The sequence below is a fragment of the Antedon mediterranea genome, chromosome 8 (genome assembly GCF_964355755.1).
Source record: "Antedon mediterranea chromosome 8, ecAntMedi1.1, whole genome shotgun sequence".
NCBI lineage: Eukaryota > Metazoa > Echinodermata > Crinoidea > Comatulida > Antedonidae > Antedon > Antedon mediterranea.
This window is the reverse complement of record NC_092677.1, coordinates 26,277,761-26,421,939: the sequence shown is the minus strand read 5'-3', so window position 1 is coordinate 26,421,939 and position 144,179 is coordinate 26,277,761. Positions and strand designations below refer to the sequence as shown.

General features: G+C 33.2%; 7 protein-coding genes and 2 long non-coding RNA genes across 11 annotated transcripts; 6 read left to right on the top strand and 3 right to left on the bottom strand.

Moving 5' to 3' along the window:
* Window positions 1–24,835: 24,835 nt before the first annotated feature.
* LOC140057741 (uncharacterized) lies at window positions 24,836–28,861 on the bottom strand. The gene is made up of 5 exons (XM_072103462.1): window positions 28,853–28,861; window positions 25,703–25,948; window positions 25,337–25,597; window positions 24,875–25,053; window positions 24,836–24,842 (listed from the first exon to the last, which is right to left on the bottom strand). Exons 1-5 carry the CDS (start codon window positions 28,859–28,861, stop codon window positions 24,836–24,838), a joined length of 702 nt encoding a protein of 233 aa, XP_071959563.1.
* Window positions 28,862–36,394: 7,533 nt separating this feature from the next.
* Window positions 36,395–38,160, bottom strand: LOC140057378 (uncharacterized). The gene is made up of 3 exons (XR_011846933.1): window positions 38,148–38,160; window positions 37,739–37,803; window positions 36,395–37,443 (listed from the first exon to the last, which is right to left on the bottom strand). It is a non-coding gene; the product is annotated as an uncharacterized lncRNA (long non-coding RNA).
* A 45,886-nt stretch (window positions 38,161–84,046) lies between these two features.
* On the bottom strand, window positions 84,047–85,646 carry LOC140056429 (uncharacterized). 2 transcript variants are annotated; one of them, XR_011846756.1, is made up of 3 exons: window positions 85,471–85,646; window positions 84,805–84,889; window positions 84,047–84,236 (listed from the first exon to the last, which is right to left on the bottom strand). It is a non-coding gene; the product is annotated as an uncharacterized lncRNA (long non-coding RNA). The 2 variants fall into 2 exon arrangements; XR_011846757.1 differs by lacking the exon at window positions 85,471–85,646 and adding an exon at window positions 85,267–85,285.
* A 5,843-nt stretch (window positions 85,647–91,489) lies between these two features.
* LOC140057238 (uncharacterized) lies at window positions 91,490–94,655 on the top strand. Its single transcript, XM_072102808.1, has 4 exons — window positions 91,490–91,571; window positions 92,493–92,726; window positions 92,858–93,163; window positions 93,774–94,655. Exons 1-4 carry the CDS (start codon window positions 91,491–91,493, stop codon window positions 94,086–94,088), a joined length of 936 nt encoding a protein of 311 aa, XP_071958909.1. The 5' UTR covers window position 91,490; the 3' UTR covers window positions 94,089–94,655.
* Window positions 94,656–97,734: 3,079 nt separating this feature from the next.
* Window positions 97,735–100,458, top strand: LOC140056538 (uncharacterized). 2 transcript variants are annotated; one of them, XM_072101940.1, is made up of 2 exons: window positions 97,735–97,783; window positions 98,554–100,458. In XM_072101940.1, the coding sequence occupies exon 2, from the start codon at window positions 98,568–98,570 to the stop codon at window positions 99,891–99,893; it is 1,326 nt and encodes a 441-aa protein (XP_071958041.1). In that variant the 5' UTR covers window positions 97,735–97,783; window positions 98,554–98,567; the 3' UTR covers window positions 99,894–100,458. The 2 variants fall into 2 exon arrangements, with proteins under 2 accessions (XP_071958041.1, XP_071958040.1); XM_072101939.1 differs by lacking the exon at window positions 97,735–97,783 and having other exon boundaries at window positions 98,487–100,458.
* Window positions 100,459–101,020: 562 nt separating this feature from the next.
* LOC140057087 (uncharacterized) lies at window positions 101,021–102,576 on the top strand. Its single transcript, XM_072102624.1, has one exon. The coding sequence runs from the start codon at window positions 101,023–101,025 to the stop codon at window positions 102,391–102,393; it is 1,371 nt and encodes a 456-aa protein (XP_071958725.1). The 5' UTR covers window positions 101,021–101,022; the 3' UTR covers window positions 102,394–102,576.
* Window positions 102,577–103,126: 550 nt separating this feature from the next.
* On the top strand, window positions 103,127–108,754 carry LOC140056679 (uncharacterized). The gene is made up of 6 exons (XM_072102132.1): window positions 103,127–103,899; window positions 104,258–104,341; window positions 104,496–104,627; window positions 104,984–105,055; window positions 105,737–105,793; window positions 106,921–108,754. The coding sequence occupies exons 2-6, from the start codon at window positions 104,261–104,263 to the stop codon at window positions 107,878–107,880; spliced, it is 1,302 nt and encodes a 433-aa protein (XP_071958233.1). The 5' UTR covers window positions 103,127–103,899; window positions 104,258–104,260; the 3' UTR covers window positions 107,881–108,754.
* Window positions 108,755–108,900: 146 nt separating this feature from the next.
* Window positions 108,901–125,964, top strand: LOC140056238 (NPC intracellular cholesterol transporter 1-like). The gene is made up of 21 exons (XM_072101536.1): window positions 108,901–109,035; window positions 109,538–109,757; window positions 114,713–116,023; window positions 116,308–116,537; window positions 116,829–116,929; window positions 117,385–117,560; window positions 117,917–118,045; window positions 118,453–118,635; window positions 118,848–118,962; window positions 119,177–119,304; window positions 119,408–119,545; window positions 119,712–119,801; window positions 120,166–120,356; window positions 121,238–121,389; window positions 121,567–121,699; window positions 121,816–121,880; window positions 122,172–122,322; window positions 122,655–122,886; window positions 123,226–123,339; window positions 123,501–123,663; window positions 124,194–125,964. The coding sequence occupies exons 3-21, from the start codon at window positions 114,752–114,754 to the stop codon at window positions 124,418–124,420; spliced, it is 3,990 nt and encodes a 1,329-aa protein (XP_071957637.1). The 5' UTR covers window positions 108,901–109,035; window positions 109,538–109,757; window positions 114,713–114,751; the 3' UTR covers window positions 124,421–125,964.
* Window positions 125,965–126,392: 428 nt separating this feature from the next.
* LOC140056130 (partitioning defective 6 homolog beta-like) lies at window positions 126,393–141,646 on the top strand. The gene is made up of 3 exons (XM_072101391.1): window positions 126,393–126,895; window positions 127,221–127,443; window positions 136,989–141,646. Exons 1-3 carry the CDS (start codon window positions 126,833–126,835, stop codon window positions 137,750–137,752), a joined length of 1,050 nt encoding a protein of 349 aa, XP_071957492.1. The 5' UTR covers window positions 126,393–126,832; the 3' UTR covers window positions 137,753–141,646.
* Window positions 141,647–144,179: the final 2,533 nt, after the last annotated feature.

Sequence of the window (144,179 nt, the reverse complement as noted above, 5' to 3'; positions counted from 1 at the left end):
ATCGGGTGCATTCCTAAATCTTCCTATTTTGTTTGTTTTTATTTGTTGTTGTTTTTTTACGCGAATTAATCTCAATAAAAGCGATTGAATTCGTACAAATATCCTCAGATCATTAGTGCACGTACATCAGTGAATCTTTCTACCCCTACCGCCTGAACCCTTGATGAGGTCTTGTATTATTATATAGGCGGCAACAACAGGGTTAGCATGTGTCTAGGGTAGGGTTATTGTTTCCCTCCCCAACTTTATTTTGGAATGTCTGCACAGACTCAACGTAGTAATACAATTATTAACTGAATGATGAGAAATCAAATATAAACAGCAAATGAATAGGCTTCTTCAAAATGGATAACAAAAAAGCTGATGTTATTGCATAGATTCCAACTGTCTCGCTTTTCATCCCTTCTATGGCCTGTTTTTCCTATGTGCTACGTATGGAACTCAGTGTATACACAATTAATTTAGTAGAAGTAATAGGCTATGTTTTTTGCAACAATTTATTCAACCACATTAAGCTTATTGTAGGGCTAATTTCTAAATATGTAACAAACAGCAACATACTAATAAGACTTACAATACTCGTGTCACGTAACGTGTCGTGTCACGTGTCCAAGAAGAATAAACTTATAGAATAAACAATATTATACCATAAAAAGAACAAATTAATGTACGTTTACGAAAACTATCAATTGAGCGTAAATTATTAAACCGTAATACTTACTACATAATTACATGGAATTTCTAACAATTTTTATTTGTGAATGGTGACTATATAATTTAACAATGTTGTGAAGAACGACATAACATATATCTATTATATCACTGACAATGTACGGTATTGAATACATAACAAATCTATCACAATTAAAATATTTTGTGTATATTATATCTCTACTTTCCATTCTAAAGTATAACATGCCATAGATAAATTATAGTGTATTTCAACTCTACAGCTCATGTTATTCTAATGACTAGTATAGCATTTATCAATGGGTTAGCATTTTATCTGGGTTTAGAATGGTGGTTTTTTTCAATTTCATAAACATTTTAGATAATAATGAAAATAAAAAACATTAATTTTTTTTTAATGTAAAAGAGATCATTATTATCATGGGCGATTTAAAAACTAATCAAAAAGAATATGTAAATTTAAATTTAACTAACACTATAAAAATTATGTTAAATGATTAGGTGTAATTTGCTTCTTTAAAAAAGAAAATAAAAATAAATAAGACATATTATTAAGCAGTTAAAAAAACAACTAAATAAATTAAATAGTTACCAAAATTGTACGAATTAGATATAACACATCTTAATATTAATTTTAAACACCAAGCCTACGTTACGACTACGTGACTACAACAATATCATCTAAAATGAATGCTATATCTATTGGTAATGGGTATTTATACTAAAGATAATAACTTTCATTTCTGTATATACATTTTTAGTCGCGTGGAAGCGACTCTATAGTTCACTATGTCGGTCGGTCGGTCTGTCGGTCTGTCGGTCTGTCTGTCGGTCCGGTATCACTATGCGTTTTATCGCTTTCTGACCTTATCTTGATATCAGTTTAATCTAGCTAGGTCAATTTTTCACAGTATATTGCTTATGGCAAGGAATCGATGTGGTTATGTTTTCACGGTGCGCAATAAAAAATTACGTGGTCTACGCACGATTTAACGAAATCACGTTTGTAATCATATCTTCACAACCATGAATCACAATTAAATAAAATTTGGTACTCATAAATTTCAGGGCATAAATCATCATATGGCAATACAATTACGTGCGTAGCGCATGTAACGCATGCGTACGCGCGCTTAAAATTTTCAAAATTTATTTTCGATGTAATAAGAGTACGTTTCAGGCAATTTTAAGCGTTTACAAAATTGCCATGAGTGCGCAGATTGTTGCGCGCGCACTGCGCGTTAAATGTTACAACGCACTCTTTTTGCCCGATTTCTGTTTTCTTGACTTACTTTTCAACTCGAAATTACGTTATACGAGCACGTCAAAAGTGACAGGCTACGCACGTGTAAATTAAAAAAAATATAACTGTTTTTAAACATTTCAACATTTTTAAACATGTTCAGTAATTTCGGTCAGTTGGTAGGTTGGTCGGTCGGTCGGTCGGTAAACACTAAGCACGCGACTGCAGCCATCTATATGGCCTTGTTATAAAAACAAATGTATTCACTATGATGTTAGAACATTAAATATTTTTATCTAGTCTAGTTTTGTATTTAATCAGTTCGTCAATAAACATCTATACCAAAAATTAAGTAATAGTTATTAATATTATTTGACACCAAAATAAATTCCTTTCATTTGATTGGGACGATTGTGGGTCACATGGCGTGGAAATTACGCACTATTTAACGATGTTTAAAAATAGGATTTTTTTCCCTTTTTTTACATTGCCGAAGAATAATAACCGGCCGTATAAAGGTAAATATATAGGCCTAGTAGCCTACATTAACCAAAGAAACTCCGTCAATAATTCTACAGTTTCCAGTATTTTATTAATATTAGGCCTACTAAAATAACTAGTCTTCTTCTTCAAGCCGAATCGCCGGATGTTTGACGCGCCGCGCGTACTACTAGCTAGCTGGCGGGCGTGAGTATTGGCCAATCATAAAATGTTTTATCCTCGAAGCGGTTATGTGCTGCCATTTCAACTAATCACGTCCACGTATTAGAATTTACCGCTTTAGAACCAAAAAGTGTCGCTTTGAACGACCAGTGGTTTGAATTCCTTTGCTATTGTAATTGCGTAGCAGTTTTGTACTTGAGTATTAATTATGTAATATTATATTAAATTATTAATATTTTTTCTAATACATGTTTCCAAAATGTGACTTTCAATTGGCTAGCCACCCCCTTCCACCTTAATTCTAAAAAAAAAAAAATTGATTCAACCAACCCGCGACCGCCACTAGACGTAGATTCGATGTACCTTCTAAACCCATACCCGCTCGGTGCTACGCAACTCGACTGCCACTTTCGTGGCCAGGCGCGGATTTAAATTTAACATTTGTGGCTCAAATACTTAGAGTTTAGTAGTCGCCCCTCTTGTCAAATCCTAGAGCCGCCACTGGATAGCAGCTAATCTAGGACCAAACATTAGCTGTGTTAGCGGGGTGTTATCTCTTTCTACCCAACAAAGCCCGTCATACAGCAACTTCCACCAACTCCGTTTCCTTTGTTGGGTCTTAATTGACCCATTCTTGTCTCTAAACACTGCAAACCCATTACTCTTGTTCCCTGCATACAATTTGTATATATTATGATCCTTAGTCGTTATTTCAATTTCTGCATCTTTCAGAACCCAATTTTCTGTCTCGCAAATCAGTCTTTTTGTAGCATCAACTAAATCTTTTTCCTCATCTTTTATTTTAGCGTTTAATCGTTGAACATCCACAAGTGTAATCTCAGTCCCACAATAAATCTTGACCGGTTCCTGTGTTAAAACCATAATTCAATCAATCAATAAATCAATACATTTATTTCTCAAATAAAAACAAAATACAGTTACATTTGCTAGAAATAATAGATAATAAATGAGAAAAAGGGTACCCCACTGGAAGCTTAAGCTTTAAAATGTGGGGTCCAGGCAACATATTTAAAAATACTTCTTTATGTACATCGATTATGGAAATATACAATTTTATTAAGTTGTAATATTAATTTTATTGATACGATGGTGAAACAACAATATAAATTCATTTAATTTAATTGAGTAAAACAAACAGTGTATTATTAAACCATTAATTTTCATACCAGTTGATAGACGATGGACATTTTTAGTTAACATGAAACCCCCTATAAAACAAAAGATCTGATTACCTTTAAGCCTTAAAGGTTTAAGCCTCTTCATTGAACATCTTTAAGTCTGGACTATTTTCGGCTATAAATGGAATCTAATAGGTACTAGCCTAAACTATTTCCATCAAACATTAAGTTAAGTAAGTTAAGTTACCTGGTTTCTTTCCTTCTTTTTGGTCTTAATTTGTCCATCTTCGTCTCTAAACACTACAAATGTATTATTCTTGTCCCCTGCATACAGTGAGTATGTTGAATCCTTAGTGGCTATTTCAATTTCTGCATCTTTAAGAACCGACGTTGGTGTCTTGCAGACCAGTCTTTTAGTAGCATCTAAAAAATCGTTATCATCATCATCTATTCCAAATTGTATACTTTGAACATGTTGAAGTGTAATCTCACTTCCACAATCAACTACCTGTGTTAAAAAAGTGTATTATATATACAAATAATGTGTGTTTTATGTTGTAAATTCCAATACTTTAACGTCAAATATAGTAAAAGACTTGATTACGTACCTTCGGTATCTCCTTTATTATCTTAATTAACCCATCGTCCTCTCTATACACGTTGAATTTATTAGCCCTGTTCCCTACACACAATGAGTATGGTGAATCAGATGCTATAACAATTTCTGCATCTTGACGAGCCCACGCTGGTGTCTTGCGGACCAGCATTTTTGTAACTTGAATAAAATCTTTATCATCATCATCATTTGTTTCCAAACTTTGAACATCTCCTAGTGTAATCTCATTTTCACAATCAATTACCTGTACCTGTGTTAAAACAATATATTTTAAGTACATTGCTTATGGTATTATAATAAAAGAGTATGATTTTATGTTGTCATTCCGGTAATTTAAAGTCTGATTACCTTTTTTCCTGCCTTCTTTTTAGTCTTAATTGACCCATCTTTGTCTCTAAACACTACAAATTCATAATTCTTGTCCCCTGCATACAGTGAGTATGTTGAATCATCAGTCAATATGACAATGCCTGCGTCTTTAAGAACCCGTTTTGGTGTCTCGCTGATCAGTCTTTTAGTAGCATCAAACAAATCTTTATCCTCATCCTTTGTTTCAGATTTTAAACTTTGAAGATGTTGAAGTGTAATCTCACTTCCACAGTCAACTACCTGTGTTAAAACAATATGCATCATTATGGTATTATAATTACAAGTAATGTGGGCCTGTTGTACGGTTTTATGTTGTCATTCCGGTACACTTTAAAATGTTAAATAAAACAAAACCCCTGATTACCTTGTGGCTTTCCTTTTTAGTCTTAATTGATCCATCTTCTCCTCTATACAATGCAATTTTATTATCCCTGTTCCCTGCGCACAATGAGTATGGTGGATCAGATGCTATACGAATCTCTGCATTCCTAAGAACACACACTGATGTCTCGCAGATCAGTCTCATAGTAGCATGAACAAACTCAGCATAATTTATTTTAGCCTTTAAACTGTAAACATCTTCAGGTGTAATCTCACTCCCACAATCAATCACCTGTGTTAACACAATGTAATAAGTACGTCGATTATGGTAGTATTTTATTTAATTTCTTGAACACTATTTAGCTAATATTGAAATAAAAACCATATGAGTACAAAGTATATAAAGAAGTAAACGTTTTTCTCGGTAGGACCCAGAAAAAAGATCCAAAAGGAATATATATTTAACTAAAACTAACCAAGACGTATTAATAAGTTTCAACAATCACTTTTATTCATCTTCTTATCTAAATGATAATTAATTTTATCTATAAAAGGCAAACATGAAGAGTGTGTCCGGTATGCACGCCGCCGTGTGACATCCGATCCATCTGACTACGGTGGTGGTCATAGACAAGTTCTATTTCCTCTGAAATATGATGTAAGAAGCATTTTTGGGTAGAAGCTGGGATCCTCTTGATTTAGGATATTTTGACCTCGCTGATTACGAATATGGTGGATCCCAAGCGAAATTCGGTCATCTAAGGCCTCAATATGCATAATTAACAAGGCCAACAGCCATTAAGTCGCGTGCTACAAATCATAGTGATACCGGACCGACAGACAGACAGACAGAGCGACCGACATAGTGAACTATACTGACCGAAATCACTGAACATGTTTAAAAACATTTATTTTTTTTAATTTACACGTGCGTAGCCTGTCACTTTCGACGTGCTCGTATAACGTAATTTCGAGTTGAAAAGTAAGTCAAGAAAACAGAAATCGGGCAAAAAGAGTGCGCAAAAACATTTAACGCGCAGTGCGCGCGCAAAAATATGCGCACTCATGGCAATTTTGTAAACGCTTAAAATTGCCTGAAATGTACTCTTATTTCATCGAAAATAAATTTTGAAAATGTAAAGCGCGCGTACGCATGCGTTACATGCGCTACGCACGTAATTGTATTGCCATATGATGATTTATGCCCTGAAATTTATGAGTACCAAATTTTATTTAATTGTGATTCATGGTTGTGAAGATATGATTACAAACGTGATTTCGTTAAATCGTGCGTAGACCGCGTAATTTTTTATTGCGCACCGTGAAAACATAACCACATTGATTCCTGGCCATAAGGAATATACTGTGAAAAATTGACCTAGCTAGATTAAACTGATATCAAGATAAGGTCAGAAAGCGATAAAACGCATAGTGATACCGGACCGACAGACAGACAGACAGACCGACAGACAGACCGACCGACCGACATAGTGAAAGTGCACCAACATATAAAAAGAGCACACTTCCAAGCACTCGTATGGAAAAAAGCTGTATCGCCAATCCAGCATTTGCCATCACCAACAGATTATGGTTTGGAGCTATCTAATGGTAAACTTCAACCAGTGCTTCTGAAAAATGAAGCTATTCCTACTGCTTCGTTAGAGATGATTTATTGTGGATGCAAGACACGATGCATAACCAATAGATGTAGGTGCAAGAAGTCAAAACTACCATGTGCAGCTTTATGCCGCTGTAACAACGCTAAAGATGACGGAAACCTTTGCATGAATGATCTTAAACTGATTAGATGCCCTTAACATGTTCATTCCAAATGTAGCTTACGTGTTCACATTTTCTTTTAAATCTATACAATCATAATCCATCATATTTATGGCAGATAATTTTCAAATTTAGCTTACGTGTTCAAATTCTTTTTTAAGTCTATAATCATAATCCATCATATTGATGGCAGGTACTATACAATCATAATCCATCATATTGATGGCAGGTAATTTCCAAATTTCCAAATGTAGCTGATGTGTTCAAATTCTTTTTTAAATCTATAATCATAATCCATCATATTGATGGCAGGTAATTTTCAAATGCAGCTTACGTGTTCAAATTCTTTTTTAAATCTATAATCATAATCCATCATATTAATGGCAGGTAATTTCCAAATGTAGCTGACATGTTCACATTTTAAAAAATCTATAATCATACTCCATCATATTGATGGCAGGTAATTTCCAATTTCAAATTTCAACAAATGTAACTTGCGTGTTCAAATTTTTTTTTAAATCTATATAAATCATAACACATCATATTTGATGGCAGTGAATTTTATAATTTTACTAATTATTATTGTGTATAAATAATTTCATAGTTATGCAATTATATTATATTTAGTATACAGTAGGCCTATGCTGTAGTTTAAAGGTCAATAACCATACTATCGGCCATTCTTGTACAAAATGTGCCATTAGACTGGATAGAAACACACATGTTTTAAACAATTTAAAAAGAAAAAACAATTCATAAGACCACAATTTTCAAAGTTATATTATTATTATATTATTTTATTTGTCTAACAGTTCAAAGATCAATAGTTGTAGAATCGGCCATTTTTTGTAAAAACATTTCATTATAATAAATATGAATGTATAGTTTCTGAACAATTTGAGCCCTATTTCGTGTCTCTCCGATTATTGGTTATTGAGATACGATAAATAAAGGTCAAAGGTCAAAATGTCAGAAATAAGACTTGCATCCATTTTTTGAGAAAATGTGTCATTAAAGTGAATATAAAAACATATATTTAAAACATTTTGAGACCAAAAATAATTATTTGTGACTAGTGGTTCTCGAGATATAGGGTAATTATAAAAAATGACCGCCATTTTTAGTCGCGTGGAAGCGACTCTATAGTTCACTATGTCGGTCGGTCGGTCTGTCTGTCGGTCTGTCTGTCTGTCTGTCGGTCCGGTATCACTATGCGTTTTATCGCTTTCTGACCTTATCTTGATATCAGTTTAATCTAGCTAGGTCAATTTTTCACAGTATATATAAATAAGACTTGCATCCATTTTTTGAGAAAATGTGTCATTAAAGTGAATATAAAAACATATATTTAAAACATTTTGAGACCAAAAATAATTATTTGTGACTAGTGGTTCTCGAGATATAGGGTAATTATAAAAAATGGCCGCCATTTTTAATTATGCAAATTAAGGGCTTAGATGGCCGAATTTCGCTTGGGATCCGCCATATTCGTAATCAGCGAGGTCGAAATATCCTAAATCAAGTGGATCCCAGCTTCTACCCAAAAATGCTTCTTGATTCGTTTTCTAGGCCGTTTTTTGAGAAATGGAACCTGTCTATCATGTGAAAAGTTTGTAAACCAAATAATTTACTGAATTATGACTTACTAAATATTTTTTTTTAATAATTTCCATTTAATAATAAACATTTATAGAATGATTTATGTAGGCTTTATAACTATAGTGTTATATCTTCGACGGTAAGGTTATTCGTTATTCGTTTCTTTCCATATTCTTAAATTCTGCCTACACTATCAAACTAATTTGACAAAAAAAAAGTGTGATATGCCCAAATATGGTAGTGATATGCTTAAATATGGTAGTGATATGCCTAAATATGGTAGTGATATGACATCATCATGTCCATATATGGGCACATGACATTTTTTTGATAGTGTAGACAGAGCTTTAGCGTGTGTTCAAAATAGTACACCTGCAGCTTAGAACGTAGTAATTACTTTTACAATGGGAATAATTTTCAGCGAATTATTCATTTAAGGTGATCATTACTATAACATTATGCTACGTTTTTATTCTAGACATACTCTAGCCCTGAGCGTCCCTACACAATTGTGAGGGTTTAAACGAAGTAGCCCACTGTTCTTTATTCTACGAATTCTCCGAATAATTACCATCTTATCGGTACAGATAAATCAAATCAATTTTACATTGGCGATTGGGGTGCACTTTTATGTAGCCTGTTCAATTTACATAACGTCCAGTATTTAATTAGCATTACTTTAGTGCCTACATACAGTACGTTGTTTACTTTAGATTTCCTAATTCGAAATCAAAGTATGTAAATGCATTTTAATTTCATAGTTAAGTATCGAAAAGAATACTTTGATACCATATTTTATTTGTAAATCATTTAATGAAACATTGTTTTAATTCTACTTTTTAGTGCTTACAGCACTTTATAATCGTATTAGGGATTTTCAACGTTGGAGACAATCACTATGCCTGTATTAACTCAGGCTATTTTTTGCAACAATTTATTTAACCACATTAAGCTTATGTAGGCCTATTAAGTTATGGCTTTAATAATTATAAACGTTATTCGAAAAATGACAGTGGTACTCTGGTGTAACGGTGCGTCCAGAAAGAATGAACTTAACATAAAGTAATCATTATAATGGTAGTACGGTATATGCAACCTTCTCGGAAAAAACGTCACCATTGAAGAGTAACTAAACTAGCCACGTCTTATACTTTATTACAAATTATCCGCCAACATGAAATTTCTTTTATTTAGGCCTAAGTCTTATTCTTATAATTTGTGTACTTTGATTTGATGCTTACCTTAATTTGGCTTTCTGATTTTTCTGAAGCTGAAACAGTGTTCTTTGATGTTTTTTCAGAAGTAGCTGTAAATGACACACACAGAATCACATTTACAAGTATATGACCTTAATGTCATTGAGAATAATACAATAGTAGCCTATAAATAGCCATTTTAACATACGGTTGTTAAACTGACCTGATATATTAATGACATTTTTGTAATAAAATTGATGCAATTATAAGAAAATATGTATGTAAGAAATGAATAAAACAGTGGATAATAAATATAGGTAAAACACGTGTGATAATTTAAAATTAGAAAATCATTAACACTGAGTATAATCGGTCAATAATATAAAAAATATGTATATAAAGAAATAAATAAAATAATAATAACAATTTCTGCCTGTACCTGTTGTCTTTATCTTTTGCATTGCAGATCTAAAGTCCTGTTCATCTATTTTTACACAAAGTGATTCTGGTTGAAATTCTTGCTGGAACTCATCTGCTACTATTTTTGCCAAAGCCTTGTGCAGCGTCTCACTGGAATATGCTTTCCATAAGTTATCTAATGCGTTAGAGTCATACGCAGTTAGATATAACACTAAAGATCCCGTTCCTACTTTCGTGAAATATAAATGAAAACTCTTGTAATAGGTAGTAAGAGCTTTCATAATATTACTACAGTGTTTGGTAGATGTTTTGTTTTGTGTTACAAGCTTGGTAAAAAATATTTCTAGAACATGTGGTTGGTTTCTGCCTGTCAATGGCGAAGACGCTTTCTTTAGTTCCACATAACCTAAAGGAAATATGCAATTAGGTGTTAGATTTGAAATCAATCAGTGTCCCTATTTCAGACAGAACGTTAAGGCAATTGGACAGGGCAGAAAAAAAAACTTGTTGAAAACCCAAAATATTCGTTGACAAAATGACTCAAGTCTTCAAGATTTTCTCTTTAACATATCATCAGGTATTATTAATTTGTTTTTAGATCTCATGTTATAGGAACTTTTGTTAAAAGTTTTTCTCTTCTTATTTTCCAATCTCTGTGTGTAACCATTCATTGCGTGTATGGTATATCATGTTTTACCTCATAAACTAAAGGTTTTTTTTTCTTGTTATAATGAGTAAAATTGACTATATAAAATGATAAAAAGGGTATTGATTATAAAAAAAAACCAACACGTAACATTCATTATAAGCTTGAAAATAGTGGAGTATGCTGTTAATTAAAGTACTTGTTGACTTGTGAATTAGTGTTTGTACTAAAATTACCTTTTTGGTGGTCAATTAATGTTTCCCAGTTTTCTAAAAACATCGATTGTTCACTTTTATTAACAAATACTGTTGCTAAACCTTTAATAAGCTTTCCATTCGACTGTATGTTCTTCAAATGTGTCCAAGCAGATTTATTACCTGTATCTAGAAAGAACTCTAGCGATGTATTGGGATTTACTGTGGTTTTGATGTCACTTAAACTGAGAGAGGGGTTGACACTTTCAAAATATTCACTAATCTTTGTGAACATTTCCTTGCAATATTTATAAATTTCCCCAGCTAATTTTATTGATACTTTGTCTTTATGAAATTCGGCGATCACTTCAATTTCAACACCTTTAAAAAGAAATGTTTTCAAATTAAAATTTAAAAACGGACGGTTGCATTTTATACATAACTGATGTTGTGTTATAAAACAAATTACTATACTGGCCAAACATGTAAAATAATCATAATTATCATACACATTGTGTGCATAGCGAAAATGCACTCATTTATTTAAAAACACACTTTGGTGGGGCTTGAAAAAATGAGATTTCAGTTTAATCAACAAATCAACAGCCCAATCATCAACCAAGTGCAGTCACCATTTAAATCAATGTTTCATTACAAGTATACAAATCATTAAACTTTATTAAAATTGAATAATTACCATTATCAAGTAATGTATTACTTGCACGCTCCGGAAGAAGATTTGCAAACGATTTTATTTTGTCTTCTTGTAAATGTGATTCGCTTTCCAGATAAAAAACAATATCCCAAATATTTTGAAACGTAGGCCTATGGTTTCTCAGCTCATAGTAAGCAATTATCTTTTCTAACGTACTTTTTCCAACTTCCTCTAAGGCCTTTAACAATCGTTTTCGTTCTGGTGACAATGGTTGTGTTTCAGTAGCAAGATTGTTATCTTTGATGTACTGATTTACAAGATCTTTCGCCTTTTCATTTCCAGACAGCTCGGCTACTTCCAACAGAAGCGAAACATCATCAGCAGAGATAAAGCCTCTTTCTTGGAGCAAATTAAATAAATCATTTGCTATATAATTTGGATGAAATGACCCCATAGGTATATCCCTACAATAGAAGAGGCACAATTTCAACCAATCATATCTTTCACCTTTATAAAATTCACCGAGCCTAAATTTAAGGTCGCGTAATTGTGTGTTTGTTTCAAAGGATGCCATTTGACATTTTCTACAAAAATAAATAATAAATAAATTTAAAAAGCGGGAAAATACATCTAATATAAAACAACCCTAACTCTCATCACTTTCAACACCCACATTATTTAAAACCGTGTTTTTAATGTAGACCATTGTTACACTGAACACGTTAATAATAAATATTGCAGATTTTACATTGCATATTCTACAAATCTTGAAATAGATTAAATGATCACCAAACAAAATTTACCCACCTCGGAAAATTTGTCTGTGGTATATGTTTACTTGGTATGTTGACTTGTTTTTGTCTAAAGAATGTATAAAATCGTACATGTCAATTTTCAAACTTACAGTTGTAAAAACTTAAGTTTTACTATTCTCTTTTTCAACCAAGTATAGCCTTGAAATGCATGTAAAACTAGGACCAGCCACCACCCAAATTTCTACGCATGTATTGATGATCGTGTGTCACTTTTTAGCCATTTTTTACTACTGCATCAAACCACCTAAGATTTATTGTTTTCGGCAAAATTCGCAATAGTATGTTGGTGAGAACTTTATTTAGGAAATAAATGAATTGGATTTAACTGAGAATAAATACTTACCCACCAGAAGCTTGAAGCCCATGTTTGCGTTTCACTTAAATAATAGGTTTGTTGTAAGATTAGACAGTTGGAATTTCCATTTCATATTTCTCTTGCATATACGCTCTTCAATAATCAATACAAATTGCAAAGGAAGTGACGCACGCCAATGGAAATCAATATTTCTATTATATAAATAATGCTATATATTTTATTGTCATGGCCCAGTGCGTTAGTTTGTTTGTTGGTTTGTATTACTATTATTTCTCTTCTCGTTTATCTATTCGTTTGTTTGTAATATTTCTCTCCTCGTTGGCGGCGCACGGTTCGGTAAGTGCGATTTGCATTTCGCATGTGCTTCTTCTGTGAGTATTTGCGGGGCGATATAGGCAGAAGACATTACTAAGGTGGTAGTGGTTATCGAGAATATACATATAAAATGAAAGATATACAGCTAGTCAGTGTGTCATTTTGTTCATTGCTCCATATTGATAACGCTTTAGTAAAACAAGTTAACTCTGCAGCTTACTATGTCGGTCGGTCAGTCGGTTGGTCGGTTGGTCGGTAAAAACTTGAGCACGCGACTTGTTATATATGGCCTTGTTAAATAATTTTCATATTACTCACCTTTCTGAATAATCTATTCAGAAATCATTATAATAGATGTTGCAACGTTGTATTTTAGTATTGTGAATAAAGACTTTCAGGAAATATTTCTAAAACTGAAATTTGCTGTTGGCAATTAGTGTTTGGTAACTACGGTACTTTTATGGGTTTAAAGAATGTATAATTGTTAGAATTTCAAAAAAAGAAGTTGTGAATAACAGTGATAAAATAGGTATATCACTTTAGTTACGGATCGTGAAACGTTGTAGTCAATTAAGTATGCTTTCTGCAAACATTCCTTTTATTATTGGAATTATGTATGTTTTGTTGTTGTCGATTTTAAAGGTTTCACAATATAACTGTTGTCTTTTAAATTCAAGCGGCACGCTACAAAAGGCCCGAAAGCGTCATCAAACAGCATGTATCTTATTTATTTTCAATTCTCTCAGGAAATCGAACTTTACAACAATAGTTGAATATTTTTTTTTAGTGATTTATTAGTTTTGAATTTAATGAAAAATGGACAAATAAAATAGATAGGACAAAAAAACAACATTTTAGTTTTTCTATAGATTGTTACCGTATCTACATATTGTTTGAATTGACACTTTGAAATCAATATGTTGATATAAAGTTTGCGGCACAACACGTATATATAGTTCTAAAAAGAAACGTCGTGCTGTACAACAAACGTTATATCAACGTATCTGTAAACTTACCTGTTACCATCATATCATCATCAAAATCAAACTTATTTGTTATTAACAAAACTGTAATCAATCGCTCTACTATACCTCCGGTGCCCTAGAATAAAAAATTGCTTAGAAAATCATCAGTACTTTTGCTCCACGACCCAGTTATAGAATTAATAAACAAGTAGGTACCATTTTATTTATTTATTTTTTTGTTCATATCGGTATTAGCTCCACCGCAAGATTTTAGCCGAAGTCGGTTTTATAACATGATCAAATTAAATAATTACTATAAATTACGTATCATTCCTAAATCGTGTAGTTATGTGTCTATATTGAAATAATAATAGTAATGAACCGTTACTAGGTTGTGAGCGATTCTTTACAAATATCTGTCTGTATTATTAACAATGTCCGATATACACATTATAAAGAAATCAACCATCGCACGTATTGTGTGTGTGTACTTTCTATTCTAAATGAAGCATAACATTTACAATGCAAGTCTTCTAGATATTATGTTTATTTCAACTCATGTTATTCCAATATGACAATAGAAATTACCGGATCATTGGGTTTAGCATTTGTTGGTGCAACCTGAGACAAATGACTATATTGGGTCGACATTTTCTAACGTTAAACTTGTTCTGTTACACAAATGATGTGAAATATTAGTTGAACATTTATTGTTACTTATGATTGAATTTCTATCTCGATAACATCTTTTAATGCCATAAACATAAAAGAAAATTGTCCATAATGGCGGCCATTGTGAAATGTGTTATAGACACGGCGATCACTGCAACCACTGTTTACATTGAGGTATTCACCCGGCTGTAGAGTGTATATCTCAGGTTGATACAACATAGTACCACGTACGTTTTCCGCACGTGCATCTACTGCGGGGTCAGATGTTCATTTCGAGCGTTCTGATCAAAGTTCGTCGAAAAAGATCCGTAAGGAGGAGTTTTCTAAATATACATTCAATTCAATTCAATTCAATTCACATTTATTTACTCATCGTTTATAAATACAGTTTCATAGCATAAATGATGGCAAGGATCCTGCATAGAGAAGTTTACACTTCTGTTTTCGCAGGACCCTTTTACACATAAAACATAAAACAATAAACACACTACATTGTGTAACATTTGTAATGAAAACAATATCTTGCAATTAAGATTGCACTATAACAGTTTGTAAGCACTTCGTGGTTTTTTTTTCAATATTGTCTTACGTTCGGGATGGAGAAACCCTTTCTAAACCCTCTTCAAACTCAACGCTGTCGTCGGTGCTACGCAACTCGATTGCCACTTTCGTGGCGTCAGGAGGCGCGGGTTTAGGCGTGTGCTAATAAGGCTTTAGCGTCTTTTTTAAACCTCTTTTTAAAACAATATATAACAGTACTGACTACGCATTGAACGCAAATCAAAACAAAACAATGTCAGCAGAAAAGGTACAATCGTTTTGCTGATTGCTGCTATACATGACGAGTGTCATTTCCGGGGACAACTAGATTATAGTGGGAGGTGTGAATGTTTTGGCTGTGGCTCAAATTCTCAGTGTTTCGTGGAAACCCCCTCTCGTTAATCCTACGGTTGTGTCACGGGGTCCTGTTAATTAACCAAATGTTACTTTTTTAATCAATGTAGGCATTGGCTAGCCTACCTTTTATTTTATGCAAATGACAGGAATCTATTTAGATGTTATATATAATGAATGTTGTATATTCGTGTAATGGTACAAATAATGGCATTTGGTGAATGATGAAAAATTAAATATCAACTCGGCTGTCGCCTCGTTGATATATAACCTTTCACCATTCATCTCATGCCTTTATTTTGTACCATTAGGCTACACTCATAAACATTCATTATTATTTGTATATTATAGCAGTTTTGTAAAGTCCCTATTACTTTTGCTCCACGACCGGACCCTTGTACAAATTAACGAAAAAGGTTGCACACTATGTTATTATGTTAATTATACCGGTATCGACTCAACGCAAAATTTTAGCCGAAGTTGGTTGTCGCAATAATTCACAAGACTGAATTAATTATCATAACTAGATGGTACGCGAGCGAAGCGAGCGTACCATCTAGGTCGTGTCCACAGATGGTTCTCTAATACACAGTAATTTCAGCGTAAAAAATGTACGTACCGCAGGACTAATAGTACATTGCCGTTTACAAATAAATAGACACGATGATTTATGTAAAATTAGCACCCTGGGAATTAGGCCTTGTCTTTAAAATGAGTCCAATTTTTAGTGGCGTGGACGCGACTCTATAGTTCACTATGTCGGTCGGCCGGTCTGTCGGTCTGTCTGTCGGTCCGGTATCACTATGCGTTTTAGCACGCGACTTATGGCTGTTGGCCTTGTTTTATCTGAACAAACCTAATTTGTATTTTGTATATAACATTAGAGTTGAGGGATTGGGAAGAGGATGGGAAGAACAATTTTTAAATATATTCTCTATCCACTTAGTAACGAAATATTGTTTTAATATTAAATGTTTCATAGGCCTATCAATAATATACCACTAAACACAGTAAAGAAGTACGATTTATAATCCCTTTTTAAAACTGTCCCTGTTATAGTCGATTGAAATAGTAAAGTACATATAGGCCTAAACGATACACTACTGCGACGTTTATATTTTTTTTAAATTATTAATTAATACAAACGCTGAGAAGCAACTGTCAGTAACAGTCACAGTAATAAATGTTCTTTGTATATTTTGTTTATATATCTAACAGTAACCACATTCACAGTAAGACAATTTTGATTCAAATGGCAAGCAAAATGGTTAATATGTACAGTATTTACAATATTGTCAAAGTATTGCAATATTATATGTAAGTTTTATTCTCCAAGGGCCCATACATTTACCTATTTGTGTTAAACCATGGGCTTATAAATTTATCTACAAACTGGGAGTCTGATAGATTGGAATGTTCCATTCATCGCAAATCAATACATTATTTTGTATAAACGTATATTAAATCTATCAAAATAGTATTTTTTTAAAGAAAATCGGCCTGTCTTCAACATTATGCTGTACTCGAGCTGTTCAACCGGTTTTCAGCTATTAAAAACAATTATCGTAGGAGGAGATAGGAAAATGCGAAGTATCCTCGTTTATTGTGTGCAGGTATTTTTTCATGAGAACATCCATTAGACAGTGTATACCAAGATCGGAAAACACCCCTATTTGGGGCAAATCGTTGAACCTAAATTCGTTTTAATCGTCAATAACTAATTATCTAACTAAATTTAATTAGTAAACAGGGTTACATCAGGCGCTTAAAATCATTACTGAGATTCTAACCAACTTTATATACCATCGAGTAAACATTCTAGAAATAACGCGCGATTTACCGAATTTTGCCCTTACGTAAATTTATATATAGAAGATCGTATCATTCCTAAATCTTCCTATTTTGTTTGTTTTTATTTGTTGTTGTTTTTTACGCGAATTAGTCTCAATAAAAGCGATTGAATTCGTACAAATATCCATCAGATCATTAGTTCACGTACATCAGTGAATCTTTCTACCCCTAGCTCCAACTCCTGAACCCTTGACGAGGCCTTGTATTATTATATAGGAGGCAATAGGGTTTGTTGTGTCTAACCATTCTAAGTGGTGGACTTTAGAGTTATTGTTCCCCTCCCCAATTTATTTTGGAATGTCTGCTGCACAGACTCAACGCAGTAATACAATTATTAACTGAATGATGAGAAATCAAATATAAACAACAAATGAATAGGCTTCTTCAAAGTGGATAACAAAAAAGCTGATGCTATTGCATAGATTCCAACTGTCTCGCTTTTCATCCCTTCTATGGCCTGTTTTTCCTATGTGCTATAGCGTATGGAACTCAGTGTATACACAATTAATTTAGTAGAAGTAATAGGCTATGTTTTTTGCAACAATTTATTCAACCACATTAAGCTTATTGCAGGGCTAATTTCTAAATATGTAACAAACAGCAACATACTAATAAGACTTACAATACTCGTGTCACGTAACGTGTTGTGTCACGTGTCCAAGAAGAATAAACTTAGGGCCTATAGAATAAACAATATTATACCATAAAAAGAACAAATTTATGTAGGTTTACGAAAACTATCGATTGAACGTAAAGTTATTAAACACCGTAATACTGACTACATAATTACATGGAATTTATAACAATTTTTACTTGTGAATGGTGACTATATAATTTAACAATGTTATGAACGACCTAACATATAATTATTAAATCACTGACAATGTACGGTATTGAATACACATTATAATTACAAATACATCACAATTTACATATTTTGCGTATATATACAGTATATCTCTACTTTCCATTCTAATGAAATATAACATGCCATAGATAAATTATAGTGTACTAGATGGCACGCTCGCTTCGCTCGCGTACCATCTAGGTCGTGCCCACAGATGGTTCTCGAATAAACAGTATTTCCAGCGAGGAAAAAATGGAGATTTCAAACAGTGTACGTACCGCAGGACTATAATACATATTGTCGTTTACAGAAACAAATAAATATACACAATGATTTATGTAGTCAACCAAAATTAGCACCCTGGGAATTACTTCCGAGAGAAAAACAAAATGAGTCAAATTTTTTTATTTGGACTCATTTAAACAAACCCAATTTGTGTTTTGTATGTAACATTAAGGGTTGAGGGATGGGGGAAGAAGATAGGTACAAAGAGGAAACATTTTAAAATATATTCTTATCCACTCAGTAACGAAATATTGTTTTTAATGTTTTATAGGCCTATAAATAATATACCACTAAATACAGTAAAACATTTACGATTTAATACGGTACTTTGTTAAAACTCTCACTGTCATAGTCGATTGAAATAGTAAAGTACACCACTACGACGTTTATATATTTTTAAATTATTAATTAATACAAACGTTGAGAAGCAACTGTCAGTAATAACGTTTATTTATTTGTATATTATATGTTTATAATCTAACAGTAGGGCCTACCCACACTCACAGTAATAAAGTTTATTTGTATATATTTTTATATTACATCTAACAGTACCAACACTCACAGTAAGAAATTTGCGATTCAAATTGCGATCAAAAGTGGTAATACCTTAACAGTATTGTACAGCATTGCAATACTATTTATGTTTATTCTCCAAGGGGGCCCATAAATCTAAATCTATACCTGTATGGTTAAACCAAATAATTTGGAATGTTCCATTCATCACAAATCAATACATTTGTAAAAACGTATATTAAATGTATCAAAATAGTATTTTTTAAAGAAAATCGGCCTGTCTTCAACATTATGATGCTGTACTCGAACTGTTCAACCGGTTTTCAGCTATTAAAAACAATTATCGTAGGAGGAGATAGGAAAATGCGAAGCCTCCTCGCATTTTTGTGGCGGGTATTTTTCAAGATGGACATCCATTAGACAGTGTATACCACGATCGGAAAACACCCTATTTGGGGCAAATCGTTGAACCTAAATTCGTTTTAATCGTCAATAACTAATTATCTAACTTAATTTAATTAGTAAACAGGGTTACATCAGGTGGTTAAAATCAGTACCGAAAGTACGAACCAACTTTATATACCATCGAGTAAAAATTCTAGAAGTAAGGCGCGATTTACCGAATTTTGTCCTTACGTAAATTTATATATTTTCAACTGTACAGCTCATGTTATTCTAATGACTATAGAATTCGTCAATGGGGGTTTAGAATGGTGGTTATTTTTTTCAATTCCATAAACATTTTAGATTATAATAAAAATAAAACTCATTAATTTAAAAAAAAAGAAAAAGAGGTCATTATTATCATGGGCGATTTAAAAACTAAAAAAAGAATATGTAAGCGACAAAACTCGCAAAGACAAGGAAAACCACTGGGAATTACTTCTTAAAACCACAAAACCGCTTTCGTAGCCAGGCGCGGATTTAAATATGTGGCTCAAATACTTATCCACTGGATAGCTAATCTAGTAGTATCACTAAGCAGCTGTGCAAGCGGGGTGATCTTATCTCTAACCCAACGACCCCCGTCATAAATCAACTTCCACCAACTCCGTTCCTTTTGTGAGGTCTTAATTGACCCATTTTCGTCTCTAAACACTGCAAACCTATTAGTCTTGTTCCCTGCGTACAATTTGTATATACTATGATCCTTAGTCGTTATTTCAATTTCCGCATCTCTCAGAACCCAATTTTCTGTCTCGCAAATCAGTCTTTTTGTAGCATCAACGAAATCTTTCTCATCGTCATTTATTTTAGCGTTTAATTGTTGAACATCCTTAAGTGTAATCACACTTCCACAATCAATCTTGACCGGCTCCTGTTTTAAAACCATAATTATTGTTTATGTACAACGATTATGGTAGTATACAAGTTGTGATATTATATATACTTCATATTTTTATATTTTATCGATAGGATGGTGAAACAACAATATCAATTCATTTAATTTAATTGATTAAAACAAACAATGTATTATTAAACCATAATTCATTCACAGTTGATGACGATGGACATTTTAGTTAACATTCTGCCATGCTATAAAACAAAATACCTGATTACCTTTTTTCCTGTTCTCTTGTTAATCTTAATTGACCCATCTTCTTCTCTAAACACTACAAATTTATTAGTCTTGTTTCCTGCATACAGGGAGTATGTTGAATAATAAGTCGGTATTTCAATTTCTGCATCTTTAAGAACCCCCGCTGGTGTCTCGCAGACCAGTCTTTTAGCAGCATCTAAGAAATCTTTATCATCGTCATTTGTTTCAAATTGTAAATCTTGAACATCTTTAAGTGTAATCTCACTTCCACAATTAACTTTCTGAATTAAAACAATTTGCGTCATTATGTTAGTATAGTATATACAAATAATGTGTGTTTTATGTTTTTTATTTATTTATTTTTTATTTAACAACATATTTATACAGGATTATACACAATCAAGTAGAAATATACCTGTTTTACATTGTGGTCCTGTCGACAAACACGGATACAAATTTAAATCTATGTTATAAATTCCAATACTTTAAAGTCAAATATAGCAAAAGACACTTGGTTACTTCCTCTTCACTGATTTCTTTATTTAATGGCCTAGGATTTCCCTAAAATGAATCTATATTTCGTTTGCTTCCGTCGTAAAATTTGTTTTCGAAGTGATTGCCAATTACTTTCGCTATTCCATTTGGTGAGGCAATAAACTTTTTGTTAGCATCAAACACTTTTGGATTTTCGAATGGTTTTCTATTAAGATCTTTCACTGCTTTAAACATTTGGGCGCCCCTTATCGCTTTGTCGATATCCAAACTTTTCTGATCAAGTTCTTTGTTGTTGCGTGTTTCAATTACTTTTTTTTTTAATATCATGCATGATTTTGTTTCTTTTTTGCTTTAATGATGTACTAAGCTTGCCCCAAGTCTGTATTGTTTTTTATTTTTATTTATTTGTTTTTATTTCGACTGCGATTTTTGTCTGAAAATACAGACTTGTGAAACACGTATAGAAATCGATTTGCAGACCGCAAACATCCGATAAATGACGTAGGTTATCATACCGTATTTGGCTATATGGGGCGGACGGTATGTAAATATGGATTTCGAATCAACCAATAATCATTTTGTTTCAAAATGAAAAAGATCGAGTACGTACAGTGCTGAATGTACGATCGAGACTGTTGAAATATGAAATCGTGTTGCCAAGTTGTTTTGTTTATTAATTGTTTAGTCCTTAGCCTAGGCCTCCTTCGTAGGTCCTACTCAATTCGCACGTATGACCTGCCAAATAAAACGCGCGCCAATAAGGTAGGCCTACATACCACCACCGGCAGGCAGACAGGGCTACACCACTACACAGAACAGGACAGGGTCTGGGTGGGAATTAAATCAAATTATCTCCGCGTAATATTAAATGATCCATTCAATGTTTGATTTGCGGAGAAGCAAGACGAGTTTTCATGGGAAAAATCCCATCAAATGTTTACCAGACTACTACTAGGCATACGGTAATATAAAATCATTTCTAGCCTTCAGAAACTTTCATTAATGTTCCCAAGTACACATTTTCTAAACGTAACATAGCGCATGCGTACCTTCTTAGTTGTTGAGTCTTTGAAATTCTGAAACATGAATATTAAAACGGTGTACGAGTGAGTAGCCAATCGCATGCAGCTGAAACTAGTCAACCGGATAATCGTATGCACCACGAATTCTTGGTGTCAAACCACGTGACTTGTGCGTGTTTCCCCAGGCGGAGTATCCAAACTCAAGTAATACACGTATGAAACGCCATATGTGCAAAAATATTTATATTTTTACTAATATTAAGAAAAAACAACGTCTGGAGCCCACTAGACTAATGATGTACGTTCGATTTCCGACTTGCAGTTAGCTTTTTGTTGTCTAAGTTCTTTTTGGTGCGTTGATAGGCGTTGAGTTCAAGTGTCGTCGTATGTCCTTTTGTTGTAGCCGACCTTTTGTTTTGGTCCTATTGTATGTTTTGCAGCTGCCTTCACGACGCTTTTCAATTTCTGCCATGTAACGGCTGGCTGATCCGGTTTCACAACAACATCTATGCATTCTTTCAGTTTTTCTACGTATAAATTCCTAGTTTCTTCGCTTGTCACTAGCTTTTCACATGCAAATAAGTTAATGTTTTTGTTAGTGTTTTGTTTGTTGACGCGATGCCATTTTAAGTTGAATATTGTGATTACTATTCTGTGATCACTATCTAAAAGTGTTCCGTTGTATGACCTAGCGTTCTTTAGGAGAGTCTTGTATCTACTTTTACATATAACATTATAGTCTATTTGAGTGTACAGTTTGATCAGTTCTCCTTTGGAATTTCTTCTCTGTTGGGACCATGTAGTTATATGACGTGCTGAATGCTGAAACGCGCTTTTATTTATGAATAAATTGTGTTTTTCACAGAAATCTATGAGTGTTTGTCCATTTTTGTTTCGTTTTCCTCTAGAAAATGATCCCATACACCTCTCGTCATCCCGTTTTTTTCCTACCGAAGAATTAAAATCACCGCAAAATAAGTAATGTTTTGTTACCGTATCGCTTGAGAAGGCCTTCTAGGTCGGTATATAGTTTGTTTATTTCGTCTGGTTTCGTGTTTGCTATGTATGTATTCGGCGCATAAACGTTGATCAAAGTTATTAACTTTCTTTCGTGGTTAGTTGTAATACCGATATTCTTTCGGAACATTTCCATACTTTGTGTATACTCGGAACCCATTTCCTACCAATATAAAATCCACTCCCATCGGGACTCACATAGTGAAATCAGTGAAGAGGAAGTAACCAAGAATCTTAAACGCCTAAACAACAGTCGAGCAGCAGGTGAGGATGGTATCCCAGGAGAACTACTAAAATACGGTTCCGCTGTTCTAGCTCCAATGATTTCAGACATTTTAAATCAAATATTTACAAAACATGAATTCGTGGATATTAATAAAGGAACACTCATAGCACTACCAAAACCGGGTAAGGAAAAGGGTCCAACTAAGAATTTACGACCTGTTATTCTACTTAACACCATACGCAAGTGCCTATCGCTTATAACACTGGATAGAATTACATCGAAAGTAGACGCATTCTTACCACAAAGCCAAAGTGGGTTTCGCAAAGGCAGAAGCACAAGTAATATTGTTTTTACACATAGATGGCTTATAGCTAAAGCACAAAAAGAACAAAATAAATATTTACATAACCGGTATAGATATGTCAAGCGCGTTTGACACCGTGGATAGAAACAAACTCCTCGACATACTCAATTATAGACGAAGATGAACTTAGGATCGTTAGATTTCTGCTGAGTGAAACCGGACTAAATCTAAAAATAAAAGGGGCAAAAGAACAGCCAATATTCCAAACCAACATCGGCACCCCTCAAGGAGATAGCTTAAGCCCGGTCTTATTCACTGTTTACCTTGAGTCTGCGCTACGAGGAATCAGAACAATTATCCAGAAATACATCAAGAGATATCATATGCTGATGATGTAGAGTCTAAACAGCAAGCATAATGTAAACGAATTTGAACGCCATCTATCAACTTTCAACTTAAATGTAAATAAAGAAAAAACAGAACACACTATTGTAAGACGAGAAAAAGAGGACATACAAGAACAATGGAGAAACACGAAAAAAGTAGGATCGCTCCTTGGGGACAGACAAGACATAATTAGAAGAACACAACTAGCGCGTGTAGCAATGACCAAACTAAACTCGATGTGGCTTCGAAAAATCAAATTAAAAATACGTATCAAGCTGTACAACTCACTTGTTAAAAGTATATTACTCTACAACTCTGAAACATGGGGACTCGTAAAATCATAGGTATCAGGTTCCCAGACAGGATATCGAACATAAATTTATACAGAAGGACAGGAACAAAACCGATTTCATTAGAAATAGTCGACGCAAGATGGAGACTATTGGGTCACATACTTAGACAAGACCCATGTACACCAGCCGACACAGCAATAAGCTATTATTTCAGCAACACTACCAATATAAAATTTCGAGGAAGACCGAGACCCACCCTACCAATAACTCTCAGCAACGCCCTACTCATCCTTTATAAGCATAACACAGACATTAAGTATCCCGGACAATTGAAAACTAAGAAAGACATGAAACAACTTAAAGAACTAGCCAATGAAAGATCAGACTGGAAGAAACTGGTAAAAGAGATTTACGGAGCAGCCCAAGCGGAAATATCGGCAGACTTTTCAGCGGAAAGGCAATAAATATATAAATATATATAGCAAAAGACCTGATTACGTACCTTCGGTATCGCCTTCTTCATTATCTTAATTGACCCATCTTCCCCTCTATACACTTTAAATGTATGAGCCTTGTTCCCTGCATACAATGAGTATGGTGGATCAGATGCTAGTTCAATGTTTGCATCTTTACGAATCCACGCTGGTGCTTTGAAGACCAGTTTTTGTGTAACTCGAATAAAACCCTCATTAGTATCATTTGTTTCCAAGTATAAACTTTGAACATCTCCAAGTGTAATCTCGGTTCCACAATGAATTTCCTGTACCTGTGTTAAAACAATACTCTTTAAGTACCGTACATCGGTTATTGTAGTATAATAAAATAGTTTGTTTGTTTGTTTTATTGGTTTATCCACACATTTTAAAATAAAAGATAAAAATTACAAATTGCAAAAAAGATAGAAACATAACTTAAAAATTACAATAAAACATAAAAACATCAAAAATGTGCAGATGGAGGTCAAAATAAGTTGCGGACAACTTTAAGTCGTGACCACCAATAGTAAGATTATATGTCATTCCGGTAAATAAAGCCAAACATCTTATTACTTTGTTTATTGCCTTCTTTTTAGTTTTAATTGACCCATCTTCTTCTCTAAACACTACAAATTCATGAGTCTTCTTCCCTGCATACAGTGAGTATGTTGAATCATCAGTCGGTATTTCAATTTTTGCATTCTTAAGAACCGACGTTGGTGTCTCGCAGATCAGTCTTCTGGTAGCAGCAAACAAATCTTTATCCTCAATATGTGTAGCGGATTTTAAACTTTGAAGATGTTGAAGTGTAATCTCACTTCCACAGTCAACTGCCTACATTAAACATTGTGCATCGTTATGGTATAAGTAAAGGAGGCCTACTGTATGATTTTATCTTGTACACTTTAAAGTTGTAATTAAAACAAAACCCCTGATTACCTTGTTTCCTGTGCTGTTTGTCTTAATTGATCCATCTTTACATCTATACAATGACAATTTATTATCCATGTTCCCTGCGCACAATGAGTATGGTGGATCAAAAGCTATATGAATCTCTGCATTTCTAAGAACCCACTGTGGTGTCTCGCAAATAAGTATGTTAGTAGCATTAAGAAAATCTGTATCATTTATTTTAGATTTTAACTTGTGAACATCGTCAAGCGTAATCTCACTCCCACAATCAATCTGTGTTAACACAATGTAATATAAACATCAATTATGGATTGTATTACACTAGCCTAATAATCATGTAATAATAATTGAACATAAATAATTAAGGCTAAGCAATGAAAAAACAACTATAGTCGAACGTAAATAGCCGTATTACGTGTTGACAATAGTCGCTATTAACACTTTTCCTCTTTCTTTAAAATGGTAAGTGTTCTTTTTGTAAAATTATTAAGCTTGGATATGGATAGTCAGCAGCCCATGATATTGCCATATTGTAAATATGTTATAAGTGACATTGTGTAGGAATGTTTCATTTTGTTGATAATTCCTATAAGATTATAATAGTTTTCTTGATAAATAATGTTGGTTATTATTTTGCAGTTTTAATCAAATTATAAAATTCTGTAGGAAATAAAAACCCAAAAAATAATTACTCTAGGCCTACTTATAAAAAGGCAAAAGAAACGGTTAATGTTAACCAAAAACCATTGTTTAGGTAATTTTTTTGCTTTTTAATTAAAATTTTTAATTATTAAGTTTTATTAAAATTTTGTCAGGAAATAAATTTTATTTTCAAATATGCATAATGGCATATTCAACAGAAAATGTTTGAAAATATTTTTAGTGGGACAATAGGCTTATATCGTTTTCGTTACTACAATTTCTTAAAAATATAAATAATAATTTATGATCATCATTTTCAGTTTTTTTTTCTATTTGTTTTTTTAATGTTTGCAAGTAATTTATTTGAAATAAAGTTTTTTTTTAATTCCTTATTTTTTTAATAATAAAAGTATTAAAATAGAGTATTAATATAGGATTGAAGAGAAATAATGTAGTTGTAGTCGGCGTAATAAATATAAATTAGAAATAATAACCCAATGCTTAGAGGCTTTGAGTTAAGTCTGCAAAGGGATATTTTGTTTTCTGTCAAGATGGTCAAAAGCCTAATTTAAAGAGTACCTGTTATTCCATAAGCATTCAGTTTATTTATTAAATTGTATGGTTAATGACATCGAAAAGGCTTTGAATATAAGTCAATAAATATTATACAGATATTGACTGCTTAGAGGTTAAATATAAGATTTGACATCCCCGAGGGAATGATATTAAGTTCGAGGGAATATATATTTCCCGAAGCGCCAGCTGAGGGAAATATATATTCCCCGAGAACTTAATATCATTCCCGAGGGGATGTCAAATCTTATATTTAACCGATATAAAAGGCAATATCTGTTATATTATATAGCCAAGAACAAGTCTGCTGGGTTGGGTGAAGCTAGGCTAGGCCTAGGCTAGGCCTCCTATAGTATTTGTATTGTATTTAAAACAAGCCTGCCTAGACACCTTACCTTGCGAAGAATAATATACAGATAATTACTAATTGATGATTCCTTGGCAATAAAATATTCACTTAGGCCTAGGTCGTTTAAATTAACAGAAGAATTTCCATCAATAAGCCTATTAATAATAATATTATAATCAGGTAGGCCGAATAAACAATTCGTCTTCTCTCGATCTTCGAGGAGCCGAATCACCGGATGTTCAGCGCGTACTAGTTACTAGGTTACTACCGTGAGTATTGACCAATCACAAACGGTGTTTCATCACATTTAGGGTGGACTTATAACAAATGAGGGCGCTATGTATGCATAGCTTAAATAGTTTAGAAGATTAATTTCTTCAAGCAAATTCCGTGGCCCAGCGGATGAAACGTTGTCTTGCGATGGAGTGACAATTCCACCCGAGTTCAAGATCGAGTAGATGACTTTTGTTTATTTATCGGCAAACTCGAGTGTTGCACACGAAAATTACACAGTCAATATCATCGTACTCGAGAATTTATATGATTAATGACAGGGGACACGATTATTACGCGAAAATTACACAGTCAATATCATCGTTCTCGAGGATATATACGATTTACGATCCTCGCAGCGGTAGTCATGTGATGCAGTTTCAACCAATCACGTTCGCGTATTTACATAGGCTATGTAATATATATAAATATATATAAATATATAAATATATAAACACAATAGGCAAAGAACACTAATTCTAAACCGCTGAAAGATGAGGGCGTATCAATTTGATCTCTGTTGCGCGTGCGTACAACTGAGGACTAGTGCTGTTCCGCCGTACCACGCCGAGAATGTTAAAGAGTCGTTAACCAATCGAGTTCGAACAATACCATGAAAGCCCCAGTGGTCTAATGGTTAGGACATCTGCATATCAAGCAGGCGGACCGAGTTCGAGTCTCGGTTGGGGCGACTTTTTCTCATTCTCACAGATTTCCTCATCTTTATCGTTTCAAATTAAATATATAAATATATATATATATATAAATATATCTTCTTTGTTTTCTACTCTTATTCAGACTCCACCCTGGCTCCCTTTGTTATATTTCTTTTATTCCTGTCCACCCAGGCAGCACTTGCCAGCTTTATACTATGACGTTATCCCAATTCCTTCACTTGCACTGATGAAGGGCTAGTGTTGCCCGAAAGCTCTGCTAACTTTTCTGGCTGTTTACTTTACTTTATCGTTTTGATTTAGCTTTTCGCTTTTTATTTTTGTATCTCCATTGAGATCCAGCCACTGATACCCACAGCATTGTCATTTTTTTCAGTAATTTGCCTTTGGATTTATATAAATATATATATATATAAATATACTTTTTAAAAATAATTTGTTATATTATGTTCTAGAACAGTAGATGTTGTTTTTTAATAATGTTTTCGAAATCCACATTAACTTTTATTAAGAATATTGGATTTATATTTTAAATATGTAATTATAATATACAATTTAAAGTAGATGAAATTTTCATTGATTTTAGAAAATAAACGAAGTTAACATGGCCTGTAATAAGCTTGACAATAACAATGTTAGATAAAATAATTATGATATTAAGTTTACCTTTGGCATGTTGAGTTTAGGTTATATTAAATGCAGAACATCAACCAACCATACGGTTTCATTTATAACCAAACGTAGAAAATCGTATTCTCAATTTCCGAACTCAGAACATTCGATCAAGCTTAGGAGGAGAGAAGCATATAGGTAGTGTTAATATAAGTTTGCGGTACACCACGTATGTTATTTCTGAAAAGAACTGTTGAGTTTCTCGACGCTTCGATCAATATGCTGCGCTTTGATCGTCCTCAGGAGTGAGAATATATAGACAGGCAGCCCAGAGACATTTGGTTAGATGAGCTAGGTACCAATATCTGACTATTTAAGTGTGTTGGAGGTCACTTTAAGTCAATAAAAATGCGAGTCTGCCGGGTACCCCCAGGCCTGCTGCGTCTAGACCGGGGGGACCCCGAAACGTGCTAAAAAATCGACCCCGGTTAGATGAGAGAGATACCACCTAATTTTACCACCATGGGATGCCCATTGACATCCTTATACCAGTATCACAAACGACAGACTTTTTCTCTGCTGCAAAGGGCACGCCAGACCCCCCCCCCCCCCAGGGAGGGCCTAAAAAGGGGTTAGCATAGATGCACTCAAAATTAATGCCAAATGAACAAGTTGTGTTCATACAATACTAAATGGATAACAACAGACTAATTGTCTGCTGCACCGCAAGTGCCAGACACCCTATAGTTTGACTAGAGACCCCCCTTCCCCCAACTAGCCCAGCTTAGATATTGTAGATACCACCAGCAACCAATGTAATATGATTTAGCACATTGTAAGCAATACTAAATGACCTATTACAGACTATCTGTACGTAATATTTTTTTTTTCTATATTCTTCTTTCTTTCCACGAATTTTGTTGCACGCATATCTCTAATTCTGGACAACATAAGATGTATAACTTTGTCATAAGATTGACCTCTATCTGAAGATGACGTAATAAGGTTTTCGGTCCCGTTCGAGTTGCGCAGCGTAAGTTACGCGCGATTTTATGAATTTCAATGATTGATCATAGATTGAAAACCAAAAGTCATTTTGTATTGACACTTGGTAAAAATTTAAGTCATATAAAGGGGAAACTTTTTATGGATTAAAAATGTTAACGAAAATTACGCGCGCACGCGCGTTTAAAATTTCAGAATGCGAAAAATCAACTTCTAATCAATTTCATACGCGTTTCATGTCATTTTGAGCATTTCGAAAATTTTGAGCATTCCAATTGTTTACGCGCGCGTGCGCATGTAGCGAAAAAACATATATTTTTGCGTGATTTTTGTTTTTTCAGCCTTTTCTAGTAATTTTACCAACTTTCAAACAATTTCGACTTAAAATCACGTCATACGAGCACGTAGAATTGAACAATTTCCGTGCGTTTTTTATGAAAAAGTTCAACAATTTGTGAAAATTATGCCTTTCTTTAAACAGTCATAGATTATAAACTATGTGGTGAACTTTTTTTAAATTACATATTCTGAAAGTAGATGAGCTGTAAATATCGAATCATGCATCAATATGGCTAACTGGACATTGTGACGTCATCGTATGGCCACTCGAATATAAAATATAGGATTTTTGTCTCTTTCATCATAGCTCGTCACATTTAATAGAGCGCATCTCCACTTATCCGTATTCCATTGCCCTCCATTTTTTTATATTGTCTAGGTTTCGCATGATTCACCATTTTAGACGTCATCATGTGCAAAAGCGTCAATAACTTTGGTCACTTATTTTCATTTATTCTGCACTGTCTGTAGTACGTATACAGTATATAGTACTGTATATACTTAGACGTGAAACAAAATAGAGAGCACACTGAAATTGTTTCAATGGCATAATCGTTTTTCTTTGCGCAATATTCTAACGTATGACGTGCAGTGGCATTTGCGCTGCGGATAACCTAACTCGTCCGTAGTGACGAGTTCAAATCTAGTTTGTTTATTAAGACACACGAATGTATATGACATTGCAAAAAACACATACCCGACCGTACCTACGAAACGTCTCTGGCCGAAAATATCGCAAAGGTACTTCTCTGCCTGGTGGCCTATTAAATAGGGCCTATTATGGGCCTTTATCCTACGCTAGTCGAATGTATTTAAAAGTGTTTACAAATCAAAACATATCATATAAGACTAGAAAAACTTGTTAAATGTATGACAGTCTACGCCAAGTTACTTACTTGTATTAGCAGAGTTGTTGCTTGGTATAATATAGAGTTCTTTGGTACATTGATTTCGGTGATGTGTGCGTCAAGAAAACGTTGAATATTAGTCATGTGATTAAAAATAACCAATCAGGAACCAATAAATCAGAAGATCTCTCGATACGACATAACGGGCGTTGCCTAAATGGCGCCATTAAATATTTTTCAGATTTGTAGGCATCCTTTTGGGGATTGTTAGACGAACCATATATATCTGGATATACCAAGAACAACTCTACTAATACACGTAATACACAGGAAATTTTGCCGACAAGACATTTCACCGACAGAAGATTTGGCCGACAATCATTTGACCGACAGGACATTTTGCCGACAGCCGACACAATCCGTATGACATGAAAACGAGACGTGCAGTTCAGTAGTACGGTGAATTTAACATAGTTTGAGGTTTTTAATAGGCATTCATTTCGTATTTTGTTTTATAAATATTTTACGTGCTATAAGTTCTTATGAAGAACACCTGGTGGTTGGCGTGTTTTTTTAAAAAAATATAATAGAGTATAAAAGCAATTCGAAATGAAAAACTCAACATATTCTTATGCCCACCATGACAAAATCGCTAAATTAATTGGTTTCAATAATGGTTGTTACCAAAATAAAATAAGTTTGAGGGCAGGAAACAATATTTTAAAAAGTGTCAATAAATTGTTTTAATTTTTATGGTAAAATTTAGAGAGCATTCGCAACTACGGTATATTAAAATCATCATAGACACATGGTTATTGTAAACATGAGTGTAGTGATACTGTACGAAATAAAGAATGAACCGAGTAAGGTGCGAAATTTGCATTTTGTCCTGTCGGATAATTTTCTGTCGGCCATTGTCTGTCGGCGAAATGTCCTGTCGTCCAAATGTCCAGTAGACCAAATTTCCGGTCGGTTAAATGGCGTTCTCACCGAATCAATCAGGTGGTTTAACCGTTATTTTCAGGCTGTTATTTACCGGGTTACAGACAATTTTTCGTGTTTCTGCTGCCAAGAAATTGGGGTTAATTTATTCACATAATAACTGGTTATTTTTTCGCAGCAAGTAGGCCTAAGCTTCAATCCAGGTTAGCTACTCTGTGATCATGGCAAGTAATCTTAAACAGCGTTTTTTTGGACACACGACCGAATTAGTTGCTGACAAGACGGTAAATCGTTTACGCTATTTAATTGTTATCAGTTTATATCGATATCAATATTTTTGTTTTTAATTGTAGGTTACATTATTAATATCATAAAGAAAGGTATTGTTATGTATGGTTGATGATAAAATGTTTGAATAATTAGATTTCAGTAAGAATCGTTGTCACAACGGGTTTTTTTTGCCCAGTCGTATGCCAATCTAGGCCAACTGACAAAGGTTTAGGTTACATAACATATGCTGTTCAGTTTCTATAATTACAGAAGATTATTAATTAAAGATATATTGTACCCTGCAAAATAAATTAAAAATAATATACAATACGATACGATAAAACTTTATTGTCACAACGGCAAAAATATACAGTTATGAGATAATAGGCCTGCGTTACAAATTTACTCAATTAATTGTAAACATTTTTGTATGGACAGTGGCCTACTATATTTGGATTAAAGTACAATGTGATTACCCCCATTGATTCATTAATCATTATGTGCGTCGCAATCTCTGATGTTGTTTTCTTAACATAGTGAAAGAGCAAGGTCCACAGTTGAACTAGTACTTCAGCTTATAATGTGGAATATTATCTGATAATTGTATAGGCCTTTACATAGTATTAGCGGACGCTTTAAATGTATATTATATGAAAATGTAGTAATCTTTAATAATAATCATTTAATTTCATTAATTCATTTTTTATTCATCTAAAAGAGAAATATCATTTTAAAAAATATAAACGTTGATCAAACTGATTCACTGACTTGTTTTCATTTACTTATAACAGATGACATCAACGAATACAATAAACGATACATTCATATTTATTAGTTTATAGGCCATAATGTTGTTGTTTTTGTTAAAGATATTGTTTCAAAAAAATTTTGTTTCAAATTTTGTGTTAAATATACCATTTAAATGTCATATTTCTGGTCTCAAAAAGTTTGAAGGCAATTTGTCCCTTTTTGGTAGTGATTCTCCCATCTGCCACCTGACAAAATTTGCACTGTTGTTAGATCAGAAAATAATACACCGGTGTGATCTAAGCGTGATGTGTGCCAGAGACGAGGTTTTCAATAAAAATTAAGTTTAAGGATTAAAACATATTCAGGATTACAGTAGTCGAGTACTATTAGGTAAACACTTCATTATGTCTTTTCTACAGAAATCCAACGAGAGTGAATACAGTATAAGACAACTTAAAAATGTTCATAGTAGTTTATTTAAACAAATAAACTATCGAAAGAACGACAAAACAATCCAAACAAAACGTCAATTTGCAAACAAATGCGCAGATTTTCTGGAAACAAAAAATGTACAGACGAGCGTTGGTACGATTCGATGGAGTACCAATTTCTGTGAAGCAACTGTTGCCGAGTACACGCTGATGGTAAAGATACCATGCAAAGAAAGAGTAACAACTAATGTAATAAAATCATTTTTGTTTATATTAAGATAATAATTGTTTTTAGGCCCATTAATTTTTATTTGTTTTAGTTAACCAGAATAACTAATGTTACTTTTTATTGATCTGCCCTAATTGTTTCCAAAATCTTTATACGTCCTCTTTCTTACATACATTTGACATAAATTATGTTTTTATAGTTGATTGTAGATCTTCCAAATTGTTCCACTTTCGCCGACGAAGAAAGTCACACATGTATGTCTCGTGTTTTTGATGCGTTGGTTGACCCACGTGACAGTCCTTCTGAAGAATGGACAAATCTTCTATCATACTGGAAAAAGTTCACAAGTTCATTTCGACAAAAAGGGTTTTCAGATATAAAGCTAATATTTTGTGGGTTAAATGGAGAACAAGTTACATTCAAAAGGAATCGTGTCAAGATCACTATAATGGTTCAAAAGAATGAAGAAGTATTGGTAGGTCTTTCGTATATATTATTGTTACACCCTTCTGGCAGTAGCAGTCTATTTTGACTGGGAAGCATAGTAACTTAGCACCCACTTAGAACAGTGTTGGCATTACTAGTGCCACTGGTACAAAGTGAAAACCAACACAATATAAACCAATTAATTTACCCGTTGAACTTGTAAAATGACCATTTCATATACTGGTAACCCTAGATAGGGTACATTCCAAATAGTCTGGATAATGATTATACAGAATTTCTCAACTTAAAAATGTACTGCTTAGTGAGGTATTCATTGTATCAGTAAACATTTACATAATTTTTACAGTTTCTAGTGGATGAGATAAACAAACGTACACTGGCAAATATCATACTCAAACTTTGTGGAAATGAGGGCGCTGAACAAACGAAAGAACAGGCTGGACTACGAAGACTACTACAAGCGTTCATGACCAAGTTGGAGGCTGATAAAGTAACCAGTTTCACTGACGTCAAGCTGTCTCTTTATGGTCAGAGTGATTCAGCATTTTATATATTAGCTGGAAACAAAGACAACCCGAAAGAAGTTACAGGTTATGTTGACTCGAAGGGAGAATTTCACATACCTGAAAAAGAACCCTCTATTCAATGTACAATTTTCTGAAAATTTTCGAAATATAATTAAAGGATATATATGTATACAATACCTTTACGTGAAACCAAAAGTAGTACGTGCGTGTGCGACGTTTCGATTTGTTATCAACACCATCTGGCAGCGACATGTTAGTTGTTGCTAGGATTAGCTTTACTAGTTTGAAGCAGCGCCCCTATTAGTTTTCAAGATATGGTAACCCTGTAATTCCACCCTAAAATGCGCATTTAAGCTAATTTTAGCTTTCCCCGTGTTTGTGAGAATGCATAACTATTGATGATTTGTCTTGCTCTCCTCTTCTGGCATGGCCTTGATGTTCTTTGAGCCTGGTTTGAAGGTCGCGTCCAGTTTCCACAATGTATACCTTTCCACATTCACATGGGATACAGTATACACCAGGTTGGCTGTGTTTAGATGTGATTTAGGTGTGTTTGAAGACACTGTGACAACTTGTTGACTACACTGTGAAAACCTACAGCGATGAAATCAAAAATTGTGTTCTAAAACCATTTTTTATATCTTGACTGAATGACAGTCAAGTAGTATCATGATATATGATCATATCCAATCAGAGATAAATGTGTATGATATATTTGATCCATTTGTAATAATTAGACTTTTTGTTCAATTATACTAAGCTAAGTGTTTAAATGTTACAATCTTTGCGTTTGTTGAAACAGTGAGTAAAATATGTGCGTCGGATATGAGGTCTGTCGCTGGTGGCAACCTAAATATTGTATCTAGTTTTCAACTTCGTCCCGTTAGCTTAATCATTCACACATATTTTTTGGTTTGTTACATTGTGTTTGCAGTTGAATGTAGACATTTCTATTGTTCGTGTATTACCATGGGGACTGTGGCTCAAATACTACTGTCTACCGCTCTGTAGGCCTACTCTTTAGGCAACCCCATTAAAATATTCATGCGACCGCCCCTGATATTAAATGTTTATTTTCACCATAGTGCATTTTGAAGTTGATGAAATTAATAATTAATAATACAGTACTTTTTTTTCTCTTTTGTGGCGTGAACCACCACCTCTATTCTTTCATATCATAATTAAATACATTACAAATAAATCAGTAATATCTGTCTTCATATGTTCTTTCTTTAATTATATTGTTTTCCGTTAATATTCTACATTTTTCTGTATATTAGAAACAATATGTGAAAAACTAAAATTTACAAAAATTACTGATTTTTTTTTTTGAGCAGAAAAATATAATACAGTACTTTGTGTACTACTACTTAGTAGGATATCTATTTAAATAAATAATAACATTAACGTACATTTCGTGACCCATTAAATTTGTTTCGGTACCAAAACAATAGGTTGCATACCTCCACCTACTGTAACATTTGAGTTTGAGTAATCTGACAGACAGCATTTTTTGTTTTAAATTACATTTTTTTAGGTAAATTTTTTTTTTATCCAGTTTTCGGTCAAAGTGAATAACTATTACGTGACATTAAAATGGCATATTAAAAAAATTTGAAACAAAATTTGTTTAGGAGTACAACATATCTTTATAAAAACCCAACATTGTGGCCTATAAACTAATAAATATGAATGTATCGTTTATTGTATTCGTTGATGTCAACTGTCATAAGTAAATGAAAACAAGTCAGTGAATCAGTTTGATCAACGTTTATATTTAAAAAAATGATATTTCTCTTTTGAATGAATACAAAATTAATTAATGAAATTAAATGATTATTATTAAGGTTACTACATTTTTATATAATATACATTTAAAGCGTCCGCTAATACTATTCATTCATTCATTCATTCATTCATTCATTTATTCGGTCATAATCAACTTACAATACAGAAAGTTAAAACTTGGGACTCACAATTAAAACGAAGGAAAAATGTTATAAACAATCTAAAACAATGCAAATGTCTAAAATGGTGGTTATAAATGGTTTAAAAAAGGCTATGTAAAGGCCTATACAGTTATCAGATAATATTCCACCTTATAAGCTGAAGTATTAGTTCAGCTGTGGACCTTGCTCTTTCACCATGTTAAGAAAACAACATCAGAGCTTGCGACGCAATAATGATTAATGAATCAATGGTGATACATTATAACTAATAACTAGTGTAATCAAATTGTACTTTAATCCAAATATAGCAAGCCACACTGTCCATACAAAAAATGGTGAAGATATGATATTTACAAATAATTGAGTAAATTTGTAATGTAGGCCTATTATTATTTTCCTGTGTTATATTGATTGTAGGCCTGAACATTGATTTTTTAAACTATTTTTATCTATCTCAGCATGACATTTTGAAAAAAAGTATAACCTATTTCGATAATAACAACCATGATTGATTTATTATTAAATATGTTGATGTTTGTTCTATTATTATTTTTATTAATTTTTGATAGCTTTCTTACTAGACGAAAACAAAAGTATGATGCTCAGTATGTCTCTAATCGAAACCCAGACACATGCATCATAGAACCATTTCAACCAACCATGCGCCTTTTTTTTCCAGTCTTAATTGACCCGTCTTTTTCTTTATACACTGTGAATACATTAGCCTTGTCCCCTGCAAACAATGAGTATAGTGGCTCAGATGCTATAATTATTTTTGCATCTTTAAGAACCCACTTTTCTGTCTTGCAAACCAGTCTCTTGGTACCATCAACTAAATTTTCATCTATTTTATAGATTAAACTCTGTACATCTCCAAGGGTAATCTCATTTCCACAATCAATATCAACCTGTGTAAAAACAATATTTGAATACATTAAATGGTATTTTTGTTAATACGATTATATCCTTTATATATTCCCTTGGATTTGGAATGATGAATACTTTATTTGTTCACTTCAAATTTAAAAAAACAATCACTGTTATCTTTTTTTCTTAAATAACCTGCCGGTGTACCTAATGCCCTGGTAACTTAAACCTTTTTAAAAGCATTGTTACGTACTTTAGTTGTTATGAATACCGAGTGCGAAACATTATAATATATAGTGGACAATAATTTTACTACAAAAATATGTTTACCCGTACCTCCTTTGGCATGTTGAGTTTATGTTATAGAGAATGTAGAACACCAACCAAATATGCGGCTTCACCTAAACCAAAAATAAGAAGTAGCTTTTCTTTTTAATTTCCACCAAACTTAAAACTTTTAAGGCCTACCATGTTTCACTTTGCAACGAAACACCTTCCATTCTGATGGTCGGAAACAAACCACGCACACGTAATTTGGCCTACACACCAATCGTTCCAGCAGTACGAAGCTCTCTCGATCGTCGGCTTGGTAATTCCAGGTTTTGTTATATTAAATTGTTGTCATCAAAGACACCTTTTTTACTACGAAATTCTGCAGCTAGTAGCTAGGATTTATATTTATACGGTAAAATTTTAGTGGTGGTAAGTAAACCTAAAATATTTCAAGGGTATTAACCATACTTACCAACCAAATGCTTGGAAACCGACTGTTTGCTTTTCTAAAATATTCTTATTGGAATTTCCAATCTTTAAATGTAAATGAAGTGACGTCAACCTATTGTTGGTGGTGCACATAACTTCATTCAACAGGTCAACTCTTTCTGATTATACTGTATACTGTATCTCTTGTATGTAAGTTCAGCAGCTGGCTAGGCCTAGATGATGGCAGCAAATGTTTGTCAGTGGTGGATTTCCACGGGAGACACCGAATCAATGGTAGGCCTATTCATAATTTACTCACTTTCATTAGGCTAACTTTAGTGGATAGGAACGGCCGGAACTTAGCCGGTAATCTGTCCGAACGGCCCATGTGTCACGTCCATGTACTGGTAATATCAATACAGTACTCATTCAGTGTGATATATATAGCTAGTGTGGTTCCTGTTTCAAATCGGTAGATGAGCATTTTTAAATGAATTGTTTATTAGGCTATACTGTTAGATATTTATGGAGCTTATAGGTAGATTGAGATTTAAGTAGTAGGATGTTTATTTCAACAATAATAAAGTATTTAGTCTATAAAAATAATCATATTTCTTCGGTAAAACCGGTCTTCGGTAAAAAACATAATTTACGTACCGGTGGCCCAATAATAATAATGGCTATATATTTTTGTCAGCGGTTTTTTCCAGAGACTGAATAAAATGCTGGGCATATACGGTATCTACTATAAATTCACTATAAACTGCGACATTCTGTTTCATTAATGTATGTATAATACATACTAATTTGTGTTAGTTTCTACACTATAACGTATGAGTTTTTATCAATGTATGTAAAGATGTATGTAAAAATGTATATAGAATGTTCATTCAGGCGTAATGAAATTCGATTCATCTTTTCTCCCAGCAAAAAAATGAATTCAGTATCAAGAAACTGAAATCTGTTGTAGATGATATATTTCAACAAACAAACGTTCAAACGAATAATGAAGCCATACAAACACAACGTCAATTTGCAAACGCATGCGCAGATTTTCTTGCAACAAAAAGTCATGGAAAGACGAGCGTTGGTACCATTCAATGGAGTAGGCCTCCCCGTTGTTGTGAAGCTACTGTTGCCGAGTACACGTTGGAGGTGACGATAAACACATGGATAGTAAATACCAATGTAATATACTTCTTATACAGTACATTATTATACAGATATTGACTGCTTAGAGGGTAAATATAAGTTTTGACATCCCCGAGGGAATGATATTTTGTTCGAGGAAATATATTTCTCGAGAACATAATATCATTCTCAAGAGGTTGTCAAATCTTATATTTTACCGATATAAAAGGCTTATAAGAACTTATTATTTAATAAGTACATTACTAGGCCTACTATTTTTCATGACATTGATAATAGTTAGGTTGAATACAAAGCCTACTAAAAGTTAACTTTAATCACATTGATCATTTTTCATATGACATATTAAAATGTTTTTCTCTGAATTAAATTCAAAAGACATATTACTGAAAAAATGTGTTTGAACCTCAATGGAGATACAAATAAAATATGCAAAAAGCTAAACCAAAACGATAAAGTGAAACAGCCAGAACGAAAAATTGCACTAACCCTTCATCAGTGTTTCTCTGAATTGATATACATTGTATTTTATAGTTGATTGTGGACCTTCCAGATTGTTCTTGTCTTGCCAACGAAGAAAGTCACAGATGTATGTCTCGTGTTTTTGAAGACTTATCTTCTGTTGACCTACGTGACAGGCCTACTGAAATCGACTTTGAGACATTAAACCTACCAGTTCAAGATTGGACCAATCATCTATCCTACTGGAAAGATTTCACAAGTTCGTTTCGAGAAAAAGGTTTTTCTAACATAAAGCTAATATTTTGTGGCTTGAATGGAGAACAAGTTACATTTAATAGCAGCTGTGCGAAGAAGTTTGCTGTAATGGTTCACCTGAATGATAAACACCGCGAAGAAGTCATGGTAGGTATATTATGTGAATAAATAAAATAAATATCATTTGTACGTTTTGATAATTCTTTTCACTGGAGAGCAGCCAGGCGTTTAAAGAGTGTTTATTTTGAAATAAACTTAAGTAGACTAATCAGTCGATTTCTTGTTCCTTAATTTTAAACTTAAGACTTTTGGAAAAAGTCTATATTAATCAAAAGTGAGACATAAAGTAATTTTATATTACTCCGTGACAATTATTTTATCAACGAACATTTAATTTTCTGGATTTAAAAAAGTAATATCAATCCGAGATGAATATTATAGATGCATGTGGCTAAGACTTTCTGTGACGTCACAGTCATTGAAATGATTCATAACTACTACTAATTGTTTTTATCAGTTTATAGTCGATGAAATAAACAAACGTACACTTGCAAATATCATACTCAAACTTTGTGGAAATGAGGGCGCTCAACAAACGAAAGAACAGACTGGACTACGAAGACTACTACAAGCGTTCATGACCAAGTTAGAGACTGATAAAGCAACCAGTTACAAGAACGTAAAACTATCTCTTTACGGTCAGGGTAATTCTTCATTTCACATTTCATCTGGAGAAACAGATCAGGAGAAAGAGGTTACAGGTTATGTGGACTCGAAGGGAGAGTTCCATATACATGAAAGATATACATCTAGATGTATAATATCTTAAACCGGCCCAATACAAAAGATACATTAACTGTTGAATTATGTTCTGCGTCACTATAATTCTGAGATCCATGTTTATAATCCTTTCAGTGTTTATTTAACTAAGAAATACACGAGTCATTAACTACATTCCTTGAAAACAGCTGTTAAAATGTCAGTAATTGTAATAATTATGAATAATTGTTGATTAGACCTAATAATTTGTCTAACGGACCTTGCTCTTTCACCATAGCATGAAGTCAAGAAAATGTTTAGAAACCAATTCATATGTTGTTATAAAGTTTGCGACACACCACGTATAATAATATAGTTCTAAAAATAAACGTCGTGGTGGTGTACCGCAAACTTCATATCAACGTATCTGTAAACTTACCTGTTACCATCATATCATCATCAAAATCAAACTTATTTGTTATTAACAAAACTGTAATCAATCGCTCTACTATACCTCCGGTGCCCTAGAATAAAAAAATGCTTAGAAAATCATCAGTACTTTTGCTCTACGACCCAGTTATAGAATTAATAAACAAGTAGGTACCATTTTATTTATTTACTTTTTTGTTCATATCGGTATCAGCTCCACCGCAAGATTTTAGCCGAAATCGGTTTTATAACATGATCAAATTAAATAATTACTATAAATTACGTATCATTCCTAAATCGTGTAGTTATGTGTCTATATTGAAATAATAATAGTAATGAACCGTTACTAGGTTGTGAGCGATTCTTTACATAACAATGTCCGATATTGAATACACATTATAAAGAAATCAACCATCGCACGTATTGTGTGTGTGTACTTTCTATTCTAAATGAAGCATAACATTTACAATGCAAGTCTTCTAGATATTATGTTTATTTCAACTCATGTTATTCCAATATGACAATAGAAATTACCGGATCATTGGGTTTAGCATTTGTCGGTGCAACCTGAGACAAATTACTATATTGGGTCGACATTTTCTAACGTTAAACTTGTTCTGTTACACAAATGATGTGAAATATTAGTTGAACATTTATTGTTACTTATGATTGAATTTCTATCTCGATAACATCTTTTAATGCCATAAACATAAAAGAAAATTGTCCATAATGGCGGCCATTGTGAAATGTGTTATAGACACGGCGATCACATTGAGTTATTCACCCGACTGTAGAGTGTATATCTCAGGTTGATACAACATAGTACCACGTACGTTTTCCGCACGTGCATCTACTGCGGGGTCAGATGTTCATTTCGAGCGTTCTGATCAAAGTTCGTCGAAAAAGATCCGTAGAGAGGAGTTTTCTAAATATAAATTGTGTAACATTTGTAATAATGTGATGAAAACAATATCTTGCAATTAAGATTGTACTATAACAGTTTGTAAGCACTTCGTGTTTTTTTTTCAATATTGTCTTACGTTCGGGATGGAGAAACCCTTTCTAAACCCTCTTCAAACTCAACCCTGTCGTCGGTGCTACGCAACTCGATTGCCACTTTCGTAGCGCCAGGAGGCGCGGGTTTAGGCGTGTGCTAATCAGGCTTTAGCGTCTTTTTTTAAACCTTTTTTAAACAATATATAACTGTACTGACTACGCATTGAACGCAAATCAAAACAAAACAATGTCCGCAGGTCCGAAGGTACAATCGTTTTGCTGATTGCTGCGATACATGACGAGTGTCATTTCCGGGGACAACTAGATTATAGTGGGAGGTGGGTGTCATTTACCATGAATGTTGGAAACCCCCTCTCGTTAATCCTACGGTTGTGTCACGGGGTCCTGTAACCAAATGTTACTTTTTTAATCAATGTAGGCCTTGGCTGCTAGCCTACCTTTTATTTTATTCAAATGACAGGAATCTATTTAGATGTTATATAAATAATGAATGTTGTATATTCGTGTAATGGTACAAATAATGGCATTTAGTGAATGATGAAAGGTTAAATATCAACTCGGCTGTCGCCTCGTTGATATGTAACCTTTCATCATTCATCTCATGCCTTTATTTTGTACCATTACACTCATAAACATTCATTATTATTTGTATATTATAGCAGTTTTGTAAAGTCCCTATTACTTTTGCTCCACGACCGGACCCTTGTACAAATTAACGAAAAAGGTGGCACACTATGTTATTATGTTAATTATACCGGTATCGACTCACCGCAAAATTTTAGCCGAAGTTGGTTGTCGCAATAATTCACAAGACTGAATTAATTATCATAAAGATCGTATCATTTCTAAATCTTCCTATTTTGTTTTTTACGCGAATTAGTCTAAAACAAATTTGAATTAAATTCGTACAAATATCCTCAGATCATTAGTGCACGTTTATCAGTGAATCTTTCTACCCCTAGCTCCAACCCCTGAACCTTTGACGAGGCCTTGTATTATTAATAGGAGGCAACAGGGTTTGTTGTGTCTAACCATTCTAAGTGGTGGACTTTAGGGTTATTGTTCCCCTCCCCAATTTATTTTGGAATGTCTGCTGCACAGACTCAACGCAGTAATACAATTATTAACTGAATGATGAGAAATCAAATATAAACAACAAATGAATAGGCTTCTTCAAAGTGGATAACAAAAAAGCTGATGCTATTGCATAGATTCCAACTGTTTCGCTTTTCATCCCTTCTATGGCCTGTTTTTCCTATGTGCTACGTATGGAACTCAGTGTATACACAATTAATTTAGTAGAAGTAATAGGCTATTTTTTTGCAACAATTTATTCAACCACATTAAGCTTATTGTAGGGCTAATTTCTAAATATGTAACAAACAGCAACATACTAATAAGACTTACAATACTCGTGTCACGTAACGTGTCGTGTCACGTGTCCAAGAAGAATAAACTTATAGAATAAACAATATTATACCATAAAAAGAACAAATTAATGTACGTTTACGAAAACTATCGATTGAACGTAAAGCTATTAAACCGTAATACTTACTACATAATTACATGGAATTTATAACAATTTTTACTTGTGATTGGTGACTCTATAATCTAACAATGTTGTGAAGAACGACCTAACATATATCTATTATATCACGGACAATGTACGGTATTGAATACATAACAAATCTATCACTTTTTGAAAGTTGAAATATTTTGTGTATATATATATCTCTACTTTCCATTCTAATAAAGTATAACATGCCATTGATAAATTATAGTGTATTTCAACTGTACATCTCATGTTATTCTAATGACTATAGAATTCAACAATGGGGGTTTAGAATGGTGGTTTTTTTTCAATTTCATAAACATTTTAGATTATAATAAAAATAAAACTCATTAGTTTAAAAAAAAAAGAAAAAGAGGTCATTATTATCATGGGCGATTTAAAAACTAAAAAAAGAATATGTAGGCGACAAAACTCGCAAAGACAAGGAAAACCACTGGGAATTACTTCTTAAAACCACAAAACCGCTTTTGTAGCCAGGCGCGGATTTAAATATGTGGCTCAAATACTTATCTACCACCACTGGATAGCTAATCTAGTAGTATCACTAAGCAGCTGTGCAAGCGGGGTGATCTTATCTCTAACCCAACGACACCCGTCATAAATCAACTTCCACCAACTCCGTTCCTTTTGTGAGGTCTTAATTGACCCATTTTCGTCTCTAAACACTGCAAACCTATTAGTCTTGTTCCCTGCATACAATTTGTATATACTATGATCCTTAGTCGTTATTTCAATTTCCGCATCTCTCAGAACCCAATTTTCTGTCTCGCAAATCAGTCTTTTTGTAGCATCAACGAAATCTTTCTCATCGTCATTTATTTTAGCGTTTAATTGTTGAACATCCTTAAGTGTAATCACACTTCCACAATCAATCTTGACCGGCCCCTGTTTTAAAATCATAATTACTGTTTATGTACTCGATTATGGTAGTATACAAGTTGTGATATTATATATACTTCATATTTTTATATTTTATCGATAGGATGGTGAAACAACAATATCAATTCATTTAATTTAATTGATTAAAACAAACAATGTATTATTAAACCATATTCATTCACAGTTGATGACGATGGACATTTTAGTTAACATTCTGCCATGCTATAAAACAAAATACCTGATTACCTTTTTTCCTGTTCTCTTGTTAATCTTAATTGACCCATCTTCTTCTCTAAACACTACAAATTTATTAGTCTTGTTTCCTGCATACAGGGAGTATGTTGAATAATAAGTCGGTATTTCAATTTCTGCATCTTTAAGAACCCCCGCTGGTGTCTCGCAGACCAGTCTTTTAGCAGCATCTAAGAAATCTTTATCATCGTCATTTGTTTCAAATTGTAAATCTTGAACATCTTTAAGTGTAATCTCACTTCCACAGTTAACTTTCTGAATTAAAACAATTTGTGTCATTATGTTAGTATAGTATATACAAATAATGTGTGTTTTATGTTTTTTAATTATTTATTTTTTATTTAACAACATATTTATACAGGATTATACACAATCAAGTAGAAATATACCTGTTTTACATTGTGGTCCTGTCGACAAACACGGATACAAATTTAAATCTATGTTATAAATTCCAATACTTTAAAGTCAAATATAGCAAAAGACACTTGGTTACTTCCTCTTCACTGATTTCTTTATTTAATGGCCTAGGATTTCCCTAAAATGAATCTATATTTCGTTTGCTTCCGTCGTAAAATTTGTTTTCGAAGTGATTGCCAATTACTTTCGCTATTCCATTTGGTGAGGCAATAAACTTTTTGTTAGCATCAAACACTTTTGGATTTTCGAATGGTTTTCTATTAAGATCTTTCACTGCTTTAAACATTTGGGCGCCCCTTATCGCTTTGTCGATATCCAAACTTTTCTGATCAAGTTCTTTGTTGCATGTTTCAATTACTTTTTTTTTTAATATCATGCATGATTTTGTTTCTTTTTTGCTTTAATGATGTACTAAGCTTGCCCCAAGTCTGTATTGTTTTTTATTTTTATTTATTTGTTTATATTTCGACTCCGATTTTTGTCTGAAAATACAGACTTGTGAAACACGTATAGAAATCGATTTGCAGACCGCAAACATCCGATAAATGACGTAGGTTATCATACCGTATTTGGCTATATGGTATGTAAATATGGATTTCGAATCAACCAATAATCATTTTGTTTCAAATGAAAAAGATCGAGTACGTACAGTGCTGAATGTACGATCGAGACTGTTGAAATATGAAATCGTGTTGCCAAGTTGTTTTGTCTATTAATTGTTTAGTCCTTAGCCTAGGCCTCCTTCGTAGGTCCTACTCAATTCGCACGTATGACCTGCCAAATAAAACGCGCGCCAATAAGGTAGGCCTACATACCACCACCGGCAGGCAGACAGGGCTACACCACTACACAGAACAGGGTCTGGGTGGGAATTAAATCAAATTATCTCCGCGTAATATTAAATGATCCATTCAATGTTTGATTTGCGGAGAAGCAAGACGAGTTTTCATGGGAAAAATCCCATCAAATGTTTACCAGACTACTACTAGGCATACGGTAATATAAAATCATTTCTAGCCTTCAGAAACTTTCATTAATGTTCCCAAGTACACATTTTCTAAACGTAACATAGCGCATGCGTACCTTCTTAGTTGTTGAGTCTTTGAAATTCTGAAACATGAATATTAAAACGGTGTACGAGTGAGTAGCCAATCGCATGCAGCTGAAACTAGTCAACCGGATAATCGTATGCACCACGAATTCTTGGTGTCAAACCACGTGACTTGTGCGTGTTTCCCCAGGCGGAGTATCCAAACTCAAGTAATACACGTATGAAACGCCATATGTGCAAAAATATTTATATTTTTACTAATATTAAGAAAAAACAACGTCTGGAGCCCACTAGACTAATGATGTACGTTCGATTTCCGACTTGCAGTTAGCTTTTTGTTGTCTAAGTTCTTTTTGGTGCGTTGATAGGCGTTGAGTTCAAGTGTCGTCGTATGTCCTTTTGTTGTAGCCGACCTTTTGTTTTGGTCCTATTGTATGTTTTGCAGCTGCCTTCACGACGCTTTTCAATTTCTGCCATGTAACGGCTGGCTGATCCGGTTTCACAACAACATCTATGCATTCTTTCAGTTTTTCTACGTATAAATTTCTAGTTTCTTCGCTTGTCACTAGCTTTTCACATGCAAATAAGTTAATGTTTTTGTTAGTGTTTTGTTTGTTGACGCGATGCCATTTTAAGTTGAATATTGTGATTACTATTCTGTGATCACTATCTAAAAGTGTTCCGTTGTATGACCTAGCGTTCTTTAGGAGAGTCTTGTATCTACTTTTACATATAACATTATAGTCTATTTGAGTGTACAGTTTGATCAGTTCTCCTTTGGAGTTTCTTCTCTGTTGGGACCATGTAGTTATATGACGTGTGCTGAATGCTGAAACGCGCTTTTATTTATGAATAAATTGTGTTTTTCACAGAAATCTATGTTTTTCATAGAAAATGATCCCATACACCTCTCGTCATCCCGTTTTTTTCCTACCGAAGAATTAAAATCACCGCAAAATAAGTAATGTTTTGTTACCGTATCGCTTGAGAAGGCCTTCTAGGTCGGTATATAGTTTGTTTATTTCGTCTGGTTTCGTGTTTGCTATGTATGTATTCGGCGCAAAAACGTTGATCAAAGTTATTAACTTTCTTTCGTGGTTAGTTGTAATACCGATATTCTTTCGGAACATTTCCATACTTTGTGTATACTCGGAACCCATTTCCTACCAATATAAAATCCACTCCCATCGGGACTCCCATAGTGAAATCAGTGAAGAGGAAGTAACCAAGAATCTTAAACGCCTAAACAACAGTCGAGCAGCAGGTGAGGATGGTATCCCAGGAGAACTACTAAAATACGGTTCCGCTGTTCTAGCTCCAATGATTTCAGACATTTTAAATCAAATATTTACAAAACATGAATTCGTGGATATTAATAAAGGAACACTCATAGCACTACCAAAACCGGGTAAGGAAAAGGGTCCAACTAAGAATTTACAACCTGTTATTCTACTTAACACCATACGCAAGTGCCTATCGCTTATAACACTGGATAGAATTACATCGAAAGTAGACGCATTCTTACCACAAAGCCAAAGTGGGTTTCGCAAAGGCAGAAGCACAAGTAATATTGTTTTTACACATAGATGGCTTATAGCTAAAGCACAAAAAGAACAAAATAAATATTTACATAACCGGTATAGATATGTCAAGCGCGTTTGACACCGTGGATAGAAACAAACTCCTCGACATACTCAATTATAGACGAAGATGAACTTAGGATCGTTAGATTTCTGCTGAGTGAAACCGGACTAAATCTAAAAATAAAAGGGGCAAAAGAACAGCCAATATTCCAAACCAACATCGGCACCCCTCAAGGAGATAGCTTAAGCCCGGTCTTATTCACTGTTTACCTTGAGTCTGCGCTACGAGGAATCAGAACAATTATCCAGAAATACATCAAGAGATATCATATGCTGATGATGTAGAATCTAAACAGCAAGCATAATGTAAACGAATTTGAACGCCATCTATCAACTTTCAACTTAAATGTAAATAAAGAAAAAACAGAACACACTATTGTAAGACGAGAAAAAGAGGACATACAAGAACAATGGAGAAACACGAAAAAAAGTAGGATCGCTCCTTGGGGACAGACAAGACATAATTAGAAGAACACAACTAGCGCGTGTAGCAATGACCAAACTAAACTCGATGTGGCTTCGAAAAATCAAATTAAAAATACGTATCAAGCTGTACAACTCACTTGTTAAAAGTATATTACTCTACAACTCTGAAACATGGGGACTCGTAAAATCATAGGTATCAGGTTCCCAGACAGGATATCGAACATAAATTTATACAGAAGGACAGGAACAAAACCGATTTCATTAGAAATAGTCGACGCAAGATGGAGACTATTGGGTCACATACTTAGACAAGACCCATGTACACCAGCCGACACAGCAATAAGCTATTATTTCAGCAACACTACCAATATAAAATTTCGAGGAAGACCGAGACCCACCCTACCAATAACTCTCAGCAACGCCCTACTCATCCTTTATAAGCATAACACAGACATTAAGTATCCCGGACAATTGAAAACTAAGAAAGACATGAAACAACTTAAAGAACTAGCCAATGAAAGATCAGACTGGAAGAAACTGGTAAAAGAGATTTACGGAGCAGCCCAAGCGGAAATATCGGCAGACTTTTCAGCGGAAAGGCAATAAATATATAAATATATATAGCAAAAGACCTGATTACGTACCTTCGGTATCGCCTTCTTCATTATCTTAATTGACCCATCTTCCCCTCTATACACTTTAAATGTATGAGCCTTGTTCCCTGCATACAATGAGTATGGTGGATCAGATGCTAGTTCAATGTTTGCATCTTTACGAATCCACGCTGGTGCTTTGAAGACCAGTTTTTGTGTAACTCGAATAAAACCCTCATTAGTATCATTTGTTTCCAAGTATAAACTTTGAACATCTCCAAGTGTAATCTCGGTTCCACAATGAATTTCCTGTACCTGTGTTAAAACAATACTCTTTAAGTACCGTACATCGGTTATTGTAGTATAATAAAATAGTTTGTTTGTTTGCTTTATTGGTTTATCCACACATTTTAAAATAAAAGATAAAAATTACAAATTGCAAAAAAGATAGAAACATAACTTAAAAATTACAATAAAACATAAAAACATCAAAAATGTGCAGATGGAGGTCAAAATAAGTTGCGGACAACTTTAAGTCGTGACCACCAATAGTAAGATTATATGTCATTCCGGTAAATAAAGCCAAACATCTTATTACTTTGTTTATTGCCTTCTTTTTAGTTTTAATTGACCCATCTTCTTCTCTAAACACTACAAATTCATGAGTCTTCTTCCCTGCATACAGTGAGTATGTTGAATCATCAGTCGGTATTTCAATTTTTGCATTCTTAAGAACCGACGTTGGTGTCTCGCAGATCAGTCTTCTGGTAGCAGCAAACAAATCTTTATCCTCAATATGTGTAGCAGATGTTAAACTTTGAAGATGTGGAAGTGTAATCTTACTTCCACAGTCAACTACCTACATTAAACAATGTGCATCGTTATGGTATAAGTAAAGGAGGCCTACTGTATGATTTTATCTTGTACACTTTAAAGTTGTAATTAAAACAAAACCCCTGATTACCTTGTTTCCTGTGCTGTTTGTCTTAATTGATCCATCTTTACATCTATACAATGACAATTTATTATCCATGTTCCCTGCGCACAATGAGTATGGTGGATCAAAAGCTATATGAATCTCTGCATTTCTAAGAACCCACTGTGGTGTCTCGCAAATCAGTATGTTAGTAGCATTAAGAAAATCTGTATCATTTATTTTAGATTTTAACATGTGAACATCGTCAAGCGTAATCTCACTCCCACAATCAATCTGTGTTAACACAATGTAATATAAACATCAATTATGGATTGTATTACACTAGCCTAATAATCATGTAATAATAATTGAACATAAATAATTAAGGCTAAGCAATGAAAAAACAACTATAGTCGAATGTAAATAGCCGTATTACGTGTTGACAATAGTCGCTATTAACACTTTTCCTCTTTCTTTAAAATGGTAAGTGTTCTTTTTGTAAAATTATTAAGCTTGGATATGGATAGTCAGCAGCCCATATGATATTGCCATATTGTAAATATGTTATAAGTGACATTTTGTAGGAATGTTTCATTTTGTTGATAATTCCTATAAGATTGTGATAGTTTTCTTGATAAAAATGTTGGTTATTATTTTGCAGTTTTAATCAAATTATAAAATTATGTAGGAAATAAAAACCAAAAAAATAATTACTCTAGGCCTACTTATAAAAAGGCAAAAGAAACGGTTAATGTTAACCAAAAACCATTGTTTAGGTAATTTTTTTGCTTTTTAATTAAAATTTTTAATTATTAAGTTTTATTAAAATTTTGTCAGGAAATAATTTTTATTTTCAAATATGCATAATGGCATATTCAACAGAAAATGTTTGAAAATATTTTCAGTGGGACAATAGGCTTATATCGTTTTCGTTACTACAATTTTCTTAAAAAAATAAATAATAATTTATGATCATCATTTTCAGTTTTTTTTTCTATTTGTTTTTTTAATGTTTGCAAGTAATTTATTTGAAATAAAGTTTTTTTTTTAATTCCTTATTTTTTTAATAATAAAATTATTAAAATAGAGTATTAATATAGGATTGAAGAGAAATAATGTAGTTGTAGTCGGCGTAATAAATATAAATTAGAAATAATAACCCAATGCTTAGAGGCTTTGAGTTAAGTCTGCAAAGGGATATTTTGTTTTCTGTCAAGATGGTCAAAAGCCTAATTTAAAGAGTACCTGTTATTCCATAAGCATTCAGTTTATTTATTAAATTGTATGGTTAATGACATCCAAAAGGCTTTGAATATAAGTCAATAAATATATATAAATATATATAAATATATAAATATATAAACACAATAGGCAAAGAACACTAATTCTAAACCGCTGAAAGATGAGGGCGTATCAATTTGATCTCTGTTGCGCGTGCGTACAACTGAGGACTAGTGCTGTTCCGCCGTACCACGCCGAGAATGTTAAAGAGTCGTTAACCAATCGAGTTCGAACAATACCATGAAAGCCCCAGTGGTCTAATGGTTAGGACATCTGCATATCAAGCAGGCGGTCCGAGTTCGAGTCTCGGTTGGGGCGACTTTTTCTCATTCTCACAGATTTCCTCATCTTTATCGTTTCAAATTAAATATATAAATATATATATATATAAATATATCTTCTTTGTTTTCTACTCTTATTCAGACTCCACCCTGGCTCCCTTTGTTATATTTCTTTTATTCCTGTCCACCCAGGCAGCACTTGCCAGCTTTATACTATGACGTTATCCAAATTCCTTCACTTGCACTGATGAAGGGCTAGTGTTGCCCGAAAGCTCTGCTAACTTTTCTGGCTGTTTACTTTACTTTATCGTTTTGATTTAGCTTTTCGCTTTTTATTTTTGTATCTCCATTGAGATCCAGCCACTGATACCCACAGCATTGTCATTTTTTTCAGTAATTTGCCTTTGGATTTATATAAATATATATATATATAAATATACTTTTTAAAAATAATTTGTTATATTATGTTCTAGAACAGTAGATGTTGTTTTTTAATAATGTTTTCGAAATCCACATTAACTTTTATTAAGAATATTGGATTTATATTTTAAATATGTAATTATAATATACAATTTAAAGTAGATGAAATTTTCATTGATTTTAGAAAATAAACGAAGTTAACATGGCCTGTAATAAGCTTGACAATGACAATGTTAGATAAAATAATTATGATATTAAGTTTACCTTTGGCATGTTGAGTTTAGGTTATATTAAATGCAGAACATCAACCAACCATACGGTTTCATTTATAACCAAACGTAGAAAATCGTATTCTCAATTTCCGAACTCAGAACATTCGATCAAGCTTAGGAGGAGAGAAGCATATAGGTAGTGTTAATATAAGTTTGCGGTACACCACGTATGTTATTTCTGAAAAGAACTGTTGAGTTTCTCGACGCTTCGATCAATATGCTGCGCTTTGATCGTCCTCAGGAGTGAGAATATATAGACAGGCAGCCCAGAGACATTTGGTTAGATGAGCTAGGTACCAATATCTGACTATTTAAGTGTGTTGGAGGTCACTTTAAGTCAATAAAAATGGGAGTCTGCCGGGTACCCCCAGGCCTGCTGCGTCTAGACCGGGGGGACCCCGAAACGTGCTAAAAAATCGACCCCGGTTAGATGAGAGAGATACCACCTAATTTTACCACCATGGGATGCCCATTGACATCCTTATACCAGTATCACAAACGACAGACTTTTTCTCTGCTGCAAAGGGCACGCCAGACCCCCCCCCCCCCCCAGGGAGGGCCTAAAAAGGGGTTAGCATAGATGCACTCAAAATTAATGCCAAATGAACAAGTTGTGTTCATACAATACTAAATGGATAACAACAGACTAATTGTCTGCTGCACCGCAAGTGCCAGACACCCTATAGTTTGACTAGAGACCCCCCTTCCCCCAACTAGCCCAGCTTAGATATTGTAGATACCACCAGCAACCAATGTAATATGATTTAGCACATTGTAAGCAATACTAAATGACCTATTACAGACTAACTGTACGTAATATTTTTTTTTCTATATTCTTCTTTCTTTCCACGAATTTTGTTGCACGCATATCTCTAATTCTGGACAACATAAGATGTATAACTTTGTCATAAGATTGACCTCTATCTGAAGATGACGTAATAAGGTTTTCGGTCCCGTTCGAGTTGCGCAGCGTAAGTTACGCGCGATTTTATGAATTTCAATGATTGATCATAGATTGAAAACCAAAAGTCATTTTGTATTGACACTTGGTGAAAATTCAAGTCATATAAAGGGGAAACTTTTTATGGATTAAAAATGTTAACGAAAATTACGCGCGCACGCGCGTTTAAAATTTCAGAATGCGAAAAATCAACTTCTAATCAATTTCATACGCGTTTCATGTCATTTTGAGCATTTCGAAAATTTTGAGCATTCCAATTGTTTACGCGCGCGTGCGCATGTAGCGAAAAAACATATATTTTTGCGTGATTTTTGTTTTTTCAGCCTTTTCTAGTAATTTTACCAACTTTCAAACAATTTCGACTTAAAATCACGTCATACGAGCACGTAGAATTGAACAATTTCCGTGCGTTTTTTATGAAAAAGTTCAACAATTTGTGAAAATTATGCCTTTCTTTAAACAGTCATAGATTATAAACTATGTGGTGAACTTTTTTTAAATTACATATTCTGAAAGTAGATGAGCTGTAAATATCGAATCATGCATCAATATGGCTAACTGGACATTGTGACGTCATCGTATGGCCACTCGAATATAAAATATAGGATTTTTGTCTCTTTCATCATAGCTCGTCACATTTAATAGAGCGCATCTCCACTTATCCGTATTCCATTGCCCTCCATTTTTTTATATTGTCTAGGTTTCGCATGATTCACCATTTTAGACGTCATCATGTGCAAAAGCGTCAATAACTTTGGTCACTTATTTTCACCTATTCTGCACTGTCTGTAGTACGTATACAGTATATAGTACTGTATATACTTAGACGTGAAACAAAATAGAGAGCACACTGAAATTGTTTCAATGGCATAATCGTTTTTCTTTGCGCAATATTCTAACGTATGACGTGCAGTGGCATTTGCGCTGCGGATAACCTAACTCGTCCGTAGTGACGAGTTCAAATCTAGTTTGTTTATTAAGACACACGAATGTATATGACATTGCAAAAAACACATACCCGACCGTACCTACGAAACGTCTCTGGCCGAAAATATCGCAAAGGTACTTCTCTGCCTGGTGGCCTATTAAATAGGGCCTATTATGGGCCTTTATCCTACGCTAGTCGAATGTATTTAAAAGTGTTTACAAATCAAAACATATCATATAAGACTAGAAAAACTTGTTAAATGTATGACAGTCTACGCCAAGTTACTTACTTGTATTAGCAGAGTTGTTGCTTGGTATAATATAGAGTTCTTTGGTACATTGATTTCGGTGATGTGTGCGTCAAGAAAACGTTGAATATTAGTCATGTGATTAAAAATAACCAATCCGGAACCAATAAATCAGAAGATCTCTCGATACGACATAACGGGCGTTGCCTAAATGGCGCCATTAAATATTTTTCCGATTTGTAGGCATCCTTTTGGGGATTGTTAGACGAACCATATATATCTGGATATACCAAGAACAACTCTACTAATACACGTAATACACAGGACATTTTGCCGACAAGACATTTCACCGACAGAAGATTTGGCCGACAATCATTTGACCGACAGGACATTTTGCCGACAGCCGACACAATCCGTATGACATGAAAACGAGACGTGCAGTTCAGTAGTACGGTGAATTTAACATAGTTTGAGGTTTGTAATAGGCATTCATTTCGTATTTTGTTTTATAAATATTTTACGTGCTATAAGTTCTTATGAAGAACACCTGGTGGTTGGCGTGTTTTTTAAAAAAAATATAATAGAGTATAAAAGCAATTCGAAATGAAAAACCCAACATATTCTTATGCCCACCATGACAAAATCGCTAAATTAATTGGTTTCAATAATGGTTGTTACCAAAATAAAATAAGTTTGAGGGCAGGAAACAATATTTTAAAAAGTGTCAATAAATTGTTTTAATTTTTATGGTAAAATTTAGAGAGCATTCGCAACTACGGTATATTAAAATCATCATAGACACATGGTTATTGTAAACATGAGTGTAGTGATACTGTACGAAATAAAGAATGAACCGAGTAAGGTGCGAAATTTGCATTTTGTCCTGTCGGATAATTTTCTGTCGGCCATTGTCTGTCGGCGAAATGTCCTGTCGTCCAAATGCCCATTAGACAAAATTTCCGGTCGGTTAAATGGCGTTCTCACCGAATCAATTAGGTGGTTTAACCGTTATTTTCAGGCTGTTATTTACCGGGTTACAGACAATTTTTCGTGTTTCTGCTGCCAAGAAATTGGGGTTAATTTATTCACATAATAACTGGTTATTTTTTCGCAGCAAGTAGGCCTAAGCTTCACTCCAGGTCAGCTACTCTGTGATCATGGCAAGTAATCTTAAACAGCGTTTTTTTGGACACAAGACCGAATTAGTTGCTGACAAGACGGTAAATTGTTTACGCTATTTAATTGTTATCAGTTTATATCGATATCAATATTTTTGTTTTTAATTGTAGGTTACATTATTAATATCATAAAGAAAGGTATTGTTATGTATGGTTGATGGTAGAATGTTTGAATACTTAGATTTCAGTAAGAATCGTTATCATAACGGGTGTTTTTTTTGCCCAGTCGTATGCCAATCTAGGCCAACTGACAAAGGTTTAGGTTACATATGCTGTTCAGTTTCTATAATTACAGAAGATTATTAATTAAAGATATATTGTACCCTGCAAAATAAATTAAAAATAATATACAATACGATACGATAAAACTGTATTGTCACAACGGCAAAAATATACAGTTATGAGATAATAGGCCTGCGTTACAAATTTACTCAATTAATTGTAAACATTTTTGTATGGACAGTGTGGCCTACTATATTTGGATTAAAGTCCAATGTGATTGCCACCATTGATTCATTAATCATTATTGCGTCGCCAGCTCTGATGTTGTTTTCTTAACACGGTGAAAGAGCAAGGTCCACAGTTGAATTAATACTTCAGCTTATAAGGTGGAAGATTATCTGATAATGGTATAGGCATTTAAATAGTATTAACGGACGCTTTAAATTCATTATTATTATAAAATTGTAGTAATCTTTAATAATAATCATTTAATTTCATTTTTTTTATTCATCCAGAAGAGAAATATCATTAAAAAAATATAGACGTTGAATAAACTGATTCACTGACTTGTTTTCATTTACTTATAACAGTTGACATCAACGAATACAATAAACGATACAGTCATAGCCTATTTATTAGTTTATAGGCCATAATGTTGGGTTTTGTTTAAAGATATTGTCCTAAAAAAATGTTGTTTCAAATATTTTGTTAAATATGCCATTTTAATGTCATATAATAGTTATTACTCACTTTGATACAAAAAAGTAGATATTTAGGCCTACCTAACAAACTGTAATATAAAGCAAAACATAGTCAAATTGGCTTGTTTACCGTTTATTTTGTGGGGTTTTTCGGTTTTGTTTAAACTTCATTGCTTCATGGCAAACATTTTTTATCTGTGTGTTGATATGCATGTTCTAAAAGAAAATTCAAAATGTAGTTCTTTTTTCTTTCAAAGTAGCAAAATGTTGTTGGTAATATATACCCTGCTATAGTAATAACTTATCTTGAAAACGGTTCCTACCATGATCGATTTCTGGTCTAGAAAAGTTCGAAGGCAATTTGTCCCTTTTTGGTAGTGATTCTCCCATCTGCCACCGAACACAATTTGCACTGTTAGATCAGAAAATAATAGGCCTACACCGGTGTGATCTAAGCGTGATGTGCGCCAGAGACGAGGTTTGAATAAAAATTAAGTTTATGGTTTAGAACATGTTCAGGATTACAGTAGTCGAGTACTAGGTAAACACTTCATTATGTCTTTTCTACAGAAATCCAACGAGAGTGAATTCAGTATAAGACAACTTAAAAATGTTCATAGTAGTTTATTTAAACAAATAAACTATCGAAAGAACGACAAAACAATCCAAACAAAACGTCAATTTGCAAACAAATGCGCAGATTTTCTGGAAACAAAAAATGTACAGACGAGCGTTGGTACGATTCGATGGAGTACCAGTTTCTGTGAAGCAACTGTTGCCGAGTACACGCTGATGGTAAAGATACCATGCAAAGAAAGAGTAACAACTAATGTAATAAAATCATTTTTGTTTATAATAAGATAATAATTGTTTTTAGGCCCATTAATTTTTATTTGTTTTAGTTAACCAGAATAACTAATGTTACTTTTTATTGATCTGCCCTAATTGTTTCCAAAACATTTATACGTCCTCTTTCTTACATACATTTGACATAAATTATGTTTTTATAGTTGATTGTAGATCTTCCAAATTGTTCCACTTTCGCCGACGAAGAAAGTCACACATGTATGTCTCGTGTTTTTGATGCGTTGGTTGACCCATGTGACAGTCCTTCTGAAGAATGGACAAATCTTCTATCATACTGGAAAAAGTTCACAAGTTCGTTTCGACAAAAGGGGTTTTCAGATATAAAGCTAATATTTTGTGGGTTAAATGGAGAACAAGTTACATTCAAAAGCAATCGTGTCAAGATCACTATAATGGTTCAAAAGAATGAAGAAGTATTGGTAGGTCTTTCGTATATATTATTGTTACACCCTTCTGGCAGTAGCAGTCTATTTTGACTGGGAAGCATAGTAACTTAGCACCCACTTAGAACAGTGTTGGCATTACTAGTGCCACTGGTACAAAGTGAAAACCAACACAATATAAACCAATTAATTTACCCGTTGAACTTGTAAAATGACCATTTCATATACTGGTAACCCTAGATAGGGTACATTCCAAATAGTCTGGATAATGATTATACAGAATTTCTCAACTTAAAAATGTACTGCTTAGTGAGGTATTCATTGTATCAGTAAACATTTACATAATTTTTACAGTTTCTAGTGGATGAGATAAACAAACGTACACTGGCAAATATCATACTCAAACTTTGTGGAAATGAGGGCGCTGAACAAACAAAAGAACAGGCTGGACTACGAAGACTACTACAAGCGTTCATGACCAAGTTGGAGGCTGATAAAGTAACCAGTTTCACTGACGTCAAGCTGTCTCTTTATGGTCAGAGTGATTCAGCATTTTATATATTAGCTGGAAACAAAGACAACCCGAAAGAAGTTACAGGTTATGTTGACTCGAAGGGAGAATTTCACATACCTGAAAAGAAACCCTCTATTCAATGTACAATTTTCTGAAAATTTTCGAAATATAATTAAAGGATATATATGTATACAATACCTTTATGTGAAACCAAAAGTAGTACGTACGTGTGCGACGTTTCGATTAGTTATCAACACCATCTGGCAGCGACATGTTAGTTGTTGCTAGGATTAGCTTTACTAGTTTGAAGCAGCGCCCTTATTAGTTTTCAAGATATGGTAACCCTGTAATTCCACCCTATTTTTCAGCTAATTTTAGCTTTCCCCGTGTTTGTGAGAATGCATAACTATTGATGATTTGTCTTGCTCTCCTCTTCTGGCATGGCCTTGATGTTCTTTGAGCCTGGTTTGAAGGTCGCGTCCAGTTTCCACAATGTATACCTTTCCACATTCACATGGGATACAGTATACACCAGGTTGGCTGTGTTTAGATGTGATTTAGGTGTGTTTGAAGACACTGTGACAACTTGTTGACTACACTATGAAAACCTACGGCGATGAAATCAAAAATTGTGTTCTAAAACCATTTTTTATATCTTGACTGAATGACAGTCAAGTAGTATCATGATGTATGATCATATCCAATCAGAGATAAATGTGTATGATATATTTGATCCATTTGTAATAATTAGACTTTTTGTTCAATTATACTAAGCTAAGTGTTTAAATGTTACAATCTTTGCGTTTGTTGAAACAGTGAGTAAAATATGTGCGTCGGATATGAGGTCTGTCGCTGGTGGCAACCTAAATATTGTATCTAGTTTTCAACTTCGTCCCATTAGCTTAATCATTCACACATATTTTTTGGATATTTTTTTACATTGTGTTTGCAGTTGAATGTAGACATTTCTATTGTTCGTGTATTACCATGGGGACTGTGGCTCAAATACTACTGTCTACCGCTCTGTGGGCCTACTCTTTAGGCAACCCCATTAAAATATTCATGCGACCGCCCCTGATATTAAATGTTTATTTTCACCATAGTGCATTTTGAAGTTGATGAAATTAATAATTAATAATACAGTACTTTGTGTACTACTACTTAGTAGGATATCTATTTAAATAAATAATAACATTAACGTACATTTCGTGACCCATTAAATTTGTTTCACCATAGCATGAAGTCAAGAAAATGTTTAGAAACCAATTCATATGTTGTTATAAAGTTTGCGGCACACCACGTATAATAATATAGTTCTAAAAATAAACGTCGTGGTGGTGTACCGCAAACTTCATATCAACGTATCTGTAAACTTACCTGTTACCATCATATCATCATCAAAATCAAACTTATTTGTTATTAACAAAACTGTAATCAATCGCTCTACTATACCTCCGGTGCCCTAGAATAAAAAATTGCTTAGAAAATCATCAGTACTTTTGCTCCACGACCCAGTTATAGAATTAATAAACAAGTAGGTACCATTTTATTTATTTATTTTTTTGTTCATATCGGTATCAGCTCCACCGCAAGATTTTAGCCGAAGTCGGTTTTATAACATGATCAAATTAAATAATTACTATAAATTACGTATCATTCCTAAATCGTGAAGTTATGTGTCTATATTGAAATAATAATAGTAATGAACCGTTACTAGGTTGTGAGCGATTCTTTACAAATATCTGTCTGTATTATTAACAATGTCCGATATTGAATACACATTATAAAGAAATCAACCATCGCACGTATTGTGTGTGTGTACTTTCTATTCTAAATGAAGCATAACATTTACAATGCAAGTCTTCTAGATATTATGTTTATTTCAACTCATGTTATTCCAATATGACAATAGAAATTACCGGATCATTGGGTTTAGCATTTGTCGATGCAACCTGAGACAAATGACTATATTGCGTCGACATTTTCTAACGTTAAACTTGTTCTGTTACACAAATGATGTGAAATATTAGTTGAACATTTATTGTTACTTATGATTAAATGTCTATCTCGATAACATCTTTTAATGCCATAAACAGAAAAGAAAAATTGTCCAAAATGGCGGCCATTTTGAAATGGACACGGCGATCACTGAAACTACTCTTTACATTGAGTCATTCACCCGGCTGTAGAATGTATATCTTAGGTTGACACAACATAGTACCACGCACGTGCATCTACTGCGGGGTCAGTTCGTTTTGATCAAAGTTCGTCGAAAAAGATTCGTAGGGAGGAGTTTTCTAAATATACATTGTGTAACATTTGTAATAATGTGATGGAAACAGTATCTTGCAATTAAGATTGCACTATAACAGTTTGTAAGCACTTTTTTTTCTAAATTGTCTTACGTTCGAGATGGAGAAACCCTTTCTAAATCCCCTTTAAAGTCCTCAGCCCTGTCGGTGCTACGCAACTCGATTGCCACTTTCGTGGCGCCAGGAGGCGCGGGTTTAGGCGTGTGCTAATCAGGCTTTAGCGTCTTTTTTTAACCTCTTTTTTAAACAACATATTACAGTACTGACTACGCATTGAACGCAAATGAAAACAAAACACTGTCGGCAGAAAAGGTACGATCGTTGTTTGGGTGAATTACAGAAGAAAAACAGAAATATCAATCCGCGCGAAATGCATTTTAGCATTTATAGCGGGGCCGCTATAAATATTAGAATCGACTTATTTTTCACATTTTTAACCATTTAAAGACGAAAAAAGTTATCGCAATAGAACCATATAGTATTATTTTTACATTAAATATAGTTTGTGATCTTAAATTAGATCTAAAAAACGCAGGGAAGGTGTCTTGATTAAAAAAACAGTGTATTATTGAACCATTCATTTTCATACCTTTACAGTTAATAGACGATAGACGTTTTTAGTTTACATGCTACCCTGCTATAAAAACATAAACCTGCTAAAAAAATAAATAAAACACCTGATTTACGTACCTTCGGTATCGCCTTCTTTATTATCTTAATTCACCCATCTTCCCCTCTTTACACTTTAAATTTATTATCTCTGTTCCCTGCACACAATGAGTATGGTGGATCAGATGCTATTTCAATGTCTGCATCTTTAAGAACCCACGTTGGTGTCTTGCAGATCAGTTTTCTAGTACCATCTATCAAATAGTTATCATCATCGTTTATTTCTAAACTATCAACATCTCCAAGTGTAACCTCGGTTCCACAATCAATTTCATGTACATTTAGTTAGATGAGCTAGGTACCAATATCTGACTATTTAAGTGTGTTGGGGGTCACTTGAAGTCAATGAAAATGAGAGTCTGCCGGGTACCCCTGCTGCGTCTAAACCGGAGGGACCCCGAAAGGTGCTAAATAAATCGGTACCAATTAGATAAGAGAGATACTATCTAATTTCACCATCTTATCGGTACAGATAAATCAAATCAATTTTACATTGGCGATTGTGGTGCACTATTATGTAGCCTGTTCAATTTACATAACGTCCAGTATTTAATTAGCATTACTTTACAGTACATACAGTACTTTGTTTACTTTAAATTTCCTAATTCGAAATCAAAGTATGTAAATGCATTTTAATTTCATAGTTAAGTATCGAAAAGAATACTTTGATACCATTTTTTATTTCTAAATCATTTAATGAAACATTGTTTTAATTCCACTTTTTAGTGCTTACAGCACTTTATCATCGTATTAGGGATTGTCAACGTTGGACACAATCACTATACCTGTATTAACTCAGGCTATTTTTTGCAACAATTTATTCAACCACATTAAGCTTTTATGTAGGCCTATTAAGTTATGGCTATAATATTTATAAACTTTATTCGAAAAATTACAGTGGTACTCTGGCGTACGAAAACAATAAACTTAACACAAAGTAATCATTATAATAGTAGTACTGATGCAACCTTCGCGGGGAAAATCTTCACCATTGAAGAGTAACCAAACTAGTCACGTCTAATATTGTATTACAATATAATAATAATGTCTTACTCTACCTATTGTCTTTATCTTTTGCATTGTAGATCTAAAGTCTTGTTCATCTATGTTTACACAAAGAGAAAGTGTCCCTACTAGGCAAATACAATAGGCAATTGGAAGGAACAGGGTCTTTTAGTTGAAGGAAAAAAAAAACACTTTTTGAAAACCCTCTAAACATATTCGTTCTCCTCAATTGAAAGAAAAACAGTTGACCCAAGTGTAGATTTTCTCATATAATTATAATCAGTCTTTAATTGGTTTTCAGATAACGTCAACAGTTTTTTCCTCCATTCTGTGTGTATTTTCCTTATTGTATTTTGTAGTGGATTGATTTAAAATTCATTTAGTCACTGATTTTGTTGTAATACAAAAGATGCATAAAGCGTCAATGTTTTTTTTATTTTGTTTTTCTCCTTCTTGCATAATCCATTCAGAAATAATTTAATAGATTTTGTAACGTTATATTTTAGCATTGTAAATAAAGACTGTCAGGAAATATTTATAAAGGAATATCAATTTTTAAAATGTGTGAACTGAAATTCGCTGTTGCAATTAGTAGGCTATTTGGCAACTACCGACTTTTATGGGTTTAAAGAAATTACAATTGTTAGAATTTCAAAAGAATACTTTAAAAAAGAAGTTGTCAATATTCATGATATCGAATAACAGTAATAAAATGGGTATACCACATTAGTTAGCGACCATAAAACATTATAGCCATTTATTATGCTTTCTGCAAGCATTAACCTCCCTTTCATTATTGGATTATGAATGTTTTTTTGTTAGGAGTTAATAAATATTAAATATAAATATGTTTCAAATGGCACACTACAAAAGACGCATATGCGTCATCAGATATAAAGTATCATTTTATGTTTATTATCAATTCATTTGATTAGGAAATTGAACTTTACAACAATAGTTGAATAGTTAGTAATTTTATGGTTTTGAATTTAATGAAAAAATGATATTGACAAAAAAAGCAACAGTTTCAAAATTGATTTTTACCATATTAATCTCTCAAACTGCAGTGCCCTACTGTGGATTGGCATAATGTAGTGGAGCTGTAGCTTGGTGGTTAACGTGCCAAATTCCGTGGTTCAATCCTGACCTAATGCCAGGGTTGTAACTCACGACTCTTTCAACTCTCTCAAATGAGACTTAGTTTATAAGCACGATAAATTATTATGGGGGACAATTTACATTTAATAGCAGCTGTGCGAAGAAGTTTGCTGTAATGGTTCACCTGAATGATAAACACCGCGAAGAAGTCATGGTAGGTATATTATGTGAATAAATAAAATAAATATCATTTGTACGTCTTGATAATTCTTTTCACTGGAGAGCAGCCAGGAGTTTAAAGAGTGTTTATTTTGAAATAAACTTAAATAGACTAATCAGTCGATTTCTTGTTCCTTAATTTTATACTTAAAACTTTTGGAAAAGGTCTATATTAATCAAAAGTGAGATATAAAGTAATTTTATATTACTCCGTGACAATTATTTTATCAACGAACATTTTATTTTCTGGATTTAATCAATCCGAGATGAATATTATAGATGCATGTGGCTAAGACTTTCTGTGACGTCACAGTCATTGAAATGATTCATAACTACTACTAATTGTTTTCATCAGTTTAATTATTATTGTAATCTTTCAGTTTTGCGTCGATGAAATAAACAAACGTACACTTGCAAATATCATACTCAAACTTTGTGGAAATGAGGGCGCTGAACAAACGAAAGAACAGGCTGGACTACGAAGACTACTACAAGCGTTCATGACAAAGTTAGAGACTGATAAAGTAACAAGTTACACTGACACCAATAGTCAGGCAGCATTTGTCACTATATTAACTTTACTTCATATATTTAGCCAAGTTTGATTTTTCACTTTTTAGTGATCAAGGACATCACAAGAAACAACTTCCAACTTGTTGTCCAAATTCTAAACGCGTTTTTCATTCGCTGGGGGCGCTTTTTCAAAATGGCCGTCTATGCTATCAAGTACTTATATCTCGGCAACCACTAATCGTAGAGACTTGGTTTTAGTCTTAAAATGTTCGTAAGGTACATAATTCTATTCACTATAATGGAACATTTTGCCCTAAAATGAGCGGAAATACTATTTCTGACAATTTGACCTTTGACCTGATCTTATCATATCTCAATAACTACTGGTCAGAAAGAGTTGATATTTATCCCAAATTTTTCAGAAAATATATGTTTCTATTTGCTTTAATGGAAAGGTTTGTTTCAAGATGGCCGGAAAAACCATATCTGACCTTTGACCATAACCTGTGTGATATCCACAACATGTTGGTTACAGATAACATTTTTCGACAGATTGCTCAGAACATCCATATTTGTAACACATTATTGATTTTTCAATTATTGATGCTTTAAAACATTCACTTAAGCTTGGAAATTAAAGTTTTAAAATAAATAAAAGCCACTCATTATCTCCATACATAATCCTAGCCTGTGATTGGCTGAAAGTTCAAGCAGATTAGATTTCATGAGTTTAAATGATAAGTGTTTTTTAAACCGATTTAAACCGTGTTTGCTGGGAAATCCTACTTATTATTAGTACATATACATTTACTTGTATAATAATGTACCTATGCTGATATAAATGTTGTACAGAGAGGCCTTAGTTAAATAGTTATACACTATAGTTCCAGCCTAGGCCTTGTCGCTAACACCTAGCAAACAATGCTAGCCTGGTGAGATCCCCGTGGAACTCAGTGACAAGCCAACTCAGTGCCTGGCATGGTAACCTCCGATGATGTTAGTCAAACGATTGAAAAGCGAGACCAATTAGGAAAAGAAGCATTGGATAAATTTGTGACTTCACGAATGATTGAAAAAACCGTTTTTTGGGACCCTCAAAAGAAAAACAACTTCTCTTATTTAAAGGATGTAGGAGCAGTGGTGAAAACCAAATTAAAGGTCAACTAGTTTCAATTAAGCAAGAGAGAAAGATGCTGTCTAGATTGTTAGTTGTGGCGAAGAGCAGGCCAGAGTTCGCTCTAAAGGATGTCATAGGCAACAACTATGAGTTCAATAGCACTCCACCATCAAATTTCCATCCAGATGGAAGAATGGTATTGCAGTCAATAACAGAACTCCCTCTACCAGATAATGTCAGCAGGCCTGTACAGAAAGATGATAAAAAGCAGCATCAATCCTAATTTTTGATGGAATGTGTGTCGTCAATATGGTAAAGAAGGTGTCTGATAAGTTCAATGCTTCTGACTTTGCATCTGAATTTGTTTGGTATGAGCAAACCATATGATGAAGTTCGTCTTTTATTTGATCAATATCTATCAGGATCTTTAAAAGAATCTACACGAGATAAGAGAAAACAGAAAACAACTACCATTCACTACCATGTCAATGACAACACTGAGATTAAGAACATTAAGACATTTTTATCGCACAAAGAGACAAAAGCTGAACTTATCTGTCAGAGAAGATACCTAATCACTTCAAGAACAACACGAAGAAGGTCCTAGTAACACATCACACGTCCATGATGGCAAACTGCAATCTCTCAGAAGTTATCATGATGCCAGAGATGACACACGGACAACACACATTGGAAGAAGGGGACCAACTGGTCTTATTGTATGCCTTTGATTGTATGAACAAAGACCCAAGTGCCAATGTTGACATACTTTCTGTAGATACTGATGTCTTTATCCTTTTAACAGGAAGCTATCCTCTACTTCCTCCAATGACCACATTTTGTAGGAAAAGAGGGGAAAAAATACCTATATGGCAATGCTATTACCGACTTTGAAAACAAATATCAGCAACAGTGATTGGATGGTACGCATTTAAAGGTACAGATAACACAGGTACATTTGCTGGAAAAGGAGTGTCTGCCCATTTCAAAGCACTTATGAAATGTGACGATGAAATACTAGATGCATTTGCTGTATATGGACTGACCTCTGAAATACCAAATTGGATTTTCAGGCAAATGGAAAGATATGTTTGCATATTATACAGTACTTCTAAGATCAAGGCAGAATATGTCACAGACTTGAGATGGATGTTATTTGCACAGAAAGGCAAGGAAGGACAACAATTACCTCCAACCATGGCAACTCTTAGACCACACGTGGAAAGAGCATACATCATGTCTATTGTATGGAATTCATCATGCAAGCCAACTCCATCTATTCCACCAGCAACTGACTACTCCTGGCAACTAGAAGATGGTCACTTGAAGCCGGTATTTTGCAACAATCCACCAGCACCAGAAGCTCTTCTAGAAATTCGTCGATGTACCTGCAGTGGTTCATGTTCAACAAATCGCTGTAGTTGTAAGAAAAACAACTTGCTCTGTACTGATGCATGTGAGTGTGGTGATGGATGTGAGAATACAAAGGACTGGAATGTAGAGCTAGTAGACGATATCGATGAACTTTATTGACTGGAGAGGGTAATCTGACTATATTCAATATTTATGGTATGTATTTATTTATTATAACAGTTCCATTGGTGATTTGAAATATTGATTTTGGAACAAGGTATATTATCAACAAAACCACAAGTACCGGTACAAGTTATAAACAATACTAGACAAATCTATAGTCTCTCAGTTGTGGATATTACATGCATTAGGGCAAGAGGTCAGATATGGCATTTCTGTTTGCTTTAAAACAAAACATTTAATTACAGTAAATATAAAAAGGCATACTGCGAACAATTTGAAACAAATTTCAAGTCTGTGTGACCATTAGTTACCGAGATATGATGATAGAAGGTCAAAGGTCAAACGGTCAGAAATGGCATTTTCAGTCATTTCTGGTCAAAATATTCCATTAGAGTAAATAGAAATATGTACCTTACAAACATTTTAAGATTAAAACCAAGTCTCTACGATTAGTGGTTGCCGAGATATAAGTATTTGATAGCATAAGTGGCCATTTTGAAAAAGCGCCCCCAGCGAATGAAAAACGCGTTTAGAATTTGGACAACAAGTTGGAAGTTGTTCGTTGTGATGTCCTTGATCACTTAAAAGTGAAAAATCAAACTTGGCTAAATATATGAAGTAAAATACAAATGCTGCCTGACTACAAGCTTTCTCTCTATGATCAGAGTGATTCTTCGTTTCACATTTCATTCATCAGAAAAGGAGCACCTGAAAGAAGTTACAGGTTATGTTGACTCGAAAGGAGAGTTCCATATACATGAAAGATATACATCTAGATGTATAATATCTTGAACCGGCCCAATACAAAATATACATAAATCGTTGCATTATGTTTACTATAATTCTGAGGTCCATTTTTATAATCCTTTAAACATTTAGTAAACTAAGAAATACACGAGTCATTAACCACATTCCTTGAAAACAGATGTTAAAACGTCAGTAATTGTAATAATTATAAATAGTTGTTGATTAGACCTAATAATTTGTCTAACGGACCTTGCTCTTTCACCATAGCATCAAGTCAAGAAAAATCTTTAGAAACCAATTCATTGTGTCATTTTGTTCATTGCTTCACATTGATAACGTGTTTTTATTTAAAAGAATGGTGGAGCGATTGTTATAAATGTATCACCTTACTGCATAATTTATTCAGAAATCATTATAATGGATGTTGCAACGTTGCATTTTAGTATTGCAAATAAAGACTTTCAGGAAATATCACATATTGGATACACATAATTAACAAATCTATCACAATTACCGTATGTTGTTTGTGTACTTTACTTTACATTCTAAATGAAGCACATTACAATGCAAGTCGTCTATATTGTGTTTATTCAACTGTACAGCTAATGTTATTCCAATATTACCATAGAAATTATTAATGGTTTATCATTTTATCTGGGTTTGAAACGGTGCTAAAACTATAATCTAATTGCTTTTCAATTTTATAAACATTTTAAATAACAATGACTATAACAAAATTAATACAGCATATTTCATTTCCATATTTTCGAATTAAAGTGAAAAATGAAGAGAGCATGGACGCTATAGGTAGAGGTAGATATACATAATTATTTAACATAATACATAATATATTGTACATTTATTATTTTAACCTATACGAATAATAACAATAACAATAATAATAATACACAGTTGGTTAAATTTAAATGTCCTAAGACAAGTACAGAAGTATGATTATTATCATTGCAGTTTTAACTGTTGATAGCTTCTTTTACATATATAGTTGGGATGCCATCTCTAATTATAATAAACATTTATAAGATGATTTATGTAGGCTTTATAATTACTATAGTGTTATATTTTGTTTGACGGTAGTGTTAATCGTTTCTTTCCATATTCTTAGCATGTGTTCAAAATTGTTCATCGGCGATGCGATGCTTAAAACGCCAACATGACATTTTTTTTTTAATTAAGGCCTTATTCGCACAAAAAGTAAAAGCAGCTAAGGTTGAGTCTGTGGAACTAAAGAGTTAGATACAGAGACACCAACACTTGCATTGACGTATTGTGTATTCTTTCACAGATCATTTTGTACCCGGATAGCTAGGCCTTGGTCTACTACTACTAGACTAGAAGTATTTTAGACCTAGGCAAAAACTTTCAACTTGCTATTTATCCTAATTTTTGTTAAATTAACTTTGCACTTTTTAGACAATTGTTTTCAATATATCATGTACATGTATCCCAAAATTATAAATACATTGCATGTTTTTTTTTTAAAGATGATAAATAATTATGTTAAAACCTATATTCGTTTTGTATAGCCTGTACGGCTGCCTATTATCGTTAAAACGAATACCTATCTACGAATAAATTCTATAGAAGTTTGGAATAATCGAAAGCCTTGTCTACACTATCAATCGTTATGTGAAAAAAAGTGTGATGTGTCCATATATGGTATTGATATGAATGGTAGTGGCACATCACATAAGTGTAGACAGAGCTTAAAATAATGACCCATTCTGCATCACCATGAAATGACCTTGGTTCTTTAATCACCACCACCATCCAATAGCGGCCATAATATTGCTGCCGGTAATATAGGTTATCACACGCGCTATGTAATTTTCCACCACCGGTGTCCATATATGGTCATCCAGCCATAACCGCAAACTTCTATTCCGTGTAGACCATTTGTAGATTCCTTCAGTACAGTAAATTCCAAATTTATTAGACCTGTCGCCAGCGTATAGTACGTATGATGGATTTGATGCAATAGCAATTTCTGCATTTTTGAAAATCCACTGTGGTCTTGTCGAAACCATTTCCTTAGCCTTATCAAGAAATCCTGCTTCTAGGCCTTCTTTGCCGTGTAAAGCGGCTATGTCACCAACAGTGATTTCAGTCCCACAATAAACCTATGTTTTAAAATGAACGTAAATGTGTTAGTTATTTCAATTGTGAGATCAATTAAGCCAAACATAATAATAAATAAATAAAGGCATAACATTTTACTAAAACTATGGTATCAATGCTAATTGAGGAGCACCTAACTTAAATCAATTTGAAACGTATACCGTAATAATTCGACAACAGTATTACTCCTAATTTAGGAGGAAGGGCAAGGTCCACTGTCGGGTTTCAGGATCGAGCGGAGATTTTTATTGGCACTTCCGTTAAAATTAGGTTCAAATAGCGCTGATCTAATAGCCAATGTATAAATTTCAAAATTTAAATATAAAATTGTGTTCGGAATATACAATCAATTGTACTAACTTTACTTTTATTTAGAGGGTTGAAATGCGCTAGTACGTAATAATAATATGACGACAATGGCGGCGACGTACGATACTATTATATAGAAATACTAATATTAATAATTAAATTATTATATATATATTAAATTCTTTGACAAAATTGGCAAAACCAGTACAAGCTTCATCCGGGATTTTCTTTTCGTGCTAAGCAAAAACAAAATAGAAACGATTATATGTAAATATCAAGCTTAAAACAAAAAAATGTATAATTATAGGATTATTGTCCACACGGATGTAGGGTCAGTCTTGTCTTTACTCGGGCTGCTTGATTATCCGTAAACTTCTAAACAGTATTTTGGCAAAAAATAGATTCATTTAGATTTTGTAAATCCTGGTTTCCATTAATTCGCGCTACACATACTCCTTTAAAACATGGCAAACAATCAATACATTATTAGGACATAAGCATAACACTAATAACTTACCCATAAATATATCTGTATGGACGCATAATTATACCAATAAATTGTCAATTGTTGACAAATTTAATAAATATTTTACCAACATTGGCCCTAATTTAGCGAAGAATGTTAATAGCACATCTTCTAGTTATTCTTCGTTTTTAGGTCAACCTCGTTTAAACTCGTTTTTTCTTGAACCAACAACTCATGATGAATTTTTTAAAATAATTTCATCTTTAGATTCGAAAAAGGCTACTGGTTCAGACAATTCCATCAAAGTTAATTTCTATGGCTGCTCCTTTTATATCCATTCCCTTAACATATATTTTTAATCTTTCACTTAACATTTGTAAATTTCCTTCAGCATTTAAAATTGCTAAAGTTACCGTATTCCATTATTCAAAAAAGGTGCAAAGGACAATCTTGGAAATTATAGGCCCATCTCCATTCTTCCAGTATTAAGCAAGGTTCTTGAAAAACTATATAATACACGTTTAGTAAATTACTTTAAAACATTTAATTTATTTTACAATCATCAATATGGCTTTAGAAAAAAATATAGCACTAAGTTGTCACTTATTAATTTAGTTAACAGTCTTCAATGTGATATTGATAAGGGAATTTCTTCAATTGGTATATTTATTGATTTTCGTAAAGCCTTTGATACGATTGATCATAACATTTTACGTTCGAAATTATTTCATTATGGTATTAGATTTCTGATTATCTCAACAACCGAAAACAATTTGTTTCATCAAATCGTTTTACCTCTGAAAAATTACCTATCACTTGTGGTGTACCTCAAGGCTCGGTTGTTGGCCCTATTCTGTTTTTAATATATATCAATGATCTTCCAAATTCTAATTTTTTTTAATTTTTGTATGTTTTATTTCATTCATTTGCTCACAATCTTATTAACACTCAATTCCAGAAAGTCATAGATTGGTGCAAGGCAAACAAATTAAAAATTAAGCTTGATAAAACTAACTATATGATTTTTCAGTCTAAAAATAAACAAATTACACAAAATAATTAAAGAAAGTACTTGTATTAATTTTGTAGGTATTAAATTTGATAAGTTTCTTTCATGGAAGTTTCACATTTATGATAGTAACGCAAAAATTAAGAAAAAGGCTGGTTTGTCATTTAGGTTGAGACATTTTGTTCCTAGAAAAACTCTAATCATGCTTTATAAATCATTTATTTATCCAATCATAACTTATGGCATTGAAGTTTGGGCTAGTACATTTGAATCTTACTTAAATCCTGTTTTAATCGTACAAAAAATGATCGTTAGATGTATTAGCCTACATTTTCAAGTTTTAGGGCACACTCTTCTCCTTTGTTTTATGAACTAAAAATAATAGATGTTTATAAACTACATAGATTACATGTTCTCAAATTTATTTTAGATATATTTTCTAAGCGAACTCCTCATACGCTAACAGATTATTATTCATCTATTGGACACTCTCATAGTACAAAATTTAATAATGATTTTAATTTAATGTTACCTCAAGCTCGTATTTCTTTAGGGAAGTTTAGGATTAGTTTTGAAGGAGCCAATTTATGGAATAACATTTCAGTTGAAATTCGTAGTATTATTTATCGGAAATCGTTTATAAATCAGGTTAAAAAATGTTTATTTGATGAATATATAGAATAATGTGACTACATTCCATTTTTTATGCTGACCCCAAATTATGGCAATTTATTTCCAATTTAAACTTAGATAAAACATCTGTAAATAGCTTTAAGCGTGCGTTTAAACCGTCTCTGATCTCGATATAAGGTGAGTAAATACCACTCTGCTTATTTACTATTTATTATATATCATACAATATAAAATGAAATATGGATTATTTTTTTTTTGTATACTGCCATATTTATTTATTTTATTTATTTATTTTATTTATTTATATATTTATTTTCTTACTTATTTATTCACTGGTTTTACGTTTATTGTAATTATTATTTTTTAAGGTTACTTAATAGCTTAAGTATGTGGAAAATAAATTGAATTGAAATGAAATGAACAAGTGGGGAGTGAAGTAACGTCATTCGACAAACTGAGTGGACTTTCTGGACGACGTCCGCATATAACCGATAAATAATCTATTAAATAGATTGATTGGTACGTAGTAGGTTTCACCCAATTTATATAATCTCACGCTCTACTACAATGGCTCAGAAATCGATGCAAAAGGTAATTATTGTTTATTTCATTTTTACTATCCCTTAATGTAGCTAGACCACACAACAATTGTCATGGTTTTTTTTGGCTGTTTATTGAAATAAATCTTTTTAGTTTAAATGTTTGTTAGGTTTATTTTCTTAATGTTGTTCGGTAAAAAGAAAAACATGTGTTTCTTGACATAATATAGGCCTACGCTCTTATCCTTATTGTATTTTGTCATAGGAACCAAAGGAATATGAATTCAGTGCCAGTAAACTTAAGTCTGTTGCAGCTGATTTATTTAAATAAATAAACCATCTAACGAACAAAGAATTGGTCCAAGTAAAACATCAATTTGCAAAAAAAAGGATTGTTTAAAGCATAAAAAACATAAATAAGCAGAATATAACATGTATATCTTTAGCTAATTTTGCACATTTAAGCATATAATGAGCTCTTTAAATAACCTTCCCCCTTTTTAGCACATCTTTTGTTTTGCTCAAGCTTTAAAAATGTATTAAAAAAAATAATTTTTGACAATTTTTTTTTGTTGAATATGCCATTTTAATGTCACATAATAGTTATTGACTTTGACCAAAAATTGAATCGAAAAAAAAATTATTTACCTGAAAAAACTGGAATTCAAAGCAAAAAAATGGTCAAATTGGCTGCCAGCCAATGGATTTTTGGTTGAATTTAACCATTTATCATGTTATTTTATAAGTGAAAACATAATTGTTTCCCTTTTTTTCTACGGAAGTGATTCACTTTATTAAAACTACAAAATAACCTATTCAAAGTCTGATTTAATTAATCTTCATTTTTCATGTTTTGGGGGACAATACATCTTTAACGCCGCTATTATGCTCTTTTTAGGACTGCTAATGCTGTTATTGTTATTGGTGGTTGGTTATTGTTGTTGTTGTTGTTGTTATTGTTGTTGTTGTTGTTATTATAATATTATTATTATTATTATTATTATTATTATTATTATTATTATTATTATTATTATTATTATTATTATTATTATTATCATGATAAGTTGGTTTAAAAGTTATTTAACTAATAGACAACAGCGTGTTGTCATTGGGGGAGAGACATCTGATCGGCTCCCTGTGTTATCGGGCGTTCCGCAAGGTTCGATCCTGGGCCCGCTTCTGTTTAATTTATTTATCAACGATCTCCCTTTAAAATTTAATCATTCCGAGTTTCTTTTATTTGCTGATGATCTGAAATTGTTTAAAGTGATTACCACTCCACATGATGCTTTTTCACTTCAGGAGGATCTGGATGGTCTCGTGAAATGGACGGAGAAGTGGGGGCTAAAACTTAATGCTAATAAATGCAAAATATTTATCTATAACACTTAAAAAAAGGCCTGTGCTCTTCAATTATAATTTGAATGGACATGATCTTGAGATGGTTTATGTACAGAAAGATTTAGGTATTTTTATTGACAGTAAATTAAATTTTTGTTCACATATTAATCATGTGTTGTCAAAAGTTAATAGAATGATGGGCTTGATATGGAGAAATTTTAGGTTTAGGAAAGACGGCAGGCCACTTTTATCTTTATACAAATCTATTATACGTCCTCACCTTGAATATTGTTCCGTAATTTTCAATTCAATTTCTCCATGTCAGGCCCGTCGAATCGACACTGTTCGAAGTTTGTTCGATTCCTGTCTTATACTTGCTTGATACTTGCTTGATGTTATGGGTCGGTTAGAAAGCTAAATATAGCTTATATGACCCTTCTTGTCTTCGTATGACTCCGGGCTCCGGGTACACATAATGCTCCAAAGTGATTATAAATATGAAAAGGTAAACTTGCAGTCAAGGGACTTCCAATGACCATTGAGGAGTGACTTGAACAGATTTAAATTTGGAGCTTTTACAACATTAGATGGCAAGTTATTCCATGAGTCCACAACTCTACAACTGAAGGAAAACTTCCTGGAATTAAGCCTAAACTTGTTTTTATATAGCTTGTATTCATGACCTCTAGTTCCATGACAATCAACAAATGTAAAAAACTTTCTGCATTCAATAGCGTCAAGACCATTTATAATTCTGAAGATTTGGATCATATCCGCTCTTAATCGTCTGTACTCCAGTGTAGGTAAACCCAAAAACTTCAATCTATACGGATATGCCAAATGTTTAATTTCTGACAATGATTTGGTAGCTCTTCGTTGAACCGACTCGATTTTCTTAATCAGTCCAATTTGATGAGGTGCCCAGACACAACAGTTAAATTCCAAGATAGGGCGGACTAAAGATTTGTATAGACTAAGAAACATATCCTTATCATTGTAACAAAAAGTCCTTTTGATGAGACCCACTATTTTATTTGCCTTAGCAACACAGCAATTTATATGATAATCAAAGTTCAATTTATGATCAAAGTATACTCCGAGATCCTTTTCTATAGCAGTCTCTTCAATTTTAACTTTATCTTGTACATTTACAAAATACTCATTCTTCTCATTTGTTTTCCCTATATACAACATCTTGCACTTGTTGGCATTGAAAGGTAGTTGCCATCTGGTCGACCAATTAAACATATTATCAAGTGAGATCTGCAATTTTTCTTTGGATTCCCCATAATCATAAACTTTAGTATCATCAGCGAACATCTTAACTTCTGATACTGCAACTTCAGGCAAGTCATTGATAAAGAGTAAGAATAAAATCGGACCAAGCACACTTCCTTGCGGAACACCACTTATCACATCCGACCATTTCGACAGAGTCCCATTTAACATTACTCGTTGTCTTCTACCTTTTAAGAAGTCTTGAATCCAATTATAGACGTTACCGGAGATACCATAAGCTTCAACCTTCCTTAACAGTCTCATATGAGGTACAGAATCGAAGGCCTTTTGGAAGTCCAAATATGCCACATCAATATCACGCCCATCATCTAAAAGCTTAGACCAATGTTCTACTATCTCTAATAGTTGAGTTGTTGTGGATCTACCGGACCTAAAGCCATGTTGATGTTCCGATAATAAGTTATTGTTGACAAAATGCTTAATTAAAGAATCTCTAATAATACTTTCCATAACTTTACAACAAACAGCAGTCAAGCTAACAGGCCGATAATTATTTACTTCCACCCTGCTTCCTTTTTTAAAAATAGGTACAATATGAGCTTCTTTCCAATTCCGAGGAACAATACCTTCTTTCAATGAATTAGAAAAAATTTTACTTAGCGGCTCAGAAATATAAGCTCTGCACTCTCTTAAAATCATAGGGTGAATACCATCAGGTCCTGGGCTCTTAGTCACATTTAACTTCTTTAAATATTTTTCAACGATTTGGGGTGATATTTCAACTTCAGAACAAACTGTATCAAAAACTCTTCTTTGAAACTCTGGTACGTTATCAATATCTTCCCTTACAAAAACTGTAGAGAAAAAAGTATTAAGTATCTCAGTCTTGGACTGATCATCACTGTGTGCCACATTGTTCTCATCTTTCAGGGATGGTAGTCTCGCTTTAACCTTGGTTTTGGAGTTTACATATCGCCAGAATGATTTGGGTTTCTGTTTTATTTCTGAAGCAATCATTTTTTCAAAGTTCCAAATGGCCTTCCTTTTCATGGATGTTACTTTATTTCTAGCATCTTTAAATTTTGCTTTATTAGATCTGCTTGGACAATGGTTATACCTAAACCATGCTTTTCTTTTAAGCTTTATCATTTTCTTCATACCCTTGTTTATCCAAAGAGGCTCTTTGACCTTACTGTTGTCCCCCTTTTTTGCCTTGGGAATGTGCCGTCCACTAGTTTCTGCAATAATTTCACTAAACAAATTCCAACACTCTTCTGTTCCACCATTTTCAAATTTCCCCTCCCAATCAATCTTTTTTAGTTCTTCATTTATTTGAACATAATCACCGTAATGATAATTTGGTTTTAACAAGATATTGTCTTGCGACTCAATGTAACAATCAAATTTAAATGTTAATACTGCGTGATCGCTTTTACCGAGTGGTGCACTGTAACAAATGTCATCGATCATGTCCTCTTCATTTGTAAAAACCAAGTCTAAAAGACTAGGATTCTGTCCATCTCTAAATCTAGTTGCTTGTGTTACATGTTGAAAGTAAAAATGATCCTGAACCCAGTTCATAAAATTTGTTCCATCATGACTATCAGAGTATCCTGATGCTTGATTAATCCAATCAATGCTACCAAAATTAAAATCACCAGTTATTAGTAAATGTGAAAAGTTAATGCAGCATATATTACTCAATTTATCCAAAAATAAAACGTTCTGCTCCTGACTATTACTAGGGCTCCTATACGCACAAACTAAAAGTAAGGAATCATTGTTTTTCAATGAAAGTTTCACATAAATAATATCTCCAATATCTCCACTGGATGATTCTGTCACATATCCACATAAATCTTCTTTTAAATAAATGGCAACACCTCTACCGTCAAAATTTGTGGAAAAAAATACTTGATATCCATCCAATTTTAAATCAATCTCCTGTATTAAATTCTTCTTACTTGGATTCTTTGGGAATATCTCAGTCAACATAATTATACTTGGTTTATTAATTGAAATCAAAATCTCCATCTCATTCTTTTTACTTAAAAACGAGTCAACATTAGAATATAAGACCTTAATAGAATTTTTTTCAAAACAGTTAGGGTCTCTTGCACCATCAACTGTGTTAATTTTGCCTTTTCCATTGATTCTGTCAGTAATCGTCGAACGATATCTGATATGGTTTTTTTATATAATATTTTAAATTCTAAATATGACTGTTCATTAATTTCACTATTTAGTTTAAATATCCCTGGTCGTACACGAAATAGACATTTATTGCATATTCCTTTTAGCCGTGTCGACTGTACTAAAAGGGGAATTTTTCATAGACTACCATATACATTTAATAATCTAAATAGCAATCATATTGATATTTTTAAGGTTATTTTAAGAGGATGATTATGTGTTCACTTCTTGAACAGCCTGTTTTAATATTAATATTAATATACATTTTAAATTGAAAATGTTTATGGCATGTTTATATATATATATATATTTCTATCTGTATTTTATTGTTAACCGTTTTTGATGTTGTTGTTTTATGTTTCAAAATTTAAATATAATACAAACAAAGTTTTGTTCAACATTTCATAATAGCATGAGCTTCATATTTTTTGTTGTCACTTTTTCAATTATTATTATTAATACTAATTAATGAGCATTTATTGGTTATAATTATTGTACTGGAAGTACCTTCATCTGAACGCAAACAATGTTTCCTATTGTTTCAATGTCAGTCGTTAGACTACGATCATATTGTTGTTTCTAGCGCGCTATGGAGTGTCATTTCCAGCGAACTAGATTTGTCATTTTTATCATGAATTTTACATGCGAGAATACCATTTCCAGACATTTAACCGCTTGTTGTTGAGAAGCGGGACATAGTCTAGTTATGGGCCTAACTTATTAGGTTCACAAAATGAATTGATGAAATACTAGTGTAGTGTAGACAATGGTTATCTCGGAATGATAATGACTCGGGTAAAGAGGTTTTAGAAGGACGTTCTGGTTTGGACGTTTTCTGTCGGTTACCATTATTGAAATGATTGATATTCATAAAACTAAATTTACTCTGTTTCACAGTGTCTTAGATGATTAATAACATTTTAAAGTATAGTGTTTATTATGTTCGGTAGGGCCCTTTTGGGGCGGAGGTGGGGAGGCGGAGTTTATTTGCGGGAGGTGTTTATTCGAGGGATAGTTTTATTAATATGGTAAAATTAATAACATCTTCTAATAGAATGCGAATTATTATTCTGATGTGATGTTTTATTGGGAAGGTGTTCTGCGTTTATTCAAATAAATAGGCCTACCATCCTAACTGGTATAATTGATACATTAATTAGTTTAAACATCTTTTGAAACTAACTTCCACGACAGAATGGGCCGTCGGCCTAAGAAGGATCGAAGACGTTAGAAGTATGGGCAGAAGTATCTCGGGTCCTAACTGGATAGCCCACAGTTATTCATACCAGGTAGATTACTCAATAACTCTGCTATCGGGGTTTCACTCGATTTTAAACAAAAGATCAGTTCTCAATCCTATGTAATCTATATATAAATTTACGTAAGGGCAAAATTCGGTAAATCGCGCGTTATTTCTAGAATGTTTACTCGTTGGGTATAAAGTTGGTTCGTACTTTCGGTACTGATTTTAACCACCTGATGTAACCCTGTTTACTAATTAAATTGTGTTCGATAATACGAGGATGATTCGCATTTTCCTATCTCCTCCTACGATAATTGTTTTTAATGGCTGAAAACCGGTTGAAAAGCTCGAGTACAGCATCATAATGTTGAAGACAGGCCGATTTTCTTTAAAAAATGCTATTTTGATAGATTTAATATACGTTTATACAAATGTATTGATTTGCGATGAATAGAACATTCCAAATTATTTGGTTTAAGCATGCTTGCATACCTCCATGGTTTAACACAAGTAGGTAAATTTATGGGCCCTTGGAGAATAAACATAAATAGTATTGTAATGCTATACAATACTGTGAATAGGTATTAACCACTTTTGATCGCCATTTGAATCGCAAATTTCTTATTGTTGGTACTGTTATATAATATAGACAAATATACTAATACACTTTATTACTGTGAGTGTGGGTAGCCCCTACTATTAGATTATAGGCCTAAACACATAATAATATAATACTTTATTACTGACAGTTGCTTCTCAACGTTTGTATTAATTAATAATTACAAAAAATATAAACGTCTTGGTGGTGTATCGTTACATGTACTTTACTACTTCAATCGACTATGACAGTGACAATTTTAACAAAGTTATTAAATCGGAAATGTTTTACTCTATTTAGTGGTATATTATTTATAGGCCTATAAAAAAAATATTTCGTTACTGAGTGGATAATAAAGAAAAATAAAGAATAATTTAATATAAAGAATATATTAAAAAATTGTTCCTCTTTGTAACTATCCTCATCCCCAACCCTCAACCCTAATGTTAGATACAAAACACAAATTGGGTTTGCTTAGTCCAAATCAAAAATTTGGACTCATTTTGTGACAAGTTTTCTCTTTCGGAAGTAATTCCCAGGGTGCTAATTTTGGTTGACTACATAAAATTATTGTGTCTATTTATTTGTTTCTGTAAACGACAATGTTTTATAGTCATGTGGTACGTACATTTGAAATCGCCAGTTTTTTACGCTGAAATTACTATGTATTCGAGAACCATCTGTGGGCACGACCTAGATGGTACGCGAGCGAAGCGAGCGTACCATCTAGTTTATATAATTGTACAATTTGACACAATATACTCCGATGCTTTATGACGCATATTAAATTTGATCTTTATTAATTTGCAGTATAATTTTTATTTTGCTATTGCACCTTCACACGTGCGGTCAAAAAATAAACAAAAAATAAATAAAATAGCTATCGCCACCTAACGGCCAACTTGGTTGAAACCAGGAAGTTATAAGGTGATCCCGTGGACTCACAGTGAACCAAGAAATTAGTTCTATGTCAGAATTAACCATATATATAGATAATAATAAGATACGTTCCAGTCTGATAAAACAAAATACACATAAAATCCCATTTTTATGATTCAACCATGTGATATATTTGTATTTGAAAGAAACATTTATAGTTGTGATAAACCTTCATGTATGGCGCCGGCATTACAATATCTAACGAAAGAAGAGTATAATGCTTCAATTCAATTGAATTATCAATAATGTGTTTCTCACGGTTTGTAGCTAATCCGCGTTATGCACCCATTGTAAGTCTATTATTCGATATTATCTAAAAACTATTGACAATTTCTTGTTAAATATATAAATTTCCCTTTTATAAATTTATAATACAAAGTAAAGTGCACCGTAGTTGCTAAGTGATGAGATATAAACAGCGACTTTCTGTTTACCGTAATACTAAATTTTAGAAATCGATTTATTTATAGAAATTTCACGAAGAGAACACAGCTGCTGAGCAGGGGATAAATATAGAATTATTTGAACTCTTTATCCAATTTCAAATAAACACATTAATTTTTTTTGTGCAATGCAGGTATAAGCATTGCCAGTATGTATTTCAAACAACAAACAAATGCAAAACAAGAGGCATATCGTGCCTGATAGCACAATTATTAATTGTGAAAATGTTTAATAAATGCTGTGTAGAGAATAAATTCTCTTGATGCTATAAAGTTCAGTTTTTTGAACATTTTATTTATTTATTTTAAAAAATATTAGGCCTATATCTACTTTTTTTATTTAAAAGCGGGACATTTCATGATTTGAGCGTGACTACGGGACACGTATATAACATAAAAAAGCAGGGGCGGGCGCAGGGATGTTGCCCCAGTTTCCCGGGCAACACCCTTAATTTCATACTAGGCCTAAATGTTTTTTCTGCCACTAAATAAAAATTTAGACCCATTTCATCATAATTTATTATAATTGAATTAACCATTAACGTTATAGAAGTCCAGGGTTGGAAGAGCCTATATGTATATTTACAGACTTCAGCGTAAAATTAACCAACAAATAAGTCAACAATACTGCGCACAATTTACCACCGTATTTTTTATAATTATTTTTTTAGATATGTTTCTGATCATGCTAAATCAGAATGAATTGAACAAAAAAAAGGTACGAAAGGCCACCACAAACTGTGTTCCTGGAAACTCCTTCATTTGGGTCGATGATGTGTCCATAAGTATTGCATTTTGCCGGGGATTTCCATATTGAAGTATAACCGTAGTACCCCATTTATCTCATTTTCCTACGTACGTAATATTGGGTCGAATTTCCGTAGTAATTACGAACGTTCCGAACTTTGAAATAACAGTTTTTAAATCATTCTTTCTGCAAATTTTGATCACATTTTTTCTGAAGTGGTGTTTAAGCAACACTCTTATACAGTTTATAGTGGATAAATGAAAATAAATTTAGAAAATTGTGGTTTTACTGACTTATTTAGCATTTATTTCAAAATAATTCAACGTTTTGCTCAATATGTTTATAGCATCAGCCTCACATTTTTTGTCTTACTTTTTAAAATTATTAATTGATAATAATAAGTAAATTGTATTGATTATAATTGCTAGAATTTGTTCCCTTACCGGAAGTATTTCGCATTGAACGCTATGTTATCCTTAGCCGAGTTGACGTGAGGCCGAGTTGACGTGAGGCCGAGTTGACTTGAGGCCGAGTGGACGTGGGGCCGACTTGACTTGGGACCGTCTTGACTAGGGGCCGACTTGACTTTGGCCGAGACGGTTTAGGGCCGAGTTTGATCGAATTCGTTCAGATCCTTGCTACGATTCTGGGCAACCCACTTAAAATAGTCTTGCCATTTTATCAATATTGTTTTGTTTGCTCAATATTAATTATATACACAGCAAAATTCTGATTCTTGTTTTAAGAAAAAAAAAACTTGTTTCAAGCAAAATATTTCTTGAAACAAGTAAATTTTGACTTGTCCGTATTTCAATACTTTTTGGCTTACCAAGAATCGTAAAATTCTTAACAAGAATCACACAAATTCTTATCAAGAAAATTATTCTTACCAAGAAATAATACTTTAAGAACAATATTCTTACCAAGAATTTAATTGCTTTTTTCATTCTTGTTTTAAGCAGTATCTGCCTTAAAATAAGTAACAATTTATCGATTTTTTAAAATAGAATTCTTGTTTCAAGCAATATTTTTCTTAAAATAAGTAAGAATATTCCGATTTGTATTTTTTTGAATTCTTGTTTCAAGCAATATATTTCTTAAAATAAGTAAGAATATTCCGATTTGTATTTTATAGAATTCTTGTTTCAAGCAATATATTTCTTAAAATAAGTAAGAATATTCCGATTTGTATTTTTTTGAATTCTTGTTTCAAGCAAGATATTTCTTAAAATAAGTAAGAATATTCCGATTTGTATTTTATAGAATTCTTGTTTCAAGCAATATATTTCTTAAAATAAGTAAGAATATTCCGATTTGTATTTTTTTGAATTCTTGTTTCAAGCAAGATATTTCTTAAAATAAGTAAGAATATTCCGATTTTTATTTTTTGAATTCTTGTTTCAAGCAATATTTTTCTTAAAATAAGTAAGAATATTCCGATTTGTATTTTTTTAATTCTTGTTTCAAGCAATATTTTTCTTAAAATAAGTAAGAATATTCCGATTTGTATTTTTTGAATTCTTGTTTCAAGCAATTTTTTTCTTAAAATAAGTAAGAATATTCCGATTTGTATTTTTTGAATTCTTGTTTCAAGCAAAATATTTCTTAAAATAAGTAAGAATATTCCGATTTTTATTTGTAGAATTCTTGTTTCAAGCAATATTTTTCTTAAAATAAGTAAGAATATTCCGATTTGTATTTTTTAGAATTCTTGTTTTAAGCAATATTTTTCTTAAAATAAGTAAGAATATTCCGATTTTTAATTTTAATATTCTTGTTTCAAGCAATATATTTCTTAAAATAAGTAAGAATATTCCGATTTGTATTTTTTGAATTCTTGTTTCAAGCAATATTTTTCTTAAAATAAGTAAGAATATTCCGATTTGTATTTTTTGAATTCTTGTTTCAAGCAATATTTTTCTTAAAATAAGTAAGAATATTCCGATTTGTATTTTTTGAATTCTTGTTTCAAGCAATATATTTCTTAAAATAAGTAAGAATATTCCGATTTTTATTTGTAGAATTCTTGTTTCAAGCAATATTTTTCTTAAAATAAGTAAGAATATTCCGGTTTGTATTTTTTAGAATTCTTGTTTTAAGCAATATTTTTCTTAAAATAAGTAAGAATATTCCGATTTATATTTTTAGTTTTCTTGTTTCAAGCAATATATTTCTTAAAATAAGTAATATTATTCCGATTTTTATTTGTAGAATTCTTGTTTCAAGCAAAACTTTTTTTAAAATAAGTAAACAAGAAGTCTATCAAATAAAAACCAGTAAATGTTTACTTATTTTAAGAAAAGTATTGCTTGAAACAAGAATTCTATCAAATTAAAATTCGTAAATTCTTACTTATATTGGGAAAAAAATTGCTTGAAACAAGAATTCTATAAAATATAAATCATTAAAAATTTATTTTAAGAACGATAAATGAATACTCATTTTAAGTAATATTTTACTTAAACAAATAAATTCAAGAATGTTATAAAACATAATATTAACAATACTGTTATTTTCATTAAGAACTACAATTTACATGACATTAGGTACAATAATATATACAACTTCTTTAAAACAAACTTGTTTTTATTAATAATAAAATGCCATCAAAAGAAAACTTAAAAACATTAAAATGGTAAAATACAAATTTCGTAAAATTCTTCTCCCGCACCTGGGCTTTAAACTATTAGGTGTCTTTAAATTTATTAATGTATACTAATGATGATTCAACAGCCTTTGTCAAGTGTACAGGTGTGTTTTCATCACAAATCACTAACTGTTAAAGGATAGTAAGGCCTACAGTACTTCTTTTCATTTTGGATAATCGAAATCCAGAAGGTAAAAAGTGGAGAGGAGAGTAACTAGAGCCTCATCTAATTTTGCTTTCTTTGTAGTTAGAATTGTTTGCTAAACTTTAATGTAGGCCATTTCTGTGTCCAAAAGCAATACCGGCATATTACCTGATCGGCGTGAAGACCAGGATTCTGGATCTTTATTCATGTTCCTAAAAATGAAAAGAGATTAATATAGTTTTAGTTATTACTGTATTTTAAATATGTGTAACATCATCAACTAATTGGGTACGGTGTGGTTTTAGAGTCCTATATCTGGGGCGGTAAACACAAAAACATGACGCAATATTAGAACGGTGGTAAGAATAATTTTACATTATAAGACATAAGGGTGGGTGGAATATGCATTTGAACTTTTTAATCACAAACTTTGCCCTGTTTATACCGATCCCAAAGACAGGCCTGGCTGTATCTATTATTTTTAGTTAAATTATTAGGGTCTAAATTTATTTTTAATATTACTATTTAGGAAGACAATACGCAAAACGGTGTTCAATCCTGATTGATGTTTTTATTCCGTATCAATGTTTATAATAACAATCATACAATTAAATGTAAATTTTGTTTAATTGTTTGATTTTAATAAATTATTGTAAACATAGTATATACCTCGAATTTTAAGCTAAGATAAATTTGATTTAAAAAAAACACTTTAAGATATTTTTTTTTAATGTACATAATGTTACTTGTATTTTAAATTTAAAAAAACACTAAAAATACCTTCAAGGTCGGCAGACTTTTTTTGATGAGTTTTTCCCAACAAATATGTTTGACAGATTTGACAACATATGGGTTATCTTTGAACCTAACCAAAAATAACAAATTGAAAACATTATATTATATAAATTTATTTAAATGAGTGGAATAATGTATGGACATAAACTTGATATACTGTAGCTCAAATTTTTAATAATGTAGCCTACAGTTTTGTAGGTGGTCAATGTAAAAGGAAGGAGAAAGGGTGGGCTGGCCAGGAGAGCATTAATATGTCAAAAATTAATATTCATAAGTCATTTATTTAATTTTAGTTGTCAAAGGGAGGAGTGCATGACACTAGCTTGAGTCGAACCAAGCTGTTAAAAATACGTACACAATATTTACACGTATTTTCCTCACTACCATTGGTCCATTATAAAACTATTTATGAATAGATAAAAGTACAAAAACATACACTGTACTTACCAGATGGAGGACTGGTGTTAATATTTGTCCCCTCTGTCAATGTCTGAACTAAAATGCTAAGCTAAACCTATACACCTGTCCGTCAGAAAAGGCATAGTAGGCTAGCCTAGACCTACTAGTTCCAGGCCTACAGTATTACTAACTAGGAAGGAGCCTAGCCCTAGACTGCTGGCAGATTAAAATATAATTATTAGGCCTACGAACCTGTTAAAATGTTGGCCACTTCTTCATCTATTTCTCGGATCTTCAACAAAGCGTCTTCCTTCGACATTATATTAGACTAATCTTACTAGGCCTATTGAAGCATTTAATATATAAATTGCGATGAAAGGTGTCTTTTACTTACAAACTCTAGATTTTTGAATGATTACTTTAAAAAACCGTTGGCCATGATCCCGCCGGGAGCTAGGTCATCGACCACACACAGTGTTGTTTTTCAACTATAACCAAAAATTTATCGCTGGCCTTTTACCCAGAATGTATAAGGTCATTATACTGCTCAACGTTAAAGCATGGAGGTATAAACCTCCATGGTGGTTAAAGCAAATCTATAAAACGTCTGGACCAACAGTAATACGACAGACAATAATAATGACACATGTTTGTTGCAGTCAGAAAAAAGCGATAAGTTGGTGCCAGTAAACTGAAGTAGGTACAGTATTTGCTACCCTATTTGCTAAGGCATTATAATTCAATTCATGGAAATACTCCGAATTTTCGAGTAACATGTGGAATTGGTGGTTCGCTGCCCGGCAAGCTTTGGAATTTACAATTCGTTTTACAAGCATGTCATAAGACGCCATTTTAAGGACGAGTATAACAATCGGCAACCTCCTGCAGTTGACGATGGAAATATCAGTATATAAGTATGCCTGGAGAAAACGAGGATGCCAATTGAGGATGAAGTAGAACTAGGCCTAGACTAGGAGACTGACGAAGTTAATGAAGAAAAAAACTATTATAACGGGGATGATTTATCAACTGACGATAGTAGTAGTGATAATTCTAGTATTGTTATACTGTTAATGATTGTTTAATATTAATTATCTTGTTGATGCTCAGCAAGAAGGCCTACTAACTAGAGGATGAACAAGCAGATAATAGTATAAAAAATGCTGATTTCTTTCTACTAAAATTAAAGGAGAGAAACAAGATTCCACAGGTAAGCCATTTTGCTTTAAAATTACAACAATTATGCATTTTAAACTATTTTTTATTAGAGAAATACGTCTATTTCCTATGCCTTGCTGGTACTGTTATTATACAGGACTATTAGCTATAGTAACTATAGGACTTGGGTACTAGGCCTAGGCATTATACACTCTAAGTTTATGTTGCATTTTTTTGTGACCAATTTCATTGTTACAAATAACATTTTTTTGTTAGGCTGCATAGCTCCCCAACTAAAGTACAACTTAGTTTTTAAACATATTAAAACTTGAATATAAAAAATATTAAATCAATATTATTTTCTCTAGGTTGCAGTGCAATCGATTATTCAAAGCACAAACAGTTTGATTACCCAGATTCTTTCATCAGTTGAAACTGAAGTGCTAACTGCTCTACCGTTGTGTGAATATAAGGATATTGACAATCTATTTTAAGTAAAACATTTCTCAAAATAAGTATTTTTAAGAATATTAAAATAGAATTGACTTCAATTCAAGCAAAAATAGTCTTGATAGGATATAGTATGATATTGACTTCTTATCTTAAGTAAACCATTTCTCAAAATAAGTATTTTTAAAAATATTGCGAATCTCAATTTAAGCAAAAATAGTCTTGATAAGATAGTATGATATTGACTTCTTATTTTAAGTAAAACATTTCTCAAAATAAGTATTTTAAAGAATATTGCGAATCTTGATTCAAGTAAAAATAGTCTTGATAAGATAGTATGATATTGACTTCTTATTTTAAGTAAAACATTTCTCAAAATCAGAATATTGCGAATCTGAATTCAAGCAAAAATAGTCTTGATAGGATAGTATGATATTGACTTCTTATTTTAAGTAAAACATTTTTCAAAATAAGTATTTTTTAAAATATTGCGAATCTCAATTTAAGCAAAAATAGTCTTGATAAGATAGTATGATATTGACTTCTTATTTTAAGTAAAACATTTCTCGAAATAAGTATTTTTAAGAATATTGCGAATCTTGATTCAAGTAAAAATAGTCTTGATAAGATAGTATGATATTGACTTCTTATTTTAAGTAAAACATTTCTCAAAATAAGTATTTTTAAAAATATTGCGAATCTCAATTTAAGCAAAAATAGTCTTGATAAGATATTATGATATTGATTTCTTATTTTAAGTAAAACATTTCTCAAAATAAGTATTTTTAAAAATATTGCGAATCTCAATTTAAGCAAAAATAGTCTTGATAAGATATTATGATATTGACTTCTTATTTTAAGTAAAACATTTCTCAAAATAAGTATTTTTAAGAATATTGCGAAACCTAATTTAAGAAACTTTGTCTTACCTAGAAAAATATTTATTGTTTTAAGTAATTTTTAGAATTCATCAATCTTGATTTAAGAAAAATTATTCTTGATAGGAATAAATATAATATTGATTTCTTATTTTAAGTAAAATACTTTTCAAATTAAGTATTTTCAAATCTTGTTTTAAGCAAAACTATTCTTAATAAGAAGAGAATGATATTGACTTCTTATTTTAAGTAAAATATTTCTTGTAATAAGCATTTTCAAGAATATTGCGAATCTTGATTCAAGTAAAAATAATCTTGATAAGGGTAGTGTGAAATTGACTTCTTATTTTAAGTAAAATATTTCTCAAAACAAGTATTTTCAAGACTATTGCGAAACCTAATTTAAGAAACTTTGTCTTACCTAGAAAAATATTGATTGTTTTAAGTAATTTTTATAATTCATCAATCTTGATTTAAGAAAAATTATTCTTGATAGGGATAAATAAAATATAGATTTCTTATTTTAAGTAAAATACTTTTCAAATTAAGTATTTTCAAATCTTGTTTTAAGCAAAACTATTCTTAATAAGAAGAGAATGATATTGACTTCTTATTTTAAGTAAAATATTTCTTGTAATAAGCATTTTCAAGAATATTGCAAAACTTAATTTAAGAAAATGTGTCTTTTCTAGAAAATTATTTCTTGTTTTAAGTAATTTTAAATCTTGACAAGAAAAAAAATACTTATTTTAAGAATTTTTTCTTAAAACAAGATTTTTTTTTCTTGCTTAGAATTTCAAATTTTGCTGTGTACGCTCGCTTCGCTCGCGTACCATCTAGGTCGTGCCCACAGATGGTTCTCGAATACGTAATAATTTCAGCGTTAAAAAACTGCGATTTCAAATAATAATAATAATACATGTCGTTTACAGGAACGAATAAATAGACACTGTGATTTATGTACTCAACTAAAATTAGCACCCTGGGAATTACTTCCGAAAGAGAAACTTGTCACAAAATGAGACCAATAACAAACTTAATTTGTGTTTTATATGTAACATTAGGGTTGAGGGATGGGGAAGAGGATGGGTGCAAAGAGGAACAATTTTTAAATATATTCTTTATCCATTTAGTAACGAAATATTAATTGTTTTCATGTTTTACAAATAATACACCAGTAAACACAGTAAAACATTGCGATGTAATACTTTGTTGAAACTATCACCGTCCTAGTCGATTGAAAAGTACAGTACGTGTAACGATACATCACTACGACGTGTATATGTTTATATAATGTAAAACAATTTGTGAAAACCACCTCTATTCGGAGCAAATCATAAATTCGATTTAATCGTCAATACATATTAAATTATCTAACTCAACTAATTAGTAGGACTAATGGTTTTCAATTGTTTCTTAAAGCTAATTCATACTTAAATTGGTTCCTACCCTACCCACCAAAGTTGTTCTACGTTTAGGGCATGTGATGCACTGTAGGCCTATCCTCTACTGGCTTTACAACGCTACTCATGCCAGTGAGGGAAGGGTGATGATGTGGGTGATTTAACTTCAATAATAAAGATTTGTACATAAATATACGGCGATGGAAAACGCTAGCTCATTATCCGTTTAAAAAAATCTATATCCAACCTCTTGCAGCACAAATTGAAAAAAAAATGGATCGAATTTCTGTTATGAGTATACTGTACTTGCCTTTACGACGCCTGAGGGAATAGACACTTGTGGAACAAAGATTGGAATGTTCCATTCATCGCAAATCAATACATTTGTATAAACGTATATTAAATCTATCAAAATAGTATTTTTTAAAGAAAATCGGCCTGTCTTCAACATTATGATGCTGTACTCGAGCTGTTCAACCGGTTTTCAGCCAATAAAAACAATTATCGTAGGAGGATATAGGAAAATGCGAAGCATTCTCGTATTATTGTCTGTGGGTATTTTTCAAGATGGGCATCCATTAGACAGTGTATACCACGATCGAAAAACACCCCTATTTGGGGCAAATCGTTGAACCTAAATTCGTTTTAATTGTCAATAACTAATTATCGAAAGGAAAGTTGATGGCAGTGGATTTGTTTCCCACTGATCTGATCTTCCAGAAGTGTCGAAAGCATGTGGAGAGCTGCAAAAGTGGGAGATTGTACATCATTAGGTCCAATGTGGATGTAATGCGGATTGTAAGAACTGAGATTGTCGGAATGTTTCTCAGTCATCTATCATATTTTACCAAATTGTTATTGTTATTATTTAAATCAGATCAAGAGAAACAAATTCAGAATAATAATTTCTGGACATGTCATTTATTCTGTTAAAAAAAATCGATGCATTTATATATACAGTATGTTCACATAATTAAAAATCGTATAAATGTCAAAGGTCATAAATTGTATCTCCAGTTCATTTCATGTTAAAATGTTTCAAACATTTACTACAAATATAAATGTATTCTACAGAAAATGACACCAAAATCGATTGAAAATGACCAGTAGTTAATTTTGATATTGCCTCGAGGGACGCCGCAAGTAATATCTCTCGTTGATGAGCCTAGAATTATAAACTGGTTTTTTTGCCTTCAAAATGGGCTACAAACCCCATTCAAATGAGTGCCTTTTATTCTATAAGCGTTACGTTTATTTATTAAAATGGTATGGTTAATTATATCGAAGGCTTTGGATATAAGTCAATAAATAGGCTTTATACAATATGTTTTTTAATTATTTAATTGTATTATTAACATCAAATAATATATTAATGATATTAATATAATATTTAATTTAATTAAATTAATTTAATGATATTTTTCGAAAGCCACTGTTATTATTATTATACTGACTGTTGAATTTTAAATTAATTGATTTAAATATAGAAAGAAGTAAGGCCTGTAATAATTTAATTGGCTGTACCGGTAATTTAAAGTTTTAATATTAATTGGTATACCGATGCTGGGTGAAACAACAATGTTATGCTATTAATTCTATCTAATAATTAAACGTAAATCACAAAAAGTGGAACCGCTCCATAATTAGGCCTATGAGACAAATTTCAAATATTTTATTACGGTACAAAGTAAGAAAACAATAAGTACTTATACTACTAATATTCTTTATAATTATAATATTTAATTCTACTGTAACGAGTGTTGTTAAAATATTTCTAACGAATTTTGGTGGGATGGAATGAAGAGGATCTAAAAGTAAATAACTTTACAGCTAATGGACGACTGAATTTGTTTAGTTAATGTTACCTGCTAAAAAACAAATCAAGACACTCAGTTGAAAGAAATTAAATTTAATGGCGCCTTTTCAGCCACTAGGCCTATAATTTGGCTTGACAATGTTAGATAAAAAAATTCTGATATTAAGTTTACCTCTGTCATGTTGAGTTACGTTACATTAAATTCAGAACATCAACCAACCATACGGTTTCAAACGTAGACAATCTCAATTTCCGAACTCAAAACATTCAATCAATTTAGGAGAGAAGAATATAGGCGTGTAACATCTAAGTCGAGAGCGTCATGAATTAATGATTGTTGGAATGGCGCAATACAAATGGACATTCATTATTATATATTCACTATTATATGTTCACTTGGTAACGATAACAATATACATCATCAAACAAAAACTATAAAATTGGAATTTCCATTGGATATTTTGTAAGAAGTGACGTCAATGGATATCTCTATAGAAACTAAAAAAATGTTGTTAGTACACACCAGTCTTCGCTGAGAGTCTGTTCTTAATTGTGGTCAGGCAATCTATGTTGATGGGAGTAATTTTTTCACAATTTTGTGAGTGGTTTGTTTTGCTGATTGGAAAGACAGAATCAATTAAGGAAACGGTAAGATTTATTTTATTTATATTCACACGGATAGGTATTCTATTTTTAATTGTAGTAATATTAGCCTACTGGCTCTAATGTTGTAGCGGAAGATTATTTTATTTTTTACATTATAATATTCATCTATGATATCCTTAAATTGTTAATTGGGGATACGACGTCAAATGATATTTGGATTTATAAATTTGAAGTCCCATTCCCTACAATTTGTGACGTTTTGTAAAAGTAATGCATATATATTACTTTAAAAACATTAAACCAGGCCATAGAGAAACAATACACTATCTAAGTAGCTCGTGGTGATTGTCCTCTCGCTGGCTGTCTTTAGGCCTAACCTAGCTAGGCTTAGTTTTGTAGGCCAAGCTGGTAAACATCGGTAACGTACGAACATCGTACGCTAGCTATAGGCCTAGCCTGACGTTGTATAGTTGCTGCATTGATTATCTTTCTGTTTTGCCAGACTCTGTTGATAACAATTGGGGGAGTATTTTCCAGTATTTTCGCTGAAAAGTTAGGATTAGGAATCTTCTAATTGTTTATGGCGTCACGATCGATCGAAAAGTGGGTGAATTACAGAAGAAAAACAAAAATATCAATCCGCGCCCAATACATGTTACCAAAAGATTTATAGCGGGCCGTTATAATTATGAGAATCTCCTTATTTTTCACATTTTTAACCATTTAAAGACGAAAAAAGTTATCTCAATAGGGCCATGTAGTATTTATTTTTACATGAAATGTAGTTTGTAACCTTAAAATAGATATAAAAAACGTTGGGAATGGGGCTTTAAATGTACAGACGTTCCATGGAACGGCTATGGAACTGAAAGCCAATCTACTACTACAGCATTCCTAACAACATTCATTTATGCTTTCACCTGCAATTGACGCCAATTTCTAATACAGGTCTAATTTTTGCAGGAAATTGATATGAGTGAGTTTAGTAAGAACAAACTTGAATCAGCTTTAAACAATTTATTTAAAAACAAAACAACCGATGCACGACGTCAGTTTGCCAGCAAGTGTGCCGAGTTTCTTCAAACAAAAACAGGAGAGACGCGCGGTACTATTAAATCGGAAACAGCATTCTGTGAAGCGACTGTTGGCGAATACACGATGAAAGTGACGATAAACAAAGGGAGAGTAAATACCAATGTAATGCTCTTTTTTTATTTTATATAAAAGTAATACACTTTTACTCATGATGACGTACAAACTTGCATAACTAAGTCATTTTACTACGAGATATTTACTACTTTTTTTTTAAAATACATTGTATTTTATAGTTGATCGTAGACTTTCAAGATTGTTCGTGTCTTGCAGACGATGAAAGTCACGGAAGGATGTCTCGTGTTTTTGAAGACTTCACTTCTGTTGATGCACGTGTCAGTTCTTCTGAACCAGACGTTCAATATTGGACAAAGCTTCTATCTCATTGGAAATATTTCACAAGTTCGTTTCGAGAAAAGGGGTTTTCTAACTTAAAGCTAATATTTTGTGGCTTGAATGGAGAACAAGTTACATTTAACAGCAAGAATGTCAAGTATACTGTAATGGTTCACCAGAATGATAAACACCGCGAAGAAGTCATGGTAGGTCTTTAATAAATATTATTCATAATATATTCAATTTGTAATAATTAAAGGTATTGTTCAGTGTTTTCTCCATTTTTTCACCCATGGTGAACAAAATGTACTAGAAATAAGAATAATCAATCGAACCTGATTTGTACGTTTAAACTTGTTTACATTACAACATTAGGACTGTTCGAAAAAGTATGATTACTTGTTGCAATTAATCATAGACACCCGATGTATTTTATGTGATTATTAAGCAAATGAAAGATAATTTCTATTGTTCATTGAAATGAATTAACTGGATTTAAAATCTGTGGTTTTAAAACGGTTTCAATTTATTTCAACCCGAGATTATTATACCTACGGCTGATGTTAGCAATCATTTTCACAGTCATTAAAATAATTTATTAATGTTGCTTTAAACCTTTCTTTTTTTTCCAGATTTATTTATTTCATTTCAAAACATTTACATAAAAAAACAATAATTCAGAGAAAGAAAACAGAAACAAATATGATTTGAAAGAAAACATAAGCTATTGCATAAATAATATCGGTAATCTTTTGTTCTATGATATAACAATGTTGATGATTGTTGAATAAATCAAATTTTGTTTTAATCTTTCAGTTTTGCGTCGATGAGATAAACAAACGTACACTTGCAAACATCATACTCAAACTTTGTGGAAATGAGGGCGCTGAACAAACAACGGAACAGGCTGGACTACGAAGACTACTACAAGCGTTCATGACCAAGTTGGAGGCTGACAAAGTAACCAGTTACAAGAACGTAAAACTATCTCTTTATGGTCAGGGTAATTCTTCATTTCATATTTCATCTGGAGAAACAGATCAGCAAAAAGAAGTTACAGGTTATGTTGATTCGAAGGGAGAATTCCACATACATGAAAGGGAAGCCTCCCGTAGGTGCATAATCTCTTGAAAATACTGCAACATTTCTCTAAAAGACCTGCAGCATTAGGCCTAATTAGCGCCTATATTGTTGAATTATTATAAGTATAGGCTATAGCCTTTCTATCTGTTATTTTGTCTATTTTAGTCCGCTGTGTAAAAAAACAACAAAAATAGTTTCGTGTTTTTAGCATTTGTATATGCTCTTGAGCTTTTGAAGTTTAAATATTATGAAAATGTTACTTTTAGGCCTATATGTTATAAAATTCATAATTATAAGAATATTGTACGGTTTTTAACGATAACAATTGTATTACGATTATCTTGTAGGCATTATTACTAAAATGTATAGGTGTATAGATAAATGGATGAATTTAAAGCTCACTATGTCGGTGGGTTGGTCGGTCGGTCGGTTGGTCGGTAAACACTAAATTGAGCACGCATTTTATATGACCTTGTTAAAATAAGGCAATGTAACATCCACCATTTCTTGCACATTTTACGGTCATTGTCTCATCATAGTAAGGCACTGTATTTTCAATTTATCCCATATGTCAATAGGCCTGCATCGTTTATTGTATTCGTGTATTCAATTGTTATAAATGCAAATAAAAACAGTCAGTGAATCGGTTTATTTTATGTTTTATTTTGTTTCTAACGTTTATACGATTATAAATGCATCTTTGATTCTAATAACGTTTTGTGACTGGATTGTTTCAGATTGCGACAACCGTTGTTTACACGTACGTATTTGATGGTTCCGGTACATTTCGATTTCTAATTTCCTGTTGTATCTTGTAAGAGGTGTAGTTTTTGATCATTTGTTTATTAGACAGTACATTTCCATAGTTGAATTTAAAGCATCCGCTGGTACTATTTAAAGGCCTATATCCGTATCAGATAATCTTCCACCTTATAAGCTGAGTATTAGTTCAACTGTGGACCTTGCTCTTACACCAGAAGATAACATAAGAGCTGTGCATTTTATTTTATTATGTGAATTTCAAGCTAAATTTACAGAATAGGTTTAGTTTCTTCTATCCAAAGGTTGGTATTCAATTGCTTTTATTACCAATTAAACGTTTTAGTTATATAAAATTTCCGATTCATTCAATTAGTTGGAAAATAAAGCTAAACATCTACAATCCCAATTTTCTATTTCGATTAAACCGGGTCGTTTGTCGTTAATCATTAGATGAGTTAGAATCTACGTTAGTGGAATTTTAGAAATGTGTTTTTTAATTTCATACGCATCCAACGGCGAGCACAATCTCGCCAATTACAAGATGGATAAACTATTTTATAATTGATCGTGCATAAACCAAATCTCATTTGAAGCTTAGAGAGTGGAGTTGAAAGATTGTGAGAGTTACAACCCTGGCATGCACTAGGTAAGGATTAAACTCTGAACCCTGGGATTGGAAGGCAAGCACGTTAAACACCAAGTTACAGCTCCGCTACTGTTGATTCATTCATTATCGAACGAAACAATGAAGTTGTGTTCTGTAATATAATTGTCATACCCGTTTAGATTGGTTTCTAGATGACTTGCAATAGTCTGTCTGATAGCTGTATCTAGTGGCAGCTGCAGAATCGGCTGAATATTTTAGAATTATTGGTCACTCATTGTTCCTTAAATACTGTTGATTTGAGATATAAAATAAAATATCTTTACATTTTTAGGCTTGAAACAGCAAGAAATTGCAAGCAACCAAAGTATTGAATATCTTACACAATGTTCAATTCACATGGGAAATTAGAAACAGACGTTTAGCAAAGACGGTTTGAAACGCTCTGAAACGCGTTCAGAAAAAAAGAAAAGTTCTGAAAAAGTTGTCAAATACATTGAGACACAACTAGGTACGCTATATATCAGCTTCCGAAAGACTATACCAAAATGTCAGTTTCGTCCGTTGATACTACAAAATCAAAGATCACAGACGCACGGTATGATAAACGCCTTGGGCGTGCACTCTTTGGTGTTCAATGCAAAAGTTCTGCCGGGGAAGAAACTACAGACCTAGAAGTAACCATACGAGTAGATAAGCCTGGTGGAGGTGTAGTCCAATGTCAGAAGAAAGAGACAAGTCACGAGTATGAGTTCCGTCCGACATTGAGTGGTACTTTTAAGATCCATGCGTTGGTGAATGAAGTACAACTTTGGAACTCGCCAAAAGATTTAGCAATTTTACCACCGTTAAATCAGCCTAGTTTACGATTTGGACAAGGAAGCTATAAAGGTGCGCATGATATCGCAGCTTTTAATGGTGAGATCTTCATTACAGAAAAGCAACGTATTGTGGTTATCAATAAGTCTGGGGAACATCTGCGATCGTTCGAAATTAAGGAAACCAACATGGGACCTTTCAACCCATTCGGTATCTGTATAGCAAACACAGGCGTGCTGTACATAACAGATATGAACAACCACGAAGTGTTTGTATGCGATTCAGATGGTACCGTACATCAGCGTTTTGGTAAAGACGTCTTGAAGAAACCAAATGGTATTGCAATGACAAAAAATAACGAAATACTCGTTGTAGATTATGATCACTGCTGCATGTACATGTTCGAGAATGATGGGAGATTTAAACGAAAATTTGGCTTTCAGGGAAAAGACTATGGACAGTTTAAACATCCATGGTTTGTAGCAATCACTAGCAAGGGTGACTGGATTGTGTCAGATTGCGACAACCGTCGTTTACAAGTATTTGATGGTTCCGGTACTTTTCGATTTCTTAGATCAATTCCTGTTGGCTATCTTGTAAGAGGTGTGATTGTTGATCACGAAGACAAGATATTCGTCAGTGTTGTTATTGATAGTGGATGGTCAAAGATGAGTTATAAACACGCGGTGATGGTGTACCACGCGAACGGAAAGTTTTATGGAGAAATATCTCTAAGAGATGAGCTTTTGAGGCCACGTGGAATGTGTATTACTGAAGATGATAGTGGACAACAAATCCTAATAGTTACAGATGACAGTAATGCATTGCATAGATATAAAATGATTTAAATATGATAAATAATCTTTCTCATGATTTATTTGTTCCATGAGGACACTCATAATAAAGATAGATTTTATTTGCGCAACAAGAGAAATTATTTCCATTAAAAAAATGCATAAATACACGGCGATCAATCAAACTTGTTTGTAACATTGTGATCATGTTAAAATGATTTTACTACATTAACTTTTCTACTGTAATAAATTGTATTATTTTAGATTGTTTAACGTAGACATTTATAAGTCACTGCAATACACAGTATGTATTAACCTAAAAAGCCGCTAACTAAATTAGTATATAAACAAACTGCCGTAGAATAATGTTAATGATAGGCTTAGTTTCCTGAGTTGTTATGATTCCGATGTTTAATGCATGATTGAACCTGGTACGTCACTAATGTATGCAGAGTAAGAATGCACACGTCTGCTACTGTATGTGACTATTATTGTGCAAACCTATTGTTATTTTGTTGTTAAATAAATGAAGCATAACATTTTGGTTTCGATGTGTAATACTGTGCCTGTTCGCTTTCGTTATACATCGACATCTTTTATAAATAGAAGACTTTGAGATGAACCAATGCGTTAGAAACCAGCCGTAATTGTAAGCTACACGCCAGCACTTAAAGCAAGCTACAGACCAGCGCTAGGAGCAAGCTACAGGCCAGCAGCCTAGAAGCAAGCTACAGGCCAGCGCTAGAAGCCTGCCGATCACTCAGGTTAGTAAGCCTATACTGATCATTATTATTGGTCGGATACAACACAAATGCTGGGCCTGAAATGCTGATTTTCATAATCGGAAATGATTATATTAAGACGTGTGAGGTAATTTCCCGAATGATCGTAAAATACAAAACAGCAGGCTATAACTGATAGGCATATCATGAAGGTATACAAATAAATAAAATAATAATTATTTTTATACCTCCCTGGGCATATACGTATAATTCAATCATCGTTCTCTCAGCGCACAGGAAGAGAATGCGCTATGCTGGGTGGCGTGTGAAGTTAATGTGGGATGTCATGAATTATAATTATACAAAACAGTGATTTAATAATTTTAATTGTTAAAAAAAAATATAATTCTTAAAAGATCGTATATCTGATGAAATATATTTTTTTAAACAATTAAAAATTGTGTATAATAAATGAAACAATATTTTTATCAAACCAAAACATTCATTCAGTGGGGAATCTTTTTCTCATATTATTATTAGTTGATTATTAAAGATTTCATTTGTATTGTATTGTATATATTAAAAACAAAATTGAATTAAATTGATTGAATTTTGCTCCGACAATACTAAACTATTTGAATTATCATGGATGAGGCAAATACCTCTATTATATTCGTATGATGTTAAAATATAAACACAACGCAAGTTAACTGCATCCCGGCCGCGTACATTCGACCACCACCGTTTTACATGTTGCCTTTTCTACTTAGGCTACAAGATGGCGTCATTCCATATTATTCAACCTCTTACAGAATGTCCAATACATATGGAATCATTTGAAAGACCCAAAGTTCTACCTTGCCAACATACATTTTGCGAGGACTGCTTGAAACGATGTCAAGATAGCTCTGGGGGACTTCTTTGTCCAACATGCAGGCGCGAGTATTCTGCAATTGACGTCAGTAAACTTCCAAATGATTATACAAGGTTGGCGTTGTTAGAGGCTGTTGATTCGTCTGTAGATTCAATGGATTCGCCCGCAGATGCAGCTCAATCAAAGATTAAAGACGTAAGGTATGAAAAACAAGAGCCCCGGGCAACCGTCGTGCTGAAACTCAGAGATAGTGATGGTAAAGAAGTCTTGGATAGAAGAGGAGTAAATGTTAAGGTAATCAACCCAAGTGGAGATTTAGTTCAATGTCAGGTGACAAATGCAAGCCATGAGTATAAGTTTCTTCCATCAATGAGTGGTACTTACAAAATATACGCATCTGTAAATGGAATGTACCTCTCGAACTCTCCAAAAGAATTGACAATATTTCCACCGTTACGTCAATCTAGTAGCGTATTTGGAGAAGCAAAATATAAAGGTGCACATGATATTGCAGCTTTTAATGGTGAAATCTTTGTCACAGACAGATACAATCGTTGTATTGTAGTAATGAATAGATCTGGTGAACAAATCCGGTCATTCGAAATTAAAGAATCCAACATGGGACATTTTGACCCATTTGGAATAACCATATCGATCACAGGTTTGCTGTACATAACCGATATGTACAACCACGAAGTGTTTGTTTGTGATACGCGTGGCAGAGTACGTCAGCGTTTTGGTAAAGATATCTTGAAGAAACCAAATGGCGTTTCATTAACAAAAAATAATGAAATACTCGTTGTAGATTATGATGACTACTGTCTGTACATGTTCGAGAATGATGGGAGATTTAAACGAAAATTTGGTTCTCGAGGAAAAGATTATGGACAGTTTAACCATCCATGGTTTGTAGCTATCACTGGGAACGGTGACTGGATTGTTTCAGATTGCAACAACCGTCGTTTACAAGTATTTGATGGTTCCGGTACTTTTCGATTTCTTAGATCAATTCCTGTTGGCTATCTTGTAAGAGGTGTGGTTGTTGATCACGAAGACAAGATTTATATCAGTTCTGTTATTGATAGTGGATGGACAAAAATGAACTATAAACACGTGGTGATGGTGTACCACGCGAACGGAAAGTTTTATGGAGAAATATCTCTAAGAGATGAACTTTTGAGGCCACGTGGAATGTGTATTACTGAGGATGATAGTGGAGAACACATCTTAATAGTTACAGATGACAGTAATGCGTTGCACAAATATAAAATGATTTAATAGTGATTTAAAAACAAATACATCAATATAAAGTTATGGACGCACGTGGCATACGTATTTATAGACGTACGTATGTACGTGAGTATAGACGCACGTATGTACGTACGTGACGCAAACATACAGAGGCGGAAGAAAAAATGACCTATTGGAAGAAATTCTGTCGTTGCGTTTCGGCAAATTGTTTTCCAAAATGGGAACCACGCTTAGTCTTCCGAAACCTTTGTATTGTTTTTCTTGAACTAACAAACTTTTTAGTTTATCTTCTGAAAAAGCAATACGTATTCGAAAGTATTATTACTGTATAATACTGTATCTTTCCATAGTGGTATTACAAATCATTCTTTAGAAATATTTGATTTATAATTTAAAGAAAGCAATATACGCGTTTATGATTTTACGTAGGCTACTACTGTAAATATTCGTTTTATTACAGTACAATGTATTTGTACATAGTGACGTAATATACCCAAAAAAGATAATACGTACCCATTGTGATAGTTGTTATTTCTGAACTTTGCTCTTACATCAAACATCAAGATAAGACCGTCAATCGTTAGGCCTACCCTTAGCCTGCAGCCAGCTCGTCGGATGTGTACGTTCAGGATAAAGGTAATGTACCACCGGTAGACTACCATGTTTATACATATAAATTTAAAATACTAAATAGCCGTATTCATTTTTACTAAACTTAAAAATAGAGCAGTCTGTTCCATCTACTGTACTGTGCTTTGGTGTTATGGTAGAAATCAGAAATAAAATGGTGGTCAATACTTTCGATCCATTGTACGTGCGGGATGGACTGTTATTGTAGGTGTGCGTTAAAAGTGTTTTCATTAAAACTGTTTTGGACTACATATAGCGTATGGATTAAAATTGGTTTTCGCACTTAGGTTCGTAGATGCATATCTATATGGTCAGTCCGTTTAGAGCCATATTATTTTCATTTATTTTATTCACGTGATAGGCATAGGCAATAAACTCTGACCTAGTATCACCTCTTCAACATATTGGGTACAGGTTATCTCGTATAGCTAAGTATATCAACATTTGGATCACCAGTATAGGCCTACCTAATTTCTAAGACAAATCATTTGATTCGTATGTTTTTTTTCTTAACTAAAGGTACAAGATGGCACTGCATAGCCTTCAACCTCTAACCGAATGTCCAATTCACATGGGACCATTTGAAAGACCAAAGCTGCTACCGGAATGCCAACATACATTCTGTGAAGACTGTTTAAAAAGATGTCAAGAGACATCTGGAGGATCACTACTTTGCCCAACATGCAGGTATGAGTATGGCAGGATCGACGTCCATGATCTTCCAAATGATCGTACAACGTTGGCTTTGTTACAAGCCATAGATTCACCAGTTGACGCCACCAAATCGAAGATCAAAGACGTAAGATGTGAGAAACACAAAGCAAGAGCAACCGTTACGCTTAAACTGAAGAACATGAACGGTCAAGCAGTAGAAGACAGAAGTGGAGTAGGCCTTATTATAAAGGTGGTTTATCCAGGTGGTGGTATTGTAGAATATGGTAATGAAGACACGTGTCGGGAGTATACGTTCCGTCTGACCTCAAGTGGTACTTACAAGATATACGCATCTGTAAATGGAACGTACCTCTCGAACTCGCCAAGAGAGTTGACAATATTTCCACCGTTACGTCAAACCAGTAGCGTATTTGGAGAAGTAAAATACGAACATTCACATGATGTTGCAGCTTTTGAGGAGGAACTCTTTGTCACAGATAAGGGGGGTCATTGTGTTGTAGTAACCAATCGGTCTGGTAAACATCTACGGTCGTTCGAAATCAAAGAGACCAACATGTTCGCTTTCGAACCATTCGGGATAGCTATATCGAAAACAGGCTTGTTGTACATAACCGATATGTACAACCACGAAGTGTTTGTATGCGATACACGTGGCAAAGTACGTCAGCGTATTGGCAAAGATGTCTTGAAGAAACCAAACGGCGTTGCATTGACCAAAAATAACGAAATACTAGTTGTAGATTACGATCAATGCTGCCTTTTTATGTTCGAAAATGACGGTAAACTTAAACGTACATTTTGTACTCAAGGAAAAGACTATGGACAGTTTAACCATCCATGGTTTGTAGCCATTAATAGCAAGGGTGACTGGATTGTTTCAGATTGCGACAACCGTCGTTTGCAAATATTTGATAATTCTGGTACCGTCCGATTTATGAAACCAGTTCCAGTTGGTCATCTTGTAAGAGGTGTGGTTGTTGATTCGGCAGACAATATATTCGTCAGTGTTGTTATTGATCGAGCATGGTTAAAAAGGAACTATAAACATGCTGTTATGATGTACGACTCGAATGGAAACTTTTATGGTGAGGTATCTGATCATCTCAGAGGTGACCTTTTCCAACCACGTGGAATGTGTATCACTAAAGATGGTAGCGGAGAAGACATTCTTATTGTTACAGGTGACAGAGAGGAATTGCATAAATATAAATTGATCAAATAGTAAATTGTTTAAAAAACATGGAGGACTAAAACGTGTTCGACTTGTGTTAGTGGCAAAAAATTAATTTTTAATTTAATGGATTGAACTAGGTACGAATACACTATCTTCTACACAAACTGATAGACATTCATTTAAATTACATCGTTATACACGTCACATGAGAGTAACTTGTAGACTTAAAATAGTCGACTACAAATAATATCCAACTTTTATTTGTAATATTGTATTTTTTTCTCATTTCTGTGGTTGAGATTGCATGTATTCTTTCCCCATTCAGGAAATGTATTTATATATATAAGTATGTGCCTAATGCAAAACACAGTTGGCAACTTAAGATAATTATTTCTTCTTTCAAAAGCAAAATAGACGTATTTTCCTAAATTATAAGTCTTTGTTTAATTTTGAGTTTTAAAGTAACAAAAAACATAGAAGAAAGCATGAACAAAAATCTTAGAATGAAATTATTTGCTTCTTAAATCATTAATATATAAGATTAAAAAATAAATAAAAAATGCGTCCTCAACAAATTACAAGTTCTTTTATTTATAATGTATTGTTCCAGTAACTAGCCACGGTGTGACTGGATTGTGTGAGATTGCCACAACCATCGTTTACTTTGATGGTTCAGGTACATTTCGATTTCTTAGATCAGTTCGATATTTCGCAAGAGGTGTTGTCAGTTCTGCAGACAATATATTCAACATAATTGTAAATCAGCATCAGCTACGTTCTATTCAATTTCTTGGAAGGATTTCCTCTGATTCTTTCTTAAATAGTCGAGTACTGGCTGTTGGCTGAGCAAGCCAAGATTGTAATGTGGTCTGTTCTTTCTTTTAAACTTTCGATGTTTCGGCTGACTCGAGAATGGCATTACAGATCTTATCCGTATGTGATCTACGAAAGCCTAATCATGCCACATGAGTAAACGTACTATCCTATTACTATAACAAAATTTCGATATACTACGGTATGTCGACAATTCGACATATTTTTTTATAGTAAGTCGAAATGTCGACTTAATAAGTCGAATTAAAAAAAAACAATCGACTATGGAACGCCACCGCTGCCTTCGACAGCAAATATTAGTTCTATTCGGCTCTTTTAGCATTCGGCACTTTTCTATTCGACCATTACGTTCCGCTCTTTTTGTATTCGGCGCAAATTAATCATCTGCCGTGGCTATTTGGACATAAATGACATTTTAGGTAAGCCTATTTATTAATTAACTCATTTGCACGCATTGTAAATATGCTTTCCGTTTTATCTTACATCGATATGTTATGCAAATATCAGGTGATCATTTGATGTTTTATCAATGTTTACGTTTGCCACTAGTTTACAAAAGCTTTACAGATTGCAATAATACAATGCTCTTCTCAGAAATATACTTTGGTTAGTACATAGAAACTATGGTACGTCAATACTAACAATGCAAATGATGACAATAATGTGCATAATTAACTTCGCCTCAGTTGGTGCTGGCGGATATTCAGAGCAACACAAAAGGTAAGTAACAAAATCTTATTATATTATGCCTATTTCTGGTGAAATTGAAAATGGCCATGGTCATATTAAGGTCCTGCCAATTTTTAGGTATTGTCTAACAATCAAGTTCGTGGTCTAGCTTGAAATTGTTGGTAAAGTCAAACAAGCTATCCTATCATATATCGTTAACCTGCTGTAATTAAAGAATTTCAGAATTTGTGAGCGATCGATCGTCTCCGCTTGAGCACCACTCTGCGCAATGTAGATAATGTAGGTGTAATCCGGTGACGTCAGAGACTGGTCAATTTTACATTACAAAAGTACATTTTCAAAAATAGTAGATAAAATAGTCATTAAACGCTGCTCTATAACCTTATAGAAAATGGAAAACAAAATCCTGTATGAACATATGATAGACGAAGGCGTCACGGAAGAAACTATAGACGTCCTAATAGACGAAGAGGTTGGTGAATTAACAATCATAATGACTAACCTTTTCATTTGCTTACATTTAATTTAAAACTATATTTATTACATTTTGTTGAGTGCTTTTAAAATGTTTTTACACAATCCTCCTTTCGAAAATGAATATAGTATGTTGGTTGATTGTTTTTCAGCTGGTTACTCTTGCTAAGATAAAAAATGCCTCTGATGAGCTGTTGAAGAACTGCAAACTGAAGGCTGGCCAAATTGTGAACATTCGGTCTGCAGTTAAAAATGTTGAACAATCTTCTAAAGATGGATCTATGGTAAATTGATCTAATTTCATTTTTCGGTTTACGTAAATACACATTGTATTTTGTCTATTTTGAAGCAAGCAAGCCTGACGAATTTGACCTCCCCTTTTCTAGGAAAAAGAACCCATTAAATGCCTTAACATTGGTTAGACTTTCACTAAATACGGATTCACAGTGCACTATTGATTATAATATTTCATACTCATTATTTAGTATTTAGCTAATATGGTTTTTTAGGACTCTTATTTTGTGTTTATCAATGATTTTTCTTTTTTTACAGATCCCTGCTATTCTAATTTCTTACTGTTTTCTCATGACATTAAATGTATATGTTTCTCACACGAATGATAACATGCTTTTTATTGTAGAAAGAGGAAAACTTGAAAGAACAAGCCGCCGAAGCCAAACGTGGAACACTACAATTACATAGTAAAAAAATGGTTGGTAACTTTAGTCCTCAAAAATAAATTTTATCAGTTAAATGCCACTTGCTATTTTTAATCAATATAATGCAATAAATCCAGTATTTTTAACCAATACAAAGCATAATTAGCTACATGTTATGTCAGGAGTGTCTATAAAAAAAAGACCTAAGATTACTTAGTTTTCGAGATATCTAGGAAACTAATTTAAAGCCACTAGGCGAATTTGTTCATACTATTTAGATCATTATTTGAAGGAAGGTTAAATATATATTCTATGCCATATATATTTAATTAGACTCCATTAATGCATTTGTATAATTATGGATTACATAACTTAACGGCAATACAAACCAAGAATGGTATTTAAAAAAACAAGGGTTTTAAATGAGTATTTATTCATCAGAGCCGGGGTGGGGTGGGGGCGGTAGTTCTACCTTAGAAACCCCATTAATATTAATGTCTTAACATGATCCCTAATCCTACGCATCTAGGGATTCACCAATGAGACCAATACATTTATTTTTATAATAATTATTTGAAAAATAGAAAATTAAATGATGATTATTAATTTTTTAACCGTGTTTATCAATGATTTTTCTTTTGTTCAGATCCTTACTATTCTAATTTCTTACTGTTTCCTCATGACATTAAATGTATATGTTTCTAACATGAATGATAACATGTTTGTTACTATAGAAACAAGAAGAACAACCCAAGGATGAAGTTGAAAAACAACAAACGAGCGAAAAAAAGGTTAGTAACTTTAGTCCTCAAAAATTGATTTTATCAGAAAGATAATAGATACTAGTTTTAAGCCCGTTTTCCACTAGGCAAATGAATCCAACGTTTCGCAGATAAAAATTGTATAGGCCTATACCCTTTGCACCACTACAAGAAGAGTGGGGATCTGTGATTTTCATCGCGTGTCTGCTGAGCTTTTCGATTCGCATGAGTGCTCATGAACGCGTCATAACTCATTTCTGAGCTCTGATTGGTTGCGCAATGTTTTGCTTCGCAAAAAGTTGAAACAATTCGAACTACAATTTCGCTGAAGCGAAAAACTCAAAGAGGTAGCAGAGAGGAGGTTTTGGAAGAAGAAAACCTGAATACACATACGTATAAACTGACGCTTTCGATTCCCGCGAACAAATTCGCCTTGTGTGGAAAACAGGAAAAGAAGATCTGCGATGATTAGTTCTCTGGAACGATATATTGTCATACTAACACGCATAATGCGCACGCATATGCCTAACTATTTTAATGTCATATAATGTTTCGGTTTCCTCGAGTACAAAGTGTTGAATCACATTATCGATCACAACGACTCTATAGTTCACTATGTCGGTCTGTCGATACACTCGATATAATATACATTTATTTTAAAATAATACGGAAGGCGGTTTATGCCTTTGAAATATTTTGAAGGGTTTTAAGCCTATGATTTTAATTAATTACTTCGTATAAAAACAGACTACAATGGTGTAATTTATTTATACTTTTTGACTTCGCATTCGAATATGAGATACAATCAATAAATAAGTGCAAGTGTTCTCTTTAGTTGTTAGCGGACGTTCAGGGCAAAGTATAAAGACACGCATTATGCATATGATATACAGTATTTATATTTCAAGGTAGGCCTACTACTGGCACCATAGGTTGGTTTATGTTTTTGGAAAACTGTACGGTATCTTAGTAACAATGACTTTATTTTAAATAATGCATGGACGATTTCTTTCTATTCGTTTCGTTTGATTTTTTCCCAAAGGCGTGCCGTGTTGAATTTAGGTAAACGTAGGCCTACTTCCACCTTATACATTTTAAATGATAATTTGCACTTTTCTAGCCACTTGATTATCTTAGGTGTTGATTTTTCTACTTAGGCCAAGGTGGCATCAAATAGCATTCAATTTCCACCGTTACGTCAGCCCAGTAGCGTATTTGGAGAACCGAAACACGACCATGCACATGATGTCGCAGCTTTTGGTGACGAAATCTTCGTCACAAACAAACGTACGGGTTGCGTTAACGTAATCGACAGATCTGGTGAACATTTTCGGTCGTTCGAAATCAAAGAAACTGAATTTGGAGATTTCCACGCATTCGGGATAGCGATATCGAACAAAGGCTTGCTGTACATTACCGATAATAACCACAAAATCAAAATCGATAAGGATGACAAATCAGAAGATCCGCCAAGTGCGGGTAACCGAAGAAAAACCGAAGTGTTTGTATGCGATACAGATGGTCGAGTACGTCATCGTTTTGGTGAAGAAGTCTTGAAGAAACCAACTGGCATTGCGTTAACAAGAAATGACGAAATAGTAGTTGTAGATTACGAGCAATGCTGCATTTGCATTTTCGGAATTGACGGTGAATTTAAGCGTAAAGTTGGTTCTGAAGGAAGAGGCGATGGACAGTTTAGGCGCCCTTATTTTGTAGCCATTAATAGCAAAGATGAATGGATTGTTGGAGATAGTGGCAACCGTCGTTTACAAATATTTGATGGTTCCGGTACCTTTCTTAGATCAGTGCCAGTTCAACATCTTGTAAGAGGTGTGGTTGTTGATTCGGCAGACAATATATTCCTAAGTGTTATTGATGATAGTCCAAGAGAGAAGGACGACTTTAAACATGGTGTAGTGATGTACGACGCGAATGAAAAACTTTATGGTGAGATATCTAATAACCTCGAGAAAAATTGTGATTTTGATCTTCTAAGACCACGCGGAATGTGTATTACTAAATATAGTAGCGGAGAAGACATTCTTATTGTTACAAATGACAGCGAAATAGGAATTGGCCTACGTAAATACAAACTAACTCCTAGCATTACTCAATAAAAGAAAGAAAGTGAAACAAAATTGAAAGACAAAATAAAGCTATTTCTAGTTAATAATAATTTGGCATATTAGGCCTATCTTTTCAGATAATAATGTTTTTAAAAAATAACATTGTTTAGGAGTTTTTCTAATTTCATTAAAACATACATGCTGGCTGTTCATTATTTACCATGTTGCTTAAATTTATGGAAAAAATGATTTAAAAAAACAATAATTTTACATATCTCTTTATTTTCAAAAAATGTAAAATAATAATAGTAAATACATTGCTCAATTTATTTGACAAAAAGACCAAATAAAAAGCTTTAGTTAATTTAAAAAATAACAACTTTGTTCAGGAGGTTTTCTAGCTTCATTAAAAGATATTTGCTGGCTGTTCATTATTTACCATGTTGCTTAAATTTATGGAAACGATAATTTTACACATCTCTTTATTTAAAAAAAATGTAAAATAATAATAGTAATTACATTGCTCAGTTTATTTGACAGAAAGACAAAATAAAAGGCTTTCGCTAGTCTGGAGTTGGCCTCGTAATGTAATACAAAGTAATTATTTAACAGACGCTAGATAGTTATTTAATGAATATAACATAATAATAATTTAAACACATACAATAAAATGAAATTAATAAATGTCACTTAATAGTAATAGAACTGGTGAATAGTAAAAATAACCAAAGAAAAATAATTAGATAGTAAATAATGCATAACTTTAATTGTAACCATTTGTTTAATGGTAAATTATTCTATACTTGGTTGGCTAATAGCAATATTATTATTAATACTAATTTAGCATATTTGCAGTGTATAAATATTTTTTCTAGCTTAAGAAAAACAGCTTGATGGCTGTTCGTTATTTACTATTATGCTTAGAATTACAAAAAAAAATGACATCGTTTGAAAAAATATTAATTAATTAGTTAATTATATTGATTTTATTATTCTACAATATTGGATATTGGACTTTGTAAAGTATTTAAAATCATTAAATCAAGCTTAAGAATTACGGAATAATCTCTATTAAATTGTGCAATTTGTTTCTAAACAATGTATTCCTTGATGACGACTTGGCTGTGGTGTGTATTTACCGAATATATAGATCTACGACAAATGACGATGATGAATCCATTTTGGGTCCACTGTTTGGCTCGACAGGTATGTCTATTTTAGTTGTTCTGCAAAAGCCTTCACCCTGTTTCTGTCGTCAAAATTATATGTCACAACTAAAAAGGCCAATGCCCTATTATTTTCTTAAAACTTATAAGACTACCCTCCCAATTCTATAGCATTGCGAGAATCTATGTATGTATGTCTAGGGGTAAAGATAGGCTGTAGATTAAAATGAGCGTTCTCTACGGTAAATAAAATGTGAAATTATAAGATTGTCGTCTGTTAGAACACTTCACATACACAATATCTCGTATTATCATTATTTATACAAACAATATTGTTTCGGGATGTGCAAATGAGGGCGTTGAATGGTGGTCTGTCTTTCAAACCGTGTATCTATAGGTACAGTGTCCGCATTCCGCAATGCAGATAGTAGCCTTATTCGTAAAACCAATTGCTCAGTCAATACCTTTTCAATATTTTGTGTAGTTAATTAAATAATTAATTTAATTTGTAAATATTTTTTATCATGTTTATTCATTTTTAGGGCAAAAAATAAGTACGGTAAAATTGATGTGAGCAAGGTTACAAATAATTTTCTGTTGGTGGGGTTGGTAGAAGTCTGAAATTCATGTGGTTTTGCCAGTTGATGCCAAGAACTCTGGAGAACAATGGTCAATAACTTATGTAACCAGACATGATACAAGAAGAAGATTGGAGATAACCTGTAACATCTGTACTATCAAATACTTTACTGTAAATATCTGGTATGTAATAACTAAAAGTACCAATAATGAACATTTTCAGGTTATTATTATTAACGTATTTCATGTAATCACTATGTTATTCACGTAATGTACTGTTGTGTGTAGTTGTAAATAGACTATTTACATACAACTACACACAATAGTATATTTCGTCAATTTCAATTTGCATAGTGATGTTCTGGCATCCCAATAAACTATGTTTCATGTAATTAGTATGAAGTAAACAATAATTAACTATTCCATGTAAGCAATAAATAACGTAAAAATGATAAGCAATGATAGTTTGGACAACCTCCGTATACGTATGAGTAAAATTAATGTACTACGTCACACATTCTGTGTAGCTTGACATCAATACCGTACGTAATACCGATTTCCAATGAGTTTCGACGTGCGGATGTATTTCACACTTTTAAGATTTATTCGTTGAAAATTCAGTTGATAATAAACGTGGCACAGATTGCATTTTAAAACAAAACTTAAACATAAATTATTCAAGAAAATTCAGAGGTTTTAGTATACAAAATATTCGAAAGAAAACGACAAATAAGTAAAAAGTGTTGGCTAGGGCTAGGCTTAGGCCTACCTCCTACCTTTAGCCCTTTAACAAATCATTTTGACCCGATAAAATAAAACTATAAATGCAAACGTATCCGTATACCTGTTGTGACACGGGTCACGTGCGCTCTCGTGAGTTTGCCAAACTCTTTAATGGATTATTCCGTCTAATCTTGATATAATTCTTTGATAATAATTTGATAATTATTATTCATGTGTAAAACTAAACTCCAGTGTATTTACAATTTTTTATTATTTGGACTTTGCATCAAAATTATACATAAGATCAACAATCAGATAAATCATTTATAATCAGAAACAATTTCGCTTCAGCTGAGTTGCTACGAACGTTTTAAGAGCAACATAAAAGGTAGGTATTTATATTTCATTAGATTGTATTAATATGTAGTCCATTTATTGTAAACCTGTATAAAAATGTGTTAAATGTTTTCACTATCATTAGATTAGTTGATTAAAATACTATTGTTACTATATTTTGAATAATTACAAATACAAGTAATTTTGAACTTGTCCAAAATAAAATGGCCGATCATTATGAAACGATTGATACGTTGTAGGTCTAGTTTTGAATTTTTAGTTGTTAGTAAAAATTAACTAAAACTTGTTTTAGGCCTATAGATGTTATCGTATGTTTATTACCGTGCATTTACTGCTGACCGCCGTCACTTGTGTTTCGAAATTGAAACGCATTTATCAGCAGGACGGAAGACAACCGTCATTGTAAAACCCCCTCCTTTCGTCATTCTGATGCGAAAGCTTACTGTTAGTACGTATCGTGCTTACGTAATGTGTGTGACATGATATAAATATGCGGATCAATTTGATTAATTTTATACACAATCATTTTCGCTTTTTAGATTTTTTTTTTATCTTATGGTACTGGCAACATCAATCTTAGTTTAAAAATATAAAGCTCCTGTTCTGTTATTTTGTCCACTTAGGCTAACATGGATTTGAGTAGCATTCAACCTCTAACCGAATGTTCAGTTCACAACGGGCCATTTGTAAGACCGAAAGTTCTTCCATGCCAACACACATTCTGCGAGGACTGCCTAAACCAGTGGCAACGAACGCGTGATGGTGTTCTTACCTGTCCGGAATGCAGACGTGAATACGGTAGGATTAATGTCGATCAGCTTCCAAATGATTACACAAGAATGGCGTTGTTAGAAGCCGTGGATTTATCTGGAAGAAGAAGTGTGGAATCACCGGGAAGAGTTCAAAATTCGTCTAGCAGGTATGTGGACTCTTCTGGAATTGCCACCAAATCAAAGATTAAAGACATCAATTTCCAGAAATACAACAGACGTGCAATCGTTACGTTGAAACTGAAAGATCGTAACGGTCAAGAAGTAGATGATAGAAGTGGAGTAACTGTCACGTTGTTTATCTCACTGGTCGGTTACAAATATTTGATGGTTCCGGTACCTTTCTAAGATCAGTGCCAGTTCAATATCTTGTAAGAGGTGTGGTTGTTGATTCTGCAGACAATATATTCATAAGTGTCGTGGATGATAAACCAAGATTGAAGGACGACTTTAAACATGCTATAATGATGTATTATGCAAATGGGAAGAAATATGGTGAGATATCTAATAATCTGAAGGGTGAGAAATGTGCTATTGAGACCTGTGATAATATTGATAAACCACGTGGAATGTGTATTACTAAAGATATAACTACCGCATAAAGAGAATGCATATTTATGGTACGAGTATTAGAGGTTATAGATAATAGTAAATGCACCCAACATGCAACAATGAAACATGGGCCTAGAAAACTGTTTCGTTTCTCTACGGTTATAGTTTTTGTTCATAGCGTCCTCTATAGAATTGTTGCCTGGTGATTGAAACACTTCAGCACTAAAAATATCTTATCATGCCTTATACAAATACAAATGACTAACATCGTTGTTATGTGCTATAATGGTGTATAGTTGAATTTTGGTCTGACTGACAAATTATTGTTGAGGGCAGTTTACAGTCAGAACTATGGGATGCCTTTCAAGGCAGCGTTCAATACAATGCAGCGTTCAATACCATGCGTCCTGGATCAGGGAGATGGTTTTCAAATCAGGCTAGGATTTACGTTTTCACAAAAAGTACAATAATTGACCCAAAAAAAAAGAAGAATCTGTATGCAAAAATTATGTTAATAGAAATATAATTATACAAAACATAAGTTATTTTTTAGATTGTACATAAGAAATAATGGCTTGTAGTCTAATTTCCGTAATAAAAAAGAAAACAAAATGCATGCTTCGGACCAATCAGCGTTGTGATTTAACTATTTGCTATGTTCAAAATTATTTGTACGCATGCGCAGATGTAAGCCAAAGTTACGGAGTTTTGATCGCGCTGTTGTGGTTCGATTTATCTTGTCCAATGAAATCACTTGTTCGTCGCTGGTCAGTTTAATTAAAAACAATTAAAATCCATATCAAAGTAATTACATGTAGATATATTTTATCTAAATCATTAAAAGCTTGCATAATGTCAACTGCTGTTAAGTTTAGTCGTATGTAAAGAGAAATACCACTTCGTTATCTGAAACTTTTTCAGCCTTCAATGTAAACATATTTAAGGTTATTAGCAATGAATTCCCTTTGTCGTGTTATCAATAATTGATTGATATGGCTTCATTTATTGCTATAAAATGTGTCGAAGTTTTAACGATGTACTGTAGGCTACACGTTATGTAAATTATGGAAAGGAGAGATAGGACCCAGGTGCTTTGGACGGGGTAGGTTGATGATGACGTTTCATCGGCTCACATTGTTGAAATATAAGAGAGGAAAATGTACTATATAGAACAATGACAACATTTTCTAATTCAAATATATAATTTTGCAACCTGCGTTATTAGCCAAAATAGTAATACAAAAACACATTGACTTCATCTTTTAATTCGAAAATTCACATCCATAGTCATTGCAAAGAAAACAAAAATATAAGTTAAACAGAATAAGTATATAGATTTATAGAATTAGTATCAATAGATATAAATATAAAAAATGATTATGATTCAGCAAGAAAACTCTCAAACTTGCAGAAGATACGACATATTCTCCGAGCACTTAAACCAAACACCCTTCAATTTCATGGTTACTAATATTAGTTAGTTTGGCTCTCTCGGTTATGATTTTCGGGTTCAGATCTGTTCTGATTTGTTTTATCAGTACTATTCAGTACATTAGACAATAAGACTTTAGTACTCCGTATAGTATATATAATTTGTATGTGTAATTTGAGGTTATTGATCTTAACCAAACTACCTCTTCTTCATTTTTAACTTCTGCCCAATATTTTTATTTTGACCACCATCCACGATTGTCTTAATTCGAATTCTGTAATTGTTACTGTACGGTAATTTGATTTGTGTGTGATATAAATCAACATTATCATTTTAATTAATATAGACCTATTACCGAGTTATTAGCTTTCGATAATAACGTTCTATGGAACGCCTAATAATTATAATATCAAGTTTATTTGTTTTGTAAGAAATGATCCACCCAAGTTTAGTTAATAATTTACTAATGGTAGCGTCGGATTGGTCACTCTTTCGTCATACTATACCATCGTGTCATCATTAAGGCTTCAGCTAGATTACACTAATGATTGCGCACATTATATCATTATATAAATATATTCATATTATCATACAGAACAGTCAGAACGAGTACAGTCATATTTGATATACCTCAATATTGCACTTTAAAATCAATAGTATATGGTATAGTTGTAATAGTAACCTTTTACTTTGGAGAATAATAGTTAGAGGAAGAGTGGTGGCAATGGGTAATAGAATTCAACTAGCGTTGTGGTTTTCTATACTCCTACTTTGTCCGAATAAGGTAAGATCTTTTGGAGGTACACACCTAATTGGTGACAGTGGCTTAGGCTGCTTTTGTGCGTTCCTCCTGGCAGCTAGTGACTTTGATTTTATATTTTCTTTTGCGTTGTGTTTGTTTAATTTGTTGATTTGTATTATATTTTGTAAAATGTATCTTTTGCCTGAATAAATAATAATAATAATAATAATCTTTTGAAATTATATACATTATGTGTTATAGCATATCACGTGAAGACACTAAGCGCCCTTTGATTACTTGGTTTATTTTCTCTAAGTCTGTATTGAATATTTCCTATACATGATTTGGTTTGTTCATACGATTGTTCTGAAGAAGTAGTTATATAATCAAGAAAATATTGTTATGTGTGTGGATTGAGATGGTAGTGATATGACATCATCATGTCCATATATGGGCTATCACATTTGTTGTCACTTGAGGTTTGATAGTGTAGACAGGGCTTAAAAGCTCGACTAAATCTTAAAATAGACATAGGGGTACTTTATGTCATTTTTTTCTTCAGGTATATTCAAGTGAAGTACATGAACCAGACACATGTATAATGTACGGTGAATGTGGCATTAATCCTGAAACAGGATTAAGGTCAAATTGCGATTACAACGGACCATCACAAGAGTTACGAGACCCAACTGGTATAGTACTATTACAAGAGTTATGTCCACAATACGCGTCCGCCAGACCAATAAAGACGTGCTGTTCCACAGATCAGCTTCAGACGTTGCTGGTCAGTCTTCGATTTATCCAGCAAGCGATGCAAAGATGTCCCGCATGTGTAGAAAACTTTGTCAATATGTACTGTGAAATGACGTGTAACCCGAACCAGGCTGTTTATATGAACGTAACTCGTTCGTATGACGTAGCTGGACATCCTACGCGTACAGTTGCTGAAATGAACTACTTCATGACACGTGACTACGCAGACGGTGTTTTTGATTCGTGCAAGAACGTTCAGTTTCCGAGCGCCAATATCAAAGTGATTGATTTGATGTGCGACGGTGTGCCAGCTGATCAATGTACGCCTGAAATCTGGTTGGGCTTTCTTGGTACTATTGACAATGGATATGCCCCATTCCAAATCACGTACGTAATAGGGGACGCTAGCGAGGATGAAATTAACAAAGGTATTGAACCATTAAACGAGTACACTTATGCCTGTACAGAATCAGTTGGTAATTCGTCAACAGCCTGCAGTTGCCAGGACTGTCCACTCGTTTGTTCCAGTGGAAACCCTACAATAGCACCGACTCCAGAACCATGGGAGGTGGGTGAAATATCTGGATTCACTTTTACAATAATAATGGTATTCGTATGTCTTTCATCCATGTTTATCGCGTTTTTTATTGTGCACGAGCGCAGCAAACTTAAGGAAAAAAACTCTAAAATTGATGCTGAAATTGAGTACAAAGTACCACCACCAGAAAAAATAACACCGCTATTAACACAAGAAGACATTGGAACATTTGAGAAAGGTGGTAAAATATTTGATGACTATTTGCAGAAGATGTTTACATCTCTCGGTGTATGGTGTGCAAAACACCCGTACATTGTAATTCTCCTATCAATTGTCTTCATTGTAGCTTGTTCTTGCGGTAATTTACAATTGGTGATTACAACGGATCCAGTAGAACTATGGTCTGCGCCTGATAGTGAATCGCGTTGGGAGAAGGACTACTATGATGACGCGTTTATGCCATTTTATAGGACTGCGCAGTTGATTATCACTGCGCCAAACAGAACCTCTACGATTTATGAAAGTTGGAGTGAAGGCCCTGTCGAATTTGGACCTGTAATGGATAAAGATATTTTAGAACAGGTAAGATAATCTTACGTACTATTTTCTCTCAGTGGGTGCCAATTACTTGTGTACCATATTCTTCTTTGGATGGGACGTTAAGTCTCAAAGATGTATTGTCTATTTTTTGCTTTAAATTACAGTTTTTTTCAGGTAAATAATTTTTTTTTTTCGATACAATTTATGGTCAAAGCGAATATATATCTATTACGTGACAATATTCAACAAACAATGTAAAAATAAAATGTTTTTTCAGGTGGAAAATATATCTTTCAAGTTATAAAGTTATAATTTTGCCTTTTTAGATTTTGGAACTGCAACTGCACGTTACTAACATGCAAGTACCATTTGAATACAAAGGCGTTAAGAAGAATATCAGCCTAAGTGACGTATGCTTCAAACCTGTCAATGATAAATGTACAGTAACCAGCGCCTTACAATATTACCAAAACGACCTGGAGACATTAAACTATGAGGACATTGGAACAAACGGAAGATTGGCGGACTATCGCGATCACTTTTTGTACTGCATGAGGTACCTATACACATTCATCTTTTCTTCAGAAAGTTTTCAAAATAGAGACTTCAAAATCAATATGAACACAATACAAAATATGTAAATCTATTCAATTATCATCATCATCATCATCATCATCATCATCATCATCATCATCATCATCATTATCATCATTATTATTATTATCATCAGTATTATTATCATCTGTATTCATTCTTCAAAACCCATTAATTATAATATTGAATGTTCTTCCTCTTTTGTCATTATTATGACAATACTTTTCTGATATATATTGTTACGTTTTTTTAGAGCACCACTTTCAACAGTGGACACTACGCCACTTTCGTTACCATGTATAAGTGACTTTGGAGGACCGTCGCTACCCTACGTCATTGTTGGGGGATTCAATAGTGAGTTTGATATCATTGTGAAACTAAATAACGAACTTTGTCCCTTTTGATACAGTTTCCGCAATATACAAATATTTTAGAACCAGAAATACGTGCAGAAACTTTGTCCAGATTCATATTTGAAGTATTGAATATGAGGCGTTCATTTGACCTTTAACTTGACCTTTTTTTATCAGTGATGACTGCGTAAATTAGAAATACGTTCAGAAAAAATGTCCTGTATCCGTGTCTCAAGTATTAATCGATATTTTGTCGAGTAAAGTATGAGTATTTCCAGAATGGTGAAGGTTCATACTTCTTTGTGCAGTAACAGAAATCGCAAAAATCATTGAATTTTCCTATACTAACTGGAATGGAATAATTAAAACTGTTGCTAAACTTGATATTTTCTAAACATTAACATAATGTCTTAATTCTTCTTCTCATATCAACAATGCCATTTTTATTTTACATAGTTACCAATGGGACAGAAGAATACAACACTGCGCAGGCGCACAGTATAACTTTTGTTGTATTGAACAAAAAGGATAACGATGAAATCTACCAAATGTCGCTGGCTTGGGAAAAGGCTTATTTAGAATATATACAAAGCTATCACAATGATAACCTGACAATTGCGTACTATGCTGAGGTAAGTAAAACTTTAGCTAAAACATTAGGCTAATTTCTAGAAAAAATACACGCTATACATTTCATAATAAATGCTTTCAAAACAGACTTTACTATGTTCGTTATCTTGTCTTAATCTCTGTCTACACTATCAAACTAGTTTGACTAAATAATTATTATGTGCCCAAATACGGTAGTGATATGCGTAAATATGGTAGTGATATGATGTCATCGTGTCCATATATGGGCATATCACATTTTTTTGTCAAAGTTTGATAGTGTAGACAGAGCCTTAGACCTTTTCTAATAATATACAGTATATAAATCTTTAATTTTGCTTCTTAAATTAACCTATATTACTATATCATTTTTTGATAGCGTTCGATTGAAGATGAAATTGTTCGATCCAGCCAATCAGATGTCATCACGATAGCCGTTAGTTATATTGTTATTTTCGCCTATATTGCTTTGGCACTTGGTGAATTTAGTCGATGCGATCGTATTCTTGTAAGTATTGACTTAGTTACATACTTAAGTCTTATTATTTTACTTATAGTTAATTACAGCAAGGAAATCTAACAACAGGGGGCTCCGAAGATCAAAGGGTTTATCTGTGGCTGCGACAGATCAGTTCCATGCCCCTTATAACAGACACCACGCGGCATGTGAGAATACGTTGGTATTTGTCGCAGCCGGCCAGACAAAAGATCAAATGACTGTTTCGAGTTCCTATCTTGGAAAGGCGAGCCTAATGCCTTTTGTTAGATTGCCTTGATACAGTAGGCCTATGCTATTACATTACTTACCAAAGATCCATTATACGTTGGTACTTATAACAATACTTATTTATACCACTGTACTTTTAGCTAGGACTTAATTATATAAGTATACTTATTTTCTTACTTGTCTTACAGATTGATTCCAAGATTACGCTCGGATTAGGTGGGGTGCTGATGGTCCTAATGTGCGTGTTTGCGTCTACTGGTGTGTATGGCTATTTTGGAGTGCCGACAACCTTGATTATAATTGAAGTGATACCATTTTTAATTCTCGCCATTGGAGCTGACAACATGTTCATTTTGGTTCTAGATTTCCAGGTAATTAGCAAAATTTTTTCGACTTAATTGCATTGATATGTTTAAACGTTTGTAATATTTGGTTTGGCTAAACCTTCGTCGATAGCAACCAAAAATGGTCGGAGGCAAACGCATCTACTTTTTAATACTCTACGTCTTGACAAAGCGTGTGTTCTGTTCTATGCCATACTATAGACTAGATTGACTGTCAATATATGAACTTTATTTTACAGAGGAGTAAGCGAGGCGAGAAAGAAACTCTAGAAGAACACATCGGAAGAATTCTTGGAGAGGTTGGACCCAGTATGCTAATGTGTGGTCTATCTGAATCGATCGCATTCTTTCTTGGTAAGTGAATGGTGCTTTTACTTGTACTTCTATCGGTTGCAGACGTATAGGAAGGATGGACCAACTAAAGGTAATAATGTGCTATTTAGTATGGCTTGCTTTGATAACTGTGCTACGTGTAGCATGTATTGTGCTACATGCGAAGAAAACTTTTTATTTTCAGTGAACTGGTACAACAGATTGTTTTAACAATCTTTGTTTTTCTTTTCAATAGGAGCATTGACTGAAATGCCAGCAGTAAGGACATTCGCTTTGTATGCTGGCCTAGCTGTTCTCATAGACTTCGTTCTACAGGTTACGGCGTTTGTTGCTCTACTCACATTAGATTGCAAACGACAAGAAGTAAGATTACAACATTAATGTTTACAAAACATGAATAAATTATCACATATACACTTGTAATAATCATATATATCAAATTGTTAATTTTTGTTTTATTTTATAGAGTAATCGGTATGATATTTGCTGTTTTGTGCGAGATAAAAACAACGAAAAACCCAAAACTGATCTTGGCTTCGTACAGCAGTTCATGGCATCTCATTACGCTCCGTTCATTGTTAAAAAATGGGTTCGACCATTTATTGTAAGTACATTAATTTACGGGGGTTCCCCCCCCCCCCCCAAAAAAAGAACAGAAGTATTTCCCAATGTTATCATAAGGTAGAGATACCGATTTTAACGTTACAAGTAGTTAACATGTTGCAATAATAATAATAAGTAATTTTTAAAAAATGATTTTATTTTGACAGATCCTGTTCTTTCTAACGTTCACATGCGTCTGTTTGGTGTTTATGGCAAAACTTCCAGTAGGGCTAGAGCAAGATATAGCAATGCCTAAGGTAAGTCACTTCATGCGACTGACAGTCTCAACTCATTTTATCTAACTGTATATATAGGCCCCCTAGTGCGTATACAATATCATAGCAATGTTCTGCAATTGTCATATCAATTCTGTGATATGGTCTCACATGTATATGACATGTGACGCCTATCATAGACAATGGTCCTCCATAAGTGAATACAGAATTTTTAAGTAAATTTTCTTTTGGATGATCCAATTAATTTGGATCATCCAAAAGAAAATTTACTTAAAATACTATACAGTGATCCAGATGAACCTTTTTACTAATGAATACAGAATGATACTGGAAATTAAAAAAAAGAAAACAAACAAACAATCTATGATATTTCTTTTTTTTATAGGATTCGTATGTCTTAGATTACTTTGACGGTCTTGCTAAGTATTTAAGCGTTGGTCCTCCAGTTTACTTTGTCACCACCTCTGGCTACAACTTCACATCCATCGATGGTCAAAATCAAGTCTGCGGAGGCTTTGGTTGTGCAGAAGACTCCCTCACTCAACAGATATACTTTGCTTCCATAATCAAGGAACAGTAAGTGTTTTTTATCAATTCAGTATTTGATATTCCAACGATATTCGGAAATCGCTGTAAACTATCAATCTTTGTACCTAGTGCGCATGCTCGATCGATAATTCTCTTTTTGTGTTTTAACGCACCAATACTATAAGAATTGTTGCGTACGGCGACACACCTCAAATTGTCGACAATTTTTGGTAACATGGGTTTGTTTCTTTTGATAAGTAAATGGAGTGGAAAAGGAATTATGATTAGTTGTTATGAATTTATGAATAACATTGAATGGCGACTTAAAATGTCGTAGTACAGAAGTTTTATTGAGTAAAATTGTAGAATAAAAATTAAATAACGAAACTTGTAAAGAATCCTTCCTACCTATTTAAACACTGAATTCAGATGAATTAGTCTTACGTTTATATAATAGAGTTAAACTATTCCTGTGTTGTGTAACTACCTTAGGACAACATAATACTATCGGGAATGATTGTTTACCTGCGATAAGCTACTCAAATAAGTCTACTCGTACGTTACATTGAGGTAAAACAATTACATAACCAGGTGAACTTTGATTTACCCAGAGTTCTCGATCTTTATTTTAAGCACCAAATTGTAATATTACTGATTGATTGTGACTTTTGAACTTGCGCTATGACTTACTGAATCATACTACTGCGCATGTCTACAAAGCAATCGAAGCTGTGATAGCTTCTCATCACACCCAACTACGCCAGCGGGAGCGTTGTCGTAACATGGTAACGCTAAGCATTGAATTCGTTTGGCGTCTCGTTATTTCAAACTGTAAAATATGGGAAATCATGTTGTTGTCTTCACATCATCGTTTTTTCCCTCACGTAGGCCTACAATTTAAATAGTGATCAATATATTTTAATCTATAGGACAACAATAGCCTACCCAGCAGCCTCTTGGATCGACGACTACCTGGACTGGATAACGCCTAACATAGGTCAAAGTGCATGCTGTCGAACTTATACAGATAATTTGCTGAACCCTTATCGGGATAAAGCCGGCCAATTCTGCTCAGCTTCAGGTACATTCACTGTTCACATTAAAGTTTAAAACAAATATTTATGGTCTTTTATTTTTGATATGGCTCATAAAATATTGTTGTATTGGAAGCCTATAATTATTACAATATAATGATACCAATGCAGAAATAAGTTAATTAATTTAATTAATTGGTGTCGTGTATTCACTTATTTCTTAGTTGAAGAAACATTTCCAGTTTGTCGCAGTTGTATGCCTCTGACGTCACGAGGTCAACGACCTGTTGACGATGATTTTAATGATTATATTCCGTTCTTCTTAAATGATACACCCACTGACATTTGTAGCAAAGGGTAAGTTTAAAAACACATATTTGTAACATAGGTTCATAGGTAGGCCATAAAAGTCAAGAAGAAAACAATTTTAAAAAAACGTGATATCTATTTTCGTTCATGCTTGTTGTTTTCAGAGGACGTGCTGCGTATGGAGATGCAGTTGAAATTTTGAATGTCACTGGTAAAACTGAGGTGGGAGGTAAGTCACTTGTGCTAATTAAGCAGGAAGTACGTATTAAGTGTTTCACTTAAGTGGTAGTGCCGGCCTATTTATTTAAATAACAGATTTTGTTATAAAATGATAAAGTTAAAATTATCTAAGTGTGATATCAACAACAAATTGTTACAACACTATAAAGGAACGTCGTTGGAAACCAATCGTTGTAATAGCTTTCGCAATAACGCCAAATATTATGGTTACGTGAAATCTACCGTACAGCAGACAGCTTGATATCATCGAAATGAAATATCTATTGACAATTTTTTTCAGCAACATATTTCATGACTTATCACACTATACTGAAAACTTCCGAAGAGTTTACGAATGGTTTACGACAAGCGAGGGCGCTCTCTAAGAACATTGAAAATGCAATGCGAGAGGAACTTGATCTTCCGCCAGATTTCAAAGTATTTCCATACAGGTATTTCGAAAATTATAGGCCTACTACATTTTTCTAATTCCATGGATTGACACAATTCGTGCTTATAATAATACTACGCGCATAGTAGGGACTTTTCGGTCCCCACTACTTCAACCGTAACCGAATATCCCAACATGCAATGCGTATGCCCTTTGTAAACAAATTGAAATGCGTATTTCTTAGGTACGTTGAAAAACTTATTGATAATAATGGAACGCCTCTTACACGCGCAGTGATACTAACATTAGTCAAATAAGAAATAATGACTGACAGCCCAATTGACGGTTGCATATTTCTAATTTTTCTAAACTGAATAACGTCTTCTTTTGCAGTCTTTTTTACGTGTATTATGAACAGTATCTGGATATGGTTGAGGTCGCTGTTTTCAATCTTGGAATCTCCTTGATACCGATATTTCTTGTTAGCTTCCTGATGTTAGGATTTGACGTCATATCCGCTCTCATTATCGTCCTGAACATTCTGATGATTCTATTCGACACGCTTGGTATCATGTACTTTTGGAACATCGACTTCAATGCTATTTCCTTAGTTAATTTAACCATGGTAAGTTTGATGACACAATATAGAGGGCGATATATTTTTCAATATGCTTAGTCTCGAAGACACAAGATATAGGGCGATATATTTTTCATTGTGCTTAATTTTTCGAAGAGATTGAATATAGTGAATAAATTCCCATACTTAGAAAGGGCTTGGTATACCCTGTTAAATATTGTCAAATTTTTTTTTAATAGCGCCCTTTATATCTGGATATATTATTGATTTAAAATATATCGCCCTCTATGGTTTGATAGTTTCGAGGTATTTCTTTTTTCGATTTTGTCGTCAGTAATCATCGTTACATCTCTTGCTAAATTGTTTATTTTTATTTTTTTTCACAAGGCTATTGGTATTTCAGTAGAGTTTATTTCGCACATTGTTAGAAAATTCAGAACTTGTACTTTGCCGACAAGGAAGCAAAGAGCTCAGAAGGCATTAGCAACGACGGGGAGTTCAGTAAGTATTTTTCAACAACGCGCGCGTACAAACGCTAATAAAAAAATCCTGTGTATGCCGCAATCTTTTTTGTTTTTTCCTGATTACAATAAATATAGTACTTTCAGTTTCGTTAAAATATGTTTCTCCTTTCCAAAAACTATTTTCGTTTTTCTTTTTAGGTACTTAGTGGTGTTGCTATGACCAATTTACCAGGAATTGTAGTTTTAGCTTTTGCAAAATCGCAACTTTTTAATATATTCTACTTCCGGATGTTCTTTACAATAACGATTGTAGGAACATTTCATGGACTCGTGTTTCTTCCTGTTTTACTTAGTTTTATTGGTAAGTAAATCAATATTATGTAAAAGTAATGTTGTGGGTCCCTACGAGACAAGTTTTCAACTTCTAGAAGGGATCCATGATAATAATGACTACCAATTACTGCTTTATCTATGTTCACTTTAATATCTTTTTTCTATTTTGTATATATTCATTCATTATTATCTAAATAAATATTATCTGAAATATATATCTGAAATCATGAAGGCCGTTTCCACTAATACATCGGTCGACTCAAACATTTCTGAGTTCTGATTGGTTGGGCATTTTTTCGCGTCACGAAATGTAGATGAAAATATGTATGCTCATTGGCTTTCGATTCGCGCGAATAAATTGACCTAGTGTGAAAACAGGCTTAGGAATGGAAACAATATTATTTAGGCCTATACCTTCTGCTCATTATGTTTCGTATACATTTTGTCGCGTATGTAGCACGAATTACGTTTATAAATCATCAACAATAGTATTGTGAAGGTGTAGTTTTCCAATGTTTTTCTTTATTTTGTTCTTCATACATCTATTTGTACTTACAGGACCTCCAGTCAATAACGCAATGTTGTACGAAGAGCAACAAACTAACATCAAGAAGAACCACAGTAAAGCCTATGGAAGTATAGAAAACATATCGGGTCATGATAACCCGGCCGCCGTAGACATATCCGATGAATCTTCTGCAAAACCAGAAAACAAAGCTGAAGAAAATGAACCTTCAGCTCATGACAAGGAAAACAGCATCCCAGATGATACAACCAAACTATAATATGAAAAGTGTATAGATTTCTGGTGTGTTGCGTTAGCCGAGAGACGCGGTGGATATTGCAATAATGATAGGTTGTATAAGAATAATAAAAACAAATATTTGAGATCTTATATATAATGCCTTCTTGTACCTAATACACATCTGTGTTTTGAATGTGTAGACGTATTATCTTCCTAGTCTCGAAAACGCTTCCTAACAGTTAGAAGTGTCTGCTGAGAAATAATTCAGCGTGGGTATTGCATCCGTCCCATATATTGAACTTCAAGCAATGCCAGTCGTATTTCAGATGTGTGACGCCGTGAATTTAAGCATAGAGATATTATAGAGAACTATAATCTCAATGATTGAAGTAAGCCGGTTCTAAAAGAACATTTTATATAAAGGCATAGGCCTACATGGAATTTATATAATCTCTGTATAATAGAAGTAGAAATATCCTACTGTTAAAGGAATTGATCGATTTGAAAAAAGAAACATGTAGGCCTAGCCCTACTACTGTAGTCTCGCGACCGGGTGTGGTGGTAGGTGACAATGGCTGTGGTTTTTTATCTAGTAGGCCTACAGGGATGGCCCCTACTCGTCATCGCGGAAGTGCACACGAGCATTTTATGTACACTGGACCTATAAGGTTTATAGTTCATATTTATCCGAAGACTCTACCAGAAGTGAGCCTCGAAAGAATTATAAAATGTTTGTAATATTTATACCCATTTTTTGTCGCGATATTTTAGAATGAAATTGAAGAATTTTAGATTTTTAATCTCTAGAATTTGTTTTTAGAAAATTACACAATATAAAATTACCCCAAGAAAAATGCGCACATCGGAATCGTAAAACCGGCAATTATCGGGTACAGTGACGTCACAACAAAAATGGTACAAATCATCATGGTATATCGAGACAATACAGTTTTTTTTTAAAGTTTGTACGCGTTGCTATGGTAATTGTATTTATTGTAATTTTATCTATTTTAAAGTAAATTTGTATTTCTTTAACAATGTATCTAAAAATAACTTCGTTTGTAATAATTATAATATAAGCCTATTTTAACAATGTACAATTTATTTATTTTTAGTATAGTTATAAAATCTTTCTGACCATAGAGATATTATATATATATTATATACATTAAAATCTCTATGATCTGACATTTCAATAATGGGAATATGCTGTATTTATTTGTTTTATTACAAAATGGTCAATAGGCCTTTACCGGGGGCGGGTTAGAAGCATGCATGTATGTAAAGGTTACGTAATAATATGGACACATAATGATCGGAGCGCATGCGCGCGTATGCTCTAAATGACTCATGTATTCATTGTACTGAATTAAATGCTGCGCATAAGAAGAATATGAAAAAAACAACTAAACGTTGATGATAGAAATGGCACAATTTTTGTACGCGCACGTCTTCTTTGTGTCCGTCATGATACGATGATTTAGTGTAAACAAGTAAGCTCGTATTGTCTTGAAGATGCATGAAAGTCGGGGAACAATCATGATTTACCGCGCTCTATTATAATAGGGATTGATAGTTGTTTATTTGGGCCTAACATGATGATTAAATGTGAATTATTAATTATTGAATAAATTGATTGTGTGAGTCAACAGCCTCTGTGTATTAAACTGTGCTTTTGATTTTAATAACATAAACATGTTTAGCCACAATTAAAATTTCTGGATTTGCCATTAATTATACTTTACAATGAAACTAAAATTAGCGTAAATCTCCATAACTAATGGGTGAGTCATCATCGATAGTTAGATACACTGATATACATCTCAAAATATATTATTATTATTATTACTGTATTATTATTATTATTAGTATGCGAGCAAGTTTTTTTTATCACAATAAATGGCCTTATTCATGTTGTGATAAAAATTGTAATGATGACTACCCCCTCTATAATTTACATGACGTCACAGGGCTTGGCCAAAGGTCTGATTTTCCCCCGCAGGAACTAAACCAAACTACCTTCGACACACAGTCTAGGCCGACAAATTGACGGCGGAAGAAAGTGGCTCACTTTAACTGATTTTCTTAGGCGTTTTTTAAATTTCACTTGATTATATTATATTGTAGTTGTTTCGTCAATATTTTAAGTTATTTTGGTGTTTTTTGGTGTTATATTTTAATTAAATTTTCGTGTGTGGGTGCTGGACCAGCAATGTGTCGTCATCGTGAGTAAGGCCTTGGAAGGCGGAAGAAAACAGGCGACAAACCGTCATCTGTGTAGGGAAGTAAGCATATCGTTTCCGGCCTACGATCTGACGACTGGTAATCGGTGGTTGACAGAACTTACAAGAAACTTTGAGGCCTAGGACTACCTTTATCCTATTAACTATCAAAAGGAACTTATTAATTGATGATAAATTGAAAGTAAATTAATATAAATACAGCAATTAAAATGTCAACACGAAAGCAGAGACACGTGAATGGGATGGTTGGACTGAAAGAAGTCAAAAGCAAGGTAAAATTTATAAAACAAATCTTTCTATAATAATAATAATATTGAATGAATAACATTGAAAGGAATTCAACATGACATATGATATAGTCAGGCCTACAGTACATGTATAATTAATATACAGTAATCATAATGCTTATTCATTAATCAAATTCAATTAATTGACAAAATAAATTTAATTACTGTACTCCTACTAATAATAGTAATACTATAGTAATTTATATTAATGTCAAACAATACTGTCTGTAAGTTAATGATTTCTTTTTGGGTTGGTTTTTTTTTTATACTAAACTGACATTTTTCTCTGTATTATTAATTTATTTTCTAGTTTGATGCTGAATTCAGACGTTTCTCTGTAGACACCAATACAATGTCAACATTCGATAATTTTTATGCACACTTGGAAAAAATGCACAAGTTGGAGAATATAGAATTCTTAGTGAGTTACACGGATCCTCAGGATGATCTGCTGCCAATAAACAATGATGATAACTATCACAAAGCGTTGACCAACTTCAAACCGCCATTACGTTTAGTGGTACAAAGAAGAGGTAAGCATTTACTTATATTATCGATCACAAACTAACTATTAAATATTGTTTTCTTGGTGCACTTGGACACAGTACAATGATTTGAAATGTAACTACCTACCATACGTAGTATTAAATAGCGACTGAATGCATTAATATCGCGATATGGTGGCAAAAAATGAATGGCGGCCCGAGTAATCGTTTACCCCTACAGCAGTACCGTATCCATAGTATAAACTACAGTATGTACAGTGTTGTCCACAAAAACCTAGTACTGTATACTGTCAATTTCTTACACATCAAACCATCACTATACACTACTGTCCTTTAGCATCTTTACAAAGACTGTACCCCCTCCCCCTCCCCTCTCTATTTTGTTGTGCTTGCCTTATTCTCCCCTTTGTTCTATCAAAAGAAAGCAGTACCCTTGACTGTCTACACTATCAAACTTTATGTGACAAAAACATGTGATGTGCCCATATATGGCCATGATGATATCATTTCACTACCATATTTGGGCATATCACTACCATATTTGGACACATCACACTTTATTTGTCAAACTAGTTTGATAGTGTAGACAGAGCTTAATACTGTAAATAGAGAGTCATCTCAATAGGTGTATTGTATGTGAAGAATGTGAGAAATACCTTACACTAATTAGTGTTATGATCAATAGTTGACATTGTATTGGCATGTCTACAGATACAGTAGTTCACTATAATATCTCTATGGTAGTACTAATTTTGAGATGCTCTAGTTCTGCTTGTATACATCTACAGCAGTACAACCTGTTTATTAAACAACATAGTGGATACCAGCACTTTCCATACACTCTGCAGGATAACTAGCTAAGGGGGTACTCAATGCTTTGTTGATAACAATTAATTGACCTGAGATAACTTTTAATTTTGAATTGATTACAAATATTTAAGAATCACGACAGGGTCCTGTAGCTTAGTGATGTCGGCAGCTCGTGTTGTTTACAGCCAAACTAAATAGGTTATAATAATAAATCACATACTGACTAAAGCTCTGTCTACACTATCAAACTTTATGTGGCAAAAAAATGTGATGTGCCCATGAACATGTCATATCACTAACTATATTTAGGCATATCACTACCATCTTTGGGCATATCACAGTTTTTTGTCAAAATAGTTTGATAGTGTGGTCAGAGCTTAACTCAGTAAGAATAATACAACTACTGTAACAATGAACTGAGACAAGCAATTAGACAGACAGGTGAGAAATACCACAATAACCTAACGAAGAAGGATATGATAGGAGTGATGACATCATCTTGTTGTCACTCTATGATGGACACTTGATGTTCATATCTTGCGGATTTATCTTCATTAAATCTATCAAATTACTCAATTATATGTAATCATGTACATGATGCTAGTGTGTGATTGTCAGTCGATCTCTCTGCTCTTTGTTTTTAGCACAGGTATGACTTTTGCTATGGTAACATCAGGTCAAATGTTAGGGGTCAAATTGTTGTGTTGATAGCTAAACTATACAGTACTTTTTTTATAGTCAGAGGTCAACTTAAAGCTTACATGTTTTGTTCAAACTGTAGAGTTTTGTTCAGACTCTAGTTAATTATGTAACCTCTTTGGTTCAAATGCATTTTAAAGCAGGAGATAGTGTGTATGTTTTGCAGTATACAGTACAGGACAGAATTATTGCAAAAATCCCAACGCATTCAACACGTTGTCGTTGCGTTGTGTTTGCGTTGCGTTGAACGGCTTTCAACGTTTAGTTGTTTATTCAACGAAAGTCATTATCAGCATGTCAAGTAAACAATTAGTTATTTCAACGCTAGCTGCTGCAGCGCTAGACTGGCCGATTGCACGCCTGAACGATCAGTAACAACAACAGGCAAAATACCTATCGGCAGTCACTACCAGATATTTTAATATAAATAAAAAATATATATGAAGCTTAGATATATTTTTAAGTATTGAACGGACAGTTACCAAGTAAAACACACAGTGATATTTCCCAGTGTTTAGTGAAGGAAAACATCGAATAATAAGGTCGATGCCAAGTCTAACAGTTAACACTGTACTGTAGGCCTTCCGGGGGAAAACACGATCTCACGTCGTAAAATCAAACAACGTGGAAATTACTGACATCAACACCCGTCCACGAGGCCGCCACCCTGGTTTCCTCAAGAAAAACACCACGTGTGTTATGACGTATTTAACGATCGTTAATGACGACGAAGTAATTAATTTTATTTAGGCCTACATTTTTTAGCTGTTCGAGATTCAAGAGATAAAGTTAAAATATTGTTTCTCTATTTTGGTTTTTATTTTATAATTGTCCCATTGTTTGTTGTAATGTAATTTGAAAGAACTAAAAAATTTGACGTGTCCGACACCCATGAACCAATTTAAATCTTTATAAATCGAACAACATTACATTTTTAAGTACAAAAAGCGTTTTGAATACGTTAACAATAGAGCGTGTTGAATGTGTTGAACCCGTTGACCGTTCATTGACGACGTTAAACAATTGAATCCCATAGCGTTGAACGCGTTGAAAACGTTGCGCGTTTTGAAAAGCATCACACTGTAAACTGATTTAAATGTTGGCTGTTCGCTCGCATATTCTCGCAACTCCCATCCCATTCATACAGTTTCAGGAGGAGGCCAATATAATTATATTAAGAAACAAAACAATAGTATGTTACAGAGAAAACGCCTAAACCTCGCCTGTAATAATATATTGTCTTGCATCAGAATAAAGTGGTTCTTTATTCTGAATTGTTTGGTTATTCAAATATTTGTGGGTTACACCTTGGCGTGAATAATATGGTGGTATGGCACAGGTTTTGATTTTAAAGAAAACGCCTAAAATTGCCTATTGTCATCAAATTGGTCATTCCTATTTCTTGGTTATTATATTTAACGCTTTTCTCTGCATGGGTTACGTTAGGCATCACAATAATTAATTTATAATATAATACATGATAATGATATATTTATGGATAATAATAAAACTAAACGATTTTTTCCCTTTTAATTACGCGTTATTTCATAATGAATGAACTCTTCACCTTTCGATCAGTTCGTCCCTCACGTCACGAAAAGCATGCGTGAAAAAGACGACGACCATGCTGGATCGTTATGTTGGTGGTGTATTGTTGCCTTCCATGGCGGCGGGTGTAGGCTACGTTGTTTTTATAAATAATCGAGAAAAATGTAGTACAGTACTGCGAAGTTTTTAGTTTGGAAATAATTAATTACGATGTGACCTAGCCTCCAAGATTCACCGCCGCCTTAACTTTGGTATTTAATACTCCAGTTAATATAGGCACACAGTAATTAAGGACATGACCACTACACTACTTTTAACTGCGATGGCAGACGCGGCTCATACACACGGGGCCTACTCGTTAGTAGTAGGCCTAGCCTAGTGTAATATATTAAGCTAGGTTTCCGCGGAAAAATACACATTATGTTTGTTTTCTTAAATATTTGTAATACTGTATTTTATACTATTACTACTACTACTAATACACACTGGCAATCTGTAAATACCATACGAATCCGATTGTTCGTTATTTCAACGCAAACTCAACGCAACACATTGTGTTGGTTGAATAAACAGTTCAACGAACTCAACACTTTCAACGCCAACGGACAACGCAGTTTCAACGCGTTGTCAACACTTTAACAATGCGTTGAATGCGTTCAAAATCTGCAATAATTCTGTCCGGTACTGTACATTACCAATTGCTCATGAATATTGCAAACCATAGGGCTACTATGTATATCAATGCATACTGTACACTCACTGACTGCTTTATCCTGGTACAGTAGTAAATCAATGCTTCACAGTGCTACTAGAATAGTTTCTGCTGGGATGAACAATATCTATACCAAGTACAATATTGGTTACAATAGCACTTGATCAACTCATTAGATATGCATGACTGACTCCTAAAATGTTGGAGATGCAAAGATATAAAATAAAATATCTCTAAAATGTTACTCAAGAATATTGATTTAGAGTCGTGCATTCTCAACTCCCCGAACCGGAAACAGCAGATTTTTTTTTTATAGAAGATTGAATTTTAAAATGGCATTGTACTATACTGTACAGCTGTACCCTAAAGTTGAGGAGAGATTCACTGTGTCAGGGAGTCCCGTCAAATGTACAGTAACAAGTTATATCGTACTGTAGTTTAATAAACTTGATACAGTATTCTCAATTATTATTGTACAGTATAAATAAGATTTCTTTTTAAATTTTAGTTATGAATAATTGTTTTTTCTTGTTGACCAAAGATCATTTTTTCAACATTCATTTCAACATAAATAATAGTACATAACGTGGAATTATTCAATATCACACTTAAATTCTTTCTTTTGACTAATGTAACAATAACATTAACAATAACATCCTTACATATGTTATTATTATCTTTTCTATGAATTGTTAGTTAATGAGTCATTGTATTAATTACCAATACTAAATGTTTATTGAAGATTGAACTTTTAAACTTTGCATTATTCGATGCAATGTTCTGGTAGGTACTGTACACTGTCTGTGTAGTTTACGAACTCATGACTGTGGATACTATGCCAAGTCCCCATTGAACGAATAACGCATGTTTCCACCACCAGACACAGATTAAATGATTTTGGACAGATATAAAAGTGATTACCCATTTTTAAGTAAATGTAGTTTCTAGTGATATGTATATACAGTAGTTGGTTTAGTTTTAATATTTTTTTCAATCATATTGTTGTTTGTACAGATCAACATTTTTAACAACTTCCCATTTTGGTGACATCCCACATACAGTACTGATAATACAAGGAAGTGGTATACTGTATTAACTACAGTACCTGTGGCTTCCTTATTGTCTACTTGGAATATTTTAAGCTGTCAAAAAATATTATTACTGTAACTCCATAACAGCAGTTTTTTAAAGATATATTTTCTATTGTTCCTTATCTTCAATGTCAAATATATGTTACAAAATGATATGATTGTACTATTTTGATTGGGTGTGTACATGCAAGATTGAACGGAATTGTATTTTAAAATTTGACTTTTGACCTGGCATTATGGTTAATATTACTGTACAGATACTATACCATGTTTGTTTCTTATCGATTGCAGTACTATTGTGATGAATTAAAATTCTGCCTTGATAAAAAATGAATATGATTGTACTATTTTGATTGGGGTACGCATGATTGAACGGAATTGTATTTTAAAATTTGACTTTTGATGTGGCATTTGGTTATTTCTGTACAGATACAGTACTGTACAATGAAATTTCGTTTCTCTGAACAATTACAGTACTACAGTATTGTGATGAATTAAAATTCTGACATTTTGACTTTTATACCAACACAGTTTTCTAAGTATAAGTACAGCGTACAATAATAGATATTTCGAATTGAAATCTATCTTTTATTTTCGACACACTTGCATGCACTGATGAAGGGCTAGTGTTGCCCGAAAGCTCTGCTAACTTTTCTGGCTGTTTTACTTTATCGTTTTGATTTAGCTTTTCGCTTTTTTTTTTTTAGTATCTCCTTTTGAGATCCAGCCATTGATACCCACAGCATTGTAATTTTTTCAGTAATTTGCCTTTGGATTTTTATTTTCGACACATATACATTTTTCTATTTCAAGAATAACTGTATTTCACACTGTACAATTTGTAACAATTGAGTGTTGAAATCTGTCTTTTATTATAAATAAAATATCAAGAAGTATCAGCAATTTATTATAAACACAATACCTGGATAAACAAAGGAATTTGGAATTTAAAACAACAAAGACATTGTGGTCGTACAGTATGATATCTAAGGAATGTTTCTTAAGAAAAGAAAGTTCAATAATAAAAGTCTTTCAAAATGATGGTTTTTAAATTCCCTACTAAACCAAAACCACAATGCTTTTGTGTCTAATTTTGTTCAATTTATTTGAACGGATCTTTGACTTGCAATAAGACCTGTCTTTTAAGTCTATGTTTTCAATGATTTACTACGTCTCTGATAATGTATACTGTACATTTTAGAAAAGGTTAAAATCATATTCTTTACATGAAGAATGTTCCTCATCTTTTAAACATCAACTTACAGTACCTCCCCATAGACCTATAAATTCGGAAACCATATCACTCTTCAGTTTATGTGAAGGCATTCAAGAACAGAACACTGTAGTGTATATATATTGTTAATGTTATCTAGCAAATTTATTTTATCAGAAACATATTAGCGTTGATTCACTATTAGTAATTGTACTGAATTTTATTTTATCTGAACTTGATAACAGTGTGTCATTGTTCTTTACCCTGCTCATACAGAGGCGTTAACAAACAAATTGTTTTAGGGGGCATGATAGATTTGACCCTCAGGGCTATTAAGAAATGTACCCAAACAAAGTGTACAGTGTTGAGTATAAAATTTGTCTTTGTTCTAAACAAATTCTTGTTGACCCCCAACCATTCAAACTTGTGTTAAAAGTTCACAACTTTTGTTATGTTGTAGGCCTAATTATTGTTAAAATAAATGAATTCAATATGCTCTATTGTTAATTTTAATTTTTTAATTTAACTAAACATTTATTTCGACCAAAATCAACATATACTGTATGTATATTATAAACAAAAAACAACAAAGTATCATTTAGTCGAGGCGACAACATAGAGACTCACATAATTCCGTCACTGTAGCCCCTCCTCATGACACATAATAATTACATACAATATTCTGTAGTGATGAACAATAGTCAATATAGTTGAGTACATTTCAAGTTAATTTTATAAAACTCCCCCTGGTCCATGATTTGTTCTCTCTTGGTAAAACTCTCAATAGATGACTAAAGGTTCAGAATTTTAAGCCACTGTGTAAACAAAGGCTTATTGTATATACCACTATTATAACAAAAGTTATAGTAAGGAACAGGCTATTGTTGTATGATTGCCCTGTCTGCATGTTTAGTCACCCAGGCCATACCAATTCTGTTAAAATACAAAGTTATATTTTCATTTTATGTTATTATAACTCAATTTCACTGCATGATTGTGTTCCGATACATACTGCACTTCGGCCATATCGATGTCTGTCCGTAGTACACCTTTGCAAGCAAACTTTCTACGTGAAGAACACTTTCAAATTATCAAACTTCTGTTAGACTTACGTTTAGTATAGAGATAACCATCATAGCATAATGTGTGACCTTTAATACAGGGGTGGCTTTTTCCAATTTCCTCAATTTCACAGTGACATACTGTAACTTGGTTAGAGTAGCAGTAGTCTAAAGAGCCTGTTTTTATTGAAAAATCCAGTTTAATGAATTTAATTTTAAAATTCCATTTCTTTTGGCAAGAAGAGTATAATTTATATTTCAAAATTTTGTTTAAAAACCGTTCTTTTGCTCACTAAAATTTAAAAAAGGCCGGCCTGTTAAGGCCAATTTACACAGACCAGCAGTAACGGTAAGCAGAAAACCGTGTAGCTTTTCCCACATAGAGTCTGTATATCATCCGCTCCGCGTTGTGTGTAAATGGTCATTAGGAATAACATAGATTCTATTTGTATTACCGTATCTGCTCGTCTGTGTAAATTGGCCTTTAAGCTGTGAAATTAAATGTTTAACTTTTCAAACGGAACTGTTTTTCCACAGCAGACAAGTTCCAACATTTATTGAATACAGTACCAATCTGTGTGTATGATTTAATGAGTCAATGTTTGGCCTCACTGATTCTAAAACTGTCAATAGTTATTGAACTTCTAGAAAAGTAAAGTTCAATGCCCTTGTAATAGATACTGTTATATTTTAATTGTAATGTATGCACTGTTTGTGTGTGGACCAGCAGATTCACAATAATCAGCTGTATTCGATTCTGATCTGCATATATTTCCACATCAAATGAAAAGTGTAACTGTACTGTAGGTCTAGTATATTAGCTTAAGCTCTGTCTAAACTTCAAACTCTGTGACAAAAAAATGTGATGTGTCCATATGGACATAATGATATCATATCACTACACCATATTTGGGCATATCACTACCATATTTTTGTCAAACTAGTTTGGTAGTGTAGACAACTCTCTGATCTGAATATTATAACTTCAAAACTGTAGATTACAGTTAGATTTGATCAAATTTGGGGAACAGGTAAAAATATTTCATGCAAAATAGAGCGTGTTTTAAGGAACTTTGTCAAATAGTGAGATATAAAGCTCTGTCGACACTATCAAACTAGTTTGACAAAAAAGTATGATGTGCCCAAAAATGGTATAGTGATATGACATCATGTCCATGGGCACATCGCATTTGTTTTGTCACGTATTATGTAAAGTTTGATAGTGTAGACAGAGCTTAAGTTATTAACTGTTACAATCATTGTTAATTTAGTCGCAAATTACGCATCCATAACAATATATTTGTTTAAGAGGCAGTAGAGAGAGTCTTGCTCAAATCAAATAAAATATGTACTGTAGCAGTGGCATTGATTTCTCACCACATTTACTGTGTTACATGTTGTCTTAATATTAAACATTAACAAGTGGTTTTTGGCAGTTTAAAAACATAGTTAAATCGTTAAATATTAACCCATCTGTGCAATCTAATTATAGATCTTTATTATGCTGGCCTGCGGTTGTGTGTAAAAGTAAAAACTGATCTTGAAGAATATTCTTCAGCAAAAAAAGATATTTAGCATTTGGATAAAGAATCCTTTTTGTTGGTACTGTTTTAATATCATTGTTTGACTATAAAGGCTTGACAATAAATTATGCAACTTTGTAGCTGAACTATCTGGAGAGAGTTTACAGTCAAATAAACATTGGCAACTGTGTGTGCGTTGAACTGTGGCGATCCTTGGTCCCTGGTTGAATTCCATTGCAGTTTCTTTTGGTTTTATGCTTGAGGGGCAAAAATGTTGAAGCACCATAGGACTCTTTTAAATGTGAACACTTTGTAATGTTTACTAGTATGCAATGACATACTTTATCTTATTGATGGCACAGTAAACTAAGTATCCATATATAATATTTAAGAACTTAATACATATAGTTTTACTTTTAATAACCCAAATTGTTTCCATTCTCAATCGTCAAAACCAGGTTTCCGTAGAGCAATTTTTAGTTGAAACGCAATCATGTTCCCAATCTTTGAATGTTGCAAACATTTGACTAAAAAACAATAACTGGATTATAATAATTTTATTACGCAACCAAGTACAGTAGGATGAATGATCACCAAATGAAAAGCCAGTTGTGTTTTGAGTAAAAAGTAGGCTGAAACTGATCAGGCCCTGTTCTGTGCAAGAACATACCTAATTTATATATTTAGTAACATTTTATAGAAAATAACATTAACAATAACAATTTGAATATATATGTGATATACATTTGTAGATGATATACGGTAAAGGAAATAATTTTTAAAAAATGAATAATAATATATGATAAAATTGGTCGCTTCTATCTATTAGAAGTTTAAAGATAACGTTTGTAGTTTTGGGAAAGAGGGGATATGATTGGTCCGTCCTCAGATGTGTTCTCTTTTTTGTTTTTTCAGAAGAAGCCAATGAGAGTATGTACATGAGTACAACATTACGCAAAAACAAAGGAATTGGAAAAATTCTTGGAGGAGGAAATACTGCGAAACCTTTAAGACCAATAATGCCCATCTCAATGCCACAGGACTTCCGAAGAGTATCAGCGATTATTGACGTTGATATCGTACCAGACACGCACAGGAGGGTACGTCTACACAAGCATGGGTCGGACAAGCCTCTCGGGTTTTACATCCGCGATGGAACGAGTGTTCGTGTCACGCCAAAAGGTCTTGAAAAAGTTCCGGGGATTTTTATTTCGCGATTAGTGCCTGGAGGTCTTGCGGAGAGTACGGGTTTATTAGCGGTTAATGATGAAGTTTTAGAGGTTAACGGTATTGAGGTGATTGGAAAGACTTTAGATCAGGTCACAGACATGATGGTAGCCAATAGTTCAAACCTTATCATCACGGTGAAACCGGTCAATCAACGCAACACAATCTCACGATCGCATCGTAAACCGACGGCCCTTTTGGCGTCGCAGTCGACTCATTTAAATCGTTCGTTACCGTCGTTGGTGGATGCAGGGAGACATCAACATCAACATCACCACAATGACATTGATAGCGATGAAGATGAGGTGATGGATTTAGAAAGAAATGACAAGTCATACGAGGATCCGAAGGGATCTGGTGCTTCCTTAAGAAATGGCGTTCACAACGGAAACGCTTTACACTCCTCGCAAGAAAACTTGCTGGAAAAGGAAACATCAGCGTTAACTCTTTAATTTTAAAGAATTTTTAAACTATTAATACCAGCTTTTGAATACTGTGCCAAAACATGAACACCAGCTATATTGTACTGTACAGTACGATTATTGTTCATTATTAAATACGAGATTGGATGTACAACTATACAGTAATACCAAAACCTATTCGCTATCACGATTGTACTGCTCCAAAATTGTTTGTAGCCAGTACACAAAGTAATCATTCCAGTTGAAAAGGGAAAACAAGGCAAGATCAATTTGAGCTTGATGTTTTCTTCAATAGGCCATCAAAGTGTTTGCAACGCTCAGCCTGAGGTGTTTATACTAAACTAACAATGTTTAATCCAAGTTTCGTCTAAAATGCAACACTGTCATTTTGCAATATACACATTAATAGTTTCACCATAAAAAATGAAATTTCGCCAAAATTATGGAAATGTTGTCACTTTTCACTGTTTGCTAGTTGGGAAACCAATAACAGGAAGAAATCGGCATAAAAGGGGTTAGACAGAATTGTACTGTATGTCCATTCATCTGTAGTAGAAGAGAGACATTGATTTTACTATAAATATTAATCTCTTTCTTAAAATTGAAATCACCTTGTCAAATTCATTATGCATTTTTGGGATATTGTAGCCTTATAGAATAAAAATAATTTTAATAATTATACTTTTTTAAATCAAAATGAAATGGCATTCAATTGTTTTTTAAAGTTCTTAATTGTAGCAATAAGTTTTAAATAAGATAAGTACTGTACCTTGACAAAATATTTTTAAGAACAAATTTAAGATGTACATTATTTTTAAACAGTTCTGTTAAAGTTTGCTTTCAATTTTGACGCAATGCAAGGATGTAAACTCACCAAAAGCAATTTGGCCAATAGCGACACGATAGATCATCAACCATTTGTGATTGGTCAACTAACTTGTGTTACGCCTACGTCGTTGCACTGTGTCAATATGCGACATCAAGCTTAATTGAAATGAAATTCATTTGTACAAATAATAATAATACATTCGTCAAACACCATTGTACAGTATATTTTAATAAGATTTTAAAACTCTTAGATAGTATTCAATTTTATATTCAGTATACTCTACTGTATTCCAACGTCCATATTCCATTCCAACATCTCAGACACTATTGTTTTTATGATGCATGATTGATACTGTAGTTGTTGAGATGTGCACACATTATGTTGTTGGTTCGTTATAATTTCAACAGTAAGATTCTTTTAAACTGTAATTTGTAATACTGTAAACGAGCTACAAATTACTGTACACTGTAATGATAAATATATTATTGCTATTCGCCAAGAAACCCATTATTGGAATATGTTTGTTAAACATAACACTGTATGTAGATGGAAGGGTTGCAATTACTGGGATATTCTGCTATTACTGCAGTACAGGGATATTCTGCAGTACAGTACTGGGATATTCTGCTACTGCTGCAGTACTTTGATATTCTGATACTGCTGCAGTATTGGGATATTCTGCTATTACTGCAGTACTGGGATATTCTGCAGTACAGTTCGGGGATATTCTGCTACTGCTGCAGTACTGAGATATGATATTCTGCTACTGTAGATGGAAGGATTACAATTACTGCAGTACTGGGATAATCAAACATCACCTTTAGTTTACACTCAAACTCATTTTAATAGTTGCCTGACCTCATCTGACCTTTATACTACCTGTAAAATCTGTCCTCTCCTTATAAACATACTTGATATTATGGGATGGATATTGTGTACAAGTAATTTATTAAAATAATACAACAAGTGAAGGATAGTCTATTTTTAATTTATAGCTTTCAATTGGTTACATTGTCAGCTACATATTAAAAGTGTTTTTTCCTAATCATATTTTGATTTAAAACTTGTTAATATTCGTAGAATAATATACTGCCTATTATGTACAGTAAACAATATGAATCCTTAATATACAGGAAACAAATAAATAGCTGCTGTAACCAATAATATTTGATAAAAGAATGTATTGTTAATATTGTGTACATCAACAACTTCTTGTTTGAGCAAACCGTAATAAAATGTCATTGACCTTTGACACTTACAGTAATGACACATTGCTGTAGTACTGTAACTTATCTTGATTATACTTACTACCATACTGACATGGGACAATCTGAATATGGGCTTATACCTGAGTCGCAATATGGTTTTAGTATAGAGATGCAATGCTAGGACGTATCGCAACAAAAGTCGCTTGTCATCGGTCAACTCGTTTTTGTTGCGTATATGTCTTAGTGCGAACTAAGCTTTATACTGTAGTTGGACAGCCAACCAATAGAACATTTACAATGTTTTTATAAACTGCGCAATCTGTTTGTGTGCTCACCCTACAGTAATGATTGGTTTTTTATATTTTTTTTAAAGACTTCTTAATCTTTACAGTAGTTCTATTTCGATTATTTTAAAAACCTGCTTTACCACAGATTCACGTAAATACATTCCGCATAACACATGTAGCAAGATGTAGTATTAAGATGATATTCTTAAATTTTGCATAAATTATAGCAATGCTGTACTAAAGTCTTAATTTAACCCGATATGCTGAGCATGACAGGTCATCGGTGTGGTTGTGAGCCCCATACCTACCATTTGCGCCTTATACCTACCATTTGCACCCCATACCTACCATTTGCGCCCCATACCTACCATTTATTTTAAATTATTTCACACCAAGTTTATTACTGTACTATAATGCTATTACTGTATTTATATACAGGTACAAAAGTAATCTAGAAGTTTGTTGGTTCAGCTATGGTCTTAAAATCTCAATGTAATAGCCTAGATTAATTATCTTTATTACTAATAAATTAAAAGTTCCAAATACATAGTTAATTTTTTTAGTTATGGAATTTGTGTATAAAATAGATTGCAAAAATTGCACACAATTTCCTAGACTTCTATGGTTTCCATAGCAATAGGAGTATGATGTAAAAAGTTTGAATGAATTTTGTATTTTCTAATTGTATGTATGTAACTTTTAATGAATTGAAACACTTATTGGCATATGATATATTGTTATATATATTTTCTGATGGTAGATACTTAAGAATTAATCTTATCTAGTGCCTTTTATTTTGACGTTAAATGTCAAACATGTTATGTTACTATATATTTAGTTTTTATTCTCTCCTTTTAGGTACAGTATCAGGGGGTTTTTTTTGGCATCAAAACAAAACAAATATTAAAGTTTTAATTACATCTATTGGTGCAAATTGCTTTAATATTTTATTTAAAAAATAAAACCCAACTTGTATGTTTTTTTTTTTAAATGTGATTAAACATTGTTATTGTTTACGTAATTCGATCCTCTATTAATTCATTCATAATTCCATAAAAAATAGCTCAATGCATTGAATAGACGTAATGGTATTTGATATGTATTTGCGGATGAAGATTTATGTAATTTTAAAATGCCAATTCTTATCTGAAAATGTATACATGTATTTTTAATTTTGTAAATATTATCTATTTCTTTTGTATTTACACTTGTATTATTTTAACTATTTTAATGGGGATTGTGTATGAAATTATAAAAGAATAAAAGTGCACTAGTAAGAATCTGCTGCCCTCTATTATTCAATTACAGTAGAACCTCCGCTCCCCTGGCGCAAGTTCCGTTTCGCACCTGCGACTACAAACTTGTTACGTAACCACACATTAGAAGAATCGCATAAAAAGTCCTTTAAATTTATGATTTTACAGACGTGTTTCTCGCATACTGTTCACGAACTTCGCATACTCGAATTTCAATATTTTCGTTTCTATGGAGCGCAAAAGAGCGTCTACTTTTAATGTATCTATTGAAATACATGTTTAATTTCAATGCTTTTTTGTATATAAAAATGCTGTAACATGTTACTGCTGATGATGAACTGTTTTCAAAGCTAAGAGGGATATTATTTAGATGGTACGGTATAAACCTACAGTACATGTTATGATAACATTGTTAACATCGTCTTACACAAAATTTCCCTTACTATTGCGCTACAAATAACCCAATGTGTGCTGTAGAATTGGACAATGAATTGAACAACTGATTGACCAATCAGAGCAGCGGAAAGCGTTCCAAAAGTTGAACAATCAGAGCACTGAAAAGTGACGTAATCAGAGCAGCAGAAAAATTGTTCCAAAAGTTGTCATTTTGACCAATCAGAACACTGAAAAGTGACGTAATTAATATCTGACTTCCACAAGTTTTTCACAACACAAACAATGATGAGATTTTGTCCAGACTTATATGCGACAGCATCTTTTTACAAATCCTCTAGACTTAATATTAATATTATTAATTTCAAGACCAAATCTGGAAGTAGCTGTATTCAACTCGAACGTGAATCGACAAAAAAATTTTTAAAAATGTCCAAAATATCAAGTTTTTAAAATTCAATTATCCGGGTTTTTTTTATTGCTTTATGATCATCTTATAGTACCATAGAACCCAATTATGTCGAAAAATAAAAAGGTCGAAAATTGGCCATTTTTCGACAAAATCCCTGTACTAATCGTTGAATCCAGCGCGAATCATTGTTAGGCATGCTATAATACAAAACGTTTAAACCATATCATTACTTCGACGCCTAATGGTAGCGCGCGTCAATGTTTTTAAGCATTCAGTTCACCTGAGAGAGAACACTACCCGTTCCCTCTTCTTGTATACGATATGTTCGTAATCTTCTAGATGATACTTCTTACTCTATTGGTATTACAATTTCTAAGCATACTTTAGAATGGTTCTGATTGTTCTTATAATAATTATACATGGTTTCTTAAAATCTAAACACATTCTAGAATGTTCATGTAGATGTTACTGTATATATGTTAGGAAATGGTAATTTATGACGATGTCGTCAAACATCTTCAATACCGAGTGGCAAAGGCGCGCATATAGGCGCGGTATAATATCTAACTTGCCGTTTAACACAATAGCATTCGTATTGATTTAGACTTGATACCAAGGTCCATACGATGGCAAACGTTGACGATGTCAAACATCTTCAATACCGATACAGCTGGCAAAGGCGCGCATATAGGTGCGGTATAATACCTAACTTGCCGTTTAAGACAATTGCATTCGTTCGATGTATGAAATGACCGTAAACTTTTTATGACAATCCATTCTTCAAGACCCTCGCACCAAGGACAGTGCGTATCTTATTGTAAAATCATTCAACATGGTCATCTAGCATTCGTTCGATAATTCTTTAGAAAATAAACCCAACATTTTTACTTCGACGCCTAATGACAGCGTGCGTCAATGTTTTCAGTTTACAACCAAAGAGAGAACAGCGTCGTCTTACACAATCACAATGCGTGTTCAAAATACCGGGATCATACAAAATGCAAGACAGAGAAATAAAAAAAATACATTATTTAAACTGCACATATTATTTATTTTCAAATACCATATTCATTCAATCCAAGGATACAACAGCGCGAATCATTGTTAGGCATGCTATAATACAAACGTTTAAACAATATTCATTACTTCGACGCCTAATGACAGCGCGCGTCAATGTTTTTAAGCATTCAGTTCACCTAAACCGAGAGAGAACATACCCTTCCCCTTGTAAACAATATATCAGGGAGTTGTTATTAGACAACTCCCTGAATATATCATCTAGATCACAGGTCTTACTCTATTGGTATTACAGTTCCTATTAAAAGCATACTTTTTGGAATGGTTCTGATTGTTCTTATAATAATGTTTTCATTCTAGAATGCTCATGTAGATGTTACTGTATTATGTTAGGGAATGGTAATTTATTACATCCATTGCCTCTACCGTTTTGACTCATGATAATCTTGTAACGAAGGAGGGTGAGTGGAAATTGGTTTAGACTTGATACGAGGCAAACGATGGCCATTCGGCGCGTGATGTACACTGAGAGAACGAATTAAAATCTTTTTTACTTCGTGAAGAAGCAATACACCGTCTCTTTGCTCAACGAACTGATAAGGGCGCGCAATTAATGGCAGACGTAACATGCTGTGAATTCGTCGCGTGTTGTATACTGAGAGAACGAATTAAAATCTGTTTTACTTCGGGAAGAAGTCAAAGCCTTTGATTGTGTTTACTTCAATGGGTATTCGTTCGATGTACATAATGCATTGGGACATTAAATATTTATGAAAAACTCATCTTCAAGACCTCCCTCGATACAGCTAGCAAGGCGCGCAACGTGGACAGGGTATTTAACACAATTCATTCGATGTATGTAATGACATTAAACATTTATGAAAAACTCATCTTCAAGACATCCACCCCCCCCCCCCCCCTCCAAGGACAGTGCGTGTCTTATTGTTAAAGCATTCAACATGTGGCAATGAACATCTAGTATTCGTTCGATAATTCTTTAGAAAAATAAAAAGATTTACTTCGACGCCAAATGACAGGGCGCGCGTCAATTTTTT

Coding starts and splice junctions, on each gene's coding strand:
- LOC140056679 (XM_072102132.1), top strand. CDS start 104,261: ATGGAAAACAAAATCCTGTATGAACATATGATAGACGAAGGCGTCACG. Junction 104,342..104,495: donor ACGTCCTAATAGACGAAGAG/GTTGGTGAATTA, acceptor ATTGTTTTTCAG/CTGGTTACTCTTGCTAAGAT. Junction 105,056..105,736: donor AATTACATAGTAAAAAAATG/GTTGGTAACTTT, acceptor TTGTTACTATAG/AAACAAGAAGAACAACCCAA.
- LOC140057087 (XM_072102624.1), top strand. CDS start 101,023: ATGGCACTGCATAGCCTTCAACCTCTAACCGAATGTCCAATTCACATG.
- LOC140056538 (XM_072101939.1), top strand. CDS start 98,520: ATGGCGTCATTCCATATTATTCAACCTCTTACAGAATGTCCAATACAT.
- LOC140057741 (XM_072103462.1), bottom strand. Junction 25,598..25,702: donor CAAACAGCACAGGAAACAAG/GTAATCAGGGGT, acceptor TGTTTAATGTAG/GCAGTTGACTGTGGAAGTGA. Junction 25,054..25,336: donor AAAAGAAGGCAATAAACAAA/GTAATAAGATGT, acceptor GTTTTAACACAG/GTACAGGAAATTCATTGTGG.
- LOC140056238 (XM_072101536.1), top strand. CDS start 114,752: ATGTACGGTGAATGTGGCATTAATCCTGAAACAGGATTAAGGTCAAAT. Junction 121,390..121,566: donor CCAATTCTGCTCAGCTTCAG/GTACATTCACTG, acceptor CTTATTTCTTAG/TTGAAGAAACATTTCCAGTT. Junction 123,340..123,500: donor TAGCAACGACGGGGAGTTCA/GTAAGTATTTTT, acceptor TTTTCTTTTTAG/GTACTTAGTGGTGTTGCTAT.
- LOC140056130 (XM_072101391.1), top strand. CDS start 126,833: ATGTCAACACGAAAGCAGAGACACGTGAATGGGATGGTTGGACTGAAA. Junction 126,896..127,220: donor TGAAAGAAGTCAAAAGCAAG/GTAAAATTTATA, acceptor TTTATTTTCTAG/TTTGATGCTGAATTCAGACG. Junction 127,444..136,988: donor TTTAGTGGTACAAAGAAGAG/GTAAGCATTTAC, acceptor TTGTTTTTTCAG/AAGAAGCCAATGAGAGTATG.
- LOC140057238 (XM_072102808.1), top strand. CDS start 91,491: ATGTTGATGGGAGTAATTTTTTCACAATTTTGTGAGTGGTTTGTTTTG. Junction 91,572..92,492: donor CAGAATCAATTAAGGAAACG/GTAAGATTTATT, acceptor TAATTTTTGCAG/GAAATTGATATGAGTGAGTT. Junction 93,164..93,773: donor AACACCGCGAAGAAGTCATG/GTAGGTCTTTAA, acceptor TTAATCTTTCAG/TTTTGCGTCGATGAGATAAA.